At 39.9% G+C, this 140,147-nt stretch overlaps 2 protein-coding genes and 1 pseudogene across 6 annotated transcripts; 1 reads left to right on the top strand and 2 right to left on the bottom strand.

The window, feature by feature from the left end:
• The first annotated feature begins 42,704 nt into the window (after positions 1 to 42,704).
• Positions 42,705 to 88,664, top strand: Casp8 (caspase 8). Of its 3 annotated transcripts, XM_015481254.2 has the most exons (10): positions 42,705 to 43,113; positions 44,718 to 44,789; positions 72,812 to 73,142; positions 76,073 to 76,178; positions 77,178 to 77,316; positions 77,428 to 77,472; positions 78,546 to 78,610; positions 80,272 to 80,413; positions 85,179 to 85,680; positions 87,015 to 88,664. In XM_015481254.2, exons 1-10 carry the CDS (start codon positions 43,089 to 43,091, stop codon positions 87,148 to 87,150), a joined length of 1,563 nt encoding a protein of 520 aa, XP_015336740.1. In that variant the 5' UTR covers positions 42,705 to 43,088; the 3' UTR covers positions 87,151 to 88,664. The 3 variants fall into 3 exon arrangements, with proteins under 3 accessions (XP_015336740.1, XP_015336742.1, XP_048664257.1); XM_015481256.2 differs by lacking the exon at positions 44,718 to 44,789; XM_048808300.1 differs by lacking the exons at positions 42,705 to 43,113; positions 44,718 to 44,789; positions 76,073 to 76,178 and having other exon boundaries at positions 72,891 to 73,142.
• Positions 69,336 to 70,348, bottom strand: LOC107138608 (annotated as a pseudogene).
• On the bottom strand, positions 87,594 to 119,960 carry Flacc1 (flagellum associated containing coiled-coil domains 1). Of its 3 annotated transcripts, XM_048808301.1 has the most exons (15): positions 119,563 to 119,960; positions 114,325 to 114,488; positions 113,719 to 113,799; positions 111,824 to 111,872; positions 110,209 to 110,342; positions 108,341 to 108,434; positions 106,624 to 106,685; positions 99,582 to 99,679; positions 98,538 to 98,590; positions 96,478 to 96,577; positions 94,838 to 94,941; positions 92,879 to 92,941; positions 89,830 to 89,919; positions 89,597 to 89,706; positions 87,594 to 88,971 (listed from the first exon to the last, which is right to left on the bottom strand). In XM_048808301.1, the coding sequence occupies exons 2-15, from the start codon at positions 114,435 to 114,437 to the stop codon at positions 88,845 to 88,847; spliced, it is 1,278 nt and encodes a 425-aa protein (XP_048664258.1). In that variant the 5' UTR covers positions 114,438 to 114,488; positions 119,563 to 119,960; the 3' UTR covers positions 87,594 to 88,844. The 3 variants fall into 3 exon arrangements, with proteins under 3 accessions (XP_048664258.1, XP_048664260.1, XP_048664261.1); XM_048808303.1 differs by lacking the exon at positions 99,582 to 99,679 and having other exon boundaries at positions 98,538 to 98,628; XM_048808304.1 differs by lacking the exons at positions 110,209 to 110,342; positions 111,824 to 111,872.
• Positions 119,961 to 140,147: the final 20,187 nt, after the last annotated feature.

Genomic DNA, 140,147 nt, shown 5'->3' on the forward strand with positions numbered 1-140,147 from the left:
TGGAAACTCTAATCCTCGCCCCCCCTCCGTGACACAAACACCCTCTCATTTTAAGTAATTCTTTAGGATATATGGAAAATACTGGTACAATTTCAGAATGGAATAACTTTATGAGCTTTGTAGATTGCAACTAGATTTATTTATAAATACGGAGAAATGTCCCTTCTTATCTTTTGAGTGATGTCCTTGACTTGATCTACTAACCTTTTTATGATTATGTATAATGTATGATCATTGTGGAATAATTGGGAAATGTAAGTCCACACAAACAGGAATATATTCATTTATAATTCCATTTTTGTACAGGATATATTTTCCCATTATTTCAACTTCTGCATTTGTCCTTGATCTTACCCATCTCTTTGAAATACATTATTGTCTACACCACCAATCGTGCATCTAGAAAAATGTGTTATCAATAATAAATGTATTCCACCTGAGTCTCAGTTGCAAGCTTGCCTCTCTGACAGGCACCTCCAAGCACTTCACATCACTTCCCTTTGGACCCCCCCACCCCCAAATGCCTTCATTGCAAGGAGGACTCAGGTTGGTTGGTTGACCCTGCCTACCACCTGTCCATGTCAGCACCACCCCCAGTCTCTCTTTACCCTGCCTAGTGTTGATACCGCTGGTTATCAGTCACGAGTTCTGCTCCCTCACATGTTGAAGTTTGAATATTAGAGAAGCACGCGGAGGCAAGCATATAAAGCAGGGTTTATTTAAAAAGAGGTAACATAGACTTCTCCTGGGAGGGAGAAGGAGGCCATAGCTGGTATCCTGGTATCCCAAGAAGTCAGGTGTTCTGCCCTTTTTGTAAGTTCTAGGCTTACTTTGTTCTCCTGCTGTCTTTGGGATGGCCAAAAGGTGGGAAACAGGTGGGCTGAAGGGGGTAGGGCAGGATGGAGCAGCCCAGGACACATTAATTAATAAACTTTATGGCTCCCTGTAGGGAGGGGCAATTCCTGGGACAGGTTATCTTAGCAACAGGTTGGAGCAGGGGCAGGTTCTTGATAAGGGTGGAGGAAGGGCTCTGAAGGAATTAACATTTTCAATCCAGGGGACAATCTCCAACTTCCCAGACTCTCTCAAAATTGGCCTCCTTGATTCGACCTGACTTGATTTACCTATCTATACTGACAGCCTGTCTAATTCTGCCTTCATTGTGCCCCGTCATAACTAAACTCACCCCTGAACCCACCGTCCATACCCTTGCCTTCCTCTTAGTTCTACACAGATGGCACAATCCCAACTCTAGTTAATCCTTCATTGGCTCACACCTGATTTGTACCAAAATTTCTGGATGTGGCTGTGTGAAACCAGGAGACATTGCAGACTGGTCTCATTTAAAACCAATGACCACAAACCTCAAATAGGCTTTCAGTGAGGTCAGCAATCTTGTGGCATTTCCCTAGGCACCTTGTGTCTCCTCAGACCTCTGTCATTGTCTACTCTCTTTCTTTCCATTCTATTTTTCCCACCTTCCCCCACCATGCCCAGCAATATGCCTCCACGTTGAACCTGGTTGGTTGCTTCCAACCAGGTAAGCTGCCTGTGCTAAGATTAGGTGACGGCCCCTCTCTTGTGCATAACTGTCTCCTCTGCTTATTTGTGAATGTCACTCCTGTGGCCCCCTCCTCTGCTGCTTTGTCAGTATACCCCTCCCTCCCAGGGCACTCCCCTTGGCATCCAAAACTTCTTTCTTCAAAACAAAGCAAAACCCCAAATTTCATGTGTGTGATTTGTTCCTAGCTGTAGAGCACTTGTACCTCAGCCTGGCCTGGTGGGAGTGCTCTGGAGTAAAGGGTTGCCTCCACACAATGGGAGGCAAGGAAGAGGCCTTCCCACTACCCTGTACCTCAGTGCCTGGCTGAGAGTTGTCCCAGCTGAGGGACTTAAACTTCCAGGCACGCTCTGTGATCTGGGGCAATGCTTTGTATTTAAAAGGCCAGGATAGAATCGGTCATTTTTATGCATGGAGATTGCCTGCCCCCCTGGCCCACAACCAGCCCCTTCCTCTTCCTACCCCAGCTCCTTCTGGATTACCTGAAGCCCTAACGTGTGCATAAGAACATAAATAATGTCATACTTACATCTATGAGTCCTCAAGCCTGGAATTCTGTGGAAAAATTCTCTATGATCCCAACCTGATATCTCTTTTAAGATATTTCCTGAAAGGTCCCACTTTAGCCTACTATGGTGCTGTCATTTTCTAATTTATTTACATAGAAATACTTTCTCTTCTTGTCTAGTTTAAAACATGAAAAATTGGGGCTGGGGATGTGGCTCAAGCGGTGGCGAGCTCGCGTGGCGTGCGTGCGGCCCGGGTTCGATCCTCAGCACCACATACAAACAAAGATGTTGTGTCCACCGAGAACTAAAAAATAAATATTAAAAAAAATTCTCTCTCTCTTAAAAAAAATAAAAATAAAAATAAAATAAAACATGAAAAACAATTTTAAAAAATTGAAAGGATGAGCCACAAACTGGAACTGGTATTTGTTACATTATAAAGCTGACAAAGGAGATCGGCATATAGAAAGTGGAGATATACATAGGTCTACCAATCCATGAAAAATTAAACAATCAAGTTAGGTGGATGAAACGTGATTAAAATGAGCAAAAAACGATGAACCATTATTAAAAGAGAAGGATGCTAAGTGCCATGGCACGTGCTGCGATCCCAGGAACCTGAGACAAGAGGATCCCAAATCTGAAGCCAGCTTCATCACCTCAGCAACTTAGTGAGGCCCTATCTCAAAAATAATAACAAACAAACAAACAAAAAATTAGAGAGAGCTGAATATGTAACTCAGGGTTTATGAAACACCTCCAAGTTCAATCCCCAGTACTGAAAGAAAACAAACAAACAAAACCCAAGGTAGGGGGAGGGATACAAATGAACAATGAACACATGAAAACATAATCAATCTCCTTAGTAAGAGAGAATTGCAAAAATCAAGCCACAGTGAGATACTATTTTATTCTCATCATTTTGATATTCAAAATCTGTCATCACCAAGCATAGGTGAGGATATGGTGTGAAGGGAATTCTATTATGCTGCTTAAAGAAATGTAACTTGAGCTATTGCTTTAGAGAACATTTTGCACTATCTATAGTAATCGTTGGATGTTTGCACATGGATTGTTCTAGCAATCCAAATTTCAGTTTTAGATCTATGTCCCAAAAGAAACTCTTGTACACATATCAGGAGACATGAAGGAGAATTCTCAAACCAGCATTGTTTGAAGAAAGAAAAAAAAAAGCAATATTAGCTAAATTGTGGTATAGTCATATAAAGGAATACTACCAAGTAGTGAAATATAATAAATTACAATTATTTGATTGGATCATATAAAATTGCCATTCTTCTAGCTCTTCTACATATTCTAAATACCAGCTATTTCATATGGTTCAGAAACATAATTCTAAGCAAATAAAAAATATCATCAATTTTTTGATATGATCTATGAAATGTTAAAAACACACATAAGTGTCCTACATGTAGCTTATGAATTCATTAGGCATATTATACAAATATAAAGCAGCATAGTGAACAAAAAGTTCAGAATAGTTGTCCTGGGATGGGTTTGGGGTCTGGGGAAACAGAGGAAGATGCTCTTCAGAGGAATTACAGGGATGTCAAATGCATTGGTCATGTTTTATTTCTTCAACTGAGTGGGGATGTGTGGGGATTCTCCTTAAATCTTCACATGTTGCAGTTGATGAATAGAATCTGGTCACCAGATCAGGTAACTTCTTGCCTTGCTGTGTTTTTGAGTTCTTGGCCAGGTAGGTAGGGTATACAGGGTGGTTTTTCTCTCTTGTTTGAGGCAGACTACATTTCTTCACTTCAGTGCTCCACCATGCTTTTGGTGGTGATTATTTCTGTGATAATAGGATTAGCATTGCCAGGGCAGTGATAAGGCTTATGGACTCACTTTTTATTGCCCTGATCATCCTTGTTATAAAAATCATCCTGTCATCTACTCTGGAACATGAAGCAAACCTGCAGACAGGGAACTCCCTGCAATGCCTAAACCTGTTTCTAATAAATCAGTCAGTCAAGATTTTTTAAGTGCAGATTTGGCCTTTTCATCTGTGATTCCCTCTTTTAGGCCACTGCTATTGACATTGCCTGGCTTCCCGGGAGAAAAAAGAAGACTTCAAGATGATTCTCATACTAGGACTGTGGGATATCACTCATGCCCTCCTGTGTCCCCAGTCTGGTCACACTGTGAGGAGACAGTGAGGCAGGTTTGACTTGGGACTTCTTCCAAATTGGCTTGGGGCTGCTGCCAAATTAGCAACTCCAGTCTTTGAGTCCTGCCACCTGTTGGGGTTGAAAATAATGACCCATGAGGGTGCCAGAGAGGTGTTACTGTTCTCATTTTATAGACAAGAAAAATCAAGGCTTAGAGAAGCTTAGCAATAAATAAGGTCACACTGCTGGAAACTTAGAGGAACAAGATTTAAATTCTTATTTGGCTGACCTCTAAGCCCTAGAGCCTGTTTTTACCATGTTTCTCTTATCAAAATGTTTCCTGAAGGACAGAGAGCAGATCTGTGTAAAGTAATTCACACCCCAGCCCTAGTCCTGGAAATGGGAGCCAACACCTTCTCCATTTAAGTTACAACCCTGAAACATCAAGGACCAGGCAACTTGCCAGTAGTGTCAGGCCTGTAAGAAAAGGGCTTGATTTAGGCTGAAGACTGTGATCAAAGATATCACTGATGAGAAAGGTGAGTCATTTTGCAGTAATTGCAAGCACAGCTGTCTGTACAAGACTTAGACTGCTCTGGCCTCCCCAGGTCCTCCTCTTTGGTCTGGAAGTTCCGGTTTTATTGTTCTTCCACTAAGAGGTTATAGCTTCTGGGAAGGAAAATCAAACTAATTCAGAGGCAGGATGAGACTGTATGCAGGACACTGAACACTCTCAGATCTGCACAATCTCCCTTCCTGTGGCCACCATTGCTCAGATGCCCCACCCCATGCACAGGCGGAGCAGTTTCACAGTCTTTGCTCCTCTGTCCGCCCACCAGCAGTACGACCTGAGATTGACAGCACCATGGAAAGCCAGCCCCTTTACAAAATCATTCTTCTATTTTGGAGCTAGAGAACTGTGACTTAGCACTCTTCTACTCTCTACTGCTGGTTACACTTTCATGTGCAAGTGGGTGTGTGTGTATCTCACTTCGTTGTAAACATACTTTTATTTTTGTTATTATTATTACTGTAATTATTTGCATACTGTAGAATGAGCTCAGGGGTACTTTTACCACCAAGCTACATACACTGCCCCTTTTATTTTATTTTATTTTATTTTATTTTATTTTGAGATGTCAGGAACTGTTTATTATATATGCATTCAATTTAAATGGATAAAGAAAAAAAAAACTTTCTGTTCCAGATTTTAACCCAGGTAGCAAAATGTAAAAACCCAGAAAAAGTTCATTTGTAAAATCTGCTCTTCTTCATGCTGAGTATTTTTTTTTATTGGTTGTTCAAAACATTACACAGCTCATGACATATCATCTTCCATACATTTGATTCAAGTGGGTTATGAACTCCCATTTTTTACCCCAAATACAAGTTGCAGAATCATATCGGTTACACATCCACATTTTTACATAATACCATTTTAGTGACTGTTGTATTCTGCTACCTTTCCTATCCCCTACTATCCCCCCTCCCCTTCCCTCTCATCTTCCCTCTCTACCCNATACACTGCCCCTTTTAATTCTTTATTTTGAGATAGGGCCTTGCTCAATTGCTGAGACTGGCCCTGAACTTGCGATTCTTCTGTCTCAGTCTTCTAAGGAACTGGGATTACAGGCATGTATCACCATGCCTGGAATAAGCATACTTTAAAAATTCCCATTTTCTTTATTTGGAAATGTAAGCAACAGTGAAATAATTCAAAAGGATTCAAAGGAAAAAGCAAAATTCATGCCGTCCTCCAAAGCTCTCGACAGAGGTAATTATTGTTCCCAGTGTTTTGAATACCCTTTCTGAGACAGTTTATTCTTATAGCATATGTGTACCTCGGTCCTTTCCTACTCTCCCCTTCCCCCATGAATGCTGGCAGACTGTTCTGCACCTTGGTTATCTCATTAATGTATCTTGGAGGTGGTTCTATAACAGAACATATGTATCTCCTTGATCCTTTTCATGACTGATAGAGCTCCATGATAAGTAGGAGTCATCTACCTAGCCCCCACTGCTGGATATTTAGGGATCGCAAACAGCATAAGGACAGAAACTATATCTTACCTATCTTGTGTTCTCCACAAGCCAAATTTAAAGTGCTTTGCACAAAAGGGTAAGCCAGATTGCTCAAAACTTAAAACACAAACCAATATCACCCACACATCCGTTCATGAATTGAGGGAAAGTTTCATTATTCTGAGTTCTAACACCTCCTGCTTTGTTTCACCAAAGCAAAGTTCCAGGTCTCTTTTGCTTCCTATCAGTCACACCACCAACCCACATGTCCTAAGTTCTATATGTGCAGGGAAGCAGGAAGCTTATAATACACGAAATGTCCCTCTCCTCTAGGAAATGATAATCTGATTGAGGAGAAAAATCAGATTTTGTTTATTTGTTTGTTTTTGGAGAAGGTAACATAATAAAATAATTAAGAAAGGATGGATTTTTAAAAAAGGTGTTAGGACAACCGGCTCCCGACTTGCAAGAAAGTAAAGTTAGATGCTTACCTCAAACCATGCACACATGAGCAAAAATTCCAAAAGGTTTAAAGACATAAATGTTAAAACGAGAAAAGTATTAAAAGGAAATATAATAAAGGACCACAGAAAGTTTCCCTAAGCAAGACATAAAACTTAAAACTCATAAAGAAAAAGATTGATAAATTCAACTACATAAAAATATAAAACCTCTGTATAGTCCAAGACACAAAGCATATGTTAATGCAATGAACTGGGGGCAAGGGTACACACCTATAATCCCAGCTACTCAAGGCTGAGGCAAAAGGATCACAGCCTGGGCAACTTAGTGAGAACTTGTCTCAATATAAACTTTTAAAAAAATTAATAAAAGGGCTAAGTATGTTGTTCAGTGAGAATGTTTGCCTAGCATGTGCAAGTTCCCAGATTCAATCCCCAGTACTGCAACAAATAAACAAACAAAAACATGCAATTAAGCTTAGGAAGATGAAAAAGTTCAGAGCTGGAAGGTGGTGGTGGATGCATAATAATGTTAATGTAATTAATGCTGCTGTACTTCATGTACACTTAAAAATGCTAAATGTTGGTCTAGGGATGTGGCTCAGTGGGTAGAGTGCTTTCCAGGCAGACATGAGGCCCTGGGTTTACTCCCTAGAACCTGAAAAAGAAAAAAAAAAAATGATATAAAAATGCTAAATGTTATGTTATATATATTTTAGGACAATTTTAAAAAGACATGTAATGAATAAGATGAAAGTATTTACTACATGAGTAACTGAGGGTGAAGACCTGTAATAAAATTTGTAAAATTAAACATAGTTTTAGGAATGAACCAACAATAATTCTTGGTTCATTATTCAGATGGATTTTTCCCCCCTGAGTGTCCATTAATCAGGGAAAAACAAATCCATCTGAATAATGCATCAAGAATTTAAATGCATATTTTACAGAAGAAATAAAAATGGGCAATTAAGTTATTAAGAGATTTTCAATATCCTTAATCATCAGCGGCTACCCCTAACATAAGCAAATATTAAAGACATACACACACACACAAAAATGAGTCAAGGTTCCAGAAACTGGGCACTTTTATCTACTTTTTAGGCAATATAAAGTAGAGCAGCTTATTAGGGAGAAAATTTTCACAGTTCTTACATAGCTTTAATTTCACAACCCGGGAAAAAGCAATTCACTTTTATAGGAATTTTTCCTTCAGAAATAGTAACATGAACAAAAGCACATGTTTACGACTGCGCAGGGTATGACAGCCAAAAAATGGAAACCACCCATGTTTTCTTAATTATGGGAATGGCTAAATAAATTTCATAAGCTATTCAATGATATAGTAGGCACGAATTAAAATAATGAATTAGAGCTATATATTATCTCAGGATCCACTTAGAGATGGAAGCCGCAAGTTTGAAGGGAAAATTTAATAGGAAGAATTTTGAACTTGTAAAAGAAGTCTGTCAAAGGAGGGAACAGACTGGGAAGACTTCTCCCACCACCTCACCAAGGCAGGGAGTCAGAACTGGAAGAAGATGTGGCTATGGAGCAATGATGGTGAGAAGCTGCAGGGAGTCTGCAGTCAGCACGTCAGGGCTGGTGAACAGAAGGATGTCTATTGGGCTGCTCTCAAATTTTCTGAGGGTAAGCATCACTGGGTCTTGTGAAGGCCCCTGGCCAGAAAATCACAGGAGCTGGGAGAAATATACCAGAACTAGAAAGCAAACTCCTTGCTCCGCCAGGCCTTGCACTGACCCTTCAGCGCCCCCTACTGACATTAAGTAAAATTGTGCCTGCGGGCAAAGAAAATTTTCACCCAGTAGAGCTGTTGTCACCAAATAGGAATAAGAGTGGATTTGCAGGGCATACTACAGTGACACAGTCACATCAACATTTATAGCAGCTCTATTCACAATAGCGAAGCTATGGAGCCAACCTAGGTTCTCTTCAATGGAGAATGGATAAAGAAGACATGTCACATATGCACAATAGAGTGCATACATAAAAAGGACTTAATGCCATTTTCCAGTACATGGGTGGATCTGGAGACTATCATGCTAAGCAAAATAAGACAATCCCCCCAAACCAAAGGTCGAATGTTTTTGCTGATATGTGGAAGCTAACCCACAATACGAAGGACAGGGTGGTAGGAGTTCAGTAGATTAGACAAAGGAGATAAAGGGAAGGAGAATAGAAAAAGGAAAGACAATGGAATAAATCTGACATAATTTTTCTATGTACATATATGAATACACCACAGTGAATCTCACCATTGTGTACGTCCATAAGAATGGGGTCCTAATATCAAAATGGATTCTACAGTCATGCATAACTAAAAAGAACCAATTAAAAAAAAAAGTGGATTTGCAATAGATTGATTGGTACTGGTAAAATATACTGACCCTGCATATATATAATGTGTGATATGTGTGTGTATATGTGTGTGTGTGTGTGTGTGTGTGTGTGTGTGTATATATATATATATATATATATATATATATATATATAATTTTGACAATATTTGTTCATATTTATGCATTTGCTTTGCATGCCAGGAGCCCTTTTTAAGTATTTTGTATGCATTAACTCATTTGATTGTCATAATAACCCTATGAATGAGGACACAAAAGCACTGAGACGTTAAGTAACTTGCTTAAGGTCACACAACTAGTAAGTAGCAGAGTGAGAATTATTAGTTCCTGATAAGCCTAGAAAAAAGGCTGAAAGAATCAAAATGTTTACTGTTGTCACTTCCAGGAAGCATTGAAGAGGCTGCGGCAGAGATTTTTCACTTAAAAAAAAAAATTAGTACATCACACAGTGCCCAGCAGTGAAAAACCACTCCCTGGAAAGTGATGGAGATTATGAACACTCTCAGGGGACAGGGCAGGAGAGGGGGCTCTGTGGGGCAAAGTTTGGAGGAAGCTGAGTCACATGCCTGAGCTCTTGGATTCTGGCTCACATTGTGTCTGGGCTGGTCTGAAGGCTGGTTATCTTCCTTCCTTCCTTCCTTCCTTCCCTCCCTCCCTCCCTCCCTGACTCGAAAGCTTCAGGAAGAAAGTGACCAGTGGCTGCCTGAGGGAGGCTGGGGGAGCCAGGGAATTAGCACTTGCTCTCTGTAAGATTATACAGGAAGCACCACATACACTGTTTTTCTTACTCTCTGTAGCAAAATTATCAAGTAGTCATTTCCACATGCAAAGACTCTCTCTGTGAAGCAAAAGAAGACATCCAGTTCCATATCAAGTGAGAAGCAGAAGCAGGATTTAAATCCAGATCTGTCTGATACTCAAGACCAGTTTCAGGTTCATCTGACCATGTCAAGTTGCTTTCTAGATAGTAAGTGTCCAGATCAATCATTTCCCATCTCTGGGAGGCTGGTCCTGGTAGCTGACCAGCACCCTTAGTTTCTTTCTCAGAGACCGTGGGCTGTGGGTCAATATGTGGGTAGAGGATGGGCCAAGCCAGAGTTATTGACTCTGGCTTCCCATCACTACCATCTCTCCTTCCTTCTGGGAGCAGCCCCTGGGGTCATCCACTTTCTGGCTGTGTGGGATTGGGCCTCTGCAGCCTGATCACTGAACCTGGCCACTGACAGTTCATGAATATTGAGGTGAGCCTGGAATTTCCAGAGGAGGTTTGGGGAGAAGTGCTGGACACTACTATTGTGATCTGTCCTAGCACCAGTGGATGATACAGCTATGGAGGTCCAGATTGTTTCCAGAAAGTTCTAGAATGAACCTTGGTCAGAGATCAATGATTTTAAAAAAGTATTAAGAAGCTCTTTTATATCTGAGTGAACAGAATACAATTTCAGTGAACACATACAATTTCAATCTGGGAAAATTAGGAAGAGATAAATAGAGCAGACTGAGAACCATTGGCAGGAAGTCATTTTTTTCTTCTTGGCCAGAAGGAGTGGTATTATCAGATTCTCTGGGCTGCGAAAGAGGGAAGGCAGCAACATTCATTCACCATTAAAGTCCACCTCCCAGTCCTCGCTGAGGTATAATTTTGAATGTTTAAAGCTGTCTTTACTGATATATATCCCACATTTTACATAGCATGCTTATACTTCTCTTGATTAATTTCATGTCATTTAGGTTAATATCATTAACTGTGTTGTTCAAATCTTCACTGCTTTTCTGTCTATCTGAGAAGTGTCTGGGAGAGGCACACAAATGTCTCACAGCAGGATTGTCAATAGTCTATTTCTCACGTTAGTTCTAATCATTATTGCTTTATGTCTGCTTTGTTTACTATTAGTTTAATAGCAGGTATCACACCCTTTTCCATTCTTATACTTTCAGTCCTTTGCTTGAACAGTGCCTGTTAAAGGCACTGTGTTGCTCATTAAAAAAAAGTCTAGTATCTTCCTTAAAATTATATTTATTTAATTTTAATTAATTTATTTATTGCCATAATTAGGCTTAAATCTACTACATTTCTGGTTGTTTTCTATTTGTAGCATCAATTCACTCTTCTCTACTTTTTCTAGATGAATTAATGAATGTTTAAAAGTCCAAACAGATTGAACCTCCCTAATCTGAAAATATGAAATGCAAAATGCTCAGAAATCTGACACTTTTTGAGCACTGACATAGATGCCACACGTGGAAGATTTCACCCCTGACCTCACGTGATGGGCTGCAGCAAAATGAAGATGCACTAAAATATTGTAGATAATTACCTTAAGGCTACATGCATCTGAGACATGAATGAACTTTGTGTTTAGAGACTTGGTCCCTTCCCCAGGATATCTCACTACAAATATGCAAATATTCCAAAAATCCAAGAATATCCCAAATCTGAAATACCTCTAGTCCCAAGCATGTAGGATGAGGGAAACTCAACATATATTACCTCATTATTAACTTGTTAATTGTGTATTCTGATAATGCATTCTTTTAATGGTTGCATTTCAGTTATACTGTCTAACTGTGTGGCCAACTCCCACATGTCTGTTTAAAACAACTTTACTGAGGCACAACTGATATACAACAAATGGCACATACTGCAAGTATATAATTTGATAGTACACACATGCGTGTGCACACACTCACACACACACACACACACACTCACACACATACCTGTGAAACTGTTATCATAGCAAAGATGTTATTTTTACACCCTTTGGAATCCCGTCCTCCTGTTCCCACCCCTACCCTTTTTATGCATTTAGTGATATAAATTTCCCACCAGCCTCTGCTTTGCTGGAATTCCATACATGGTGATATTTTTTTTTCTTTATAACTCAATTAAAAATTACTACCTAATTTCCTCTTTGTTTCTTATTGATACCTGGGTTATTTACAAGTGTGTCATTTGCTTTCTGAGTACTTTGGGGGATTTTCTGTACATTTTTCTGATGTCCAGGCCACTAAAAAATTCCTGTCCCCATAGATATTCTATTAGCCAGAACCACAGGCAATTTATGTCAGGGTCATTGCCAGGGTGAATTTCATACCATTTATGATAAATTTCTTAATAATCCCACCAGAGGGCAGCAAATAAACAAAAAATTCTATTTAAAAAGCTCTGATCCAATCATGTATAGCTCCAGGCAGGTGAAGAAGGAGGGAACTGGAAGAGTGGAGGGGGACTTAGGGTTAGTCTTTACAGGAAGGGCAGGGAAAGAAGACTGGGATGAATATCAAGAGGAAGTGTACACAGAACTGTACTATGATCTAATAGTTCACACACACACACACACACAATACCTATGGGTAGCTATAGAATTTTATATTATTATGGTTTTGCATTTCAAATTTATTTATGATTACTACATAATACTTTAAAAATTGAAGAAAATTAGAAGGATCACATTTTGAGCATGGTCCTTAGGACTATCTGTTGTGGGTAGGAGAAGGGCAGGTTCCCTGAGTCTGATCTAACTGAAATGTCCTATATTAGGGAAGGCAGATAATTGGGGAGCTGAGGCCCAAGAGGGGTGAGGGAGATGCCTCCTACTTGGTAAGAGGGGCAGAGAAAATGTATATATCCTAGCCAAAAGGCTGCAGGCCTAAATGGCAGTTTTCTTTATTTCAAATTAACAGAGGTCATTTTTAATTATACAGAGATCTGGTACATTTGATTAATAAGTGCAAGCAAATTGGAGAAGAATGAATACACCTGTGATTAAAGAAACTGAGTTTTAATTACTTGACAACATAAAGGGATTTATGGAGAGAGAAATGCCTGTTTACAAATAGTCCAAATAGTTTCACTAAAAGTAGTGAAGCATGACTTTTTGAACAACTTCCAAACTTTTTTTCATGTTGCCAAGCTACTAAAAATAGCTACTAACCTTCTGTTCTATAAGATTTTTCCACCAAAAGGAAATGATTAAATGAAGGAGTAAAGGTGACTAATATAGAAAATAAATAATTCCTGAAGGCTCCCCTAGACTTTTCTTAGAGCACATTCTTCCTTCTGATTAAAATACAAAAGCAAAGTAAAACATGCAAGTGAACAAAAGAGCCATGTGGCATTGTTTTCCAAATGAAGAATGAGTTTAGCTGAAGAACAGTGTCAGGTATTTCTACCCCTTCCGTGTCTTACATCTTCAGAGTCTTTGACTTTCTTCATTATGATCTTGACCATTTGGGTTCTTTTCAATGTGTGTGATCCTTTTCTCTATTTTTATAACAACATCTAGCAAGTAGCTTAGATGTCAGGCATGACAGGAGTTAGAATGGGAAACATTGGAAGATCCATTTTTCAATCTCATCAAACTCTTGATAGAAACTCTGGGAATGTTGAGGAGCAGCCATTTCTGACAGATTGGGCAAGAAGAACATAAGAGAATTCTAGGCTGGGCCAGTCGGGGTGGGCTTCTTGGGGGATGTGGACTTTAGAGGGATCAAAGGGGAGGGAGAATTCCAAGCTGGGCAAAACAGGGACAAAGAAGAAAAGGGTAAGAGACCAGCATGATATCATCAGAGACCTAAAGATGAACTGAAATTGAAATGACCCAGCAGAGACCCCTGAGAAAGCTTAGGGTCTTTGGGGACAAGTGAAGAAATATGCCCTGAATATGTGGGCTGTCGCTCACATTTTCTAAAGGTTATTTTTTAAAAAAAATATTTCATTTGTTTACTTTTTATGTGGTGCTGAGGATTGAACCCAGTGCCTCATGCGCATTAGGCAAGTACTGTACCACTGAGCTACTGCCCCAGCCCCTAAAGGTTATTTATGAGATAATTTTGGAGAATACCCCAGCACAGGAGATGCTAAAGCATTTATTCTCTACTCTTCTGAAATGCATTTCTCCTCAACTGTTAAGCATCTTCATCTAATTTTGATACCGGTCTTGGAAATCAGGATTGGGTCCTTCTTCTCAAGTGTTGAGAATTAAACACTGAGACAAGCATAGAAAGCAGGTTTTATTTAAGAAAGAGAACAGAGATAACAGGCTTCTCCAGAGAGAAGTGGGGGCCCAGAGCTAGGTGCACATGGGAGAGTAAGTGTCTTACCGGTTTATAGATTGCAGACTTTCTCTCCCCTTCCCCACCTCCTCCATCTACCCTGGTAGGTGGTGAAAGGCAGGAAAGAGCAGCCCCAGGGGGTAACTGCCTGTGTGGGAATGGTTGAGTAGTGGAGAGGGAAAGTGTCCTGTCGGTGTTAGCAACTCACTTCCTTTTCTTTGATAATTGACCCAATATTATCTATGCTGACTACCCTCAATGTCAGTCTGTTTTCCTGATTTGATTTTTACTTTTTGGTTAATAACACACCTTTTTAGGAGTTATATAGATACTTACTAGCTTCCTTTTTCTAATATGATTTATCTTCAGTTCCCCCGTATTTTGGATGGGTTGTGCTTTGCGTTCATTGGTTTTTCTTGGTGGTCACATCTTTTAGTTTCCTTCCCTTCTGGCTTGATAATTTTCACCCTTTTCAAGCAAGAACGTCGTTCCTGATGGGGCAGCCCTCGAGGTGGAATCTTTACCCCGATCTTGTGATAATTTGCTCTTGGGAAGCTGGTACTGCAGCAGTATTGGGAGTCTTCTGATGCTGTCTCTGGTAGCTTCTAAGGCAATCTGAAACAGTGTTCATTGATAAATGAAACCAAGTGCTTTGCCCGTTTTTTTCCCAGTGCATCTTGGGGATTTACAATCTAGTTACCTATTCATTGTCCCCCTTACCCTCACTGACAGGTGAGTCTCTCAATAAATGATCTCAAATTAGCTCATAGATATTCCTGAAGAATTCCTGTTACTAAAAACAGGCCCATTCTTAGCATGGAATGGGATGGGGCTAGACCCAAGTGAGATTTGAGCCATAAACACTCTTTTCCCTTGGGGCTCATTGACTTCAAGGACAGAATTTAAATGTAAAGTAAACAGGAGAGGGGAAAGCCAGAAAGAGCCTGGAGCTCCTGCTGCTCTGGGAGAAGCTGCAGTTTAAACACTGCAGCAGGAGCTTTCCCACAGCTGCCAGCTCTTTCAGAACTCCTCAAATTGAAGGGGCTCAAACAGCTCTGCAGGTGATGGATGTAGGATTGAGAAGGAGCTTGGAGAGCAAGGAGAAACTGTTTGTGAAGAAAATAGGTAGTCTTTTTGCATTCAAAGTGAAAGATGGTTCTGGGGTAGAGAAGTCAACAGGTGGTAGATGTGAAGGGTCAGGGTGTTTTCCCAGCTCAGTGGAGGGCTGGTTGCCTGTCACAATGGCAGACTTGATGTACTGACATCTATGACTGGCAAAATGAACCTCAGTCAGCCTTCCTTCAAGGTAAATTGAAAATTGTGGCAACATTGTGGCTATACAGTTATATAATATTCAGCCATATGTGTGTGTGTTGTGTGTGTGTGTGTATCTTTATATATTTCCAATTGACCTAATAGAACTTTACAGAACATTCTATATAAGAGCATCAGAATGCACATTCTTCTCAAGTGCACTCAGATCCTTCTCTTGGATAGACTGCCATATTAAGTTACAAAATAATCCTTAACAAATTTAAGGCATTGAATTCGTCCAAGTATCTTTTCTAGCTACAGGGGTTAGGAACTAGAAATCAACAACAGAAAGAAAACTAGGAAGTTCACCAATATGTGGAAATTAAAGTACACACTCTGAGACCTGGAGTTGTGACTCAGTGGTAGAATGCTTGCCTGGCATGCATGAGGCACTAGGTTTGATCCTTAGATCAAAGAGGACCTTTGACAAATGAAAATGAAAATACAACATGCCCAAATCTATGGAATGCAGTAACAGTAGTACTAAGAGACAGGTTTATGATAAAACTACATTCACAATGTTAGGGGACAGATAGATGAGGATGGTGGTGATGCCTCCAGTTATCGGTGACGAGCTCTGCTCCCTCACATGTAGAGAAACACGCCAAGGCAAGCATATAAAGCAGGGTTTATTTAAAAAGGGGTAACATAGACTTCTCCCAGGAGGGAGAAGGGGGCATAGCTGGTATCCCAAGAAGTGAGGTGTTTTTCCTTTTTATGTATCTTAGGCTTCCTTTGTTCTCCTGCCCTCTTCCCCTTATCTTTCTCCTTCTTGCATATGTGACTAGGCCCAGGAATGCTTGGTGGGATGGCCAAAACATGGGAAACAGGTGGGCTGAAGGGGGTGGGGCAGGCTGGAGCAGCCCAGGACACATTAATTAACAAACTTTTAGCTCCCTGTAGGGAGGGGCAATTCCTGGGACAGGTTACTTTAGCAACAGGTTGGAGCAGGGGCAGGTTCTTGATAAGGGTGGAGGAAGGGCTCTGAAGGAATTTCAATCCTTCAAGGGGTGATCTCCAACTTTATGGACTCAAATTGGCCTCCTTGATCTGACCGGACTCAATTTACATATCAATACTGACTGCCTGTCTAATTCTGGCTTCAGTGGGAACACAAGATTTAGAGAATAATTCTATCAAATGGGCCCACTGTGCTGACCTTCACATGCTTTATTTGCCAAAATTCAATTTACCTGCAGTCCTGCCTGGCCTAAGTGGACAGGATATGTCGTATTCCTCAGCAAACTACCTGTAATCTGCAAGGAAATGCAGACAGGAAATAACATTGATATATCAAGAGGAACCCAACTTACTTTGAAGGAAGAGACTTTTGTGACCCTTTTCACAGACCAGATTCAGAAAGATAAGGCTAATTCCTTCTAATCATAAAACCTGTAAAAATGAGTAGGAATCCAATTAGAATTGCTCAACATGGGCCAAGGGAACCTAGAATTGTCATGGCAATAGGTACTTGAAAGTCTGATATCACCCTGCTGTAAGTCAAAAGTCAAGAGGTGGACCTGACCAGGACTCTCTGGAATCTTCTCTGGGATCCCCAAGAAAATTTCAGAGCAAGAAAAGCACATTGTCCCTCTCTTCTCTGAGAGGACCCACTCTTTACCTTGAGAGTGTCCCCTTTCCCTTTTCCTATGCCTTCAATAAAACTCATGCCTGCTACTCTGAGCGACATGTCTGAAATATGTCTGACTTGATCTCAAGAATCAGGGTTTGAAGCAGGTCTTTGCATTGCCTCAGTTTCTCAGAAGGCCCCAGCTCTGTAACAACAGAAGTTGAAAGAGCTCAAATAAACAACCTAACTTTAAAACCCAAAGTGAAAAGAAAAGGAAGAGAGAGGGGAGGGAAGGTAGAAGAAAAAAAGAAGAACTAAGCCCAAAGTTAGTAAAGGAAGGAAATAACAAAGATTACAGTAGAAACAAATGAACTAGAGAATAGAAAAACAAAAGAAAAAAAAAAAGAAAACTAAGAGTTGTTTTTCAAAAAGATAAAACTGACACTTTTATCTAGAATAAGGGGCTGGGGATATAGCTCAGTTGGTAGAGTGCTTGCCTTGCATACACAAGGTCCTGGGTTCAATCCCCAGCACACACACACACACACACACAAAAAAAAAGACACAGAAATAAAAAGGATCACAAGAGTATTGTTACCAAAAGCTTGATCCTTGTCCTCTATGCTGATCTATTAATAACAAGAACACAGTTTTGAGAAAGAGGGAAAAAAAAGATTTATTGTTTTGCTAGCAAAGGAGAAACTCAGGGGACTCCTGTCCCAGAGGCTAGGATTCTGTCCATTAGGAACAGGGGGCTTTTAAAGAAGCTATTCAAAGGCTACGTTCCAGGTGTGCCCTGACACAGGGTGTCCTGTTGGTGTGTTGAAAATCACTCCTTCATTTGATAGTCACTTCCTAGTTCTTCTAATGACATTCCCTTCCTGTGGAGAACAGATAACTCAAGGTAATCTTGTTCCCTGCCCTTAGGTTAGGGAGGGAGAGAGGGAGAAGAGGAAAATAAGCAGCAAGGCATATGTTCAACAGGTGAAGTGGACCACTCTTCCATTTCCCCTCTGTCAATTTCTACATTTCATTTCTATGGAAAACTGGGTGATGATATCTCCAACGTGCCTCCTGCTGAGAGAGGGCAAAGTTGGAGGGAACTGACCCAAAGTCCTTGTTTTCTGTCATGTGGGGCATAGACAACTAAGAGTATTCCACATCAGGGCAGTCTAGAGGTCCATGGTGGCAGTTGGCAGGTGTGTAGACAAGGCATACATAGGGCAGGGATCATGCTACAACAACAATAAAGAAGACAGCAAAGCATTACTTTTTTTGTGAACAATTAATACAAAAGCAATTAGAATTTCAGCCAGTCTCTGAAACACAGGACAAACTTGTGTCCAGCAGATGCACACTCACTGGGACCACAGTGATCAGGTCAGGAACCAAGGCAGGCTTCTCCTGGGGTGGACCTGGACGGCCGGCTGAGGAGGTAGACCTAGGAGAAGTTGCAGCTCTCACCAGGGTCAAGATGTGGCTGTAGAGTTTGAGAGTGTTGAGGAAGATGCAGAGGGTCAGACAGATGAGAAGAGTTGGGATGTCAATCCAGGTCCTCATCAGGCTCTCCAACTTGTGTGCATCAGTATTGGCCGGCTGAATGTCTGTTCGTTTGCTCTATTATTTATACTAAATTTGGGGGCTTTTGATCCCTCTTTCAATCCTTATCAGCTGCTACTGGATTTCTCAGGGACATCATTTACCCTGGGGTTAAAACACCTGGTCTGATGGTCCCCACCCTGATCTTTTCGCCTTTCCTTGTTATCAGGCGAGGACAATCTGCCAGAACAGTCACTCTTGACTTTACCAGGGTGGGGAGAAGTGACTTGTTTGTGCCCGAGGGCCATAGGGGAGTGCTCTGTTAGGTGTGCCTGGTCAGACTTCAGGTTTCAAACTGGAGTTTTTACAATGAAGTTGCTTAGGCTCAGGCCTCAGGCCATCTTCACACTGGGGTCCATGGTGTAATCTGGGTTCATGTGCCTTTCTCATTGTCAGATCTCTCACAGATAGAAAAGTCCTGTACTTCAAGTCCCACCACATATATGCCCATATGATCTTATCTAACATCCTCCTGCCCAAGGAGCTCAGGCAAGTTTGGGAGCAAGCTAGAAATCATGCTGATGCGGTACATCAGACCTCCCCTGCCCATCCAATTAGCTCTAAAGTGGTCCCTAATCAGGACTTCAAATGGGATTATAATTTGCCTGGAGGAGTAATTACTAGAAAAGCTCCAGGAAGTCATCCAAGATAAAAATGAAAACCCTTCAGCATTTTTAGATCACCTGACCAAGGCTTTATTTTAATTTATCTATTTTTTTAAATATTTATTTTTTAATTGCAGTTGGACACAATACCTTTATTTAATTTATTTATTTTTATGTGGTGCTGAGGATCGAACCCAAGGCCTCGCACATACTAGGCAAGTGCTCTACTGCTGAGCCACAACCCCAGCCCTGACGAAGGCTTTATTACAATATACTAATCTAGACTCTGAGACTCTAGACAGGAGACAACTACTAATGACCTATGTTTTCTTCCAGAGTTTCCCTAATATTAGGGTCAAACTAAGGCACCTTGAGAGGGGGTCCCTTACTCCCCAAGCTGAGGTTCTGGATCTTTAAGGTGTATAATGGGAGAGATGAGAAGGCCCGGAAGCAGAACTATCAGATGCTCACTCATGCCGTCTTTCCAGCCTCAGCATCTGTCCCTGGTTCCACTGGCCTGTGGAAGGGTCTCTCAGGACCACCTGGACTCTGTTTTAGGTGTGGTCAAGTGGGTCACTGGGCTCATACATGTCCCAAGCCTTGCAAGCCTCCAGGCCCTTGTCCTAAATGCCATCAGGAGGGACACTGGGCCATTGACTGTCCCTGAGCCCTTAGTGGCCCCCAGCCATCCGGCCCTTCTGGTTCTGATAAACTCAGTCTAATTCCATTTTAAGATTGGGAGCCATCTCATCACAAAGTCATGAAAAGTTAATTTGTGTTTTACTATAAATTACTGCAATTTTTAAACTTGTTTGAAATTCCTGCCCATGCCTTGAACTCACCCATGCCTGGCTTTCCCTGACCAGATAGCAACTCTCTCTAAAACCTTAGTGAAGTCTCATAAATCCTGGCTCCCCTTGACCAGATAACAACCCTCTCTGAAACCTCAGTGGTGCCTCATAAATTCTGATGTTGGGGTCTGAATTTACTCTCTACCTTGAGATATCATGCCATGTAGATCTTTAACCTACCATCTGCCTTTGTATTATGCCTGTCAAAATCCTGTCCTGAAGACACCCCCCTTTTCAACTTTTTGTGCTATAAAATTGTGTTCCTGGAAAGCTGGGGGACTGATCTCTAGACCGGGGATTTCGGGTGAGACAGTCACTGGCCAGCCTTTGTGTACACAAATACAAGCTTGCTTTCATTTGATTTAAAATTCGAGTTGGTGGTCTTTTCTTTGCATCAGAGTTCAACAGCTCCCCTTAGGGAACTCTTAGGACTGGTTGTAGAGGACTGATGAGGTCCAGGTCCCCATCACCAGACCACTACCATCACTCCATGGGAACCTTGAGATATCATGGGGTAACTCTGCGTATTTCAGGAAGGTCTGTCTCCTTCCTCCTAGACACTAGGGCTACATATTCAGTCCTCAAGGAGTTCTGGGGGCCTACTACTCATTCTATGAAATCTTACCAGCCCTTACAAATGTCCAGCCTTGCTTGCACCTTTGGCTCTCTAGTTTTTATCCACTCCTTTTTGGTCATTCCACAATACCCTGTTCCCTTTATGAGAAGGGACATCCCCACAAAGTTGGGAGCCACACTTTCCTTCTGCCCTCATATATACTTCCATCTAGACTCACCTGCCGCTCCCCTGATCCTCACCTTACCTTAGGACCATCCCTTATTTCGTCTGCCAGTGCCTTCCCATTACCCCTTTCCAAGGTGGACCTTACTGTCTGGGATGTTTCAAGTCCTTCTACTGCCTCACACCACAAGCCCATTCACATCTGTCTCAAAGCGCCCCTCCATTTTCTGGCCCAATCACAATACTTGCTCTCTCTACAAAGACTCCTAGGCTTACAACTATCATTCAAGACCTCTTGTGAAAGGGATTCCTCAGATCTACTCATTCCCCATGCTCTCCCTTTTTCTGTATAGAGCTGCCTATCAGACTTCTGACAAATAAACCCACTTCTTATCCCGGTATATGTGTGATTACTCCTGCACCACATTTATCCAGGCCCAGGCCCTCCCATCAGTCTTGCTCTCCCCTCTAGGGATTTAAGCAGCTTTGGGACCCTTGCCTGAGAGCCCAGGATAATCACCACATACTTTCTACCATTCACTGAATGCTCTTATTTGGGAGTTGTTCGTGGTGAGACCTCTCAGTCTTGGGTTCTAAGGCTTCTGCTGCTCCCAGCCAGGTGTCCAAGTGGGTCTATGGGCCCTGCCCCTGACATCTCAGCACAGGTGGCTCCTTATCCATCCTTTCCCCTTACTGAGTTACTCTCAGGTCTTGGTTCTCAGCTCCTCAGCAGAGCTCACAAAAGCCCTGGCCAGGCAACCAAGATTCTCTATGGGCATAACTTGGGACTAGTTATCACTAGCGGATGACAATGTCCTCCTCTCAGTCCCTGCAAGGCTTCATCCCCAGGGCCAGTAAATCATATGGTGATGACCCCTTTTCACTATTGTACCCTGTAGGCTTCTGCTCCTACTCTGGTTTAGCCTAGAGCTGGGAACACCTGCCTCTAGCCACTCCAGCACTCTAACTCACCATGGGGATCTCCCAATCCCAAATCCCACCTCCAATCTCTGCCCATCTGCCTTCCCTTTTATTCAGCCTCCTCTCCTCACTCCAGTCTGATAATGATCCTGAATCTACTTCCCATGTTTCAAGGTCTGTAGTTAAGGCACTCAACTTCTCCTATCCCTTACCATCCCCAGTCCTCAGAAAACTGCAACCAACTGGACCTTGAAGAACATTCTCACTAAAATATCTCTTGAATTACATTTACATTGGGCTAAACTTCTTCTCTTGGCTCTTCTTAGACTATGGGCTCTCCCAAAGAAACCACTCAACATCTCCCCTTTTGAGCTTCTATATGGGCAGCATATCTCCCTGCTCAGCTCGCCACCTTCTGAATCTCCACTACCCCTTGCTCCTCATCTTTTGTGGCCCCTTCTTACATACATTAGAAACCTTCTTTGGCAATACATTGTTGCTGTTTGGCAAAGCCTAGTTCTGCCTCTTCCCCTTCTCCCACTCTGTCTCCTGGCGACCTGGTGCTTTCCGCAAAATGGACTGGACCCTATTGGGTCATTCTTACCACCCCCTTGGTAGACCATCTTGAGGGCATCCTATATTGGGTTCATAATTCCCATTTAAAATGTTTTTCTCTGCCCTTTATACAATGACACCTACAGGCCCTCTCAAGCTGTGTTTCTCAAGATCCGGACCCCCAATTTTTCTTCAATCTCTGAGAACCATGAGGACACTGCCTTCCCTTTTTTGTTTTTGCCCTCCTCCCTCATTCTACCCCATACAAACCCAGCTTGATTCTTTAGCTTCTGCAGAATCAAAGGGGCCTTGATCTTCTTATGGCTGAAAAAGGTTAACTTTGTCTGGAATGCTATTTTAATGTCAATTAATTTGGTATAATAAAGGACAAGATAAAACCACTCCAACAGGACCTTGAATGTTGGAAACAACAGCTCTTCTCTGCTGAAGGATGCTAGCTAATCCCCTTCTCCAGTGGGCACTTCCTTTCCTGACATCTCTCCTTGTCATAAGCCCTTTGCTAATGCTTTCCCCCTGCATCATTAGATTTATTCAAGACCAGGTTCAAATGATCTCTAACCAAACCATGAACTAGCTTCTGTTACAGGACTTCCAACCCCTCACCAAAATTGAGCCACCCATAGTCAGTATCATCTGGCACCTCCTGTCCATCACCATTGCTTCCATGACACCCTGTGCCCCTAACAAGAGTCCAGACGCTGCCCCTTCCCAGCAGGAAGAAGCTACAGAAGATTGATCTATGCCCCTGTTTCTTAAGGGGCCCAATAACAAACAAAAAAAGGGGGGAGGATGTAAGGACCTTGCTTAGCATCTGGGTGGCCATCTTAATTGACAGCTGCTATTTTAAGTATTTTGCTTTCCCACCCAAGGGTCCTTCTGAGAAAGGCTCACCCACTCCCTCATACCAATCTTAACTGCTCACTGTAGGACCTGCCCCCCTCTAATCCCCTGCCCCATAAAAGTTCCAGAACTCAAGCCTGTGTTGCCTCTCTCCACTATGGAGGGATGTACCTTTATTTGACAAACTGTCTTGTGTATCTCTGTCTGGTCTCTGTCTTTCATTTCTCGCTCACCCATCTCCCTCTTTCTTACTTTCCTTTCACTCTCAATCTCAGGTAACTCATCAGAGTTGCAGGGCCCTTAGAGGGGTCCCATCATTCTTTGGGTACTGGTTGGCCTTAGAGAGCAAAGTCCAAATATTGGCAGCTTTTCCCTTTGGCCCTTTTTCTTCCTTGACATTAGTCTCCAAGTTTTTGGTTTTAAACATCTAGCAGGCCAGTTTTCACCAGTCTTTAAGTGAGAATAATGGGTTTTAATTTTACTGTTACCCCTTTCGTTTAATTGGGGTCAGTATTAGCACTGGAAATTAGCCTTATATCCTGTCTGTCCTGTAGGTAATGGTTTATTATCTCAAATTAACTCAGATTGTTCTATTAGAAGGAGTACTTCTGTAAAACATTAAGAGGCAACAGTTATAAAATTTACAAGAACAAAGTGAAATTAACAATAGTAAAAACATATTCATATTCATATTTGTATAATTGCTGTGATTCAAACCATATTTATATAATCCCAAACCTCACTTAGGCATATATTATATCTCCTGTTTATTTTGAGATCACAGTAATTTTAAAAAGTATATTTATTTATTTATTGTAGTTTTAGGTGGACATAATATCTTCATTTTATTTTTATGTGGTGCTGAGGATCGAAACCAGTGCCTCATTCATGCTAGGCGAGCGCTCTACCACTGAGCCACAACCACAGCCCAAGATCACAGTAATTTTTTAAACAAAAATTTATCCTTTGAACATAACTTTAAATGAGCTTAAGTCTAGCTTACTTTGAACTCATCCTAACATGGAGTAAGATGAGAGGCAGAGTCTTAATTTGGGTGAGGTGGGGCTCTTGACATATCTTAGGTAAATTATCTCATTTCTGAAGCTGATCTTTGCCTTTTCCTTACATTTTACAAAGTTTTAATATACTGTTTCCTGAGTCTATATGAATGTTAGTTAACATAATACAACATTACATCTGAAACATGAATCAAACAAAAGCTAAGAAAGCTTTTAATCCCTTTTTGTGGGAAAGTGGCAAAATGTTTTCATGTTTCAAAATATTAACCTTTAAACAGTCCAGGCTTTCATTATCTTTCAGAAATACAGTTAAATTTCCACCCCTGTGTAAAAAGTAACACAAAATTTTACACACATCTTATTGATAACAAGTCCAGTTACAGAATATTAAATGCCATAAATAAATCCCCAATTAAATTACTATTACAGACTTGAATTTGGTATCAACATACTTTATATACAAACAGAGACACAAAAATTGTGGTGTACATGTGTATTAAGAATTGTAATGTGAAAAAAAAAAAAGAATAGTGTTACCTTAGATTAGGTAGAGGGAAGTGAAAGGAGGGGAAGGCAGGGGATGTGGGGATAAGAAAGATAGTAGAATGAAACAGACATTATTACTTTATGTATGTATGTGACTGTATGACCAATGTGATTCTACAATATGTATAATCAGAAAAATGAGAAATTATATCCCATCTATGTATGATATATAAAAGTATATAAGAGCTTTCAACTGTCATGTATAACTAATTAAAACAAATTAAAAAAAATTTTTTAAAGCAAATAAATAAATAAATTACTATTACAGACAACTTTAGTTTGGAGAATACCAGCTTGGTAAAGTGCTCTCCTAAGCTTTATATTTTAAAACTTGTATACTGGAAGAACATGAATATTTTTAATATACAAAGAAGAACTAATAGTTAGTAACACAATTACAAAAAAGTCCTTATATTAACTAGGTTTAATTTTCACAGTGAAATTCAGAATCCACAGATCATTACAGGCTTGTAGAATTTAGCAGTATTAGCAAAAATCAAGGACAGCCTTAAATCTTAGGGAACACTGGTAATGATCAGACCTAGACTTAGTTAAAACAGACAGATACAAGCTAGTTTTTCAAATGGCAGTGTGGCCTTTTCATGCCAGATGTAATGTATAAAAGAGAGCACTTATTAGTTAAACCTATATGAACTTTTATTTTATAAAATTTTACAGAACATTTAGATAAGGCTCAGACAAACATATTTAGTTTCAGATATATACATAGGTTTAGTTGCATATATTTAGATTATTCATGAAAACCAAGCCTGGTCAAAATTTTAGGTCATCTGTTTCTCTGACAAAGAGAAAAAAAAAAAAAAACCTAAATGCAATGGAAATTACAGTTTGAGCTCTCAAGTCTTGCACAAATTTGTACTTATCAATGTGAAGTTTTTTTAACAGGCAGAAAAGGCATAGTAGGATATCTGGCAAAGCTGATTCAATTCACATTTTAAACAATTGTCCAGAAGAGAATGAATCCCAATTAATGTCTCTTTCTTAAGGGTTTATTCCTCCCTTCCCCCGTTTATTTTCTCCTAAAACAGGATCTTGGTTAAAATAATTTTGATCATCTTTCTCAGCAGAGTAGGCTGCTTCCTTTTCCTTGGAGGTACTTGCAAATAAAGTTGTTGCTTTTGGGGTGAAAAATGCCACCTGTACACTTAACTTACACAACAAATTTTATCCCAGGAGAGATATCAGACGGTCTAGCATATACAAAAAAAGTGTGCTTTAATCTTTTTGGTTTTTTTTCATCCCAGTTTGTAGTCAAGGGGTTGGAGCACAGGATATTGTTGTTTGACCAATATCCCTTATCATCATCATAATGCCAACAAGAAGTGAGTTCCCCACTGTCAATTATATAAATATTATTATTATATGATATATATATATATACATACACATACATATCATAGATAGATAGATAGATATAGATATAGATATAGATAGATAGATACTCTGTCTAATAAAGGTCACATTGACTGTTAGGTTGGCAGGTTTCCCTTCCCCCTCCCCTTTCATGGCGGCTGTGGGTGGACACTTTCCACCTGGCTGAAGAGACCTGAATTGGTCAATCAGAAGCTGACATGGCAACAGACCTCAACCACCATGGGCTGCCACAAGGGGAAGCAATCGCCCTGTCAATTCAATTAGCCCTGACGAACCCACGACAGACACGATCCCCCTAAACTTGGCCTGGCCAACCTGCTGTCCATAGCTGCAATTTAGATGGCCTAGGCCCTCCTACCTCCAGTTTCCCTTATTAGCATTGTTCTTGACTTTCCTGCCTGAGACTTCCCCAGCCCTCACCCTTTCGCAGACCGGTGAACCTCGCCCACGAGCGCTCCCCAATAACCTTCCTTTGGTGCCTCATTCTTGTTCTGTGGTTCCTGATCTCACACATCCCTTTCTGCTTTATACTGACCATACAGAGAATGTTAGCGGCCTCTCTCTGCAGAAGTCAGCAGGGCCAGGACCCAAGTGCTTGCATACTTGGGGACTCTGGAAAGCACTTTTATTTTAGCTCTGTGGGCAACAGTAGGGCTGCTCCCAGAAGTATCCCCTGCCTAATGTGACATCCTGTTAAATCTTAAAAGGGGAGGCTATTGTGTTCCCAGGTTATAATTTAATAGTACTGGACCCCATTGCCCTGTTCCTTGTCACTGGCAGCTTTCATTCCCCACCCCCATTAATATACGCTGGTTAATTGTCAGACAGTGAGGGTAATGGTCCCCAAATAAGGATTTTTTTCTTTTTCCCAAATGTAAAGAAACCCTATGATGTTAAGCATTCTAATCCACTCCTTTGTCCCAGAGTGGCAGAGAAATGGAAATGGGGTAAACCTAAATGGACTTTACAAAGAATTCAGACTTAGGAACTAAAAGCACAGCCAAATAGAAAGTCACAGGCCTTGGTATGTTCCCAACATCTGCACAGCATAGATTCCAACAATTATCCCCAATGCTTTTTTTTTAATACTTGAAAACTTTATTTTCTTAAATGAGCACCAACAGAGATCAGAAATATGACAGAAACGATGGACTTCTCTAATACTAAATCACTACAAATACACAAAAAGGTGAAGACAAATTATTTGATAATAATTGTCTCTGTTATTGAAGCAAAATGACCTGAAAAAAATGCCAACAAAGACAAAAACAAAACAACTAATACAGTTTGTAAACACAAGGATAAATAGATCCTTTATTGTAAGATAGAATTTTCAGGTTGGGAAAAGGGAACCAACTCCCACTTTTACCAAAATGTTATATAAAATACAGGAGCAGATAGAACTGGGTAATAAGAGAATAGCTTGTTTCTTGGCTTTATCTTTTACTACCAGTAAATTTTATGTCTATACTTTTTTAAAAATATAATCTCTTTTCATAGCTTGAGCACATTTTCTCTTTTGAGGCAGGTTCTTTTAAAATACGTAAGTTGATTGTTTTCAAGATTTGATCTCCCAGACTCTTCCTGAGGCAACCCGACCTTAAAAAAAAAAAAAAAAAAGCTGCTTACTTGGAAGGTATGTGAATTATGTTAATATATTTGTTTTTAACCCAAACCAGTTAATGTTTAACCTGATGTGGCTTCTAAAAAAATCTGGAGCCCTGGGACACATAACCAAGAAACTCACATCTCAGTTAAAAGCAGATTTAACTCTGCTCCACCTTCACAAATGGATTTCCTTTATAGTCTGTGAAAGTTGACCACACAAAGGAAAAAAGGAACAAAATGGCAACAGCTTCATGCTCAGGAAACAAAGACCTTGTGGTTTGTGCTGTTGGTCTACTAAAAAACAAAAACAACCAGAGAGAGAGAAGAAAAAACTTTATGTGCCCACAGTGTAAATTATAATTACAAGTATCTCCAAAAGAAAAGAAAACAGGAACCACAATCCAAAGTGCTTGCGCGCGTGAGCTCTCTCTCTCTCTCTCTCTCTCTCTCTCTCTCTCTCATAGGCGCGCGCGCGCGCGCACACACACACACACACAAATTCAAGATTTCAATTTGTTGAGATATTTACCAACAAATATAATTACTCTAAGTTATTACTACTAAATTTTCTTGGTTTTATTTATCTTTTCTAGGCAATACTGGTGCAAGAAAATATTTCAGTTCTCAACTTGGTAATTTACTGCAGAATCTGTTCCATTAGGGGGAAAAATACAAATAGGCATTGCTTTAAAGACTCAATCCAGTTTAAAGTGTGATATCTTTTTTAAAAAAATTATTGGTGATTACTATTTCCCTTTAAATATATTTCAAGAAATGCAGAGAAAACCATTGAATTTAAAGTGAAAATAAAAAATGCTCTCAGAGGATCTAAGAAAACAGCACCAAAAATTAATGGTGAAAATTTACTTTAAAATCTAACTATAAAAGGGACACCTCCTTTGCACACACTGGCCTACCAGTAAAGACTAACTTTATCCTATCTACATATTGTTACTGTCACAGGAGCTGGGGCAGTACTCAGACCTAGCTGAGAAATTATGGGTGGCAAGTTTGGCTTATTTGATTCCTCAAGTCAACCTATCAACAGCCTGAAACTAATATCCTGGGGGGCAAGGGAAGGGACCTGGGTATACGTCAGGGTGGCCAAGGCCATATGACCTAGGTGGTGCAACTGAGCTGGAATGCAAATCTGCCAAACTTTATTTAAAAAGGAGGGCAGTTGGTCACCAGGCATGGTGCATGTGCCTGTAATCCCAGTGGCTCAGGAAGCTGAGGCAGGTGGATCATGAGTTCAAAGCTAGCCTCAGCAATTTAGCAAGGCACTAAGCAACTCATGAGATCATGTCTCTAAATAAAATACACAATAGGGCTGAGGATGTGACCAGTGGTCGAGTGCCCCTGAGTTCAATCCCCAGTACTCCCCCCAAACAAACAAACAACAACAACAACAAAAGAAAACCAAGGGCAGTAAATGACTGAACATAGAACTTTTTGCTTTTTCCTTTTCCCACTTCTTCTTTCCCCTTCCCTTCTCCCCTCTAACCCAACCCAAGGTTTAATCAATAAACTCCAATTCCTTGAACCTCAACATAGGGTGAATGGATGAGGTCTTTGGTTATGCTCTAAGTCAAAAATTTGGTGAGAAAAATTAAAGAATAAACTGATAGAAGCCATGAGTTGATGGGTCTTCATTACTCACCTGTGGCCTCTCCAGTACTATTAAATGTTAAACAGGCAAACCACGAATGGAACTTGTTATAAGAATCGTGTTTGGTTTCACTGACACAAAGGGAAGCTTAATGAGTTGTGTCCCCCCCACCCCGCCCCTACCACCTCCCCCGCAGTTGGTCAAAACTCACCTTGTTCCTATGTACTCTTCAGCTAAGATTCCTCAGAGATCACTCTTGAAGACATGTGCAAAGGCTTCTGGCTCCTTTAGCTTTTCTCTGCCAGTGATGCCACCTGCCAGGATGGATTGGGGTCAGGCTGACCATATGTAGCTTCTCTTAGAAGCATCAGGACATTTCTGTCTCCAATGACCCTCCTCTTTGCAGAATGTGCACTGTTTGACATCCTGTTCTCTAGGATCCTCTCAATCTCCCTAAGCAGCAGATCAGGTAACTCACTAGAGTTGTAGGGCTCAGAGAGAGAGTTCATGTCTTTCTTTGAGTCCTGGATGACCTTAAAAGGTAAGGGCTGAAATGTTGACTGATTTTTCCTTGTCCCATTTACTAACTTGACTTTAGTCTCCAAGTTTTTGGTTTTAAATACCCAGCAAGCCAATTTCACCAGTCTTAAAGAGGTAGTAACAGGTTATAACTTCAATATCTATAATCCTTTTCATTTAATTGGGGTTAGTATTAGTACTGGAAGTCAGCATTATATAATATCTGTCCTGTAGATGATGGCTTAGTATCTCAAATTAACCCAGGTTGTTTTGTTGTTGTTGTTGTTGTTGTTTGTTTGTTTAGAAGCAATACCTATAAAGTCCTTGCTTAGCATCTGGATGGCCATATTAAGTGATAGCCACCATTTTAAGGAAAATGTTTTGCTTTCCCACCCAAGGGCATTTCTGAGAAAAGCTCATACTCCTTCATACCAACCCAACCCCTAAGCACCTCATTAGGACCCGCCCACCTCTGATTTCTGAGCCTGCCCCATAAAAGTCACAGAACCCAAGTCTGTTTTGCCTCTCTCTGCTATAGAGAGATGGCCTTTATTTGTCGGCTTTGACAAATAGACTCTCATGTGTATCTCTGCCTGGTTTTTGTCTTTCCTTTCTTTCTTACTTATCTCTCTTTCCTCACTTTCCCTTCAGTACCTCTGCAAAGCACTAACAGGTAACAGTTATAAAGTTTATAAGGAAAATACAGAAAATGAAATTAACAGAGCAAAAACATAAGTTTGTGTAATAGCTCTGAACCGAAAAATGACTTTTATAATCTTGAGACTTTATTTAGTTATATATTATATTCCCTGTTTGAGAGCACAGTTATCTTTATACTAAAAATCAATCATTGAACACAACTTTAAATGAGCTGAAGTCTAGCCTATTTTGGAGCCATTTTAACATGGGATAAGGTGGGAGGCAGAGACTTACATGAGGTATGGCAGGGCTCTTTAAAAAATACAGCATTACATCTGAAACATGAATCAAAGGAATGCTAGGGGAGGGATGGAACTCAGGGGCACTTGACCACTGAGCCACATCCCTAGCCCTGTTATGTATAGTTTTTAGAAACAGGGTCTCACTGAGTTGCTTAGTTTCTTGCTAAATTGCTGAGGCCGCCTTTGTACTCAAGATTCTCCTGTCTCAGCCCCCTGAGTCACTGGGATTACAGGCATGCACCACCACACTCAGGCCTAAGAGAGCTTTTAAATTCCATTTTTGTGAAAAAAGGGGCCAAATGTTTCCATCTTTTACAGTGTCACCTTTAAACAGATCAGGATCCCCGTATTATCTTCCAAAAATGTATTTAATGTCCAAATCCAGTATGAAGAGTAACACAAAATTGTATATATAATTTATTGACAACAGGTTAGTTACTTTATCCAGCTATGACACATCAAATGACATGAATAAATACTAACCAAATTTATTATTTATATACAAATCCAAGACTTTTGCTATAGATAATTTTAGTTTGAACTAAATTTAACACCAACTTGGCAAAGTACTCTCCTAAACTTCACATTTAACTAAGTTTAAAGTATAATTTAGAATACAGGTTTGCATGGGTTAACAAAAACCAAAGGATAGCCTTAAATTTCTTGTACATTAGTAAACAGTGTTAATGATCAGAAATTGACTTAGTCGAAGCAAATGGATATAAGGCGGGTCTTCATATGATGTTGTGGCCCTTCTATGTCAGATATAATTTATAAAAGAGAGTACTTATTTGTTATTTTGCCAGTAAACTTACATAAACTTTCATTTTATAAACTTTTACATAACACTTAGACAAGGCTTAGACAGATACATTTCTCAGATACATACATATACCTAGTTGCATATATTTTGGGTGTCAACTATATTGTTATAACCTAAAAAACTGTTTGGGTTTTTTTTTAACCATTTACAAACTAATCATTTAAGACTTTAAACAGTTACAAACCCTAATTCCTCTAAGACTTAGTTTCCACCAAGTAATAAAACCTAACAAATACAAGAAAATTATCTTGATAAGAGCAGATCAATGTTTCAGACTTTGCTTCATATCAGTACACAAAAGTTCAAATAACTTTAACTGGCAGAGCTAACTATAGCTACTGGGATGGTCCCTCAATTCTTCCCTTTACTCACAGGAATAGCTCCTCTGGTTCTACCTGAAGCACACTAAACCTTCTCCTACCTTTCCAGCAGTCAGCTCTCAAAAAGTCTGTCTTACATCCTCATAATGGTAGTGGGGTTGCTTGGAGTGAGATCTGCCCAAGAAAGCTGGATCAAAGGCTGCTTTCAGGTCCCATCTAGGGTGCCAATTTTGTTACTATTGCTCTGTAGTATAGTAAGGTCTGGTATTGTGATGCCTCTTGCTTCACTCTTCTTGGTAAGGATTGCTTTGGCTGTTCTGGACCTTTTATTTTTCCAAATATATTTCATGATTGCTTTTATAATTCCTCTGAAGAATGTCATTGGGATTTAATAAGAATTGCATTAAATCTGTATAACAGTTTTGGTAGTATGGCCATTTTGACAATGTTAATTCTGCCTATCCAAGAGCGTGGGAGATCTTTCCACCTTCTAAGGTCTTCTTCAATTTCTTTCTTTAGTGTTCTGTAGTTTTCATTGTAAAGATCTTTACTTCTTTTGTTAGACTGGTTCCCAAATATTTTATTTTATTTTTTGAGGCTATGGTGAATGGGGTAGTTTTCTTAGCTTCTCTTTCAATGAATTCATCTCTGATATATAGGAATGCATTTGATTTATGGTATTAATTTCATATCCTGCTACTTTGCTGAATTCATTTATTAGTTCCAAAATGTCTCTGGTGAAGTTTTTGGATATTCTAAATATAGAATCATGTCATCAGCAAATAGTGAGTTTGAGTTCTTCTTTTCCTATTTGTATCTCTTTAATTTCTTTCTTCTGTGTAATTTTCTGGCTAGAGTTTCAAGGATGATGTTGAATAAAAGTGGGGAAAGAGGGCATCCTTGTCTTCTTCCAGTTCTTAGAGAAAATGCTTTCAATTTTTCTTCATTTAGAATGATATTGGCCTTGGATTTATCATATATAGCTTTTACATGTTGAGTATGATCCTACTATTTCTGTTTTTTTCTAGTGTTTTAAACATGAACCAGTGTTGTATTTTGTCAAATGCTTTTTCTGCATTTATTGAGATGATCATATGATTTTTGTCTTTAAGTCTATTGATGTAATGAATTACATTTATTGATTTCCATACGTTGAACAAAACTTGCATCCTTGGGATGAACCCTATTTGATTGTGGTACACTTTCTTTTAAATATGTTTTTGTATGCAACTTTCTAGGCTTTCATTGAGAATTTTTGCATCTATGTTCATCCAAGATATTGATCTACAGTTTTCTTTCCTTGATATGCCTTTGTCTGGTTTTGGTATCAGGGTGATACTAGCCCCATAGAATCTTTTTGAAAGAGTTCCTTTCTTTTCTACTTCATGTAATAATTTGAGGAGTATTGGTGTGAACTCTTCTTTAAAGGACTTGTAGAACTCAGCTGAGAATCCATCTGGTCCTGGGTTTTTCTTGGTTTGTAGACTTTTGATGGTGTCTTCTGTTTCATTGCTTGAAATTGATCTGTTTAAATTGTGTTTGTCCTCCTGGTTCAGTTTGGGTAGATCATACATTTCTAGAAATTTTGTCAATATCTTCAAGATTTTATATTTTATTGGAATATAAATTTTCAAAATAGTTTCTAATTTTCTTCTGTATTTCAGTAGTGTCTGTCATGATATTCCTTATGAATTTTAGTAATTTCATTCAGTTTTCTCTCTCCTTTGTTTCATTAAGCATGGCTAAGGTTTATCAATTTTATTTATATTTTCAAAGAACCAACTTTTTTGTTTTATCAATTTTTCAATTGTTTCTTTTGTTTCAATTTCAACTCTTATTTTAATTATGTCTCATCTTGTACCGCTTTTGGTGCTGACTTGTTCTTTTTCTGGGGCTTTAAGATGTAGTGTTAGGACTTTTATTTGTTGACTTTCTATTCTTTTAATGAATGAGCTCAATGCAATGAACTTTCCTTTTAGCATAGCCTTCATGGTGTCCCAGAGATTTTGGTATCACTATTTACGTCTAAGTATTTTTTTTTTTATGCTGATTTCTTCTGTTATCAATTCACCATTCTATAGTGTATTATCTAGTCTCCAGGTGTTAGAGAAGCTTCTATTTTTTAAAAATATTTATTTTTTTAGTTGTAGATGGACACAATATCTTTATTTTATTTATTTATTTTTATGTAGTGCTGAGGATCAAACCTAGGGCCTTGCATATGCAAGGCAAGTGCTCTACCACTGAGCCATAACCCCAGCCCCTCTATTTTTTATTTTACTGTTGACTTCTAATTTCATTCCAATATGATCTGATAGGATACAGGTTATTATCTCTGTTTTTTTTTTGTGTGTGTGTGTGTGTGTTTGCTAAGAGTTGCTTTATGACATAAGATATAGTCTATTTTGGAGAAGGATCCATGTACTGGTGAAAAGAAAGTATATTCAGGGCTGGGGATGTGGCTCAAGCGGTAGCGCGCTTGCCTGGCATGCGTGCGGCCCGGGGTTCGATCCTCAGCACCACATACAAAACGAAGATGTTGTGTCCGCCGGAAACTAAAAAATAAATATTAAAATTCTCTCTCTCTCTGTCTCTCTCTCTCTTAAAAAAATAAAATTAAATTAAAAAAAAAGAAAGTGTATTCACTCATTGATAGATGAAATACTCTATATATGTTCATTAAATCTGAATTATTGATTGTGTTAAGATCTATCCAATGGTGAGAGTGGTGTGTGTCAAAGTCATCCAGTATTATTGTGTTGTTGTCTATTTGATTCTTGAAATTGAGAAGGGTTTGTTTAATGTTTGTAGATGCTCCATTTTGGGGGGCATAATATTCATTATTGCTATTTTTGTTGATGTATAATTTCTTTAAGAAGTATGAAAGCCCTTCTTTGTCCCTTTTGATTAACTTTGGCTTGAAGTAAACTTTTTCTAATATGAGGATAGAAACTGCTGCTTGTTTACATAATCCATGTGAGTGATATATTTTTTCCCATCCTTTCACCTCCAGTCTGTGGATGTCTTTTCATATGAGGTGAGTCTCTTGGTGACAGCATATTTTTGGGTCTTGTTTTTTAACCCAATATGCTAGTCTATGCTTTTGGATTGATGAATTCAGGACATTAATGTCCAAGGTTATTATTATTATTATTATTATTATTATTATTATTATTTCTCATTCACAATTGTTTATTATAAATATTTATCTTTGATTGGTAGACACGTCCAAGATAATACAGTAAATTTACTTTTTGTGAAAAGAAAATAATGTAAGCATAGCTATGACAAAACAAATTTAGGAAATAAACACAAGAGGTACACTGTTTCTCTTTATTTGACTTATACAATGTTATTCTGAAAATTATAGTATATTCTTAGTTGTAGTCTAATGTGATTAAAAAAAAACCTCACTAATAGCTCACCCTCAATTCTTGCTCCTTATCAAGATAGGGAAGAAAATTCTAGTGGTCAGTTATTTCTGAAGGTATATCCAAGGTTATTATTGAGATGATTTGCATTCCTGGTCATTTCTAGTTTTTATTTTGAATTAGTTTCTCCTTTGACTAATTATTCCTTTAGTGTAGTTATACTTGTCACTTTTTTTCCCCATTTCATCTTCATGAATATTTTGTTGAGAATATTTTGAAGTGCAGCCTTTCTGATTGCAAATTCTTTTAATTTTTGTTTAACATGGAAGGTTTTTATTTTACCTTTAAATCTGAAGCTTGATTTTGCTGGATATAGGATTCTTGGTTGGCATTCATTTTCTTTCAGACTCTTGGAATATGTTATTCCAGGATCTCCTATCTTTGAGGGTCTGGGTTGACAAATCAGCTGAGATCCTTTTTGGTTTCCCCTTACATGTAATCTGATGCTTTTCTCTTGCAGCCTTTAAAAATCTATCCTTATTCTGTATGCTAGACATTTTTATTATAATGTGACTTGATGTGGGTCTGTTGTAATTTTGCACATTTGGGGTCCTATAAACCTCTTGTATTTGATTTTTCATTTCATTCTTTCGATTGGAAATTTTCTGATATTATTTAATTGAAAAGATTGTGCATTCCTTTGGTTTGTATCTCTGCACCTTTATCTATCTGGATAAACCTTTAATTTAGTCTTTTCATGTTATCCCTTAGTCCTTGGAAATTCTGTGTCAGGAGCTGCCACATAGGAGCTGAGCACCCCTAGCTTTGAGTGATGGAAATGTGGAGACTGGCTTCCTTCACCTGGAAGCAGGTGGATCCCCATCTCTGCTCAGCAGAGGAGCACAGCTTTGGGAGTGGGCTGCCCCTTTTAACATTACCTCTTTTGCCTTATATGGATGGAATGTTCTTTCAAACAGCCTCGCCTAATAAAACCAAGGTTCAAGGTGTACATCTCTCTCTTTCCTGCCTGCCTTGTCCACTCTGTGGAAGCTGGGGCAGAGGAGCTGTCACAGAATCCAAAGAAAAAGCTATTTTCTCTTTGTATGATTTTTTCATGCCAGCCCAGTTCACTGGAGTGAGCCTGGCTGATTTAGTCATGTATCATGACAGTTCTGTTCATGGTTTCTTAACATCTTCTCTCGTGGTCAACTCTGTTTTCAAGATTATATATTCTTGTCTTCATTGCCTGAGGTTCTGTCTTCCAAGTGGTCTTATCTGTTGGTGATGCATTCACTTTAATTTTAAATTTGGTTTATTTAATTGTTTCCTTCATTTCAAGGATTTTTTTTTCTTTTTTTCAGATTCTCTCTTTATTGAAGTGATGTTTTGCTACCTGTATTTGCTCTCTTACATCATCCTTTACTTTGAAGATCAGTTTAACTATGTACATTCTAAACTCCTTCTCTGACATTTCTTCCACTTTAGTGTCAATGGATTCTGTTACTGGAGTATCTTGGTTTGCTTGGGGCAATTTGTTCCCTTCCTTCTTGATGTTTGTGTATCTACCTATCTAACACAGTTTCTACCCTGTGGACTTATCATGTTCCTGAAGGTTTCCAGTACCTCCCTGTTTAGGGGGAGACAAATGATAACAACAACCAGCTCAAACAATTTACAGCATTAAACTAAATAGTTCCTACAATGATGTATACAATGTTAATTATCACAATAAATAAATGATATGATCAGTTATTGCCTATAACATAAACAGCAAGTTTGCAAAAATTTCAAATGGTGGATAGGGAGAGAACAGAAGTGATATAGGATGTGATGATTATGAAGGAGGAGGTGAAAAGACAGAAGTAAAAGATTAAAGTAAGAGTGAAAGAGAGAACAATCGATATTGGCTGTTAGCAGAAGAAGAAAGAATCAAGGGAAACAGGTAGGATAAAGACATATATATAAAGCAGAAATTTTTAAAAAGTTGAAAGTAAAAGAATAAAAACAAGGGGCTGGGGTTGTTGCTCAGTGGCAGAGCCCTTGCCTCACACATGTGAAGCACTAGGTTTGATCCTCAGCACCATATAAAAATAAATAAACTAAAGATATTATGTCCATGTATAACTAAAAACATTTTAATAAAAGAATACCAAATAAAACTAAAATAAATTAATCAAACACCCTAGTTCACAAAAAAACTAAAACATGTAAAATAACTGGCTTCACAAATGCTAGAGATGAGGAGAGCGGGGACAAAAGGAAAATTTACAAATATCCATGTACAATTAAGGTCACAACTAATCAGTGAAAAAAAATTTAAAAAATATTGATGAAAAGTTAAAGAATTCTTTCTGTTGGAGTTCAAAATATTCTCAGCTTTTCTTCTTAGCAGTGTTAGGTGGGGTCTTCTGGAGTGTGATGCTCCACCGTCTGGAATGCTAGAGTGAGAGTTCCTGGAGGCCAGGTTTAAGCTTGATGGGCTCCAGCCTCTTTGCTGGATGCTATTTGGTCTGGAGATTTTATATCAGCACACCTCCAGCACCCACTACTTGCTGGTCCACATTGGAAGACTTTACCCCAGGGATTTCCCCCTGGGTTCCACTTGTGTGGTAGGGGAGCCAATTCATAGTTTCCTAGGTTACCTGCAGACCTCATGTTTCCTTGTCTCATTTTCAGTCTCCAATTTCCCCTGTGCCTGCCCTTCCAGGTTCCTGGCCAGATGTGTCTCTCTCCCAGCCAGTTCTGCAAGTAGTCGGATTGGAGGGGGAGAGGTAGACCTGAGTGGGTTTCTGCAACCAGTTGTCCCCTATGTAAACCCCTCTCCATGTTTGATTTTTTTTCTGGTCACTTAAGCACAGTCTAGGTCATGCTGCTTGTGTTCACTGGGCCTGTATTTCAGGCTAAACTCAGGTTTGCCAAGAATTGGCTTCCTCTGTTGCTGGTCCCCACAACACAGCTGCAAAATTGTTTCTTCCTTTGTCCTCCACAAGCTGCCTGGAGAGATGGAGGCTTTTTTCCCCACCCACGAACATCCTGCATCAAACCCATCAGGTTTTTTGGGCAACGACCTTGGTCTTTAAACGCTCTGTACCCAGACATGCCTCAAGCCTCCCTAAAATGTGGGTTCCTTTAATTCCCTTATCTCTCTACTATGCTCATGGAGGGACCTCTCTGGCTGGAGCTTCCTGCCGGCTGTGGCAGCAGCTGTGCCTCTGGGAATTTTTCCTTATTCAATTATAAACAACCCCCTATGTCCCCTGTCTGCTTTGAATGTCCAGTTTTAAATTCCAGTAAGTACCCCCCTATCCCACTTTTATTTTGTTCACCCACCTTGCAGAGAAGCTGCCTGTCTGCTTTCTTGATTTCATGCCACAGGGCAGCCAGGAACATGACCTCCTCTATTCCACCATCTTTGATTTTCTCAAGCTAATAATAATCTTGAGGAAGAAGAATAAAGTTAGAGAGGTATTACACCCCCTGATTTTAAAGTATATTACAAGGGCCAGTGATATGGCTCCATATTAGAGCACTTGCCTGGCATGTACAAGGCTCTTGGTTCAATCCCTAGCATTAAAAAAAAAAAAAGTATATCACACTCCCCTATTCAGAGAAGTACTATTCACAATTGCCAAGTTGTGGAAGCAACATAAATTCCCACCAAGATATGAACGAGCACAATAAAGAAAATGGAATATCATTTAGTCTTAAAAAGGAAGGACATTCTGCCATTTGTGACAACAAGAATGAACCTTGAAGACATTGTGCTAAGTGAATGTGCCAGTCACAGAGACAAATACTGCATGATTCTGCTCATATGTGCTATCTAAAATAGCTAAACTTATGCAATTGAAAAATGGAGCTGGGGAGTGGGTGAAGTGGTCATAAAGCTTCAGTTAAACAAAATAAGTATGTTCTAGAGATTTTCTGTACAACATTGTACAGAATCATCCACAGTACTGTATTGTACACTGAAAATTTTTATTAAGGGGTTACATTTCTTTTAAATGTTCTTACCACCATAAAATAAAATTTATAAAATGATGAAAAAGAATTCATATACATAAAAAGGTCAAATTGCATTTCCATTTAATAAGTAATAAAAAGAAATTTTTGATCAATTTACACTCAGGAAATTTTCTGTATTGAGGTAGACAGAAGACAGAAAAAAATTTCTAACTCAATTTTTAATTGGCTTTGTTTGCAATTCTATAATCAGGCAGCATTCTAAAATAAAAGTGGTTCAGAATGTTCTATTCTTCCACATGGGCTGGTTATATTTATAGCCAGATCCCAATTCAGTTTGCAAGATGCACATACCCCTGAATCCACAAGCACAACATAAATAATTTCTTTTTAAGACACTGTTGCAGAAAAATTCTATAATCATCTCCATAAAACCTGAAATTTTTTTGAATAATGTAATGCCTCTTCTGTAATTTTTTTTTTTTTTTTTTTTTTAGGACTGGATACCGAACTCAGGGGCACTCTACCATGAGCAACATCACTAGTCCTTTTTATTTTTTATTTTGAGATATGGTCTCATTAAGTTGCCAAGACTGACTATGAACTTGTCATCCTCTTGCTTCAGTCTCCCAAGTAGCTGGAATCCTGGTGTGTGACACTGTGCCTGGTTCCAAAGGAAAAGTCCTAACTTGATAAAAATCATCACACGCCAACGAGTTAGAGGATTTGAAGCTCATTGAACACTCATAAGCTGTGGTCAACTTGAGGAGAGCAGAAGTTTCCCGGCTGGGCCTCCCTTCAGACACTGCCACCCACTGCCTCTGCACTGAGTCTTGTGTGGGGAGGGTAGTTTTCCCTTGGGAGGCCTGCCAGGTAAAGCCTTTGTAATTGCCTATAGTCAGGCCAGAAATATTCCAACATAGGATTTGGTCCTGAAACCAGACTCCTCAACTTCATCTTTTGATTTTTTGAAACTCATAAGAGGAACATAGATTATTCTATCATGGATCCTTTTAAGACACTGTGGTAGAAAAATCCTATAATCATCTCCATAATTCATGGATCCAAATGGGTTGGTCTTTGAGGGCCTGTGTGCTGAATCAGGTTAATAGTCTGAGGTCACAACAGACCGGGGTCATGATCAAGATCACTCCAAGCAGCATGATAAAGCCTCCCTGGAGGATACAGCATAACCCCGAGCTCCAACATGGACAAGCCAAGAAAAGGTAATCCACTAGGTCTACTTTAGAGAGAGAATTTTTCCTAAGCCTGTCAATGGTTTTACTTTGGCAAGCTTGTTGATCCAGGTACAAAATGAGTCATTGCCAATTAAATAGCCCTCTCCTTGGCCAGCAGAAAGGCTATGCATTTTTCTAATATTATTTGAGGAATTTGAGGCTCTGTCATGCCTTTGAAGCTAAAGTAGTACTATTAACAATCTCAGTGAGGGTCAAAGACAAATTGTGCAGGACACTTTCTGATTCAATTATCTCAACATATGCTTGAAGCACATGTTCATGTGAGCAGAGTTAGCAATATCATACCTGGCAATCAATCTGAGAATGAGATTGATTATCTGCCTATTTGGGGTTCCCAATCTGTTTTAGTCAGCTTCTTTATTGCTGTGACCAAAAGACGTGACAAGAACAATTTTAAGGAGGAAAAGTTTGTTTTAGGGCTCACAGTTTCAGAAGTCTCAGCCCACAGATGGTTGACTCAATTCCTCGGGGCCCAAGACAAGGCAAAACATCTTGGTAGAAAGGTGTGGCAGAGAAAAGCAGCTGGGGATGTGGTCACCAAGAAGCAGAGAGAGAGAGAGAGAGAGAGAGAGAGAGAGAGAGAGAGAAACTAAGCTCAGCTCAAAAAACATATACCCCAAGGCTGGGGTTGTGGCTCAGTGGCAGAGTGCTTGCCTAGCATGTGTGAGGCACTGGGTTCGAGTCTCAGCACCACATATAAATAAATAAATAAAATAAAGGTTCATCCACATCTAAAAAAATATTTAAAAAAAAAAAATATATATATATATATACCCCAAAGGCATGCCTCCAATGACCCACCTCCTCCAGCTACCCCTACTTGCCTACAGTCACCACTCAGTTAATTCCTGTCGGGGGATTAACCCACTGTTTGGGTTAAGGCTTTCATAACCCAATCATTTCACTTCTAAACCTTCTTGCCTTGTCTCACACATGAACTTTAGAGGGACACCCCACATCTAAACCACAACACCATCTTACTTGGTATAGTGCCATGTGCTCAATGAATGGGGGTATTTGAATTCTTGGAAATCTCTTACTAATACCTACATGTGCATCTTCATTGGTAGGTGAAAGGCAGGTGACAACATGACTTTTATAAAAGAAATACTCTAATAGTGCTGAGAGTATAAATGTCATTATTTACCAAAGGGTCAACCAGCCAAAAGTCCCTATAGGTGGCAAAGTGTATGAGTGGAAGTCAGAAGTTCATGTAAGGCGGGATGGAGTATAGGAGAGCAGAAGCCTCTAGTGCCGAGGCCAGGAGAGCCCCCGTGGTGCATCTCACATCCCTTTTCCCAGATGTTCCACTTGACCACAACTTTCATAGGAACAAGATGGCACCTATGAAGGTGGTTAATGAATTTGGCAATTTGGAAGTCTGGAAGAGAGAGAGAGGAAGGTTAGGTCTACACCTCCTCCACCCCTGGAGTGCTAAAGTGCTCAAGTTCTATCAGATAGTGGGAAAAGCCTTGTCTTGGGATGGTGTTTCAATCCATGTGACTGAGCCTCAGTTTTGTCATCCATAATATGGGAGAATAATCCCCTGCACTACTGTGAGACTCAGTCACAGTTCACAAAAAGGGATGCAGTGTACAGTTGTGGCTCCAGTGTTACTGCCTTGTTTATAAAAATGTACACAATTTGAAGGCAAAAGGAAAAATTCAAACAGGAAACAGGTTGAGAGTGGCAAAGAGAGGGTGTGGGGCTCAGGGACTAGGCCAGATCACACTCACATGACTTCTATTCCAGGCTCACCTCGACAATCACATGAGCTACAGTTTCTGAGAACATAGCCAGGGACTCTAGTATTGTCCATACTGGGCCAGAACCCCTTCTCCTTTTAGCGAGTGTACAATTTTCCCACGTTTCAGCTACAGACCAGCTTTGATCCTTTAAGAAGAGCCCCTGAGATATGATCTTGGGGAAGAGGCTGGTCAATGATTTCAGGCTGAGATTTGGACCAGGGCACAGAGGGAAAATCCCACCCCTGGACTCACTGCAAAGAATTAACAGCATAAAATTTGCCGTTTTATTTATTTATACTAAACGGAGTCGCAAATGCTTGCCAACAAAGTATGTCCAGCTTCCTTGTTGGCAGTGGGTGCATTGAATTAGCTGTCATTTCCCTCTGGAGAGGCTGGAAATCAGCACAGGCTCCTTTAAATATTCAAAGTTTCCTGTTGGAGCCAGTCATCTCTGTCCTTCCAGTTTGGGGTGTAAAGTTGACTCTGGTTCTTTTGACTGAGAATTTTTCTTTCTCTTTTGCCAAAGACCAGAGTCTGCCCTTCTGCTGGAAGAAAATGTTTTCTTTCATAGGTGCTCCTTGCTTTATCTCTGGTAATTTTTAAAAATCCTGCTAAATTCACTAGTACATTCTGGACGGGAGAACAGAGAAACAGGAAGAAGGGAGCTGGAGGAGGCAGACAAGCCGGTAGAGTGATCGAAAGTAAAAGAAAGCTTCTTCCTGGAGTCCCCGCCCCCCACCAGTCTGTTTTTCGGGGATTTTCTCCCCTGTGGACGAGTCTTGGATATTGAAGCATTTGGAATTAGGCAGTTTGGGGGACGTGGTGACTGGGATGGTTCCGGAAAAGGTTGGATCAGGTGAGTGCCTGATGCAGTGGTGGCTTCTTCCACTGGAAACCCAGAGGCCTCCCCCTGTCCTGCCCATCGGGGGACACACTTTCTGCTGTGTCCACATCTCCTTGGTTCCTCTGAATCACAGTGACTGCCTTGACACTCTTTGAATCTGTTGCACTTCCGTCCCCACAGTCTCCCCAGCCTCAGCCCAAGACACTGTCTCTGAACCAGTTTGGAGAATTGCAGAAAACTATATTGATCGACTCATGTTTGTTTTCTCTTCTGTTTGGATCTGAGTTAATCATTCTGTGGGCTGGAGATGACTGGAGTCCTCCTCTTTGACACCCACAGCCCTCTCCTTCCTTCTCACCCTCTTGATCTTCCAGGACAGCTCTCTAATGCTTTTCACATGAGTCCCTGAATTAATCTATATCAAAGTGTGTTTTGGGATGTGTATGCTATTTTTAAAACTACGTGACCTTGGGCAAGTAATTTCTCTGTTCTTCTGTTTGCTCATCATTAAATTAAATTAAATAATACATCCCAAGAGCATTGTAAAAATTGAAGGAGATAAGGCCTGTCAACCACTAACAATACTGACAGGCACTACTACGGTACTCAGTAAGTGTTCACAATTATCTTCACATATTGATATTAGTCCTATTTTAGTTTGCTCATTTCATTTCTTACTTTTTTTTTTTTTTTTAAGTGAGCACCCTGCTCTTCCGGTTCTATCGACTTTGCTGGTACCAATTTCAAACTGGTGCTTATTGTTACGCGATGCCAAGTCTTTTTATTTTTTTAGATTGACACAAATATTTGAACACCTTTTTGGGGTATGGTGTGGTAACTGGGTGCACGTATACAATGCATAAAAATCAGATTCACATTTCCGGCTCTCACAAATACTGAGGACAATATGAGAACATAGTTGGTTCATGGCAGAAGAGTTGCTGGTGGGGATGTGATGCCGATCAGACCAAGCCCTAAACCTTCCACAGCCCCACCTGCCCACCAATCCCTAGCCTGATCCAACTTGAAAACCTTTGCCAACCAACAGGGACAAATGCATTTTGCAGGCTGCCAATGTATTTACGCATGCCTTCCTACACTTTCGCTATTTGAGTGTCTGCAACCCGGAATTCCATGTTCATACCTGTTGTCCCACTACAGAGTTTCCTTTTCTTGTTGATTTGTAGGCAGTTTTGGAATATTCTAGATATCATTACTCCTTCTCTGGTGCTGGAACGCATTCATGAAATATTTATTGAATGAAAAAATTAAAGTCATGTTGGTTAGCACAGAAAAATCTTTAAGATTCTGAAACATGAAGAGAAAGTGTTCTTGGTTATCATTTGGTCTAAATTGTTCATGTGGAGGGAGGAAATGGGTTCAGGAAGTTAAATGACTCATCCAAAGTCGCAGCCAGACCAAAGTTAGGTGTCCAGGATTCCTGACTAGCTGTGCTCCATACACCCCAGCCTGCTCTTTTCAGCTGGAGAAGTAGACAGTGCCACTCAAGCTGCTCGGAGCCAGCCTTCTTCCTATAGTGTTTGTGACTCAGCAAGCAGGAAGTATAGAAGGTTCTGCCCCTTCAGGTTTTGATTCGCTTTTGCCTCCCGTCTTAGATGCACAGACAGTCATAGAAGAGACCTGCGAGGAAGGTGCTGCTGTTGTGAGGGACCCAGGATTTGCCTCTGGTAAGGTTGGCTAGGCTTTGGGGAGGAAGGTCTTTCATTCTAGAGCTTTCTGGGGCTGCCGAATGTGGGATCTGGAGGCCATGTGGCCCTGGAGGCGGTCCGTGTATTGAGTGTTGATGGGGAAGCCATGAGAGTTGTGGGATTTGCTGAGGGCCCCACACAGTATACAGATCCCCAGGCCCTTCCAGCTTAGGTTGGTGCAGTCCTAGGGGTTTCTGAAAAGTTCTTGTACTTGGGTACAGCTGTCTGTAGTAGGCCTCATCCTTATCCCGGCCAAACTTGCCAAAGAAAAGAAACCAACATTGAAATTTAAATCTGAACTGATTTGGTCGCTACAGTTCCCCACCCACCAACACACACACACACACACACACACTTTTAGCAGTTCAATCCTTTTTAAGAAATTAACAAAAACGAACCAGCCCAGAAAAATGATATAAGAGGGAGCACAGATTTAAAAAATCAAATGTGTACTTTTGAAGGATTAAGCATTTTACAGGTGAACTTATAAATTGCATTTGGTTTACAAATGACAGGGTTAGTTATAAATTTTGTTGAGGGTTGACTGCCTTTACTGGTTCATTAGTACCCTAGGCTCAGGGCCCTGGTGTCTGTAGTGTTTGTGTGCAGAGGGGAAGTTTGTTAGGTTCTAGGGAGCTCATGGTCTGGGGGGTCACCCAGAACTGGAAACAGTAGCAGTAGTATCCCTTTAGAGTTTGGCCCTGAGAAGATCTTTCAGAGATTCTCAAGCTTTGAATGACAGACAGACTTCTGTCATGTGAGTTTTGTCCTCTGCCCCTGCACTTTGAGGTAGTTGTCCAAATCACTAAGGAGCTGGGATGCTGCACGGTTATTCAATGAGATTAGCAGGCCTCATCCTCATCGTGACTGGTAAGGCAGTGGCAGAGTCCAGACTCTGGAATGAAAGCCTGAGGGTTTGATTCAACTTCTAGCCCTGGCTCCTTAGGCTCAGACCTGCTCTTTGCTAGAGTGAATCTATTAAATTCTCCTGCTTTTGTAGGTTTGGTTATTTTTAACTTTTAAGATTTTTTTTTTGTTTTGTAATTTTAGCCATTAAAATATTATGATTATTAGCCTTTCTTCATTGAATTCCCTCACTGCCTTTCACTTGTAACATTTTAGAATAAAATCTGAAGCTTTATAGCATCTGCTGTAAAGATTTTTTAAAAATCTTGATATTTTTTAAAAATTTTTTTATTTATTCTCCCCCCCTTTTTCTTGTTCTAAATAGTTATACACGACAGTAGAAGGTATTTTGACATACCATACATACATAGAGTATATCTAAATATTTAAATATATCTAATCCTCCTAGGCATTTTCCCTGCTAAATGTCATTTATGATTTGATAGAAAATCCGCTTAAAAAGCATTGCCATATTATTGCAAAGGTAATGAGATGAGTGAGCTAAGATGGCCACAGGAGACAAGTGTCAAAACACACACATCATGTCACTGCAGCCTTGGAACATATTATTTTTTTTATATTGTATGATGTCAGAAAATGCTGTTGAATATGTAATAAGAATCTTAAAAAGGTTCACTCCTTTTTGACCTGATAATATTACTTCCAGGAAATTATTCTAAGAAAATAATTAGAGATGTATTCAGAGATTTGCATCTTAAAATCATTTTAAATGTAACAAGAGACTGGTTATGTAAATCATAGTCCATCCATACATTAAATGCTTTATGAATTTGAAATTCACGTTGTAGAAGAAAAAAATAAAGATATCACAATATTCCTGCAATATTATTAGTGACAAAACCTGCTTATACAGCAGAAATGTGATGTGTTCAAACATAATGGAAAATGTATATGAATAAAATATTTGGTAGGAAAGGGAGTGAAAGGTGGGTTGCTTCTCATTCTTGAGATGGTCCTCATTCTTTCTCTCTCTCTTTTTTTTTTAAAGAGAGTAAGAAAGAGAGAGAGAGAGAGAGAGAGAGAGAGAGAGAGAGAAAATTTTTTTAATATTTATTTTTTAGTTTTCGGTGGACACAACATCTTTTGTTTGTATGTGGTGCTGAGGATCGAACCTGGGCCGCATGCGTGCCAGGCGAGCGTGCTACTGCTTGAGTCACATCCCCAGACCCTCATTCTCTCTTGATTATTTCTTGCTTTATTCCAAAGGTATCTCTCTGTTGAGAAAGCCTGCATTATCCCTTGAATGTGATCTGCATTCCTAAAATAATTCTAGAAATATAGGTATTATTAGGTATTTGTCTTTGGACTTCAACAGAGGTTAAAATTGATTTAAAAATTTAAGAACAGTTGATTTAATGCTATCAAACAGAACTGGACATAGTTTATATCTTGTAGCATATAAATGAAAATAGGTCTTTCAGAGATTTTAAATGTAAGTACATTTAGAACACATAATGCAGGCACCTGGTCAAAATTGCAGTTGGTAAAACGGTGCAAAGGGGCAAAGAATTTTCAAAAAGCACTTCAAAAATTTTCACTTTCACTTCGCCCCCCACTCTCCCCACATACATGTGCAGGTCCACAGCTCTGCTTTCCTCAGGTACCACTGACTCCTGTGTGAGTCAGAAATCCGGGAATACACAAATAATCTGTGAATATACAAATTAATTCATTATGTAGATCAACAAATATACAACCTAGCTTCCCATCTTGTCTAATAGCTGAATCAAGTTCCCTTGTGTGTGCTAGCATACTTAACCCTTCTTATGCAGATAAACAGTTGTTTTGGGTCAGTTGTTATTTCAACTAATATTGCAATGTAAGTGTACTGATTTTTAGTACACTTATATTTAAGTGGATGTAGGAAATTAAATCAGAATCCTGAAATTGTAGGTTCCAGGTTCATTTTATATTTCAACAGAGAAGGCCAAATTATACTTACCTACTAGGCATCATGATGTGTGCCTATCATTCCAGTGACTCCAGAGGCTGAGTCAAGAAGTGTCAAAATTTAGACTTAAAAAGGCTGGGGGCATAATTCAGTGGTACTCATTGGCCACTGGCCTCAATCCCTAGTACTGGAAAAACAACAACACATTATACCTACGTGTTTTTATTTCCACCATCTCAATACTGTGTATTGTAATTTTTGTACTTTGCCAAAATGGCCTACTGTAATAATTTCAATATGTTTTTTTTTTATTGTAAATGAACTTGAGCATTTTAGGTGGGCAAGATTTTTTTTATACCTATTTTCCCAGCTTCTTGAGAGGCTAAAGCTGCAGATCCTGAGTTTGAGGCCATCCTGGGCACCATAGCTAGGCCCCATCTCAAAAACAGAAAAGAAATTGAACATCTTTTCAAAGGCTTAAAATCTGTTTGTCTTAAAATTGAAAGTTACCGGTACTTTTCTGTGAACTGTCGTCTTGTGATCCTTACTTGCTTGTGTATTGTGGTTAATGGCCTCTTTCATTTAAAAAAAAAAACGACTTACAGGAAACTTAAGAAAATTAGCCCCTCCCCCATTAAAAATCATGTATGTTGCTGTTTTTTTCCCTACTGCAAAGTTTACTTTTAAATTTTGTTTGGGTTACTTTTTCAAAATATTTTACTTATTGTTTAAGGACAAAATCAATCTTAGGTAGCTTTTAGTTTCTCTGTTATATTTGCAAAAGTTTTTCATCAGCAAAATCATTTCAAAAATTATCTTGTTTTTCTTAGTACTTTTTAAAGTTTCAAATCTTTGATCTATCTGCAATTTGTTTTGATGTAAGGAGTTCAGTTAGTATCCATTTTGGTTTGTTTTGAGAAGTTTGCTCCCTTGTTCTAATCACCGTGTGTTGAAAAAGCCATGTTAAGGTGGGTAGCCCTTTTAGTAGTGTTCATTTGGGGCTATTCGTCATTGCTAATGTCTAACTCCAGTGCCTTGGAGTCACAGACTATGGGTTGCATTATTTCTAGGCTCTGGAAATCTATGGTGATTTTGTGGTCAATATTTTGTGATCAGTTCATGTGTTTGAAAAGGAAGATGTGGTGTGTCCCGATAGTAAAGAGCGTTGTTAGCATTCATCAACTGTGCCACTCAAATCCTCTGTGGCCGTCGTTCTATTTAGTCTACTAGATTTTTTGGTTTCTTTGAGAGATGTATGAAAGGTTTTACTATTTGTGGGGGGCGGGGGGAGTAAGATTTTAGTTATTTCATGTTCTTAAGGACTTAGGCTCTAATATTTTGTTTTAAAAACAAATGTGATGATGTCATTCTTCTGTGGTGTGGTCTCCTCATCTGGCCTGGGAGGCACCATCCTGCCCTGGACTTCCCCTGCAGCCACATTTAATGCTCTGCCTCACCCACTTTCGCACACTGCATAAATGAAATAACCCACTCAAACCAGCATTTTATTTACACAGATAATGTCTGCAAATACTCTCCTTAACACATTCTAGAAAAAAAAAGGCTAATTCCCTTCCTTAATCCTCACCCTCTAGTCCTGGTCATCTTTTCAATGCTTCCAAGGGGACAACATCTTGGCTTCAAAGTGTGTGCTTGCACAACCTCCCTCATTTTTATTTTCTTCTTTTATACATATACCTATTGTCTCTGAAAATCTAGGGCATCATTTTGAATATTTTTAAAAAGTAGATTTAAAAAATTATATTGTAGGGCTGGGGTTGTGGTTCAGTGGTAGAGCTCTCGTCTAGCACATGCAAGGCCCTGGGTTCGATCCTCAGCACCACATAAAAATAAATAAATAAAATAAAGGTACTGTGTCCAACTACTTCTTAAAAAATTACATTGTAACTTGTTTTTCTTGCTTTTTCAATACTTTTTGGATGTCTCTTCACTTTTATTTCAGAAGATGAAATACATTACCCTTTACTGCTGTATGCTCTCCCATAGTGTGTCTGTACCTTAGTTTGCCTGACCATTCCTTTATTGAAGGACATTTGGGTGGTTTCGGGTTGTTCAGGGGTACACATAATGTTGTGGTTTGTGAGACCTCATGGATGCACCCTGTTGTGTTTTCACAGAGTGTATTTAATGGGCTTACTAGTTTGTTCTCTTATAGGCCCAGCAGTTTTTGTTTATTACATTTTGCTGGACTGTATTTGAAATGCCTTTCTTTTTTAAAAAAACTTATTTATTTATTCTAATTTGTTATGCATGATATCAGAATGCACTTCATTTCATAGTACACATATGGAGCACAATTTTTCTTGTCTCTGGTTGTACACAAAGTAGAGTCAAACCATTTGTGTCTTGATATGTGTCTTAGGATAATGATGTCTATCTCATTCCACCATCTTTCCTACCCCCAAGTCCCCTCCCTTCCCCTCCTTCCCTTCCTTCCCCTTTGCCCTATCTAAAGTTCCTCCATTCCTCTCATGCTCTCCACTTACCCCCACTGTGGATCAGCATCCACATATAAGAGAAAATATTCAGCCTTTGGTTTTTTGAGATTGGCTTACTTAGCGTGATATTCTCCAATTCCATCCATTTACCTGCAAATGCCACAATTTTATTCTCTTTTAATGTTGAGTAATATTATTTACTAAAATAAATATTATTTAATAATATTTATTTATTTAGTAATATATATTTGTGTATATATACCACAGTTTATCCAATTATCCATTGGAGGGCATCTAGGTTGGTACCACAATTTAGCTATTGTATATTGTGCAGCAGCACAATAAAACATTGATATAAACATTGATGTGGCTGTGTCACTGTAGCATGCTGTTTTTTAGTCCTTTGGATAAACTGAGGAATGGGATAGCTGGGTCAAATGGTGGTTCCATTCCAAGTTTTCCAAGGAATCTCCGTACTACTTGCCAAATTGGTTGCACCAATTTGCAGTCCCACCAGCAATGTATGAGTGTGCCTTTTCCCCAACATCCTCACCAACACTTATTGTTTGTATTCTTAATAGCTGCCATTCTGACTGGAGTGAGATGAAATCTTAAGAGTAGTTTTAATTTGCATTTTTCTAATTGCTAGAGATGTTGGACATTTTCTCATATATTTGTTGATTAATTACATATCACCTTCTGAGAAGTATCTGTTCAGTTCTTTGGCCCATTTATTGATTGGGTTATTTGTGGGGTTTTTTTTATATCAAGTTTTTTATACATCCTAGAGATTAGTGCTCTATCTGATGTGAGTGTGGTAAAAATTTGCTCCCATTCTGTAGGCTCTGTCTTCACCTACCTGACTGTTTCTTTTGCTGAGAAGAAGCTTTTCATTTTGAATCCATCCCATTTATTTATTGTTGATTTTTATTTCTTGCGCTATAGGAATCTTGTTAAGGAAGTTGGGGCCTAATCTGACATGATGAAGATTAGGGCCTACTTTTTCTTCTGTTAAACACAGGATCTCTGGTCTAATTTCTATGTCCTTGATACACTTTGAGTTGAGTTTGTGCATGGGGAGAGATAGGGGCTTAATTTCATTTTGTTGCATATTTGTTGAAGAGGCTATCTTTTCTCCAATACATGTTTCTGGCACCTTTGTCTAGTATGAGATAACTATATTTACGTGGGTTTGTCTCTGTGTCCTCTATTCTTTTTTTTTTTTTAATATTTTGTTTTAGTTGTAGTTGGACACAATACCTTTATTTTATTTTTATGTGGTGCTCAGCATTGAACCCAGTGCCCTGCACATGCTAGGTGAACGCTCTACGGCTGATCCACAACCCCAGCCCCCTGTGTCCTCTATTCTGTACCATTGGTCTACAAGTCTATTTTGGTGCCAATACCATGCCTTTTTTGTTACTATTGCTCTATAGTATAAGTATTATGATGCCTCCTGCTTCACTCTTCTTGATAAAGATTGCTTTGGCTATTCTGGGTCTCTTATTTTTTCAAATTAAATTCATGATTCTTTTTCTCTTTCTATTAGGAATGAAATTGGGATTTTAATAGGAATTTCATTGAATCTGTATAATGCTTTTGGTAATATGGTCATTTTGACAATGTTAATTCTGCCTATTAGAGAGCATGGGAGAGCTTTCCATATCCTAAGGTCTTCTTCAATTTCTTCCTTTAGTGTTCTGTAGTTTTCACTGTAGAGGTCTTTCATCTCTTTTGTTAGATTGATTTTTTGTTTTTGAGGCAATTGTAAATGGAGTAGTTTTCCTAGTTCCTCTTTCAGAGCATTTGTCATGAAATGCCTTTCTTAAGTAAGAGAATTTTCCGAACAATTGATTGATCAATTAATTCATCTAGTTTAGGAAATTTTGCAAACCTCATACAGTGCATAACCTTCCAAGACATTGTCTCTCTCCATTTCCTTGGTCAAAGAAGCTCATCTAAACAATTATATGTTTCAGATGGAAAGGAAGAGAAGAGGTTATGCCTCATAATTTTAATTCTAACAATTTATTCTAAGGAAATGATCAAGGATATATGTAAAAGTCTTTAAATGATATTTTAACAGTAAAGATATAGATTGCTTCCAATAAGCTCTTGATGTACCCACATGCTATATAAATCAAGAAACATTAGAAATGTGCCATAGGAGTGGTAGTGGGTATATGTTTGTTATAAATGGTAAGTGAGATAAAAGCCAGTAGCAGTTATACAAATTTGTATATGCAGCCTGATTTCCACTTTTATATCAATGTATCTTAGTCTGTGAGGATATGTGCTATGATAGTGATAACTGTGATCATATTATAAATTACTGTATTTTCAGTTTTCACACACAAAAATAACTGCTAGTATAAACAAGAAGGGAAAAGAATTTTTTTTTAATTAGTGCATTATAAGTATATGTAACAGTTGGGTTCTTTTTTTTTTAAGAGAGAGAGAGAGAATTTTTTAATATTTACTTTTTAGCTTTTGGTGGACACAACATCTTTATTTCATTTTTATGTGGTGCTGAGGATCAAACCCAGCGCCCCATGCATGCCAGGTGAGTGCACTACTGCTTGAGCCATATCCCCAGCCCAGTTGGGTTCATTTTGACAAAATCATCATAAATGCATGGAATTTGATTTACTTCATTTCAATCCCTGGTGTTCCCCATCACTCTCCTCCTCCCTCTTCCTATTCTCCTTCCTCTACTCTACTGGTTTTTCTTTCACTCATTTATTTGTTTATTTTTGATTGGTGCTTTATGGACACATAAAGGTGGAATTCACTGTGGTATATATATGTATAAACATAGCATATTTTTTGTTAAATTCATTCCACATTTTCTTCCCTTTCTCATCCCTCCTCCTGCCCTCACTGATCTTTCCAATATCTTTATGATATTCAGATCCCACTTTCTTTCCCTTATTTTGTTCTACTTTCCATATATGAGAGAAAATACTTGACCCTGGATTGTCTGATTCTGGCTTATTTCACTTAGCACATTGTTCTTTAGTTCTATCTATTTATCAAATGCCATTATTTTGTTCTTTATGGCTGAGTAAAACTCCATGGTGTGTGTGTGTGTGTGTGTGTGTGTGTTGTTTTCTTGATCCACTCACCTAGTGATGGGCATCTAGGCTGGTTCCATAATTTGGCTATTGTGAACTGTGTTTCTATAAACATTGATATGATGCAGCCCTATAGTATGCTAATTTTAGTTTCTTGGGATAAATACCAAAGAGTGGGATAGCTGAGTCAAACTCCATTGCTAGTTTTCTAAGGAATCTTCACACTGCTTTCCAGAGTGGTTGTACTAATTTTTGGTCTCAACAACAATGTATGAGTGTACCTTCCCCCCATATCCTCACCAGCATTTATTATTATTTGTATAATAATAAATTTGATAATTGTCTTTCTGACTGGCATAAGGTAAAATCTTAGTGAAATTTTAATTTGCATTTCCCTGATTGCTAGACATGTTGAACATTTTTTCATTTATTTGTTGACCATTGTGTTTCTTCTTTTGAGAAATGTCTGTTTAGTTATTTTGCCCATTTGCTGATTGGGTTATTTGAGTTTTTTTATATTAAGCTTTTTGAGTTTTTTTAAATATATATTTTGGATATTAATCTTCTATCAGAGGAGTAGCTGGCAAACGCCTTGAGCTTTAGGTGTCTTGCTAAGTAAGTTAGTGCCAGCATCAATATTTTGTCCCTTATGGTTTCTTCTAGCACTTGCAAAGTTTTTGGTCTAATTCCTGTCTTTGATACAATCTGATTTGACTTTTGCTCAGGGTGAGAGAGATCAAATTTCATTATTTTGATATAGATAACCAGTTTTCCTAGAACCAGCTGTCTTTTCTCCAACATATTATTTTGGCACCTATGTCAAGTATCAGATGACTGTAAGTATATAAAGGTTTGCCTCTTTGTCTTCCATTCTAGTCCATTGATCTTCATGTCTATTTTGATACCAATACCATGCTATTTTTGACATTATATCTCTGTAGTACAATTTGATAATAGGTATTGTGATGCCTCCAGCCTTGCTCTTCTTGTTCAGGATTGCTTTGGCTATTCTGGGTCTTTTATTCTTCTTAATGGATTTTCTAACTGTTTTCTTTTCTAGTTTTAAAAAGAATTTTATTGGTATTTTGATGGGATTGCATTGAATCTGCATAGCACTTTTGGCAATATGTCCATTTTGACAATATTAATTCTATCCAAGAACATGGGAGGTCTTTCCATCCATCATAAGGTATTCTTTATTTTTTTTTTCTTCAATGTTCTATAATTTCCCAAGCTTTTTTTTTTTTTTTTAGGTTACTGTGAATGGGATAGTTTAAATTTTTTTTTTAGGTTACTGTGAATGGGATAGTTTTCCTGATGTCTTTTTCAGCATAATTGCTGTTGGAGTATAGGAAAGCTCTTTATTCATATACTTTGCTGAATTTATTCATTAACTCTAGAAGTCTTCTGGTGAAGTTTTTGGGATCTTGTAGATATAGGACCATGTCTTCAGCAAACAGATATAATTCTTCTTCTTTTCCTATTTGTATTCTGATTGTGCTGGGAAGAGTTTCACAAACTATATTGAATAGTAGTGGTAAGAGTGGACATCCTTGTCTTGTTTGTGATTTCAGAGGAAATGCTTTCAGTTTTTCTCCAATCAGTATGATGTTGGCTTTGGGTTTGTTTCATATAGCCTTTATTACGTTTAGGTAAATTCCTTCTGTTCCTATTTTCTCAAGCATATTTTAACACAAATGGGTGCTAAATTTTATAAAAGGCCTTTTCTGCATCTATTGAGATGATCATATGATTCTTGTCCTTAATTCTGTGTATATGGTGCATTACATTTATTGATTTGCATATGTTGAAACAACCTTGTATCCTTGGGCTGAAACACACTTGATCATGCTGTATTATCTTCTTGATGTATTTTTTAATGTGGTAGAATTTTTCCAGCTATGTTCATGAGAGATACTGGTCTATAGTTTTCTTTCTTTGATGTGTCTTTGGTTTTTGTAACAGGGTTATACTGGCTTCATAGAATATATTTGGGAATGTTCCCTCCCTTTCAATTTCGTGGAATAATTTGAGAAAGACTGGAATGAGTTTTTCTTTAAAGATTTGGTAAAACTCAGCTGAAAATCCTTCTGGTCCTGGGCCTTTGTTTGTTAGAAGGCTTTTAATTGCTGTTTCAATTTTATTACTTGATATTGTTCTATTTATTTTTTCTCTATCTTCCTGGTTCAGTTTGGACAAGTCATATGTGTCTAGGAATTTGTCAATGTCTTCTAGATTTTCTAGTTTATTGAAGTATAAATTTCCAAAATAGTTTCTAATGATATTCTGGATTTCAAAAATGTTTGTAATATCTCCTTTTTTATCTCTAATTTTGTTTATCTTTTCAAAGAAACAGCTCTTTGTTTTATTGATCCTTTGTATTTTTTTTTTTAATTCCCAATTTCATTAATTTTGTCTCTTAATTATACACTGTCTTCTACTGATTTTGGAATTAGTTTGGTTTTTCTTTCCTAAGGCCTGAGGTAGAGCATTAGATTATTTATTTGGAATCTTTCTATTTTCTTCTTCTTATTATTTTTTAAGAGAGAGAGAGAGAATTTTTTTTAATATTTATTTTTTTAGTTTTCGGTGAACACAACATCTTTATTTTATTTTTTTATGTGGTGCTGAGAATCGAACCCAGCGCCCCGCACATGCCAGGTGAGCGCGCTACCGCTTGAGCCACATCCCCAGCCCCTCTATTTTCTTTTAATGTAGGCACTCAGTGCTATAGATTTTCTTCTTAGAATTGTCTTCGTACTGTTCCAGAGTTTTTGATACGTTGTATCTCTGTTCTCATTTGTTTCTAAGAATTTCTTCTTTCATTTTTTCTATGAGAGTATTATTAAAAACTATTATATAAAAGAGTATTATTCAATCTCCATGTGTTTAAAAGTCAGTTTCAAGTACCCTAAGCAAAAATAGCACCTTAGAAATACTGTTCTCCAGAGTCTTGGGCTGGGAGTCAGTGGTAGAGTGCTTGCCTAGCATGTGTGAGGCACTGGGTTCAATCCTTAGCATCACATAAAATAAACAAATAAAATGAAGGCATTTTGTCCTTCTATGGCTATAAATTTAAAAAAAAAAAAGTATTCTCCTTCAGTGGCATATACCTGTTTAATCCAGACACCTCATTCCAACAAATTATTTCTTAAAAGAGTTTAATATATTTTAAGTTATTTTGGAAGAAATGCAACATCTTATTTTTTGGCTTTTTAATTGATACTTTATGGAGGCAGTATGACAACTTATTGACACTAGAGGAATCTCCTCTACCACCTTCATTTCTTAAAGAGAAAACATTTCAAAATGAGGCTTTCTTTGAATAAAACAACAACAACAAAAACAAACACAGGAAATGAGAGACCATTTCAATAAAGAAATAAAGATATTAAAAAGAAATCAGGGGCTAGGGTTGTGGCTCAGAGGTAGAGCTCTTGCCTACCAGGTGTGAGGCACTGGGTTTGATCCTTAGCACCACATAAATATGAAAAAAGAAAGGCTAAAAAAAAAAAAAGAAATCAGAACTCTTGGGCATGAAGTCACAATAACTCAAATTTAAAATTCACTTGAAGCATCACCACAAATCAGATTATAGAGATGGCCTGAAACACAGCGATCCTCCTTCCTCAGCTTCCCACGTTTCCAGGATTATAGGCTTGTACCACCCACACCCAGCCTGTATTTGCTTTATCAACTAATTATTTAAATCTTCTTTAAGTTCATTGAACATTTTAATAATCAGTTTTTAGTCTTTCTCTGGAATTTCTTCCACTTCCATACTTGTGGGTTCTTTTGATGGAGACTGTGAATTTTGCAGGGAGATTTGTTTGCCTTTTTCCTCACATTTTCTTTTTCTTTTTTTTAATTCTGGTTTGTTATATATGACAACAGAATGTATTACAATTCATATTACAATATATAGAGCACAAAAATTTCATATTTGATTGAATACAAAGTATATTCACACCATTTGTATCTTTATACATGTACTTTGGATAATCATGTCCATCACATTCCACCATCATTTCTAACCCCATGCCCCCTCCCTTCCATTCCCACCCCTTTTCCCTATCTAAAGTTGGTCTATTACTCCCATGTTCCCCCTCCCTACCACACTATGAAACAGCTTGATGCTGGTTGTTTTAATGAATCATAATAATAGCCATTATTTATCAGGTGGTTAGTATGTGCCCAATACTGTTAAAACACTTCATGAACTAAATTTCTTTTTAAAGTCATGTTTGTTGAGATATAGTTTATATATGGTACAATTTACCCCATTCAGTTTTATAGTTATATGAATTTTGATAACATAAATATAAAAAATGACAACATATATATATGAATATATAGTACTACCATCAGGATACAGAATATTACCTTTTTCTCCTTTACTTCTTTTTATTAAACAAATAGAGAAATTAATTTTAATATATTTTCATTTAACCCAATGGATTACCAACATAATTTGCAAAGAGAATAATTGTTAGTAAGATATTTCATGTTTATTTCTTTGTGCTAGTAATTCTTTGGAGTCTAATGTCTATTTAACACACAGCACACCTCAATTCAAGCTAGACACATTTCAAATACTCAGTGGCCTTATGTAACCAATGGCTGCCATATTGGCTCCTTTCTCCATCTTTCACCTTTTGGTGAGACTTATGCTGTAGGCTGCATGATAAGTCCCTTTGTTATGTGGTTTCCTGTTGAATTCCATCAGAAAGGGACACCAAAGAGATGAACTTAGAATATACAAGAGTAGAGTAAGGTGTTTTAATCCTTCCTATAAGACTCTATTAGACTGTGAGTTGGTTTCTACATGCTTTTGGTGGGAATAACTTCAGTTAGATCACCTTCTCCTACAAGTTTTTCATAATGGCTCTCTGTTATTTCACCTCTTACCTCTCCAAGTTTATGGAAGGAAAGGTGCTTCACAAAATTTGTTAGTTACTCTCAACCTTGCCCTTACTTTATAATTACCTTATTAAACAATTTTTACTCTGAGTGATCTTTTTCATCCTTGAATATTAAATAATGGATTTTAAATTATAAGAAATAATTTAAAGATAAAATATACCTCATCTCATACCATAGGCAATGTATATACACATACCAGATTGATTATATATTAAAATATAACATATAAAATGCTAAAACTTTTAAAGAACATATTTGTATAACTTTGTGAAGAGAAAAGGAAAACAAAAAAATATGAAATAAACAAAAACCTGAAAAATCAGATGATATTGTAGTTAAAATTTTTATGTAAAAAATTTATCAAAAAGAGTTGAAAGAGACATGAATTGTATTACAGGTCATTTTTGTTTATTTATATTTAGCTTGACTTGGTTTCTTCTTTGGTTGGCTTTTCCTTTATTGTAGTTCTTCCCTTTGCAGAATTTCATTGTTGTTTTTTATTTCCTCCTTGTAGAATATTTTTCCAAGAATGTTCTGAAGTGCAGGCTTTCTTGAATTTGTTTATCATGGAAGGCTTTTATTTCATCATCAAATTTGAAGCTTAATTTTTCTGGATATAAGATTCTTGGTTGGCATCCATTATCTTTTAGAGCTTGGTATATGTTGTTCCAGAATCTCCTAGCTTTGACAGTCTGGGGTTGAAAAATCTGCTGAGATCCGAAATGGTCTTCCCTTATAGGGAATCTGATTTTTTTTTCTCTTGCTGCCTTTAAAATTCTATCCTTATTCTGTATGCCGTGAATTTTCATTATAATGTGTCTTGATGTAGATCTGTTGTAATTTTGTACATTTGGCGTTCTGTAAGTCTCTTGTATTTGATTTTCTGGTTCATTCTTTATGCTTGGAAATTTTTCTGCTATTATTTCATTGAAGTGATTATGCATTCCTTTGGTTTGAATCTCTGAACCTTCTTCTATCCCAATAAATCTTAAACTTGGTCTGATGGTATCTCATAATTCTTGGATATTCTGTTCATGGTTTCTTACTATCTTCACTGTGAGGTCTACTTTATTTTCAAGCTTATATTATTTTATAAGGTCATGACTTCCAAGTGATTTAGTCTGTTGTTGATATTGAGTTTTTTAATTGGCTTATTGTTTCTTTCATTTTGAGGATTTCTATTTGTGGGTGTTTTTTTTTTAGTATCTGTATTTCTTTCTTGAAGTAATCTTGCAACTTGTATTTGCTCCCTTATCTCTTTGTCGGAGTGATCAATTTTTGCCTGTATCTGCTCACTTAAATTAATTCCCAAATCATTTTAGTTATGTATATTCTGAACTCCTTCTCTTACATTTCACCTGCTTTTCTATGTAATGATTCTATTGTTGTAGTATTTTGTTTGGGGCACTTTCCTCCCTTGTTTTTTCATGATGTCTATGAGTCTTCCTCTCTTGCAGTGTAGATCTGAGGTATGACAGCTTCTGCCCTATTGTCTTATGGTGTCTATATAGGTTACCAATACCTCACTTTTAAGGGAGAGATCAATATGACAGCACTCAATGTACCCAATGTGCAAATGTGCATCCCTATATCAGTTAGCTTCTATTTTTACATTTATTATTTTGTCACTATAATCAGAAATGATGAGTTTGGTTATCTTCTACCTTATAGTCAATAGGTTTGCATAATGGTTTACAGTTTCTAATGGTAGAAGGGGGGCCTGAAATGTTTATGAGGTAGGATGTTAGAATATGGAGGTATTAGATTGTATGACAAGTGAGAGGGTAATCATAAGAAGTTGGCTGTTAGTAGGAGAAACAAGAAAGAGGCAACCCCACGCAAGCTCCCTGTTACCTCAGCAACAGGATAACCATTAGCACCCCTAGTAGAGATACCTTTGGTGTAGCAAGGCCCATAGGGACCTTGATGATATCTTATTCCTTATTGTTGTCTCTTGATACAAGCAGTGATACCCCAGTTTTGTGGTGGTGGCAGCCTCAAGCTTATATGTACCCTGATGTTGGGCTGTGAAGCCACACTTTGGTGAATAAGGAACCCCAGCATGGGAAGGTTCACCGCACATCTCGGGGCCTGGGACAGGCCTCTCCTCCCGATTTCTGGACCACATGTGGTGGGCCTCTCCTCCAGATCTCCAGGCTGCGAGTGGCTGGTGGGTCTCTCCTCCGGATCTCCAGCTCTTCATGTTTTCAAGGATCTTGGACTTGCACATCAGTTGAGATGGATTTCTCTTCCTTTTTTATATGTGTGCCCTGTTGTGTTTAGTTGCCTTTTTTGTTCTGGAACTTCTATTTTTGATGTTTGAGTAGATTTCCAGGAGTGAGACCTGAGTTCTCCCTCTAGTTGTTCTTACTTGGGGCCTGGTTGTTGGTTTGGGGTTTTCTCTCCCCTATTCTATATGTTGAAGTATTGTTGAGGCTTAAGTGAGGCTAGTTCATTTGTGGAGTGAAGTTCTCTGTTACTTTACTGAGTTGTAAGAATTGCTCAGCAGCAGGATCTCTGCTCTGTGAACTTGAAGTGTGCCAATCACTTTCCAGCCCCTCTTAGAGAAAGGGGGAGTAGCTCGAAATAAATGTCGTGTGTCTACTTTCACTTCTATAATACTAATTACCACCTGTATAGGAATTGTAGGGTCAGCATTTAATGTCATCATGAATAATAGGCAAGCATAAACTACATCATACATTAAACAGCAGGTCTCTACTACACTGTCCACTGTATTAATAATCTCTTTATTTTTATTTGTTCTAATTAGTTATACATTATAGTAGAATGCATTTTGATACATTGTACACAAATGGAGCATAACTTCTCATTCCCCTGGCTGTACATGGTGCAGAGTCACACCAGTAGTGTAATAATACATGTATATAGGGTAATAATGTCTGTCTTAGTCTACCATCCTTCCTATCCCCACTGCCCCACCCCTCCCCTCATTCTCCCCTGCACAATCCAAATTTCCTTCATTCTTTCCTACCACTCACCCCCACTATGATTCAGCATTGTTTATCAGGAAAAATATTTGGCCTTTGGGTTTGGGGGATTGGCTTATTTCACTTACCATGGTGTTCTCTAGGTCCATCCATTTACCTGCAAATGCCATAATTTCATTTTTCTTTAAGGCTGAGAAATATTCCATTATGCATATAGATCACATTTTCTTTATCCATTTATCTGTTGAAGGGCACCTATGTTGGTTCCATAGTTTAGCCATTGTGAATTGAGCTGGTATAAACATTGATGTGGCTGCGTCACTGTAGTATGCTGATTTTAAGTCCTTTGGGTGGATAACTGGTTCAAATGGTGGGTCTGAGGAATCTTTTTATTTTTTATTTTTTTTTATTCAATCTAAGTTTTCTGAGGAATCTCCACACTTCTTTCCATAGTGGTTTCACCAATTTGCAACCCACCAACAAAATGTGAGTTCACCTTTTCCCCCACATCTTTGCTAACATTTGTTGTTGCTTCTGTTCTTGTTAATTGCCATTATGACATGAGTGAGATGAAACCTAAGAGTAGTTTTAATTTTCTCTAATTGCTAGAGATGATGAAAGATTTTTCTTATGTTTGTTGATGGATTGTATTTCTTCTTCTGTGAAGTATCTGTTCAGTTCCTTAGCCCATTTATTGATTGGGTTATTTGTTTTTTGGTTTTATTTATTTATTTATTTTGGTGTTAAGCTTTTTGAGGTCTTTATATATCCTAGAGATTAATGCTTTATCGGAGGGGTATGTGGTGAAGATTTTCTCCCAATCTGTAGGCTCTCTTCTCATTTTATTGTTTTCTTTGCTGAGAAAAAGCTTTTTAATTTGAATCCATTCTATTTATTAATTCTTGTTTTACTTCTTGTGCTTTAGGAGTCTTGTTAAGAAAGTCAGATCCTAGGCTGACATGGTGAAGATTTGGGCCTATTTTTCCTTCTGTTAGATGCAGGATCTCTGTTTTACTGCCAACCTTACATCCCTGGGATGAACCCCACTTGATTGTGGTGCACTATCTTTTTAATGTGTTTTTTAATGCAATTTTCCAGAATTTTATTGAGAATTTTTGTGTCTATGTTCATTAGGGATATTGGTCTGAAGTTTTCTTTCCTTGATGTGTCTTTGTCTGGTTTTGGTATCCGGGTGAAACCAGCCTCATAGAACGAGTTTGGAAGAGTTCCCTCCTTTTCTATTTCATGTAATAATTTGAGGAGTATTGGTGTTAATTCTTTAAAGGTCTTGTAGAATTCAGCCTGGTCCCGGGATTTCTTGAGAATCTGTCTGGTCCTGGGCTTTTCTTGCTTGGTAGGCTTTTGATGGTGTCTTCTATTCCATTGCTTAAAACTGATCTGTTTAAATTGTGTACGTCCTCCTGATTCAGTTTGGGTAGATAATATGTCTCTAGAAATTTGTTGATGTCTTTAGGATTTTCTATTTTATTTGAGTATAAATTTTCAAAATATTCTCTATTTATCTTCTGAATTTCAATAGTGTTTGGCATGATATTTCCTTTTTCATCATTAATTTTAGTAATTTGAGTTTTTCTTTCTCTTTATTAGTGTGGCTAAGGGTTTATCAATTTTATTTATTTTTTCAAAGAACCAATTTTTCATTTTGTCAATTTTTTCAATTGTTTCTTTTGCTTCAATTTTATTGATTTGAGCTCTGCTTTTAATTATGTTCTGTCTTCTACTACTTTTAGTGTTGATTTGATGTTTTTCTAGGACTTTCAAGTATAATGTTAGGCCATTTGTTTGTTGGCTTTTTATTCTTTTAATATATGAGCTCAATGCAATGAACTTTCCTCTTAGCACTGCCTTCATGATGTCCCAGAGATTTTTATATATTGTATTGGTGTTCTCATTTACCTGTATGTATTTTTTTTATTTCATCCCTGATTTCTTCTGCTATCCATTCATTATTCATGCTATTTAGTCTCCAGGTGTTGGAGTAGCTTCTATTTTTTTATTTCTAGTTTCATTCCATTATGATCTGATAGATTGCAGGATAATATTTCTATTTTTTTGTATTTGCTGAGGACTGCTTTGTGGCATAACCTATGGTCTATTTTAGAGAAGGATCTATGCCCTGCTGAGAAGAAAGTGTATTTGCTCACTAATGAATGAAATACTCTATATATGTCCATTAAGTCTATATCATTTATTGTATTATTTAGTTCTATAGTTTCTTTTTTAGTTTTTGTTTGGAAGATCTATCCAGTGGTGAAAGAGGTGTGTTAAAATTGCCCAGTATTATTGTGTTGTGGTTTATTTGATTCTTGAAATTGAGAAGGGTTTGTTTGATGTATGTAGTTGCTCCTTTGTTTGGGGCATAAATATTTATGATTGTTATATCTAGTTGATGTATGATTCCTTTAAGCAGTGAAATGTCCTTCTTTATCTCTTCTGATTAACTTTGGTTTGAAGTCCACTTTATCTGATATGAGGATGAAAACCCCTGCTTGTTTATGCCATCTGTGTGAATGTTTTTTTCCCAACCTTTCACCTTCAGTCTGAATGTCTTTTCCTAGGAGGTGAGTCTCTTGAAGACAGCATATTGTTGGATCTTTGTAAATATCCAATCTGTCAGTCTATGTGTTTTGATTTGTGAGTTTAGGCCATTAACATTCAGGGTTATTATTGAGATATGATTTGTATTCCTGGTCATTTTGGTTTATTTTTGGTTTTTAGCTCAACTGAGTTTCTCCTTTGATTGACCTTTCCTTTAATGTAGTTCCTCTCTTTGCTTTTCATTTTTTTTTTCACCTCAAGGAATATTTTTGCCGAGAATGTTCTATAGTCCAGGCTTTCTAGTTGTGAATTCTTTTAAATTTTGTTTATCATGGGAGGTTTTTATTTCATCTTCAAACCTGAAGCTTAATTTTCCTGGATATAAAATTCTCAGTTGGCATTCATTTTCTTTCAGAGCTTGATATATGTTATTTCAGGACCTCCTGTCATTGAGGGTTGGGGTTCTGAAATCTGAATTGGTTTCCCCCATATGTAGTTCAATTTTTTTCTCTCATAGCCTTTAAAATTCTATTCTTATTCTGTACATCAGTCATTCTCATTATAATGTGACTTGGTGTGGGTTTGCAGTGATTTTGTACATTTGGGGTCCTGTAAGCCTATTGTAGTTGATTTTCCATTTCATTCTTTAGGTTTGGGAAATTTTCTAATATTATGGCATTGAAAAGATAGTGCATTCCTTTGTTTGTATCTCCATACCTTCATCTATTCTGATAAATCTTAAATTGAGTCTTTGCATGTTATCCCATATTTCTTGGAAGTGATGTTCATGGGTTTCTTACCATTTACTTTCTGTGGTTGACTTTATTTTCAAGAGTATATATATTTTGACTTCATTGCCTGAGGTTCTGTCTTCTAAGTCTGTTGGTGATACTTTCCATTGAATTTTTAATTTGATTTATTGTTTCCTTCATTTCAAGGATATCTGCTTGATTCCTTTTTATGATCTCTGCCTCTTTATTGAAGTTATCTTTCACTTCCTGTATTTTCTCTCCAATACCATTCTTTATTTCAAAGATGAATGTGACTATGTATTTTCTAAACTCCTTCTCTGACATTTCTTCTACTGTGTTGTCTATGGATTCTGTTGTTGGAACATCTTGGGTTGTTTGAGGTGCTTTGTTCCCTTGTTTTTTCATGTTGTTTGTATCTTCCCATCTAGTGGTCTGGATCAGAGGCAGTACAGTTTCTATCCTGTAGTCTTATAGTGTCCTTGAAGGCTTCAAGTATCTCACTTGAGATAGACCAATATGTACAGCTCCCAATGTAAACTATATACAACCTTAAACCAAATATCTCCTATTAAGGTTTCTAGAGTTTTGTTGCAGTAAACAGAAATGATGTGCTCCATTACTGTCTACAATATAAATAGTAAGTTTGTAAAAGGGCTTTCCATTTCAAATGATGGAAAACAAGGGAACAATGCGATATTTATGGAAAGGAGAGAAGAGAGGAAAAATTTATAGTAAGAGTGAGGGAGGAATTAATAGAGGCTGGCAGTTAGTATGAGAGAAGTGAGAAAGAGAATCCAGGGAGACAAGTGAGAGAAAAAAAATATAAACAGATTTTTAAAAAGTGAAAATATAAGAATCCATAACAAAACTGTAATATACTGTTCAGACATTCAATTCCTCAATAAATTGATGTGTGAAAAATATTTGGATTTAAGGATGGTTGTATTAGAGTTCTCTAGAGGAACAGAATCAACAGAAAGTATATTTATAAACAGAGGATTTATCAGGTTGGCTTATGCGACCAGTAGTGAGATAGTCCACAATGACCATCTGCAGGCTGGAGAGCTGGAAGAACTAGTAGCTATGCAGTCCAAGAGGCTGAAGCCCCAGAAGAAGAGGGATCAACTGTGCTACCCTAGTATGAGGCCAAAGGCTTCTGGAGATTTGCTGGCAGAGTCCACTTTGGAAGAGTGAAGAAGCAAGACTCTGATATCCTCAGACAATTGCAGCAACAATCAAGAACCCATCTAAGAAGAATGAGCTTGCATCTGCTGCTGCTTTCTTGTTCTTCCAACTTTTATTTCATCCAAGCCATCATCCTATTAGACTATGCTGACCATACTTAGGGAGGGTCTCCATTTCAGCTGGCTATCTCACTTTCCAATCATTCCTAGACACACCCTCATTGACATACCCATAAGCCTCTTATCACCAGTATCTCTTAATCCAATCAAGTCGACAATTCAAATTAACCATTACAATGGTAGAAGTGTGCAGGGGGGATTAAAAATAAAAAAATAGAAATTTAAAAATAAAGATTAAAAAAAGGAAAGTCTCAATGGAAAATTGAACAATTGCTTCTGTTGGCTTTCAAAAATTTTCTCAGCTTCCGTTCTCCACTGATAGATAGGGTTGTCTGAAGTTTGATGTTAGCTCCAATCCAGTGCGTGCTGGACCAGTTGGTGGATGAGCTGATAGCAAGATGCCCCCACACCCTCTTCCAGTTTTCCCACCCATTGTAGCCAGCCCCGTGTGTCCCCATGCACTTCAGGACTCATTGAGCTGGAGAGAGCTCGGTTTTCTCCAATTTCTCCAACCTGTGTGGCCACACACCCCCCTCCAAAAAAAAACTGCCCCTAGTCTCCAGCTTTCCACAGATTTGTCAGACCCAGACTGGCCCAAATAAACCCAGCTGCAATCTGATGGACCTGGGTTTCAGCATCCCAAGGCTCTGCCTTGCTGCAGTACCAAAATCTCAATGCTCTTTCAGCTTGCAGAGACACCACCAGGGATGTGCTCACACAGAGGAGCGACCCTGCAAAGAGGCAGCTAGATAGCGGCCACTAGCACACCCAGCAGAAAGACCTCAAGTGCAATTAGACCTTCAGATACTCCAACAATATATCTCCAGGCACTGGGTGGTGTCACCAGAGTGATGCAGCTGCACCCCAAGATGACAGTGGAGGCAGTGGTAAATGTGCAGGCCCTGGCCAATGTCCCAAGATGGCAGTGGACGCGTGAGACCAAACCTGCGGGTACCATGACAACAGACTTCCAGGCAGCAGTAGGCAGTGGGCAGCAGGCCACTGGTGATCTGTGGGCCATCTGCAGGCTAATGGCAGATGATAGGTGGGTAGATGTTGGGTGGCGGGTGATGGGCAGACAAGAGGCAAATAGGGAAATGGTGGATGGTCAGTGAGCAATCTGTGTTCAAAAGATGAACAATGTGCTGGCAGATGGTGAGCAATTGCCTCAGATGCAGGGGAGGTAAACAGCAGGGGTGGGCAGCCATGGCCGCTTCGAAAAGAAATGGTATTTCCTCTGCTTGAATCCTGAGTCCCAGCGACAAGGAGTGCAGCCTCCCTCTAGTCTGCCATCTTGGATCCCCCCTCAGTACTGCAGCTCTTAACCCCTATATTCATGAGGGGTTTGGGCTGCATTAAAAATCTCAACTACATGAATGGGATAGGAATTACATAAACTATATAATTCCATCAGATAATGGAGTTATAGTTTCTTAAGTGAAGAAAAATAGTGTAGGGAGGCAGAAGAAAATTTGAAATACTTCAAAAGTGAACAGAGGAGAAGCAGGAGATAGGTAGCAGATGATGGCAATAAAGAGGGAGTAAAAAATAACTTAAAGTAATCAAATAATTAAAGAGAGGAAGAGGTGACAGGAAAATTTGGTCATTAGTTGGGGAAGAGAATGAAGAAGGGATAGTAAGAGGAACAAAAACCTAGGCATGAACAAATGAATGAATGTAAGATCAGAACCTCTCAAACCCACGTATAATTTTATCCCACCAAAGTCAAACCCAGCTAAATAATAAACAGATTAAGAAGAAAGCAATTAAAATGAAATTATGTGAATATAATTTTAAACCCATGCGTGCAGTGAGAAAACACACACACACGCACACACAACACACACAATCACATGGAATGGATAAAAAAAATAAGATGAAATAAAAAATTAAAATTTAAATCTAAAATAGTAAAATAATGGGATAGGGAAAAAAAGATAAAAATTCTTAGTGAGAAATAAAGGGCTTGTTTCTGCTGAGGTGATCAAAACTGTTGGCAAAGATGGATTTTCATTGCTTCAGTTGTTGTTCCATGCTTTGTATTTATTTCTGGGCTCTGTAATCCTTGTGTAAAGAGCTGGGTGTGGCTGTTTCTCACCAAGCTGCCAGCCTACGTAGCCAGGAGCCAAAGCTGGGTGTAGTAGCTCTCAGCTTCCCATCTCATAGTGTTGGATGGAGTAGATGGGGGTGCTGACTAGCTGTGTACTCCCTTGGGGGTGCGGAGTTCTAAATTGGAAGTTCTAGTACTTGGGATTTAGTCTTGGCTGACCTTTGAAACTCTGTTGGTGGGTATTTGAACTTTGATCTACACTCCCTGTTGCTGGGGAAATGCCAATCCCTGCTAGATGTCTGGGTTTCAGGGGCTTCCCATAAATTTCACTTTTAGGTTGCATAGTCCAAACCTCCAGAGTTCTCACATTCACTGTGATGGATGTGAATTACGTAGGATCAGACCTGGAGCAGATGCTCCTGTATGACCAGTTATTGGCATCTTCTTTTTTTTTAGAGAGAGAGAGAGAGAGAGAGAGAGAGAGAGAGAGAGAGAATTATTTAATATTTATTTTTTAGTTTTCAGCGGACACAACATCTTTGTTTGTATGTGGTGCTGAGTATCGAACCCGGGCCGCACGCATGCCAGGCGAGCGCGCTACCGCTTGAGCCACATCCCCAGCCCATATTGGCATCTTCTTAAAAGCTCATACAGGATGCCAGCTATGAAGAACTCTATCTTCAGTATTCTGAAGCTAGCACAACTCTCTCTTCACCTGTTTAGTTCCATTTTTCCAGGCATACCCTGGACCCCACAATAGATGACTACTGGGCCAGGCTGGCAACTTCTGCTATGAACTATGGATCTCCTGCCTCTGCTCACTGCCATGTGGCCACTTATATATGGTTCCTGTCAGGCTATCCACCCATGGTCTGAGTGATGTGGGTTGCTTTTCACTCAACAACTTCCCCTTCCTCTTTGGGCTCATTAAGACCAACCTCTCTCTCTTTTTTCAGTTTCCCGCCAAGCTGATTTTTCACAGTGCTTTCCTCTCTCTCTCTGCCTCTGCTCCCCTTTAACAGCTGTAGCTGCTGGCATTGCTGCCACCAACATCACCGACACCTCCATAACATACTTTCTTATATTATGTTTGAAGTGTCTGACTTTCTGTGTCTCTATCATATCTTTTACTGTCCAGTGTTGAATTTCAGGGAATTCCCTTAGTTACCCACCTCACTGAGAAACAGTCTTCTCACCTTTTAAATCTTTTATTTCAACTTGCATAATTAAAATTTTTTAATTAGATAAAAAAGTGAACAATAAAACCATGCCGACGTACCATGTATGTTGTTAACACTAAATAAGAGCATGTGCAAATTTTAAAACCACCACATTCCTTATAACTGTTTTGAATAGCATTGTCACATCATTTATAATGGCATATATTTATAAAAGATGTTTAAGACTGGTTGCTAACTTAGTTTTATCTTGGATTTTCTTTTAAGATAATATGAGAATAGCTGTGAATTTACAAAGATGATTTCTGTATGATACATTGAATCTAAACTTGAAAGATATATAGATAGATAGATAGATAGATCTATATCTATATCTATATCTATATCTATATATATATATATCAATCCTATGGACTACAAATATAAATGTAAGTTATTTAATCCTTTTGTTTCACATTTTTAAAAAGCACCCTCATTTCTTTAAAGTTAAATACAACAAATGGGTTTTGCAAGTTGACTGTAGACATACCATATTCTGTTGTTAAGGGCTGATTTTATGGGACTATCCAATTCAGAGTCTGATTTAGAGCTAAAAAATCAAACATCATTACAAAAAAGTTCTCATCCCAGGCAGCATAATGAATTTTTCAGATAATATAGTTTCTAAAGCTCTCACCATCCTAGTTCTCCTTCTTTTTGTTTTCACTTATATATTTCTTTCTTTTAAGGAAGCAAAAAATATGAAAGTTCACCAAAATTCTGAATGTCACAGTGTGTATAGCATTGAATGAGAGTAGCTTTGGCATTTGGTGTTACAAGGTCATCTTCACCGCAGATCTTTTCTTCATTCTGGGTCACAGTGAGGTGGAATGGGAAGAATAAGATTCCCAAATGCAGAGTGTTGAGTTGTGAAGTACCAGATGAATGTGCAGGTGTATGCTGCAAAGCTGCCTTCTGTTGGGCTGTGACAAGATGCTGCTCTGTGTGATCCTGGAAGTCCTTATTAAGAGCGGTCCTGAGAGTGCGGTGCTAGCTTCAGGACTATTTGCTAAAGACTGGTTCTGCATAAGTGATTCTCGTATCTCTTTGTCCAGTTCTGCCAAGATTACAACTCTGTTTTGAAAAACTTTTCTAGAAGAATTTGCTGACATTTTCCTGTTTTTTGTTTCAATTATATTCAGAGGCAACTGATTAGCACTTTATAATCACTAGGGATGTGAGAGTGTTGGGAGGACTTGCTGTTGGTCTCAGCTGTCAAGGTGGAACAGATCACCTAGAGACAGGCAAAAACTCCACAATGTGCCACTTTTAAAATCTTGAGCTCAGGAACTGCTGGGAAGTGCACCCTTCCTCTAATCTACCATCTTTCTGAATTAAAAAAAAAAAAAGTTCATTAAAAAAAAATTAAACTGGGCTCAGTTATGCCAGTAATCCCAGAAGCTCAGGAGGCTGAGGTAGGAAGAAAACAAATCTGAGGCTAGCCTTAGCCACTTAGTGAGGCCCTAAACAACTTAGTGAGACCCTGTCTCAAAATAAATAAAAAGGACTGGGGATGTGGCTTAGTGGTAAAGTGCCCCTGGGTTTAATCCTCAGTACAAAAACATAAAGTAAAAAACCAAAACATTAAAACATGTTCTAATGTGCAAATCAAAAGTATTTTTACTTTAGCATCAGATGTAGAAAATACCTGGTCACTGCCTTTGAGTGACAGGGTCAGAGTTGGTGCAGTCATCCATGAATGTTCAAGAATTTAAGGAACTTACAGACTCAGGAACCCATCCATCTTGTTTCAGGGGAGGGAACAGGTCCAAGGTCAAGGTTGTTTGAGGAGGGCCCAAACCAGCATCTGTGGAGTCATAGAAATGGTGGAGGCTGCCCTTTTCATTGATATTTTTTCTTGATTAGACTTCTTAGATTTTTATCAACTTTTAGCTGTGTTATTTCTTTTCTATTTCACATATTTCTGCTCCTACTCTTATTTTTTTCCTTCCTACTACCTAATTGGAAAATAATTTGATTGTTAATCTAGCTTCTTTCTTAAAATACTTTAACTTATAAGTGTTCATCTGAGTACGATTTTGTCCCAGAGAGTCTGATCTTTTAAGCTTTTTTTTTTTTTTTTTTTTTTTTTTTTTGTGGTGCTGGGGATGGAACTCAGGGCCTTGTGTATGTAAGGAAAGCACTCTACCATTTGAGCTATATCCCCAGCCCTATTTTAAGCTTTTATTATCACTTAGTTCAAAGCACTTTTTATTTACTTTTCTTATAATTACTTTTCTTCTTTGATCTGTGAGATATTTATAAGGGAAATAATGTGACCGCATTATTTATTTCTAATTAAATAACATATCAATGTTTAAAAAAGAAAGAAAGAAAGAAATGATGGTGCTGGGCTCTCAATGGTAGCTATCCAGAATCCTCTCTTACAGGCGGGGCAGGTTTGAGTAAGACTTCAACAAAGAACCCCTCAACTAGGGGGAGTATGAAAACCACCACTTCCAAATGAATTTCACATTTTTCAACTGATGAAATGAGAAAAGTAGGAGGGTGAGAGAAGTGCTGGAAGTCCCATGCCCTTGGCCTCAGGGCCTCAGGGCCAGGGGCTCTCAGTGTCTTGCTCTGCATTCATTAGTTGCTGGCCATTGTTCTAAATGCGTTACAAGTGTTATCTCATAGATTCTCCACACCTCTAAGATATGGATGGACTTCTGATCCCCATTTTACAGAGGAGGAAGAGAGCTGCCCAAGGCCGTATGGCCAGTGTCACAACCAGGTTTTGATGTTTAGTGGAGCCCCTGTCTCTAAGCACTGCCACTGCCCATCTTCCCTGATGATGCACCACATGGCATTTATAGTGACACTATAGCTTGCAACAGGGAACTGTGTCTGAGTCTTCAGATTCCTCTGAAGAATCCAGTACACTCTCCAGGGACTCCTTTCACTGTGGACACAGGCTGGTTAGCGCAGTAACCGTGGGGAAGAAACTAGACAAGATGGTCAAGCCTTGGCCTCAAGGGAGGAGAAATCCCAGGTTCTGGCCTGCTGGCTTGAAGATTATCTAGGGTTTTCTGAAACACTATCCTCTCCATCTTAAACATGTAGGCCTATGAAAACATTCCCTAATCTTAGAGACTGTTTGGACTGAGAGGGCTGTCAGGGTTGACCTGGTTCAGTTTCCAGTCTTTGAGTTCTGATAGCTGTAGGTGCTGGTCCTCAGGGCATTTGTGGACACTGTGTCTCCTCCTACCACTGTCCCATGATTAAAGCCATCACTCCTTCCTGCCACTACTTAAATGCCTCCTCCTGGTAGGTCTCCTGCCTCCTACTCTTCCAATTTATCCACTTCACTGTCATTGTGAATCCCAAATCAGATGACATCATTCTCTTTTTTATAATATGTTCTTAGTTCCCTGTCTCCTCCAGGACAAAGCCTAATCCCTCTGCCCCACAGTATGAGGCCTTTCATGGCATGGTTCCTGGCTACATCTTCATTGCTTTGTAACATCACTCCCCAACCCACATCCTTAGTGGTTACTTTATTGAGCTCTTTGTGCCTGCCTGAACTAACTTGAAAATTCTTGCCTCCATCTTATGCATAAAATGTTTCCTGTGACAACTGTCCTTTACTGCATCCTCCCCAAAGTCCTTTCCCTATAGAGAGCCCTTCTCCCAGTGCTCCTTCCTCTGTATTCCCACTGCGCCTTGTCACAACTCTCTGACCATTGCCTTCTTTGTCTACTTCCCTAATTAGTAAGCTACTTGCAAAAAGGAACTTGTTTTTCCTTCTTCTTTCCTGTATCTACAGACAGATGGGCAGAGAGTAGATATAATAGCATTTGATGAAGGAAAAAACCAGGGGATGGTATTTTTTTTGGGGGGGGAGGGATGGTACATTTCCTACTCACCTGAGCATTATATCATCTTTTGACCTAGGTTACTTCTCCTACCTTTTGACAAGGATGGATTTCAACAAATGTCTTTACGATATTGGGGAACAACTGGGCAGCGATGAGTTGTCCTCCCTCAAGTTCTTATGTCTGGAATATATCCCACAAAAGAAGCAGGAGCCCATCAAGGATGCCTTGAAGCTATTCCAGACACTTCAGGAAAAGGGAATGTTGGAGGAAAACAATCTGTCCTTCTTGAAGGAGTTGCTTTTCCGAATTAATAGACTGGACCTGCTGACCACTATCCTGAATACCAGCAAGGAGGATATGGTGTGGGAACTTCAGATTCCTGGCAAGGCCCAGATTTCTGCCTATAGGTACGTAGAAACTTCACAGTGTGGGGACCTGGAGGTACAGGTTGAATGGACACATCTTTCTGGGCTTGACTGATTGGGGATTGGCTATGTTCCATGAGTTGGGAGGCTCTGGAAAAAAGATGTCTCACCAGAGCCTGATTAAGAAATTTAGGGGGCCAGGCCCGATGGTGTACACCTGTAATTCCAGCAGCTTGGGAGCCTGAGGCAGGAGGATCACAAGTTCAAAGCCAGCCTCAGCAACAGTGAGGCGCTAAGCAACTCAGTGAGACCCTGTCTCTAAATAAAATACAAAATAGGGCTGGGGATATGGATCAGTGGTTAAGTGATCCTGAGTTGAATCCCTGGTACCCCCCCACCCCGAAAAAAAGAAATTCAGAGAAAAAATTACCACAGTCATAAAATATTTACTTTCCAAAGTGAAACTTCCTGCAGGTATGCTGACGTTAAAATAGTTTTTTGAAATGTTCTAATTCCTTCTCTCTCATCTTGGCGTCCCTCCTCTGCTGATGTTCACGCCATGTACTTAACTTGCCTACTTTGCCACTGAGCAAGGCATCATGGTTTCCTGGCCTGGAAGCCCCTCCCACCTGCTGGAAATTTTCAGTGGGTTTAAGGATTTTATCCCATAATTAAAGACTCAAAATGACACTATTCCCTAGTGAGGTGTTTGCTGCCAGGCCTGACCCACAGAGACTGCTCAGGTCCAGTTAGCACAGCAGCACCCGATTGCTGGCTGTTCAAGAGAACAGCGATGACAAAGGCCCTGAAACTCACCTTCTCTCAACCTGGGGAGACAGGGCAATGGTGAGCCACATATAGTTGCAACTTCATGACTTTAAAAATAGAAACACGTTATGCTCTTTCAATATTCATTTAATTTTTCTTTTTCTTTCTTTCTTTCTTTTTTTTTTTTTTTTGGTGGTGGTATTAGGAATTGAACCCAGAAGTGCTCTACCACTGAGCTACATCCCCAGCCCTTTTAAAGTTTCTTTATTTTGAGATAGGGTCTTGCTAAATTGTCCAGGTTGGCATTGAACTTGCAATCCTCCTGGCCTCAAGTGGTTGAGATTACAGGTATGTGCCACCATGCCCGTCTGTCAACATCTTGTTTTCAGACACTCTTTAATTTCTAATTCTCCTTTTAGCAATTTTTTATGTGTGCATTAGCTCTGGCCCATTCACTGTCTCTGCTTGTCAGTAACTGGCAAGTTGCATAGAAAGGCCTCACAGCCAGGGCTGATGGCTACTACCCTCTGATAGCCCAGCCTATCAATGCCTTGGTTCTATTCTCAGACACCTGAGGTTCTGGCATGTTCCTTGTCATATGTCTTCCTACTTGAGGCTTGACTATTTTGATTTTAAATGGCAAAATAAATATCTGGATGTGTTAGTTTCTGAGGGCTGCTGTAACAAAAGTATCACAAATTAGATGGATAAAAACAGTAGAGGCAGTTTATTCTCTTACAGTCCTGAGGGCTCAAGTGCAGAAACGAAGGTGCCAGAAGAGTTGGTTCCTTCCGGAGGCCCTGATGGAGAATCTGCCCTGCCTCTCCCCTAGCTTCTGCTGTTGCAGGCAATCCTTGGTGTTCCTTGTCTTGCAGATGCATCCTTCCAGTCTCTGCCTATGTCCTCATCTCCATGTCTGTCTGTCTGATTTTTCCTTTTCTTGTAAGGACACTGGTCATTGGATTAGGGCCCATTCTAATTCACTATAATCTCAGTGCAATGAGATTTTTTATCTGCAAAGACCCTTTGTCCAAATAAAGGATTATTTATTTCTTGAGAAGATTGATGTATCAGATTTATTGATCAGATTTCTTGAGAAGATGTATGTATCAGATGATAACACTGAGTAACTTCCCATCATTAAGTGAGGTGACTGTAAGTCATGTAAATTTATTCACATAATCTTTGGTATTTGCCTATGGTGTGAATATATAATTATCTCCAGTCTACAGATGAGGAAAAAATGTCTAACATGTTGAAAGTCATACAGCTCCCAGATGGTGGGGCCAAAGTTCTAACACAGGTCGTGTGGGTCTCTTGTGCTCAAATGCTGCCTTTACCACCCTCAGGGATTATGAAAATAATAAGGGCATGGACCAGGCTATAAGGGGACTTGAACACTTTCATAAAGGGACTATACGAGTGATCCTTCTGAAGTGAACGCAGTGAGGCATAGTGGAGCACATGCAGCCCTGAGAACAGGCAGGCAATGGCCATTAGTGGGTGACGGGGAGGGGGCAGGCTGGAAAGGGAGGAGGGCGTGGGGGCAGTGAGGAGCATAGCAGATGATGCGTTTGCCAGAACTAAAAGTTTGGCTCTCCTTTTTTTTTTTTTTTTGTACCAGGGATTAAACCCAGGGATACTTAGCCACCAAACCACATCTATTGCCCTTTTAAAATATTTTATTTAAGACAGAGTTTTGAGTTGCTTAGGGCCTCACTGCTGAGGTTGCCTCTGAACTCGCAAACCTCTTGCCTCCTGAGCTGCTGGGATTACAGGCGTGTGCCACTGCACCTGGCTGGCTCTTCTCCTGAAGGAAAGACTGAGAGGACATTGCCCAGTTTAATGAAGGAAGTGGTAATCCGACATGCAGAGTAGAAAGTACCATTTTCAAAAGTCAATGCTTTTTTTGTATTGCAACGAGGTCTTGTTCTTAGAGTGAAAGACAAAGGAAAAACAAGATGCATTTAACTGGAATGAACCAAAGGACAAAGTTGATGGAACTTTTAATTGTTCAGGGCAGGCACAAGTCAGTAGACTTGTGTGTCTACCTGCCTTTCTCTCAGGACTCAGTTCCTAAATCATGTCTCAGATTGTTTTGGAGGGAGGCCATTGAGTCAAGTCCCTTGTGACTCCACATAGCAAATTTGAAAGGATCTAAGGAAACATTTCTTAAGTGTCTCCATCTCCATTTCCCACCGCAGGGTCATGCTTTTTCAGATTTCAGAAGATGTAAACAAACTGGAATTGAAGTCTTTTAAGTTTCTTTTGAGCAAGGATATCTCCAAGTGTAAGCTGGATGACGACATGGTAAGACCTGGTATTGTCTGGAGATGCAGTCCTGAGAGTTGGTCAGCCACTGGGGACTTCTGAGGCTAAAGAGAGGGGCTCTTCTGATAAAAGCAACCTGAATTCTAGTTCCTAACCAGAGAGAGGAAAGCCGTCAGCAGGCGTGCTGTAGATCCCATGCCTTTGCACTGTGAGTGCTGCTCACATTAATCTTCAGGAGCAAGCAGACTCGGGAGCCAGGGGAGTAGTGCGGCTATGCATCAGGACCCTGTGTGGGACCAGGCAGAGGCAGGAAGGAAGTGGTGGTCTGAGACATTTTCTCCACTTCTTCATTCCTGGGTGGTATCTCTGGGTATGTTGTGTGTGGTGTATGTATCTCTGTTATATGTATTGCATGTCTCTTATATGTATGATATGTATATCCATGTGTGGTGTGTGTCTCTGTGTAGTGTCTGTGTGTATGTCTCTGTTTTTCCTGTGTCTGTTTGTGTGTGTGTGTCCCTGTCTGTGGTATGTTTCTGTGTGTCTGTGTGTGTGGTATTGTGTGGGTGTGGGTATGCATATGGTATTTGTGTGTGTATGTTGTGTGTGTGTGTGTGTATTCAGGTTTGGAGGTAAATTATACTACATCGGGGTATAAGGGAGTCCCAGAGCTGTCACTGTGTCACTGACCAGGCTGCTGTGTCTCAGCCAATGCACATAGGCCTGGTTCATACATAAAGACAACCACAGGCAATCTGAGCATAGAGCCTGGGGATCTGGGGACATCTGACATGTCCTCTCTTCTATTCTCTCACTTCTGTGTTTTTGGGCCAGAGGACATGGCCTCCCTAGGTGCCTGTCAGCTGCAGGAGACCAGCATGCACTCTCGGGGGTCTGCTTGGGAAGTAAGGGTGAACCCTTGGTTTGGAAAAAGTGATATTATATACATATAATATATATTATATATATATATATATATATATTATAAAAACTAGTATGGCTCAATCCAGTCTTCCCACTTTGTTTCTTGTCCCCTAGAGCTTGCTCGACATTTTCATAGAGATGGAGAAGAAGCTCATCCTAGGAAAGAGAAACCTGGGAACCCTGAAAAATATCTGTGAACAAATCAACAAGAGCCTGCTGAAGATCATTAAGAATTATGAAGAATTAAGCAGAGGTAAAAATAACCTGACACTGAATCAGCTAATCATTTTCTCAAATTCATAAATTCCTGTCTGAAGCAGATCTAACCACATATTTGGGGTGTGTTTTTCTCTTTTTAATTCAGAGAGAAGAATGAGTCCTGAAAGAAGTCCAGATGCACTTTCAAATGGTAATGCTTGCAGATGTGCAGAGTTAATTTACCCTCTGATATCATCATGCCTCTTTCTACCGCTTCCTGTTATTGGGATGAAAGTTTGGTGGTCACTTGTTATACCTTCTTTGCACATCGACAGACCTCGCAGCCCCAGACTGGCATGTGTGCCATAAGTGCTATAAGGACTTAACTTTTTTGCTTCTTTTTTTCCCCCTTCTCTCTCCTAGCACCTCCCACTGACATGTGTTGCCTGTGGTTTGCACTGGTAGCTAGATTTAAATGACTTTGTTGATTAAGTCACTTCCTTTTTCAACAACTTTTTTTTTTTTTTAGTTTGTTGTCCAGGTCGGAGACCCCTTGGCCAAATGTGATTAATTCCCCTCCATCCCCCGCTGAGTCACCAGGCTCCCTGTTCTGCCCTCCACTAAAGCTCCCCATCATCTGTCTGACTTCCCTTGTGGATGTTTCAGCTAAATTATATTTTTCCAGTCCTCTGTCTCTTTCCTACCTGGGGAAGTTAGACTAAACAAGCAGAAGGAATTCTTCAGGATCTCCTTCAAATTTTTAATTACTTTCTCATTACAAAAATCATACGTACTCACCGAGGATGATTTTAAATTCAGAGAAAAATTTTTAAAGACCCGCTGAGATTCATCACATCCTAAATATTACTACTGTTAATATACAAATATAATTATACTGTTTATATACAAATATAAAACCTGGCCCTTCTTTACCTGTGTGCGCATGTGTGCCAGTGCATGTGCAAGCAAAATGCATTTTGAAGCACCTTTTTATAAAGATTACTCTGAGTAATATCCATGCATCCAGTTCTTCCCTACTTCCCATGTCTGCTTGGGCTTAAGATTTGAAGAGTACAATAAGTAGTACTTTTGAGTCAATTCATCCTGTGCCAGTGTTTTATAAATGAATATTTCACAAATACCATAGAGCTCAACCTAGCAATGTGGAAGCATATAAAATTATGACATTTCTTGGTCACCATTGTCCAAGATAATACACATTTCTTTACCAAAGTCTCTTTCCTGCCATGCCTCATTCCAGTCATGTCTCTCTGTTGTTTGCAGGGGAGGAGTCCTTCGGGATGTTGACATTGTCGGACTCTCCAGGAGAACAGGACAGTGACTCACAGGTACATGGACACCTCCAAATCCTTCTTCCTTTTACATTGCAGATTCTAGATCTTATATTTGTTGTGTGTTTTTTTTGTTATTGTTGTTGTTTTTAGCTGCCAAATGAACCAATTAAGGGTAGAAAATGAAAAATCTGAGAATTGTAGGGAAAAAAAATCCCATGAAAGGACAAGTTAAAAATGTCATTTCATTTTTAAAATGTGACCTCTCCAGTTCCAGTGTGTTACATTTTTATTTTAAAACAAAAGACAGATGTATTGGACTAGCTAGAAGGTGGGAGGCCTCCTATCTAATCTTCTAGATGCCATGCCAACCTAATGGGGGATGCTTTGGGGTAGGGGCCTAGCACACCTGGAACAAGCAAAGTCTTTCCTTTTAGCATGACCTTTAAAAAATGTTTTTCTTTTATGATTTGGAGTAAGAAACAAGTACTCATAATCTAGTCATATCTTTGTGCTTTTGAGCCAGAAGAAAAATTTCCTCTCTAGACAACATAAGCTGTACTTATGTAACTTCAACAATTCACCAAATGCATTTTAATGCCTTGCCCCATTCACCACTCCTCACTGTGGCAGGAAGCACAGGAGACCCTGAACACCTGATTTAGGCTTGAGAGTAACTATTTAGTAGTGTGGGCTCTGTGAAAATTACCAGAACTCTCTCCATCTGAAAATCAAGGATTAACCACAGTGATGTGGCACTTTAAAGTAAAATAATGCTCTACAAGCATTGTTCTCATCAAATAATCTATAATCTTAATATTATCTAGTATTGTAAATGTACCCAGTATATTAGTAAATACTTAGCATACATGATAGTAAATACTGAATATACTTAAGTACTTAATAAAAATACTTGATATCTTAGTAAACTTGCTAAGATCCTAATACATTGGGTAAATTGCCTGAAGTCTTATATTATGTAGAAGCAGAAATTTGGTTTCCTAACCTGGGGAGGGGTTGTTTTCTGTACCTCAATGGGTTACACAGATATGCAACCAAATGCTAAGAATCCCAGCAATGAAATAGCCCTAGAAAAATAAGCAGCACACAGGGCCACCTCAGGCCAGTACTGTCAGGCATACAGTCTGGATTCTTAACCTACAACATAACCCCAACATCTCTCTCCACCAGCTACAGTGGTCCTGAGAGCTGGGTTATATCAGCTTCAAACATCCTGGGACTATACTGTATCTGCCTGATGGGCAGGCTCTCAGCTGTTAGCCAAGAAGTGCAGATGAGATGAGTGGATAGCCAATAGGTCCACAGTCAGGGTGGAGCAGCCCAAAGACAGACATTTTTAGCAGTTCTGGATTGAGCTCTCAAAAGTTTCTAAATCCCAATCGTGGGCACAATATTCTCTGCCTCAAAGACATGGGGATGGTATTAACGTATTAATGTATGTGCAAAGTGCTCATGCAGCCCAGGTACACTGACTTTACAGTTATCGATGGGGCAGAAGTCTGAGGGATCCTGTGTGAGAACAGTAGGGAACTAGTTCTTCAGGGGAATGGCTCCAAGTTGGGGTGAGTTGGGGCAAGGGAGAGCCCACTTGCCCCAGCCCCCTGGGGAGCCCATCTTCTTCCTGGAAAGTTGTTTGTTTATATCGCCAGTGTTTGACTTGCAGAGTAAAGTGCCTGGATTGGGTTTTTGTTTTCCAGACATCAGACAAAGTTTACCAAATGAAAAACAAACCTCGGGGATACTGTTTGATCTTCAACAACTATGATTTTAGCATGGCACGGAAGGATATGCCCAAGCTCCACAACATTAAGGATAGGAAAGGATCAGATTTGGATGAAGGTACAGTAGAATCCAAAAGAGAAGTGAAAATTTCTTACATCTATTTTTTTTAAAGTTTATCAAAAGGGGGAAAACAAAAGCTGTACCAAAAGAGCCACATATTTCAAGAATATGAATTTAAACATATTTTCTTGTGGAGGTGAAGAACATTCTTATATATTTGTTAGTTTTTTGCTTTGTATAAAATTTGTTTTTATAAATAACAGCATAAGCATATGTAGGATGGTAAACTATCAAGTCTTACTAGAATCTTATAAAGAGGAGTAGCAATGAGCTTTACTTTTAAGTCAACTAAGTGAATAGAATTTCTGTAGAGTGTGTTAGGTGAAAAAGATTGCCTTAGTATGAAAATCTATATTGGTATTGAGTTTATAAAAGTTGTGCTACTGCCAAATGTTTTCTCTGATAAATGGCTGCTGATCCATAATGGGGAAGGGGCGGAGCATGGGAAGAACGGAGGAACTTTGGACATAGGGGAAGGAGGGGTGGAGAGTGAGAATGGGGCCAGGAGAGATGGTAGAATGAGATGGACATCATTACCCTAGGTACTTGTATGACCGTACATATGGTACAACTCTACATCGTGTACAATCAGAGAAACAAAAGTTGTGCTCCATTTGTATATAATGAATCAAAATGCATTCTGCTGTCATGTATAACTAATTAGAATAAATAAAAAAAAGAAAAAGAAAAAAAGTTGTGCTACTGAATGTAGAAGAAATTGTGAATTCTTAACAAAAATATCATTTTCAAATGTCAAATTAGTCATAAATTCTTTTTTTTTAAATTTTTATTTTTTATACTGGGGATTGAATGGGACACTTAACCACTGAGCCACATCCCCAGCCCTTTTTTGTATTTTATTTAGAGACAGGGTCTCACTGAATTGCTTAGCGCCTCACTAAGTTACTGAGGTTGGTTTTAAACTCTCAATACTCCTACCTCAGCCTCCTGAGCTGCTGGGATTATAGGCATGCACCACTGTGCCTGGACAGAAATTCTTTTGATCAACCTATTTAAGTGAAGACTGAGAACTTAAAATTTATTTTTCCACATTTTTTATTGGTGCATTATGGTTGTACATAATGGTGGGATTTGTTACACATATTAGTACCTGCACAAAATTATAACAGTGTTTATGATGACTTCTTGGCACTTGCTTATTCCCTTGCCTCCTTCCACACCCTGGTGGTCCCTTTTCTTTATTCTACTGATCTTGCTTTGCTTCTCATGAGATCCCCCGGCCACCTTTTTTCCTCTCTACCTCCCATATAAAAGAGAAGACATACAATGCTTGACCTTCTGAGTTTGGCTTATTTCACTTAACATAATGTTCTTAAGTTCCATCCATTTTCCTGCAATTATGTCCATTCTTCTTTATGGCTAAGTAAAATTCCATTGTGTACATAGAGAGAATTTACAATTTAAACAAAAAAATCTGTGGGAAGGGGATATAAAAATGGGCATAATTAAAAAGAATAACAAATCAATCCAACTCATTCATTGAGATATTAATAATTTTGAGTTGGTCAAGAACTTTTGAAAATGGTATTTTTGAGTCACAACACCAGTTAATGACTTATTTTTTAAACTGAGTAAAGTTTAGAAAATTAAATTAGACCTGTTATAATCACTAGACCACTGTCATGGTCCCTATTACCATTTGTTTTGCTTATTTAAGCAAATCTATTTAAGGTTTTAAAGTCAGAATTTCAGGCCATTGATTACATCAGTTATCATTATGTATTTGGTTTTGAAAAAAACATTTTAGATCTTTGATTTCTATTCATTGAATATTAATTTTTTTCTATTAAATTTCATTTGATTCTATTTCTGGCAGTTCATTTTTCTTACATCTGGCCCACAGAACCCAGTCTGTGACGGGTATTTAAGATCACATGTCCTGTTTTATCTTTTCCTGGGCTTATTACATTCTGTGTTAATGAGTAAAAATAGATGCAGCTGCCTGTGTCATTTTTCCTGAGATGTTCTTTCTGTTCTGCTGTAGTGTCCTGTGAACTTTGCTGTTATTTTCTTCATCACCACCCCACATGCACATGCCCTAGTTCCATCTCATGGAGCCAACAACTGTTCCTATTCCACCATCATAAGGAACAGGAAGTTTATTCTCTCATAAAAATGAACCAGAGAGTCTCTAAGATCTAGTGATACCAGGCTCAGCAAAGAAAGCAGTGAAGTATGGAAGAAAGGAAGATAAAAACAAAAGTCAACCTACTGGTGGCATGAAGTCAGATCTCTAACCTATCTTGGTTCCAAGAACATTGGTAGAAAATATGAATCCTCCTTTGGAGAAGCTGAAAACCCTAGATAAAAGATGTATAAATCATGATATCTGGGGGTCTCCTAATGGAATGATAAGTTTCCTAATCAAACACTCTGCTATGAAGTCCACCAGTGAACAAACCATGCCTATGAACACAGAGCTTTTGCTTAACTTTTTAGTAGACTAATGGACAACCAAGTTTTATAAGGCATATGGAGAACACCCCTAATATAAAACAAGCAATACAAACAAGAAAAAAAATGAAATGAAATATAAATTAAACAAAGATGATGCTGGGTAAAAGGAAATCCTTAAAAAACTATATTTAAGGGCTGGGGTTGTAGCTCAGTGGTAGAGCGCTTACCTAGCATGCACAAGGCACTGGATTTGATCCTCAGCACCACATAAAAATAAAAGTATTGTGTCCATCCACAACTTAAACAGATATTATATAACTAAAACTATTATATATAATATATAACTAAAACATATATTATATATAATATATATTATAATATTATATAATGTATAATATATAAAATATAATATATAATATAATAATACATAATAATATAATTAATATGTATAATATCTGTTTTAGTATATATTTATACACACATATAAAATAATTTTTAAAACTATATTTAATATTTTTAGTAAAATATTCATAGAGGAACAAGATGTTATGAAAAAGAAACAGAACAATAATTACTAAAAATTCAACATATGAGCACAGAAATAAAAAAAAATCAAAAGAGCAGATAGGGCAGAAGATAAAGTCTCAGAAAATAGGACAAAAAAGACAAAAAAAAAAAGTGACAAATAGGAACCAAAGGAAAAGAAAATTTGAAGAAAAGTTAAGAATGTCCAGTCTCTAATAATCAGAGTTCCAAAGAAGACAGAGAAAATGGGGAAATGGAAATTTCCAGAAATTAGGTTAATAGTCTGCAGACCAAAGGGGCCTGATGAATTAAGAAAGATTCACACCAAAGCATATTTCATCCTAGAAACTTCTAGAGAGAAAAAAAATAAGTCAAATACATAAAGTATCAGGAACCAGGCTGTTAGTGAACTTCTTAATAGGAACACTGAAAGCTATAAGACTGAAGAAATACCTTCAAAATTCTGAGGAAGAATACTTGTGGAAAAAGCGTATTGTATCTAGCTAAACTACAAAAAATATGAAAGTAGAAGTAAAGCTCATCTAAGGGCTCAAAAAATTTATTCTTTATGCAGGAGTAGATATACTCTAGCAAAACCAGTTAGTAAATCAATAAAGAAGAAGTCATAAGTTCAGGAAAAAGTGAATCTATTATGGAAAAGACCTAAAGATTTCCCAGGAGAAGAGAAATTTATCAAGCCTAAGGAACAGTCAGTTAGGATTAGAGAAAGAAGATGTAGTGCTCGAGATGAAATGTTCTTCAGAAAAATTAAAATGAATCAGACAAGCAGTCTGAAAATGGTGAAAGACTGACCTCATCTGTTAGTGTTTTTGAAAAAAAAAAAAGTTAACCATATGGGAAACAAAGCAAATTTAAAAAGTAATACAATTATTAACTCTGGGAAAGACAAAAATCTATAATAAAAAAGGAAATATAATTTAAGAACTTGATGTTGACATTGTCCTGGTAACATATATATTATTATGAATTCAACCCAAAATTATAAAAAAATTATACAAGAGTACTATGTGCTTACCTTCCATAATAATTCACATAAAAAAATCTAAAATTCGGGGCTAGAGTTGTGGCTCAATGGTAAAGCACCTGCCTCGCTAGTGCGAGACCCTGGGTTTGATTCTGAGCACCACATAAATAAATAAATAAAATAAAGGTATTGTGTCCAACTACAATTAAAAAATAAGTATTAATAAAAAAAGTCTAAAATTTTTAAATGAATTAATAGTAGTGAATTCAAATTCATTACAAAATGGCAGCTAATATTAAAGTATTTAAAACCTAAAAGTGGTTGCTTTCATGGCATATGACTGGGTAACAGAGAAGAATAGAGAGAGGATAACTGTTTTTGTAATAGGTCTTTTAGTTCTATTTTATTCATATCTCCTATTTTGATAAGTGTAACTAATTTTGAGTGTACAGCATTAAATGAATATGGGTTTTTATTCAAAAATTCTTTCTCTTTTTTATGATTACATAGGAAATAAAATCACCTCTTAAATTGATTTGGTAGTAAGCCAAAATAACAGCTTACTCATCCTATAAACTGTTTCAGAAAAGGCAACTGGCCGAAAATAGCACTCACCCCTTTCTCATTTGCTTTATGGTTTGGAAATGTTCTCTGCTGGTGGCAATAAATATTAAAAGTCTATAGAATTCACCTACTAATTTAGATGTTCTCCTTCTTGAACTTTTGGCTCAAATTCTTATCTATCAATATCACATCCCTCCAATTCTTTTTCACTCTGGGCCATGGCAATGAATTGCTGTAGTGTGATATGACTTTTCTTCTTTCACTTTTCAGAGGCTTTGAGCAAGATCTTTAAGGAGCTTCATTTTGAAATAGTATGTTACAAAGATTCTACAGCCAAGGAAATCTGTGAAGTTCTAAAATTCTACCAAAGTGAAGACCACAACAATAAAGACTGTTTCATCTGCTGTATCCTCTCGCATGGAGACGAGGGCATAATCTATGGCACTGATGGACAGAAGGTCTCCATCTTTGAGCTGACCTCTTATTTCACTGGTTCAAAGTGCCCTTCCCTTGCTGGGAAACCTAAAGTCTTTTTTATTCAGGCTTGTCAAGGGGATAACTACCAGAAAGGTGTACTTGTTGAAACCGACTCAAAGCAGAAGGACCCCTACTTAGAGATGGATTTATCATTTCAAAAGAGTTATATCCCAGATGAAGCTGACTTTCTGTTGGGGATGGCCACTGTGAGCAACTGTGTTTCCTATCGAAATCCCATGGAGGGAACCTGGTATATCCAGTCCCTTTGCCAGAGACTGAGAGAAAGATGTCCTCGGTAAGGTTTGCCTATCCAGCCCTCCTCAGTGTTATACTACCTGGTCCCCTTCCCCATCACCACTACTATATATGCATAGCCAGGGCCTTTTAGAAAAAGCTTTATGGGTGAGGTAGTATTAATTGAAGAAGCATCAAGAGGAGTGATTTCCATTTACTTCTAAAATGTCTCCCTGTGGACTACAAAGTCCTACTTCCCAGGTCAGCTGTGAAATAAGAGAAATGGCAAGTGTTAATATCCTTCTTTCACAGATGGGAAAACTGATACACTTACTGAGAGGTTTCCTTGATTCCGCATCTCAAAGGACAACCACAGTATTACAAAGCTGGAAAGGCAATAGGCATGTGGTCCAGCTCTCTGTCTTTAAGGGGAAAAAAAAAATCATGATTGAGCTGATTCAGCTAGTTTTGTAAGTTTGCCAAGAAGGCAGTAACCATGTCAATGTTTAACACTCTCCAACTCTGTCAAAAGTCCCATAATAGCTAACTCACCTCAAACCCTTGATGCATTGTGGGAGATAAGTAGCAAAGAGATGGAGCCTCTTGTGTCTCCCCACTCACCTGGCTTGCTTTAAAGCTGCAAGATGTGGGAAAATATTCTTCCCTTGTTTATTATATCAGAGGCTTCATTTAGTTATAGTTTCAAATGTCATAGCTTACCCACGTGTGCAAAGCTGACAGATGAACCGTGAGGAATCCTAACACATTCCTTCTAGACCTATTTCTCATTAGGCTTTCAGAGTATGAAGAGTGAGAATCTCCCATGGTATATAAAGAGCAAACCACAGCACCAATGTGAGGTTTTCATTTTGTAATTTAGGCCAGGAGTCCTGCAAGGTTCTGGTGTTTGCTACAGAGATAGATGAAGAGGTTGACCAAGAAAACTGCTAAGATATCTGGGGATGGAGGGGGAGAGAGGGCTGAAGGAGATGTTAGATTGTGTTGTAGATGAATTTGCAGAAGCAATGCTGAATGTAAGCAGAAGGCATTCAGAGGCATTGAGATGCTGTGGGGGTTGAGTGACACAGTCCATGTAGTAGTGAGAGAGATACACAGACTGGAAGGGAAAGAAATCAAATCCAATACTGGCCCTGAGGTTTCTGATGGTTAGTAGAGATTCCAAATAAGCTGAAGGTGAAGTTATCAAGCTTGAGACAACTCATCTACCTGGAAAGCTGTGGTAGGTCTTGGTTTAGCAGATTATGGTTTCCAAAGCCTGATATTTGAGAGAGGGAGCTATAGGTCTCTCCCTCAGCACAGCAGATGAGATGGGTTGTCAGTCCTGTCCCCCCTCCCTGCCCCGTGAATCATCATATGTTATGCTCTGTTTTTCAGAGGCGATGATATTCTCACCATCCTGACTGAAGTGAACTATGAAGTGAGCAATAAGGATGATAAGAAGAACATGGGGAAACAGATGCCACAGCCCACTTTTACATTAAGGAAAAAACTCTTCTTTCCTCTTGATTGATGTTACATCATTGTGTAACACTATGCTTTATTTATTAAGTATTTTTTTATTTGTTCTAATTAGTGTTAGTTAATTATAAAATATTGACTGCACTTTTGTTTTTAAGGCAGGGAGAGAATGAGGAACTAAGTACTTTTTTCATAAAAAATTGTGTTTTTAAATATACAACATTATCTTCAATTATTACATCAAAACCATTTTATTCAAGTCCTGGCTATGCAATATCAGCCACTATTAGACATTTACAGTTATGGTATAATTTTAACTGTATTTTTAACAAGATGAAAAAGTATACTTAAAAGTAAATAAAAACTTAATTCCTCTCTTTTCAAGCCATCTAATACACTACTTTCAAAATATTTAAATTTGGAAAATTAACTTTCTAAATATTAGATGTCCCTAAATTCCTTTCTGATATTTCTTCTTTCTTTTCCCTTCAATGCTGGTGATTGGAGCCAAGCAAAGGCTCTCTTATTGAGTTACATCCTCAGCCTTTTTTTTTTTTTTTCATTTTGTTGCTCTTTCACATACCTTTTCATATGCTTGTAGGATTCAGTGTTCTTGCTAATGAAGCATTTTAATATTTCATATATTTGTATCCATTTTTTTTCTTTCAGCTCATTTCATGCTTTTAAGAGTATTTTTAAATTTTTAAAAAAACATTTTTAATAAAATAAAATGTAATTTTATCTTACTGCTCCTTAGAGATTATTTTTTTAGTGTTTTTTGTTTGTTTGTTTGTTGTTTGTTTTTGCCAATGGTGTGTCACAAATGGAAAACATTCCGGTCATAGACTTGTTTTACTTGAGTCTCCCAATATTGGCTCCCACAGGCTGTGTTTTTAACTTTTACTGTCAACATTTAAAAAACAGGAGATATCACATAAAACCCATAATATCTTTTTTTGAAAATTGAGAATGTCTGATAACATTGACCCCAGGTAACTGTGTGGTAGCAATCGTAGAGGTCTGAGAAGCACCTCTCTCCAGCCAGGTGTGGCTCTGCTTTCCCCAGTCCTCTCTCCATCCCCACCCAGGCACCTCTCCAAGGGGCTGCTGTCAATGGCCATTTATCACCCTGCCAGTGTGACCATTTTACCTTACATCCAGACTTTTTCGTTGATTTATATTGCCTACCCTGGGGGGCATTTGAATTCTGGTGATGGTTTAGAGAAGGCAGCAAGAATCTTCAGATACTCTTCCTAGGTGATAGGTTCGGGAACATGGTTGGAAGGTCGGAGAATGCAGGCATATGTATATAACAGAATAAAGTATTGAAGTCAGGTCAAAGAGTTATCTGTCTTGCTAGCTACAGAGGGGGACAAAAGATGTAGCCCAACATACAGTCAACATTTGATAGGAAGGGTGCCTTCAAATCAGTCTCTTTCTAATAAAATGTGTAAAATGCACAAGAGAAAAGAGTACAAGGCCCAGAGAGAGATCAGCTTCAGGATAGAGAACATCTATTTTTAATGAAGAGTCGATGAGAAGCTCTGCTATTGAGAATTTAAACATTCCCATTCAGAAAAAAAGCAAATTGTGAAAAGACAAAAACATAGTCAGAACAACCCAAGAACTCAACTAATCATATGCATTTTCTCAAGAAACCCTCTCCGCCCACCCTACCCCCAGGAGTTCCATAGGCTTTAGGGATGGTGTTCCTACCATCTTTGGCCAAGGAGAACAACTTTTTGTTTATGATTCTTGTTTTTTGTTGCCATATTCAATGTCATAATCATAATTATACTCATAACTGGCTAAAGAGGGCAAGGTTCCAGATTGTCTTTCATAAACTTCTTCTCCATTCTTGGCAATCTTTTGCCTGTAAAAGGAAGGATATATCATGACAGACTCAAAGGATAGAAGGGGGTGCAGGATATGGGTGTGTGGGTAGGGGCAGAAATGTGGCTTTAGTCCTCCCTGGGGGAGCAGTCTCTCATCACTTGCAGTGGTTTTGAATTTAGTGAAATGTGATATTTGGGTGACCAAATTGCCAAATGAGACATTTTCTACGGAATCAATGCAACAAGTAACTTCAGTAAAGTTTGTTTGAGCAATTTAAGATGTCTCTTCAGGTAACAGTATGATTTCTGTGTTCTGAAGTTGATTTCCAGAGCAACCAGAAGCAGCTGTGTCTAACATAAAAACCACCAAGTGTTTCAGAGAAGAGGGACTTTGAAAAACAACCCTCAGTCACAGAACAGAAAAAAAAACTCAGAAATTGATACACTTCCTGTGTCATTTTGCATAACAGACAGGCAAGAGAGAGAAGTCCAGACATATCTCAAAAGAACTCTGGCCTCTGCAGATAACTGTGTCCAAGCTCAGTGACATAACCTCCCTCTTGTCTTAACATCAGTAAGCAGTACCTGGCTTATCTTCTGAACCTATTCCTCACTCACATGCCCTCCCACTCCTAAAGAGAGCTCAGCCGACAGCATTCACACCTTAGAAGAAGGTTTTCCTCCGTCAGGCTCTCTATGGTGTGCTTATGCTTTTCATTAGCTTCAGCAAGCTTGATCTGGAACATCTTCTCAAGATTTCCCACTGTGGCTTTCTGGAAAGACAAAATTTAAAAGCAGTCTTCCCCAGAGCCACCCAGCATGAAGCTATATAGCCAAATGGCAGAGACACCTGGGTTCCTCTCCCAGCCCCTGTCCTCTCTCCAGCCAGGACTCACCTCTTTCTGGAGTTCCATCTGTGTTTGGTAGAGGTGCGCGTTAAGCGACTCTAGAATAATAGCTTGTGCGTGCAACTCCTCCTCCATGATCTGCACAAGAAGAAATTGTTTCAGGACACCAAGCCCATGTTACCTATTTATTCTCTTCTCCACAGTACCTGGACTACAACGCAGAGCAACAACCTTAGCTACTCACCCCTGGCCAGTAAATTCTGGCCATTTGCTGTCTCTCCGGGCTACATACCCTCCCCTTCAGCCCAACCATCACTGCCACAGAGCCAGTTCTCACCAGAGCTCAAACAGATGGTTACCATGGCAATCCGCCATTCATTCACTGAAGAGTCTTTTGTTAATAACCTACTACTGATTCCCACTATAGGACATTCTGGGAAAGGTGAGACTCTAGGGACTGTAAAAAGATTAGTGGTTTCTAGAGGTTGGAAGGGGAAAGGAGAAATGAGTAGGTGGGGCAGAGGGTATTTTTAGGGCAGTGAAACTATTCTGTATGACACAGTGATTATAGATACATGACATGACATATTAGGCATAGACTGTATGGCACAAGGAATGAAGAATGTAAACTATGGACCTTCAATTAATAATAATGCATTAGCATCAACTGGTAGATTGAAACTAATATATCATCCTAGTGCAAGATGTTGATAATAGGTGGAACTCTGAGGGGTAGCTTAGGGGAACCTGTAATTTTTTCCATAATTTTTCTATAAACCTAAAACTGCTCCAAGAAATAGACTATCAGTTAAATGAACAAACTACTACTGAAGAACAATTAGGAACCTGTGCAAAAGTCCTTAGGAGGCAAAAAGCGTAGGAATCCTTAAGGAACACTAGTGGGGTTGGAATAGAGACCACAAGTAGGAGAGTGGGCCACAGTGAGGAGACACAGAGGAGCCAGGCCACACCTGGGATTCATGGTAACTCGAGAATAATGGGGGGTGGGGGTCAAAAAGTTTTAGGTAGAGGAGTGTTTATTTGGTTCTCACTGTTTGCATCGATCTCACTGCTCTGTGGAACATGGTTTGGAAAGGACAGGGTAGAAAACAAGGTCAGCAAGGAGAAGAGTATTACAGTAGTTCAGGTGAGAAATAATGGACTGGGGGAGACGGGCAGCGCTGGAGAGAAGTGGATTTATAGAGTGCTCTATGGAGGAGTGGTTGATGCCTATGCGTGGATGAGGGAGAGTGGACGAAATCAAGGACGACTTTGACTCCAGTTTGAACAGCTGGGAGATTTACAATTTGAGAGCTCAAATCCGGGGAGGAAAATCAAGAGTGTGGAATGGGACACATTAGGTTTGAGATGTCCATTGTCACCTATGTAGAAACACCAAATGGGTAGTTGGATATGCAATCTGGGTCTCAGAGGAGGGGCCGGGGCTGGAGGAGTCAATCTGGTCGGCAGCACAGAGATGGCATTTACATTTGTGTGAATAATTAACTCCCAAAGGAGAAAGGGGAGAGAAAGAAAAGAAACAGAACCCAGGGTCAAGCCCTGAAACTTTCCAGGGCTTAGAATGTAGGTGGAGGAGGAGGACCTAGAAAGAGGACGGAGAAGTGACCAGTGGGGGAGAAGCAGACACTTGTGAAAGCCAGTGTGGTGAGTGGCTCAGGGAGGAAGTGACCCCTCACCTCAGGCCAGGAGAGGCATTCCTGGTATTTGTCACAAGAAGTATTGGGCAGGGAACTAGGCCTTTAAATAGGGTGGCTCCTGAAAAGGTGGTATTTGAGTAAAGACCAGAAGAAGGAAAGAATTAGCCATGTGGATTTCTGAGAAAGAGCTTTTCAGGAAGAGAGATCACCAAGAACAAAGACCTAAGGTAGGAGCATCCTGGCCTTTTAAGAAATGGCAAGGAATTCAGTGCTGCTGGGGTGGAATGATGGAGGCAAGAAATAGAAGGAGATGAAGCTGGGGAAAGAAAAGAGCAAGAGGGATAATCCCTGGGCCAACACAGTCCTGGGAGCAGTTCACAATCGCACCATCCAGAGCAGAAGAAGCCATCTAATGCAAAGGGCGCTGGGAGAGCATTTGGAAAGGTGTTACCTCAGGAACCGGGAATCCAGCTCTGCACTGGACTGCTTTAGTTCAGATCAGCAAAGCATAAAATCAATGCTAAGGCTGATGCATTGCATGTGAAAGAGTGAAACTGCTTCCAAGTAGCTTAACTGTATCAGAACACAGTTCAAGAAGATTTAAAGGAATATAAAAATATTTAGTGCCCAACGAGGCAACTTTCACAGTGGCTGGCACCATAAAAAACTACCAGGCAAGCAAACAAGAAAATATGACCAGGAATGAGGAGAAAAATCAATTAATAGCAACAGAAATAGCATAAATGAAGCTTATCTCAAACATATCCATTCTAGATCCAAGTTAAATTCTCAAAGAAGAAAGAACCACAGGTTTTTTTGTGGGTCTGGACAGCTTCTATTCAGATGTCTCCACAAAGTGACCCACAAGAAAGTTATCACTTGGGACTGGGCTTGTGGCTCAGTGGTAGAGCACTTGCCTCCCACGCGAGGGGCCCTGGGTCCGATCCTCGGCACCACATATAAATAAACAAAATAAGAGTACTGTGTCCATCTGTGGCTAAAAAGTTTTTTGTTGTTGTTGTTGTTTTTTTAAAGACACTTATCACATCTGAGGTACACCCAGAGCTTAGAACCAGAGATCCGTAGGCAAAGGAAGTTCTGTACTTTTCTGAGCTCAAAGGAAAGAACATGGCCATTCATGAATCAAAGTCCTTCCTTAAGCTTTGCTAGAAATAGAATTCATTCAACATTGATGACCATATGGTATGCTGTTGATGTATGTGCTCAAATCTGGCTTTAAAAAGGGTACCAGGTATTTTTGTTTTACGGACAATTCCAGATCACTTTTTAACTTATTTCATCTAGCAAACTTAGCTTTAGGTCTTGCATCTTTTATGGGTTTTGGAAAAATTACCATAGGTTCCATTTTACGGAGAGTGTATCTTTCACTGATATATTCGCCAGACATCAGTTCCATAGGAAGAAACAGAAGAGCTTACCGCTTTGGTCTTACTCAGCTCCTGTAATTGCAGGGTGTCACTTTCATGTTGTTTCAAGAGCTCCTAAAAACAATATTATTGGCTCTGGATATTCTTTTGGAGAATTAAGAAAGCCAGTAGAGGATTCAGGAATATAATATTTACTAAAGCTTATATATCAATATAATGATACACACATTGTCAACAAATGATATGGCATTTTGAAGTTAACTAATGAAAATCTTATATTAAACACTATCACATTGATAAATATAAAATAAATTAGATTTTCATCAAAAGCTTTTAAATTAGTGTACAGATTCAATATTGTTAAGGATTTATTTCTGCATGGATTGATCTTTATTTTCAATGTATTCCTAGTCAAAATGCCCACAGGCTTTCTTGAGAAGTTAATTCTCAATTGACAAGCTAGTTCTAAAATGTATATGCAAATGCAAAGAATGGGGGGAAAATAATCTTGGAAAACATTACTAAAGTTAGATGATCTTAACTATTTGGTATTAAGCTCTAATAGGTAAGACTACTTTATGTTTGTGTGCCTAAGCGAAGACAATTAGTCATAAGAAACAGAATGGAGTCTGACTCCCCACCCCCAATGACCCCAAGACAACTCAATGGGAAAAGGAATGTTGTTTTGTTTTTGGTTTAAAAAGAAAAAATTGGTGCTGAAACAACTAAATATTCATATGTAAAAAAGTGACCCATGGTATCTACCTCACTCTGTATACACAAATTGTTCAAAATGGATCATAAAATCATAAAAGTTAAAATCATGAAGTTTCTAAAAAAAATAGAATATCTTTGTGGCATTGTAATAGACAACGTCAAAACTTATCAAATTTCACACTTAAGTCTGTGTGTTTTGCTAAGTATAAATGGTAGCTCAATGAGAGAGAGAAGGAGAGAGAGATATCTATTTACAGCCAGCATCACTAGAAAAATAACAGGAAGAAGAAAGAAAGGATGTATACAGATCAAATCTCCCTCCACAAAAGGAATGGCTACTTCTTATTCCGATGATTTTGCCCTCCAGACCTCAGGAGCCCTATACACACTTGCAGAACCTGACCCCATCTCATTGTTGTTTTGTCCATTAATAATAGTGAATATCAGAAATTGACTTTTATTGGTGAACTTAGTGGATTTTGGATTAGCATAATGGTTAGACATGGACACAAAAGTGGAATATGTAGAATATCCAAAATATTGGGAAAACATTTTACCTAAAAGTGGTACAAGAATGTAACAAAGTCTGTAGCTGTCCACTTAAGCATGGTGCCTAGGACTTGATCCCAGGTGGCCCTGAGTCCTGCTAAGGACATGCTCTGGTTGCCTGGTGCAGATGATAACGGGTGCCAAGTTCTGCCTCTGGGATGCCGTCATGCCTGCCACTGGGAAAACTTCTGTGCATCTAAAAGTTCAGAGACCTGGTGGCATGAAATGTCAGGGCTGCTTGCTAATGCATAGTTGCTAAGTAAATGTTCATAAGTATGGCAAAACTTGGCCTGAGACCTGCTTTCATTATTACCTGGTCTCAGAAGTAAGGTTTTAGCAGTAGTGAGGTTTGGCTAGCAGGAGTAGTCAACTCTCACCTCCCTTCTTTATTTACTAAGAGTCTTGTGTGACCAAATGTGTTTGGTTTGCAGCAATGCCTTTTCTCTTCTGCTATAGTCAGGAATGAAAAAGACATTCAGAGATGGCATTTTGGTAAAATTGGGGATTTCAGGTTCTGTATATTTAGCATTCAGTTATTTCCTATCACTTAAGATTTTCATTTCAACAAACAAGTAGTAAGACTAGCTAAAGGAGAGCAAACCTATCAACCTACCTGATTTTATTTCCAGGAAAGCTGGGTAAGGACAAGGATTGCCCATCAGTCACACAAAAAGATTCCTGACTATGGAGGAGCTACTGTGCCTGGACCACACACATGCAACCACCGAGTGCTCCCTGACCTACCTCCTTCTCGCTAATGAGGTTCTCAATGGAAGCACTGTAGGATTCAGTTATTTTCTTTTTTTCTTCTTCTGACTCTAACTCGAACTTTTTTGTCATCTTGTGTTCTGCAGAGGTGTGAAAAAAGCACATCTATGTGTAAATATGGAAAAACAAGTATAGAGAGAAACCCAGAATATTTGAAGATACAAGCAATTTCAGACCAAGTCAAACCCCAGTCCTTTCAGCCTGGTGTTTGGACTCTGACCTGGAAATGCCTGAGGATGAGGTGATCATGATGGTTGTCCTTGATCACATTAGCCATATGAGATTTACTGTCACCACCTGTGGTTCTTGTGTGCATTATTTATTTTGGATGTGTTACTTATTATTCCTAAGTATTCTTGTCTTAAAGCTCTTGGCTTACCTGATTTTCTCCAGCACTATCATTAATTTTGTCCTAAAGCCCTGAGGTTGGCTTACCTTGTTTTTTTTTTTTTTTTCTGGGCAAAAAATCTGCCACCAGAACCCTAATACTACAAAGGAGGAAAGAAGGGAAGGGACAAACACAAATTCCCTCTGTGTGGCAATTCTGGGGGCGGAGGAATTCTCTGGACTGACAGGGAAACCCTGGAATGGGAATGCATAAATTCTAGTTTTTCAAAACCTAGATGTGTGTTGTGTAAGACTGTAGAAGTCTGGGAGGTGACCAACACACAGGAGCAGCTCCACATCCCAACCCCAGCCAGAGTCCCCACCAGAACGTGAACCGTCCCAGGGAGTCTTTGCATTTGAATGAGTAATTTGGTTTAAACTGAATAAATGTAAGATAAGAGGAATAGGTTTGTAGAGGGCCCACTCCTCCTTGGACTATTCCTCTCCACCAGTCGCTCTGTACATTCTTCCATGAATGAAGAAGCTCAGTGTTGTGGGAAGTGCTACAGATCTAAACTCTAGGTTAAGCGTTGAATGTATTCAAAAGCTTTATCAAACATGGCTCCCTTTGGGGGGACATGGGGACAAGGGGGCTCTTGCTATAATGGATTGTGTGGTTCATCCCTGCTCTCTCCCCAAAATGAATATTTCAAATTCTAATTGAAGAACTCCTGGAGCTTTGGGGTCGCCTGTAACTAGATATTAAGTCTACATTCCTATTAGAGGTCACAACACTTGTTCAAGTCCATGATAGGCAAACTTGGAACCAGTGAGTTTGAAAGATACAAGCTCAGGCCCCTTAGTTCAGGTGTGTAAACTTGAAAAGGACCCTGCCCTTCTCATCACATGGGAGATTTTTTTTGCTTGTGGTTTGTTTTGTGGTACTGGGGATTAAACACAGAGCCTCACACATGCTAGGCAAGTACTCTATCACTGAGCTGCAAACTCAACTCTTTATTTTGAGACAGGGTCTCACTAAATTGTTCAGGCTGGCTTCAAACGTGGACTTGCCACCCTCCTTCCTCAGCCTCTTGGGTTGCTGGGATCACAGTGTGTGCCACTATGCCCGGCCATTTTGTTTTCTTGATGACTACAGCACCTTCCATTCAGGAGTCTGGTGTGGGGCCGTCACCCTTGGTAAACCCAAGGTCCCTCAAGTCAAGGCCAAGCCTAAGGCAGTTTTCTGCTGAGCTTGTCATCCCCAAGCCCAACATCTCTGTAGTACTCACTCTGTTGCAGCAGGATCTTTTCCCTCTCCAACTTCTCATCCTTCTCCCATTCTGCTTTCCGCTTTGACCATTTTTCTTCTATTTCATCATAAATGCTGTCCTGTGGAGTCCCAAAGGCACCATGAGGAAAAGAGCCCTAAGCCCTAGAGAAATCCATGCACACTAGAGAGGCCCCCTTATGCACAGGCCCTTGCCCTGGGCAACTTCCCTCACTGACAGGGCCCTCCTTGGATGACCTATGGGAAGTAAATTCCATCCCCATCCAGCAGAGAATTGTGGAACCCAAAAGGTCAGGGGAGAACCATGCACGCCTGAGCGGCCTTTGCCCTGCTGAAACTGGGCTTCCACTGAACACAGCTAGGCTCTCCAGGTGGAGAATCCCATGTCAGCTCCTGCTGAACCATGAGTCGCTCTTCAGTGGCACACAAGAAAGAAGAGAAACGCCTGGAGTTAATTTGAAGACTTAGAACACAGCATGATGTCTGGCAGAAGTCCCCATTTGTTTTGCAGGGAATCCTAGAAACCCAAAAGAAGGCGGCCTGGGATCTCAATGATGCTAGTAAGTTCCCAGAAGGGAAAGCATCAGGAGCCACACTAATTGGGGCATCAGTTCCCTGTGGAGTCATTGGGACCATGCTAATGGGTTCTCTCTCCTCATTTTCATGCTGGTGGGCAACGTGGTTGCCATGGAGTTCAAGTGGCCTGGAGAGGCCCAGACTGAAATAAACACAGAGTAAATTTAGGAACGTGGGACAGTTCATCTGGTCATAAATCTGGTCAGGTTTTGGATATAAGCTCAAAACTGAAACTCTCAGTAGCACATAGAACTTCAGAAGTAGTGCTGGTGTTTCACCTTTGATGGGTGTGACCACCTGTCTTGGTTTGCCTGGGACTGCCCAGGTATATGCAATAAAGTCTGGAATCCCAGGAAACTCTCAGTCCCAAGGCAACAGGACTAGTTTGTTCCTATATTTAACAGTTAAATAGGAAGAGGGCTTGAGTCTGCCTTTCCCCTGTCCACTTCCCATCCCCTGTCCACTCATCTCCCTCACAAGGCATCATACTCTAACTCTGGGCCTTCATCAGATTAGCTGATTAAGTGGATGGGTTATGCTCTGAGATGGCTACGTATTCCATGCTCAGTTTGTACAGTGCAGTGTGACAGAGATTTTTAGGATTACAATTTGGCCAAATCTACTAAAGGCCTTAAAAATATTCATCCCTGCTGAGCACGGTGACATACGCCTGTAATCCCAATGGCTCAGGAGGCTGAGGCAGGAGGGATCATGAGTTCAAAGCCAGCTTCAACAACAGCAAGGTGCTAAGCAACTCAGTGAGACACTGTCTCTAAATAAAATACAAAATAGGGCTGCAATGTGGCTCAGAGGTTGAGTGCCCCTGAGCTTAATCTCTGGTACTAAAAAAAATAAAAAATAAAAAATTCAATCCTTTTGACTCAGCACTGCCAGAATCAAAGATGTTTAAAGTGATTATATATATAAATTTTTATTTATTTATTTATTTTTTTGTTCATCAAGCAATTGGAGGCAACTCAAACATCCAACCTTTGGGGAATAGTGAAATACATGTTTTCACTAGGATAATACCTAGTCATTAAAAAGGAGAAAAAAGTTTCTGCCTGGTGAAAAGAGGATACAAAACTATACACAGATTTAATACATTAAAAGAATACAGATTTTTGCAGAGGTTGTCTTTGGATGGTAACACTTCTTTCTTTTGATTGTTACTGTTGTTGGTTATTCCCATTGCTTTTTTTTTTAAGTGAACAATAATAATAGTGAATACCAGAATTAATAATTTGTGGTATAACCACAAACATATTTGTCAATAGGCCTCTTTACAGTCTGGGATGACTTGTCATACGTGGAAGCCATTGGGTCCACCCTTCTTCCTGGGTACAGTAAGTGCCACTTAGGTCTATGGATGCTGGAGTCTCAGGACATGGTTTTTTCGGGCAAGAGCTCTGGATTCAATGTTGTCAGCCAGGCATAAGACTTGCTTCTCTCACTCTAGGAAGCCAACAAGGAGCTCTGTCTCACCTGATACATATGAAACATATTCTTCAAATACTTATACTCCTTTTCCATCTCCTCTGGACCAAAGGAAAACAACAGGGTCATCATCACTCCTCTGAAAGGCACATTTCAAACTCAAATGTGAGCTCTGGAGCACAGCTCCCCACCCTCAACTCCTCCTCCCAGCTGTGAGGCCTGTAAGTGCCCCAGAAATTCCCCTTGAACCTTCAAAACTCAATTGCTTGGACTCCACCCTGCACCTGTGGAACTGGGGTTTCCGGGGACAAATTATTTGTTGACAAATAAACTTCTTGTTAACAAAGTCTTAAAGACATCCCAGGGGCTGAGCTACATCTGTGGGGAAAAGAGGAACAAAAGCTTGTGGCATGTATCTGCTGCTCTTTTAGGTGACATTTCTTGGTTTACCATGACTACGAAAACAATACATGCTCTCTTGAGAAAACTGGAAAATCAGAAAAGTGTCAATAAGATATGATCTTTTAAAAGATTGGGGCAAAATAAAGGAAGAAGGCCCTATAGCATTACTTCTTCCCTCTGTGGAGATGAGTCTGCGAACCCAGAATTCAGGAGGCTACACATTTCACCCTTCAGGAGGGCAGTGTAAATAGTAAGGTCAAATGGCCAGTACAACCCTCTGCTTTATAAGGCTATACAGTGGCAGTGTGTCAGGGAGAACTGAATAAAACCCTGTCATGTTACAGGTCAGGAAACTTGCCAAATTGTAATAGTGTCATATTTGTAGAACTCAAGAATGTGCTTTTTAAAGTGTTTTCAGATTCTCTTCATACTCACAAGGGTAGATATTTTGTTCTCAATTCCCAGATGAGGAACTGAGACTCAAGATGAAGGGACATCCTCAGACCTTCCAGGAAAAGGAAGGACCTTGGTAGACATAATCTTTCCTTTTTTTTAGTCCCCTCCTCTCTCCCCCTTAGCTTCAGGAAGAAACGTCTGGTACCTGGCTACCACCCATCCATGGCCATGGGAGCCCTGGCCCCACACCCACACTATCAGCCCCTCGTCCCTTCACCCAGGCCCTGAGGGTACCTAGTTTTCCCCGGGAAGTTGCCTTCTCTGCCTTCAACGCTTCTTTGTACTTGTTCTCTAACTCACTGAGCTCTGTTCTGTGAGCCTTTCTGAGCTCCCTGTGGGATACAGAAAACCACAATCACCAGTGAACAGGGCTGAGCCCCACCCTGGCCTGACCCCCACCCCTCGCCCACACTGGAGGAAGCCCTCACTTCCTGGAGCAGTCTCTTGCTTCTATTCAGAGAGAGGTGAGCCGTTTCCTGTTTTCTGCAGGCACTGTTTGAATGGAGCTGGTAGCAGCTGCAGACTCGACCCAAACAGTCAGCAGTCTGCTTACAGCTCACTTGGGAAACTGAGCTACGTTAGCTACATTAGGATAATTTCAGACCCCAAGGTCTTCCCAGCTGCCCTCTCAAGAGGCAGGTTTTGGCAGTGTCTCAGACACATGTTAAATGAAAGTCACTTAGGTTGATTTCGTATCTTGGCTATTATGTATAGTGGTGCAATAAGCATGGGGATGCACACAACCCTAAGGGAACTGATTTCAAATCTTTGGGGGTAAATATCCAGTAGTGGGATTGCTGGATCATATGGTAATTCTAGTTTCAATTTTTTGAGGAATCTCCATATTATTTTCCATAATGCCTGTCCCCATTTACATGACTCCCACTAGCGCTGTGAAAGGCTTTCCTTTCTCCACATTCTTGCACTTGTTATCTATTTTCTTTTTGATAAGTGAGTGGTATCTCATTGTGGTTTTTCGGGTTTTTTTGTTTTGTTTTGTTTTTGTCCAATTAGTTATATATGACAGCAGAATGCATTTCAACTTTTTGTACACTAAAAGAGCACAGCTTTTCATTTCTTTGGTTATAATGCAGAGTCACACCATTCGTGCAATCATACATGTACATAGGGTAATAATATCAGTCTCAATCCACCATCTTTCTCACCCCCATACTCCCTCCCCTTCCCTCACTTCCTTCTACCCAATCTAGAGTCCCTCCATTCTTCCATTGCTCTCCCCCCACACCATTATGGATCAGCATCCACATATCACAGAAAACATTTGGCCTTGTTTTGGGGGGATTGTCTTATTTTACTTAGCATGATGTTCTCCAGCTCCATCCATTTACCTGCAAATGCTGTAATTTCATCCTTCTTCAAAGCTGAGTAATATTCTATTGAATATATATACCACGTTTGATTTATCATTCATCTATTGAAGGACACATAGGTTGGTTCCATAGCTTAGCTATTGTGAATTGAGCTATTATAAACATTGATGTGACCATGATACTATAGTGTGCTGATTTTAAGTCCTTTGGGTGTAAACCGAGGAGTGGGATAGCTGGGTGGTTCCATTCCAAGTTTTCTAAAGAATCTCTGTACTGCTTTCCAGAGTTATTGCACCAATTTGCAGTCCAATAGCAATTTATGAGTGTACCTTTTCCCCAGATCCTCTCTAACACTTATTATTGCTTGTATTCTTGATAACTGGCTTTCTGACTAGAGTGAGATGAAATCTTAGAGTAGTTTTGATTTGCATTTCTCTAATTACTAGAGATGATGAAAATTTTTCCATATATTTGTTGATCGATTGTATATTTTCTGTGAAGTGTCTGTTCAGTTCCTTAGCCCATTTATTGATTAGGTTATTTGAGGGTTTTTTTTTGTGTGTGTGTGTATGTGTGTGTCAAGTTTGAGTTCTTTGTATATCCTGAAAACTAGTGCTCTATCTGAGGTGCATGTGGTAAATATTATCTCCCATTCTGCAAACTTTCTCTTCATGTTATTGTTTCCTTTGCAGAGAAAAAAACTTTTTAGTTTGAATCCATCCCACTTATTGATTCTTGATTTTATTTTTTATGCTTTAGGAATCCTGTTAAGGAAGTCAGGTCCTAAGCCAACATGTTAAAGATTTGGGCCTACTTTTTCTTCTATTAGGCATAGGGTCTCTGGTTTAACTCCTAGGTCGTTGATCCACTTTGAGTTGATTTTTGTGCATGGTGAGAGATAGAGGTTTAATTTCATTTTGCTATATATGGATTTCACCATTCGTTGAATAGACTCTCTTTTCTCCAATGTATGTATTTGGAGCCTTTGTCTAGTGTGAGATAACTATATTTATGTGGGTTTGTCTCTGTGTCTTCTATTCTGCACCACTGGTCTACATGTCTATTTTGATGCCAATATCATGCCATTTTTGTTATGATAGCTTTGTAATACAGTTTAAGTTCTGGTATTGTGATGCCTCCTGCTTCCCTCTTCTTGCTAAGGATTGCTTTGGCTATTATGTGTCATTTTCCAAATGAATTTTAAGATTATTTTTCTCTTTCTATAAGGAATGACATTGGGATTTTAATAGGAATTTCATTAAATCTATATAACGCTTTTGGTAGTCTGGCCATTTTGACAATGTTAATTCTGCCTCTCGAAGAACATGGGAGAGATTTCCATCTTCTAAGGTCTTCTTCAATTTCTTTCTTTACTGTTTTGTAGTTTTCATTGTAGAGGTTTTTCACCTCTTTTAGATTGATTCTCATTTTTTTTTCTTGAGGCTATTGTGAATGAGGTAGTTTTCCTAATTTCTCTTGCAGTGGATTCATTGCTTATGTATAGAAATGCATTTGATTTATGGGTATAGATTTTATATCCTGCCAGTTTGCTGAATTCATTTATTAGTTCTAGAAGTTTTCTGGTGGAATTTTTTGGATTCTCTAAACATAGAATCATGTCCTTGGCAAATAGTGATAGATTGAGTTCTTCTTTTCCTATTTGTATCCCTTTAATTTTTTCATCTGTCTTATTGCTCTGGCTAGAGTTTCAAGGACTATATTGAATATAAGTGATGAAAGAGGGCATCCCTATTTTGTTCCAGTTTTTAGAAGGAATGCTTTCAATTTTTCTTCATTTAGAATGATGTTGGTCTTGGGCTTAGCATAGCTTTTACTATGTTGAGGTATTACCATTCTTAGTTTTTCTGGTGTTTTGAACATAAAGAGGTGTAATTTGTCAAATGCTTTCTTTGCATCTATTGAGATGATCATATGACTCTTGTCTTTAAATCTGTTGATGTGATAAATTATGTTTTTTGATTTTTCATACGTTGAACCAACCTTGTCTCCCTGAGATGAACACCACTTGATCATGATGCACTATCTTTTTAATATGTTTTTGTATGTGATTTGCCAGAATTTTATTGAGAATTTTTGCATCTATGTTCGTCAGAATATTGGTATACAGTTTTCTTTCCTTGATGTGTCTTTGTCTGGTTTTGGTATCACGGTAAGACTAGCCTCATAGAATGAGTTTGGAAGGGTTCTCTCCATTTCTATTTCATGGAATAATTTGAGGAGTATTAGTATTAGTTCTTCTTTAAAGGTCTTGTAGAACTTGGCTGAAAATCCGTCTGGTCCTGGGCTTTTCTTTCTTGGTAGGCTTTTGATGGCATCTTCTATTTCAATGCTTGAAATCTGTTTAAATTGTGTATGTCCTCCTGATTCAGTTTGGGTAGATCATATGTCTCTAGAAAATCTGAAATTTTCAGCAAATCTGAATTTGTTGATGTCTTTGAATTTTCTATTTTATTGAAATATAAACTTTAAAATAGTTTCTAATTATCTTCTGTATTTCAATTGTATCCATTGTTATATTTCCTTTTTCATCATGAATTTTAGTAATTTGAGTGTTCTCTCTCCTTTGTTTTGTTAGCATGGCTAAGGGTTTATAAATTTTATTTATTTTTTCAAAGAACCAACTTTTCCTTTTGTCTATTGTTTCAATTGTTTCTTGTGTTTCAGTTTCATCGATTTCAGCTCTGATTTTAATAATTTCCTATCTTCTACTACTTTTGGTATTGATTTATTTTTATTTTTCTAGGGCTCTGAGATGTAATATTAGGTCATTTATTTGTTGACATTTATTCTTTTAATGAATGAGCTCAGTGCAATAAACTTTCCTCTTAGCACTGCCTTCAAAATGTCCCAGAGTTTTTGATATGTTGTATCACTATTCTCATTTACCTCTAAGAATATTTTTTATCTATTCCCTGATGCATCTACTATGCATTGTTCATTCACTAGCATATTATTTAGTCTTCAGATGTTGGAATAGCTTCTATTTTTTATTTTTTATAACTGATTTCTAATTTCCTTACATTATAATCTGATAGAATGCAAGGTAGTATCTCTATTTCTTTGTATTTGCTAAGACTTGCTTTTGAGGCATAACATATGCTCTATTTTAGAAAAGGATCCCTGTGCTACTGAGAAATAAAGTGTATTCTCTATTGATGGATGAAATATTCTATATATGTCTGTTTAGTCTAAATTATTGATTGTATTATTAAGTTCTATAGTTTGTTTAGTTTTTGTTTGGAAGATCTATCCAGGGGGTGGGAGAGGTGTGTTAAAGTCACCCAGTATTATTGTATTGTGACCTATTTGATTCTTGGAGTTGAGAAATGTTTGCTTGATGTATGTAGATGCTCCATTGTTTGGGGCAGAAATGTTTGTGATATGTGTTATTGATGTATGATTCTCTTAAACAGTATAAAATGTCCTTCTTTATCCCTTCTGATTACCTTTGGCTTGAAGTTCAGTTTATCTGATATGAGGATGGAAATCCCTGCTTGTTTACATAGTCCATTCTTTCATTCTTTCATCTTCAGTCTGTGGATGTCTTTTCTTATGAGATGAGTCTCTTGAAGGCAGCATATTGTTGGGTCTTTGTTAAAATCTAATCTTCTAGTCTGTGTCTTTTTATTGATGAGTTTAGGCCATTAACATCCAAGGATATTATTGAAATATGGTTTGTATTCCCGGTAATTTTGTTTTATTTTTGATTTTGAACTTGACTTGGTTTCTCTTTAGATTAGCTTTGACTTTAGTGTAATTCCTTCCTTTGCTGATTATCATTGTTGTTTTTCAATTCCTCCTCATGGAATATTTTGTTGAGAATTGTTCTATAGTGCAGGCTTTCTTATTGTAAATTCTTTTAATTTTTTGTTTATAATGGGAGGTTTTTATTTTTTCAGCAAATCTGAAGTTTAATTTTGCTTTAATTCTTGGTATCCATTTTCTTTTAGAGCTTGGTATATGTCATTTTAGGACCTCCTAGCTTTGGGAATCTGGGTTGAGAAATCTGCTGAGATCCAAATGGGTTTTTTCCCCCCTATATGTAATCTGAAACTTTTCTCTTGAGACCTTTGAAATTCTATCTTCATGTTGTATGGAAGGCATTTTCATTATACTGTGTCTTGGTGTAGATCTGTTATAATTTTGTACATTTGGTATCCTGTAAGACTCTTATATTTGATTTTCCAATTCATTCTTCAGGGTTGGGAAATGTTCTGATATTATTTCACTGAAAAAATTGTACATTCCTTTGGCTTATGTCTCTGTACCTTCCTCTATCCCAGAAAATCTGAAATTTGGTCTTTTCATGTTATCTCAATATTCTTGGAGGTTCTGCTCATGGTTTCTTACCATCTTCATTATGTGGTCAACTTTATTTTTAGGATTATATATTTTGTCTTCATTGAGTGAGGTTCTGTGTTCCAAATGATCTAGTCTGTTGGTGATGCTTTCTATTGAATTTTTAATTTGGTTTATTGTTTAATTCATTTCAAGATTTTCTGTTTTTTTTTTTTCTCAGAATCTCTCTTTCTTGAAGTAATCTTTTGCTATCCATATTTGCTCTCTTATCTCTTTACAGAAGTGATCTTTTGTTTCTTGTATTTGCTTGCTTATATAATTCTTTACTTTGCAAATCATTTTAACTATGTACATTCTGAACTCATTCTCTGATATTTATTTTACTGCTGTCAATGCATTCTATTTTTGTAGTATCTTGGTTTGTTTGGGGCACTTTCTTCCCTTGCGTTTTCATGTTGTTCGTGTGTCTTCCACTCTAGCAATGTGGATCCAAAGTATTACAGTTTCTACCCTATAGACTTATAGTGTCCCTGCAGGTTTCCAATACCTCACCTTTCAGGGAGAGATCAATGCAAACAATTTGCAGCCATAAATAAAATGGCTTCAATTTAAATGATTATAGTTTTGTTCTAATAAACAGAAATGATGTGTGCTATTATCAGCTACAATAAATACAAAAGTTTCTAATGGTGGACAAAGAGAGAACCGGGAGAAGGGGGTATAGGATGTGATGTATATGAGGTAGGAAGTGAGAATGTAGAGGTATTAGATTATAGGAAGAGTGAAGAAGGAATCAAATGAAGTTAGCTGTTAGCAAGAGAAAAGACAGAAAGATACTCCAAAGAAACAAATAAGTGAGAGGAAATATATAGAGTAAAAGTATAAATAAATAAATAAAATAAAAAATGTAAAAATAAAAGCATATACAACAAAACTGTAATATACTATTCAGACATCTCAGTACATGGGAATTTTGGACTTTAACCTCAATTTTGTGAAAAACCTAAAACATCTCTTAAAAAGTAGCTAACAATCAAAAGGCTATGTGTGACTCAACTAGGAGTGCTCTCTCCACCAGGATTGTTGAGGCTGCTTTGGGACTCAGCAGGTAGCCTAGAAGGGAACTTTGAGATTCTCCTCACTCCCACAGACAACACACCTCCTTTTCATTTCCCCTTGATTTGTCAATCAATTTCTCCTTCTCTCTCTTCTTCCTAGTTTCCCCAGGTTTCAACCTAGCAGCCAGGAAGAGATAAGAAAAGGAGAAAAAGAAGGAAGAGGAAAAGGAGAAGAATGTGCTGAGAACAAATGGTTCACAAAGGTTCTCTGAAATCTCAGAGAACAAAAATGGCTCCTGTCAACAACAAACAAACAAAAAAAATTATAATCAAAGCAAAAAAAATGGATGACAAAATACAAGAGCAGGAATAGCTTTTCTGTGCTTCATTTTAGTGCTCTCAAATTAGGCCATCCTGCTGTCCAGTGACTCATGCTTTACTCATCTCACTGATCCCCAATCTCTGATTCCACTTTGCACCATCTCAAGTCCCAGAGAATTGAAATTCTGTAGACGGTGCAGAAGCCTTAAGGCCTTCAGCACACAGGGATCATGCTAGAAAGCATACCTGTTCTTGTTTTCAAAGTTCTGTTTCATCTCAGCACACTGGAGTTCCATTTCATTAAAAAGCTGAAAATGAAGTCATCATTAAACAACACTGTGTTGAAAACCTAGGCCCCACTCTGATTTGCTTCTTCTGAAAAGTCTTCCAAATCACAGGGGATGCCTCCCACCCCTCACTTCCCCTATTTGTGTTTTGCAATATCAGAGAACATGCTATTATCAAGGGAATGAAACAATTCTTGCCTTACTCTTTGTTGTTTTGTACTTAATCAGTGCATAATGTTGGTGCATGGAGGCCATCTCTTTGATTAATTGATTTTTGTGGATTGGTCTGGTCTCTTCTGCTGGACTGTCATTTCTTTGTAAGACTGGCCTTTGGGTTTCTGGATAAATAACTCAATTGAGAGATCCTTTACTGAGCAAAGGACTTGGCCCAGAACTAACACTTAGATGCTGATTTTAAGGAACTTAAGGCTTAGTGTTATCCAGTCCTGTGGATAGCATGGTGGGGTTCCAGCAGACAGGATTTGCTTACTTTAAGGTGACTCCCTTCTAACACACCAGATCTTCTGGTCAGTGTCACAACAGTCAGCTGAGATAAGACTTTAATGTCTTTGACTAGAGATGAGGAGCCAGAGACTGCCTGGTACAACCAAGGGGTCAGGCCCCAGGGGTGACAAGCACGATGGCAGCCAGCACGTCTCCTCCACAGGATCACATCACAAATTAGGATGTTTCCCAAAGTGGGGTATTTTCAAGATCACAATCTAGGTCCCTCCGTGGAAACAGTCTCTGCATGTTTGTCCTCAGCAGGACCTGTGCTTATGAGTCTCAATGTGCATGTTACCCAACAACACACTACTGTTGGGCTGTGACCTTATACAAATGATAAAACTTCCCTGAGCCTCAATATTCTTTCTGTAGAAGGACACATCAACCTGGCAGAGTTTTCAGATAAAGAAGATAATGAATCAGTAGTGGAGGAGATCTCAGCCTGGGTCATAAGCTGGGTTCCTGTAGGATTTGGACATACCTAGGATGTACCAGAGGGTGAAAGGTTGCCTGCTGGGGGTGTAGAATCTCACAAATTTGTGTCAATTACACTGGGGATGATATTTTTGAGCATAGTTCTATTCTGTTATTCTAGCCCAGACCAACAGGCATATCTGCTTGAGGTGGGGAAAAAGAGACCATGATGTAATGGGTAATACAATCTAAAGAAGTATCACTTATGCAGATCCCAGGAAGCATATAAAAATGATTTCATATAGAAATGATTCTGAAGAGTGACCTTTAACAGCTTAATAGCAACAGAGTGGGCACTGGAGGCCTCCAGGAAGATTTGAGCAACACTGGAAGTTTCCTCCATGTGGGTGAAAATGGTAAGATCCTGGCAACCTCTGAAGCTGATCTCACCACAAAGGCCAGATGAGGAGTGACCAGTGGCCCCTAGTATGGAGAGGAGGTTCACTGCATACCTGGAAGACACCTGGAGAACTCCCAGAAATGAACAAGCTAAACCTTGAGTGCTTGTTGTTATGGATGAAGATGGAGTCAAAGAAATACTATCAGTTGCATGGTCCTATCTTCAGAGTTCTATCATCTAGATAATATGGTTCATGGGAATAAAGTGCTTGGCGTCTTGCCTGGCACATTGGTGATCTGAAAATATTAGTCTTACTCCATCCAGAAAGATGTTGGCTAATGCAAGGATCACTCACCAATTTCTGGTCAGCCTGGTGATCTCTGTTCATCTGTTCTATTAATGCTGTCAGCTCTGAGATCTGCTCTTCAAGGTCACTAATTATATTGGTCCTGTGGGAGAAGTAATTCTTCTATCATCTACAGAACTTACAATTCATTGCAGGCCAGTCAGGCCCCTGGGATGATTAGAACCAGGTCATTTCTGTACTAGCTCCACCATTATGAGGTAGGCGTGACAGAATGGAGGGGTGCTCTTGGAGAAGGTTGGTTGCAGTTGAGTGATTGAACCTCAGATCTAGCCTTTTGGGTGACCTGGCCAGAAGGGAGCAGGGTGGTTTGGTACCCTATTGAGTAAAGAGAAATAGGAATATGTCTGACATTGATTAGGGTTTGACCTTGACTTGATCATGATAGTTGAAATGCAGCAGGGTTAAGTTCAGAGGATTAGGAAATGAGAAGGTGGGGAGTAGGATTCATGCAGACAGTGAATCATACACAAGAAATGGGCCAGAAATAGGACTAAGAGAGGAGTTAAGAGAGTGACTTTCAGAACAGATAATTATTTACTGTGTTTGTGGGCCTGAAGCTGCTATGATATGTAAAAATTACTCAGTTCTATCTGGTTGAGCCAGAGTAAACAGGGTAGCAAGTAATGCTATGTGCAGTGAAACTGAACGGAGTTCACTTGGCCAAACACTCCTCTATGTCTAACTGGGCATGAAAGCATGTGAGGTAAGAAAACAAGATAGGATCTGGGGGGAGGGTAACAGGATCTGAGAAAGTCGAACAATACAGAACCCTTGTCTTCTGAACATGAGCTTCGGTATAAGGAATGTGCAGACAGCTTTACCAGGGAATGAGACAAGCATGGGCTATTATGTTTTATTATGCCACAACTGGTGGCAAACTTCTTAGGAGGCCACAAAGTAGCTGTGGGTATTAGTGTGACTGGCAAGTACATGTACATGACCCATTCTCTTCCTGCTGAGGGTTGTGAATGAGCAGAGAAAAGAGGGCAGAGATGGAATAACCCCACTGGATGGGAAGACGGGGACTTGGTCTGGCTTCTGGGCCAGGTCAGAGGACTCTGGGCAACTCCAAAGCACAGTTTGACCCTCAACCTGAATCTCTTCTAACCCTACTAATGGTTTGGCTGTGTCCTTTCTACACACTGACAGATGGGTAAGTGATTATGAAGGCGTGTATGTTTTCTGTTATTGTTTTCTGTTATTGGTCTTTTAGATGTCTGTCTAGAAAAATAATTCTGACAAAAGACTAAAGTCTGAAGGAAAAGACACTCAGAGTAGAGCTGGTAAGAAGTAAGGATGCCTGAACTCAGGGTAGTGACGAAGGAAGATAGGAGTGAGAAATTGAGGAGGTAGAATTAACAGGTGTGGGATTATGCTTGGTATGGCATTGGAGGCTAGCTAGAGGGTGGGCTTCAGTGACAGAAGATGACCGTGCTCAATGGAATGGCGCTGGGAACTTTCCACTTTGTATTTCCCAGAGGCATGAATTGAGTGGTATTTTTAGACTATTTATAGTGAAAGAAGAAGTGCATACTTGAGTCTTCCAAAACCTGATTTTACTCCTAATTTACATACTCTAAATCTAGACTCATTCATGAATATTTCACCTGTTTCTCACCCACAGGAACAATCACTCTCCTCAGTATGAATCACACTAATTCCATCTTCATCCCATCCTCTGGATTCACTCATGGATGGGATCAGAACAGAGCAAGATGGGTGTGGAGAGAAGCAGCATTGGGAAACAGGGGGCAGAAGAGAGGTGGCCCAGTGGCCCAGGCAAGGATATCAGAGGCTTGTCCTTGAGGCCAGGTGGGATAGCTGAGAGGAGCTGGATGCTGGTCCTAAGACATTACCTGGACATGTTGAATTTGTCCATCATCTCAGATTCCAACCGCTTTTTCCTACCAAACATTTCATCCCCCAAGGTGACAGAAATCTGTTCCCGATTCCGGGCAAGTTGATAGCCAGGTGACACATTGATCACTTCCTGAGCACCAATGGAGAAGATAAAGTAAAATTATAGACTTAGAGCCCTGAGAGTCCTCCAAGTCTACCATTGTCTTATCACCTGAAACATAGAGTCATGAGATGGGATTCCAGGACCCAAGTACCTTCTGCACCCTCCCCCAGTTACCATTCACCCTCAGATCTGTGAGATCCAATCCCAATGCTCAAATGCTCCTCCACTGCATTCTCAATGCTGGATGGAGCCATTGTGGAAACTGCTCAGGTTTTGGAATTGAACAGACCTGCTACCAATCTCTAGTTATTTAACATCTCTGTGTCTCAGTTTTCTCATCTGAAAAATGGGGGTAATAATTCTCTCTCAAAGAGCTTTTGTGAGGAAAAGTAAAACAACATAAAGAAATGACTAGCATGGTTGCAAAAAAACAAAACGAAAATGTCAGTTTTTTCTCCTTCCCATACGAGATGCCAAGTCAGATTCCTGGCAGGGCTACCAGCTGGTGTGGACCAGAATGAGATCCTTGCTTCTGGAGCTGCCGAATGACCTTGAGGCCCCTCGTCATTATCTCCTAGAGCATCTCCACCTGGCCCTCTCTTTTACACCCACCTGGATATCACCCAAGGCCGTAGGCATCTTACTCTGGTTTCTAACGATACCCTCCCAGCTGGCCTCTCTGTCTTCAGAATCACTTCCCTAAGTTCATCATCCTCTCCTCCTGGAGAGGCAATTATGTTTTTGTGTGTTTTACTTCCTGGTCATTAAGGAGTGCATGGTTCTTGTGGGGTATGGTGGCGGGAGGGAAGCAAAGTGAAAAATAGCAAAAGGTTCCCATAATATCCTATCAGAGGGCACATTTTCTAAAATGTAATTTTTTTTAGTTGTAAATGGACACAATACCCTTATTTTATTTGTTTGTTTGTTTATTTATTTATTTATTTATTTTGGTGCCAGGGATCAAATCCAGAGCCTCACACATGCTATGCAAGTACTCTACCACTGAGCCACAACCCCACTCCTAAAACGTAATTCTTACCTGGTTCTGTGCTTGTGTCAGACCCATAAACGCTCCTGTGCAGAGCAGGGATCAGGCCCACACTCCAAGGCAGGTGTCAAGAGCCTTTTGGGTTTGCTCTCCATCTCTTTCCCCAGCATTCACTGCTGGTCCCTTCAGGTGTCCTGACAGCCCCTGCCATGGGATTTGTGGCCTCCTGTGCACCTGCAGAGGCTTCCTGCACCTGGGCATGAGCTACACCCTGGCCTGGACTAGCTGTCACTGTCCGGTTTCCCTGGGACTCTTGTCCTGCATGAGCATAGAGTGGCAAGCAAATGCCTGACAGGCTAAGTCGTGGTTCCGCCATTGACCAGACACATGCTGTGCAATGATAACAGCACCTCCTCTTAGGAGCATGCAAAGATTCAGGAAGACAGCATGCGTAAGAGACCTGGGCCTACTGGGCAACTGCTGGATCAATGTCCTGTGACCCTGTCCCGTTGGTACTCACATAAGGTGACTTACAACCCTCCTCTTGCCTTCCTACGTTGGTTTTCACTCTGCAAGAGAAAGAAGTGCTCAGAAAACAACGAGGGCAAAGGCAAGCCCAAAGTTTAGGAGCTGCATCTGATACATCATCATCTGACCCTTCTTCTTGGAGCTCTGGTCATCTGAATTTTAGGGGACTCCCAGGGTGGCTGGGTTTTATGGTTTAGATGTGGTGTTCTCCAAAAGTTCATGTGTGAGACAATGCAAGGAGGTTTGGAGAAGAAAGGATTGGGTCATAGCCTTCACCTAATCAGTGAACTAATTTCTGGTGGGATTAACTGAGTGGTATCTGGAAGCAGGTGGGGTGTGGCTGGAGGAGGTGGTTCATTGGGGGCGTGGCTATGTATCTGGAGAGTGGAGAGTCTCTCTTTGCTTCCTGATCACCATATGAGATGCTTCCCTTCACCATACTCTCCACCATGATGTTCAGCCTCACCTAGACCCCCGAGGAATGGAGCAGGCCTTCTATGGACTAAGACATAGGAAACCATGAGCCCTCAAATAACTTTTTCTCCTCTACAGTTGTTCTGGTCAGATCCTTTAGTCACAGCAGTGAAGAAGCTGATGAAGACACTGGGGAACCCACTGAGGCATAGCCTCGGGGGGCTGCAGTCTGAATGAGTCTCATTGGGCTAAAATCAAGGGGTCACCAGAACTGTTTTTTTTTCTAGAAGCTTCCTGGGTCCCTAGTGGCCTTTTCCTCCAACTTCAAAATTAACAATCACTTCACTCCAACCTGTGCTTCTGTTGTCATATTTCTTCCTCAGACTCTGACATTCTGACTTCCTCTTTCATGTAAAAGGACCTTCCCGATTTCACTGGGCCCAACTGGAAAATTCAAGATAGTCTCTCCAACTCAAGGTCAGTTGATTAGCAGCCCTAATTTCATCAGCAACCCTAACTCCTCCTGGCAACTACACAACATATTTATAGTTTCCAGGGATTAGAAGGTGGACATCTCTGGAAGGCAGCCGTGGGGGATGAGCATTGTCTGTTCTACCACATCATCTCCTTCTGGTCCCTGAGCTCATCTCCACCACTTCCCCCTCCACTCATGCCATCCTGACCTCTTTCCTTTCTTGGAAGAGGCCAGACGCACAAGCAAGTGCCCACACAGGGCCTCTGTCTCGCTGTTCCATCTGCCAGGAGCACTTGGCCCAGAAACATCAGTGTGGCTGCAGCCATCCCCTTAACACAGGGACTTGACCTGACCTCCCTGTGGACAACAACGGCACCCTCACACCCCCTACTCCCTTGGCCTGCGTTATTTTTCTCTGTAGTGTCGCTACCCCCACTAGACTGGAAAGCTCAAGGGAGGGGACACATTGTGTTCATGGCTGTGTCCCCTGTACCCCAAACAGCCCCTGACAAATAACAGGTGCTCAGTAAACATTTTCCAAGCAAATAAAGAAATGATATACAAAGATTTCTGAAAAGACCTAAAACTAAGTCACACTTCTAAGCTTGTCAAATGTGATTAAAACAGAGAGGCTATCTACAGAGAATCTTTAGGTGCAGGAATGTAATCAGTGAAGGTGAGTCACCACCATAACTACATGGGAGTTCACCAAGTTTCCAGAACTGTGAAAAGCATGGTCCCTTGTAAAGCAGGAAAGAGCTAAGGAGGGCTTCCCTGCTGAGAGCTCACTTGTAGTGACTTCAGGAGTTATGGATACGGAGGACTATAGGATTTGCCCACAGAGCCTGAAGTTTTAAGGGAAATTCCAGTGGATTCTGACAATTCTCTGATGTCCTTGGAAGCAGATTAGTTCAAGTCAGGCAGGTCCGGGCATGTTGGGAATTAATTCATTCACATGCCCCAAACCATTCCTGCCTCCCAGATCCAGAAATACGTACTTTGGGACATCAACAGGTTTTGTTGATGGTTGGGATTGGAGGTAATTCTGTTCTTTTGTAGCTGGTAGAAGAGGAGTTAACCTAAAAGTGAAAAATAAGTAACTCAAAAAGAGAACAACGGAAATTCAAAAACCCGTTTCAATACTCTCCATTAAGTACATACTCACAGGACCCAAAATTGAAATATATGGCTTGACAACTGCTATCTTGAAGATCTGAGGCCTTTAAGACCTCAGACCCAAGGCCCTGGCACTTGTCCATTGTTCTGGGGAGTCCCCAAGTTAGCAGCCCAGCTCATCCCCCAGAGCTCTTGTCCTAGAGGGAGGAGACAGCTGCCACTAAAGATTCTCAGTCGGAAGCTGCATTTTCCCTGTCGCACCAACGCTGAGATGTCCTCATTTAAAACAACACTGAGCCTCAGGCAGGACTGATGAGATCAGCGTGTAGCCTCCGCCAGGCTGGCACAGAAGGCTGTGTGAAGCTAGGCTTTCTGGCCCATTTGGGATTTTGTAGCCAAGCTTACTATTTTTGAAAACTTGTGACAAGAAGAAGGCTGCAAATGAAACCCAAGCCCTCTGCCCCTACCCCATCCCAGTTAATCCTTACTTGGACTTCCTGGTAGGGGCCTTGTTTGGTGGCTGAAGGGTCTTGATTAGCTTCCGTGGTCCCAAGTTCCGGGGGTCCCAGCAGGTACAGTAGATGAGAGGGTTGTGGTACATGTCCCCAGGTCAGGAGCAGCCTTGGCTGCTAGATCTTTTAGAAGGTTTTTGCTGAAATTAGAAAACAACAGCAGAAAGTTACATCACCTAGAATCAAAGCAAAACTAGGGACAAACTGGGAAGGACCCAAAGAATAATGGTAGATGACTTCAGAAGCTGCTGATCTGGTGTCAGGTCTTGAGGATAGAATAACACCTCCCTTCTTGCTACCCAATAGACTTGACTTGAAAGCAATTTAAAATTTTCCAGAACTGAGTTCTTACTGTGATGCAAGTACACAGTAAGTATTCAATTTTGCTATCTCAGGTTTACAGATGAGGATATTCAGAGAGGTCAGAGAGATAGCAAGTTGCAGAGTTGGGAACAAACAGAAGTCTCCCTGATTCCTAAGCTCCTGCTCGTCCCTTAGGCCACTCTGGCTCTCACTGATGTGAGGAGAAATTCGCACAGCAGGACCTGCATAGAATTTTCTGGAAAATTAGCTGTCAATCAAGCTACTATGCAATCTCACCTGGTCACCTGCCTGAATTATATTGAAAACTCCACTTCCTGTCTCCATAAAGACAGACTCCCTTTCATGAAGGGCTGCATTCAAGACAACTCTCAGATAAGCATAAAGCCTTAACCACTCTTATTTTCATTATTTTGCAGAACCCTGCTCAAATAATTAAGAATTAAGAGAGTTTTAATTCTGTGAGCGCAAGAATATGGGAAAGGAGACAAAATTGCAAAAGGGATCAGCAACATGTTTGGTTAAAAAATATTATATAAGAAAGTAAACATAATCGTAGCAAGGTACACATTCATATGTATGAATGTAGACACTTAATATTAAAAAGTGAATTTTGATTTCACTGGAAGAATGGGGGAGGGAAATAGAAGGAGAATGTGTAGCAGCTAAATCCTTGTTTACTATACCAGGAATTAATAGAGAAGGTGGAAAATTGAAAAATTAACAAAGTGGGCTGAGAGTGTGACTCAGCGGTAGAGCCCTGGCCCAGCATGCATGAGGCTCTGAGTTCCATCCCCAGCATCACAACAGCACCAGCACCAAAAAGGCAAAATTATTTGGAAGCATGAGGTTAAATTCCAAAAGAAATAGCTAAAAGAGTCGAAAATAATTGCCTCTCAGGAGCATTCTGAGGAATACAACTGGCAGGGGTTAAGGGTGAGACAGAGACTGGGACTTTTCCTCAATGTGTTTTTAACATTATTTGATTTTTAAGTGACATCAGCAGATTATTTCATTAAAAACGAAACAAATACCAAAATGTTATGAAAACCGATAACCCAATAGAACTTTTAAAATGCTGGTAGATTAAAAACTTCAATTTCTAAGACAATGGCTGATTTCAACACTACAATGGAATAAATTTGTGTAAGTTGAAAAATGAAAGAATAAATCTTTTTATTTAACATGACTGGTGCATGAGAAACTCAGGCACTTGGTCTAAGGACTTTTAGAGCTATAGGGGACTTGAAGATTAGGTCTCTTTACAGATGTGGACACTGAGAAACAAAGATGGGAGGGGACCACTCGCCCACTTGTAAATGCTGATTTAACAGCATAAATACTTACAGCCAGTGCTGTGAGCACTCTTAAACACTGAGGGATAGGAAGACCTGGGCCTTGTCCTTGGGGAGTCTGCAGTCAGTGGAGAGTCAGCACAGTGATCTGAGCTGGCTGGGTGCAGAAGTGGGACCTGGCCTTGGAAGACAGGCAGTGAGGGCAAGTGGAGGTGGTGGGCCAGGGGCCTAGGACCAGGGGCCTACATGGAGTAGAAGCCAAGGCTAAAAAGGAGGCCAGGCCTGAAGATGCATAGCTGCCATGTATAGCTATCCATTCTTCACTGTGCCTGGGGGCCCTGTCAGGAGATATCACATGTCAGTGAAAGTCAAGCAGACAAGGTCAGAGAAGCCGATGTGGTTGAGAACCCTGGTGAGAAGAGGAGGCCACAGGGGCTAGGATGCAGGTGAGAGTTGGGAAGGAAGTTGCTGCAGTGGCAAGAAAGCAGCTTTACTTCTGCTTAGACACAATAAAGAAAGGTGCTGACCCTGAACCTAGGGGGTTTAGCAGGAATCCCCGGGACAGGAAGTGAAAGGCCAAGCAGCTTTCCTAGCAGCTTCCCTCCCTCTTCCATGTTTTGCCTGCTCAACTGGACTTGTAGTTCTTGAAGGCCAGGCCTCCACCGTGGCTTGCTTTGTGCTGCCCACTGAGCCCAGCAATGTGAGTTGTGTTAGATGAATATATTTTACCTGAGTAGTAACTTGGGTCATTGTAACCATAGGCACCAGCTCAACAGGAAGAAAAGAATCCACAGATGGAACTGCCAGAGCGTTATAATTAATCATCATTACAGTATTCTAGATAATATTAAATACTAGGCGTCAAAACCCAGGATGCATAGGTCAATTGTATGTGTGGAGTTTTACATAAATGTTAAACAATTATTTAAAATCTGTGGAGGGCTGGGGATGTGGCTCAAGCGGTAGCGCGCTCACCTGGCATGTGTGCGGCCTGGGTTCAATCCTCAGCACCATATACAAACAAAGATGTTGTGTCCGCCGAAAACTTAAAAATAAACATTAAAAAATTCTCTCTCTCTCTCTCTCTCTCTCTCTCTCTCACACACACACACACACACTCTCTCTCTTTAAAATAAATAAATAAATAAAATAAAATCTGTGGAGAGGTGGGAGTCAGTGGTAGACCACTTGTCTAGCATGTATGATACCCTGGATTCTAGCCCAGCACCACAAAACAAAACAAAACAAAACAAAAAAAAACCTCAAGACAAAACAAAGTGCCTTTGAGAAAAAGAGAAAATGATACATATGCAATACAATTATGTGAAAGTATGCACCTATCTGAGCAAATGTTAGAAAAAAAATATTAAAAAAATAAAAATTGGCCTAGAATGTCAGTATTAGCACCCCTCTAAACATAAAAGTCTTTACTGAAATTCTGCCTGGACATTGAAATTAGAGGGGCTTGACTTTGCATACAGGCTCCCTGCCTAGGAGTGGGACAGTAAGAAACTTACTATTCTGAGTCTCAGTTTCCTTATCTACAAAATGGGGACCATGGGAATTCATGCCTCATTCACTGCCACACAATGAGACCATGTTGAGAGAGCTCTTGGCACACTGCCTTGCACACAAGAACCAATGACAGAAGTTAGGAATATCATGAACCCCACAGTGGCATTTTGCATATAGAAACTTTTATTTCTACATTTTTAAGAATATTCTTATTTGCATGTGTGTGTGTGATAGACTTATTGTAAAGAAAGTCATAATGGAGAAGCTTAAGGCAGTGAAAAATATCCCAAATACACATACCTAGAGATGACCACTGAAAACATTTTGGTTGTTGGGCATGGTGAAGCATGCCTGTAATCCCAGCGGCTAGGATGCTGAGGCAGGAGGATGGTGAGTTCAAAGCCAGCTTCAGCAAAAGTGAGGTGCAAAGCAATTAAGTGAGACCCAGTCTCTAAATAAAATACAAAATAGAGCTGGGGTTGTGGCTCAGTGTTCGAGCACCCCTGAATTCAATCCTTGATACTCCAAAAAAAAAAAAAGAAAACAAAAAAAATTTTTTGTTAATGCTTTCCAGAATTCTATATAATATTCTATAACTGGAAACAAACTATACTTATATTCTGAATATACCTTTTTTTTTTTACAATACCACAAGCTTCTTTTATGTCAGTAACCATAGATTTATATCAGTATTTTTCAAACCTAAGTTTTTACAATGGAAATTTTTTTAATTGTTGATGGATCTTTATTTATTAATTTATTTATATGTGGTGCTGAGAATTGAACCCAGTGCCTCACACATGCTAGGCAAGTGCTCTACCACTGAGCCACAACCACAGCCTGGAAATTTTTTTTTTTTTAAGTATGTAGAAGTACAGAAAATATAATGAACTTGCCCATCCCATGGTTTTAATGATTAGCAATTTATGTCTAATCTCATTTATCTATACCCACCCCACTCCTCCAACATCAGATTATTTTACAACTAATTTAAAGCAAATAATTTAAAACATGTCTGAGTCAGGTGCACGTCTATAATCCTAGTGGTTTGGGAGACTGAAGCAGGAGGATTGCAAGTTCAAGGTCAGCCTCAGCAACTTACTGAGACCCTGTCTCAAAATAAAAAGGACTAGTGTCGTTACTCATCTCCAGTACTGTCCCCCGCAAATATTAAAAAAAAAAAGAGATTTGTTTCTATATCATCATGACTATATATTTCTATTCTATGAATATACTGATTTATATTTTTAACTAGTTTTCTATTGATGAATGTTTATTTTCTTTTTTTAACCTCATTATAAACAATGCCTTGGTGTTTATTAATTTGCTATTAAAAAGTAGAGTCCTATGTCTCTGAACACCCAAACATTTAACAACCTGTAAGACAAAGTTATTGAACAAATGCAATGAAAACGGACTGTAGTGCTGTGACATGGTCCTGGAAGAGCCCACGCCCTCCTACCTCAAGCCAATTGCTGAACCACAGGGTGGTCTGTGTTGGGGGGTAGGGGTGGAGTTGAGACAAGCAAGGTGGTAAAGAAGACATTTGAGGGCCTTGTGCAATAGCCATGATCAGCATGGCAATGTCCAACTGTGCCTCCAACTGAGCATAAGCTTTGACTTCCAGTACCTTCCCAAGGGGGAAGCTCTGTTAACAGTCTTTTTTTTTTTTTTTAAGAAGGGTATCCTTCCAGAAATTCTCTGAATGTGTGTGTGTGTGTGTGTGTCTTTGAATTGTTTACACTATTGCTACACCTGCTCTTTTTATGTAACAAGAGACCTGGTAGGTATTGCCATAACAGCACAGATGGCTCTCACTTGTAGTGACTTGGTGTTATAATGTTTGTTTCTGAGATAGGAGTGTGTGTGTATGGGGGGGGGGTGTGTGTGTAAGGATTCTTTTTCCCCTCTTTACCTTTTCCACATTTCTCTCTGATGAATTCCCTGAGGCCCAGAATGCTAAATGTGCCAGTTAGTAATACCATAGTCACCAGTGAGCAAACAGAGCTTTGAGAGAGATCGATAGTTAAACAACCAGCAAAGGGGGAAAAATCACACAAACCATCTTTTCCAAAGAGCTTACCTTGGACTGCGTGAAGATTTGTTTTTCCCAATGGTTCCTTCCAAGGTCAAGAGTCTTAAAAAAACCCCAATGTTATAGTGAAACTATTCCTCAGTCCCTGAAAATCAGAGTTCATTGTAGGTCAAATCCAGAGGCTCCAGAATTCAAGACTTCAGTGCTTATTCCAAGTGGTTGAAATGTCAAAGCAGAAATCCACAGTATGCAGAGGCAGACTTCCAGATAATCCAATCACAAAGGCTGAAGTAACATGAATGTCAACTTTCCTTCTAGAGACAGTCCTGTTCAATCTCTCACTATTGCAATGGAAGTCAAACTAGAAGAGAAAGTAACCCGCTTCGTTTTGATCCTTTGACTCGGGCCTGACTGGTGAGGTTTGCTCTTAGGAGATGGCTGGTGAAGGTTTGTTTCTTTTATTGCTATGGAAACAGAATGGCAGGATTTCATTGGCTTGGGCACTCTGCTCTTACAGAGAGAAGATTGTAGAAGCAACCAGTTAAATTCTCCAAGACCCAAATCAGTGCTTGGCAGGTTTCCACTTTAGACCTCAGCCATGAGACAAAATAAGCTTAAGATACATTTTTCAGAGCAAATAGAATTAAACAGCATTCCTAGCCTTAACTGGCCTCTGGCCATCATCGGGCAGAATCTGAACTGGATTTTAAATTCCTCTGCCATTTTCTTGCAGAAACCTAGAACTCCAAAGTAGGCACTTTATTCCTTAAATTTAAGTCTTTGAAATCTGTTAATGTACAACGTCCTCTGGGCAGGGATCTTTCAATTACCAATGGTTTCAGATTTTTTTTTCCTAAATAAAACTGCTTTTCTCACCATAGGAAAAAAGTACTTGTTCATTTTTATTTTATTGCAACTTATTATAATTTTATACATTTTAATCATAAAAAATTTCATGAAATAATAATACCTCTATTGTTTACTTTTCTATTTGTTTTCCTTTTCTAGATGAAAGTTGATTCTAATTTACTACATTGATTTCATGATCACCTTCTAGGTCACTACCCAGTTTACAAAGCCTTGTTATAAATGAATCCACCCATTAAACTGCACATTTTTTGTCTCTTGCATGCCAGGTGCTGTGGGTAGGTGTGGAGATGTCCTCATGTGCCTCAGTTTCTGGGTTCAATAGAGCCTAGAGACTAATGGAAAAACAGTAAATTCAATGACAGCTCAGTGAATCTTGTGTTGAGACTCACTGGTGGAATGTGAGTTAATATCAAATGTTACTCTTCTACTCCAATGAGTCGGGGAACAGTTTTAATCAGAGAAGGGAACTCACTCAATCTGAATATCAGAAAGATCAGTCTGACTGCAACTTAGAGAAAGAGTTGGACGGATCAAAACACATGGCAGGACACCAGGCAGAAGGCTGTGGTAGAGGTATAGATGAGACCCAGGGTGGCCCCAGCTGAAGGGCAGCTGTGGGGATGGTCAGAAGATGACACATTAGGAACTGGAGATTGGCAGGATGTTTGGGCGAGGAAAAGGAGGCATGACTATTCTGAGGTTTCTGGCTACAGTGATTGCATAGATAGTGGTGCCATTTATTGAGATAGGAAAGTCTGGGGGATAAATAGGTTTAGGGGTGAGATTATAAGTGCCAGAGAGAGGTCCAAGTGGTGATGGTACTGTGGTAAGAGCTCTCCCAGAATAAAGGGAAGGTGATGTGGCACAGTCCATGCCTGTGTTGGGCATGCACAGTTCTGCTGCAACTCCATAGTATAGAACACCCAATCAGAATATATGTAACCACATGGGGAGACAAAGGGCCTAACATGAAAAGGGGAAACTAACAGGACACATACGGCAATGCTCCACTGTGCCTGGGGCTCAGCTTTTGGATGTAAATCTACTGGGCCACTGCTGGTGCTAGTAAACACTGATTTCTGGCTGAGACCCTGAGTGTCCCATCTCTCTGTACAAGAATCCTGCACCATTCTTGGGGACTTGTGTCCAGGATTTGGAGATGGTGATTTTCCCTCTCTTGATGCTGGGGTGCAAGTCCTGAGATACTGAGAGAGCTGACCTCACCCCGTGCCAGCAATAGATCCGTAGGGGAGTAGCCCTCCTGGCATGTTGGGGCAAGGACCCCAGGAGCACAAAGGAACCTGGTGTGGGGCCCAGGAACCATTGCAGGGAGCACTGCCTGTTGGACAGGTAGGAATTATGGTTCCAGAAGTAAACCTGCCCCTAAGTGGCAGAAGGGGAGCCTGATCACCTCCCAGAGTTGCCAGAATAGTCTCAATTATATGAGATGAAACCACAACTCCAAGGTACTAGGCAGAGGGCTGGAGATGTTGTGTGAGTCAGTGAACAAGATGGGCCATGGGAGAGTTCCAGCAGGATCCAGGGCCAGGGCGAATATGGAGTCCTGTTCCATGGGTCCCTGGCTTAGGGTGGCCCTCCTCAGAGTAGTCCTGACACTGGGGTTTATACAGTCCCACCAATGCTAAGAGGTGCCTGAAATACCTCTGTGAGGGGAGTGGCTGGAGATGGACAAAGTGATTGCTCACTCCTTGCCCCTTTCCCTTCTTGTGTATGTGATTGTCTTTTAGGGGAAGGAAGTGGGTGGCAAACAGAATAAATTTACCCATCCTAGAGTATATGGTAAAAATTTTCAAAAAAGGGATGTCCCATAGGAGTTGACTCCTGGAAAACTCTGGACTTTTGTGAAATAGATTGGCCTTCTTTCAGATTAGTTTGGCCTTCTGAGGGCTCACTAGATAAAGAATGAGTTAACAAGGTGTTCGGGATTATTGTAGGAGACCCAGGCCACCCTGACCAATTCCCCTGCATTGACTTATGGCAAGACATGGTCCTCTCTCAGCCGCTTTGGCTGAAGGCTTGTCTGGAAGAGAACTGTAAATTATGATGGCTCAGGGGCTGGGATTGTGGCTCAGTGGTAGAGCGCTTGCTTTGCACATGTGAGGGCACTGGGTTCAATCCTCAGCACCACATAAAAATAAAATAAGAGTACTGTGTTCAACTCCAACTAAATATATGATGGCTCAGGTGATGGCTCCCTCAAAATGCTGACTGGAACCCAAGAAGCTCATTCTATCTGGAGAGCCAGAGGAGATTTCCCCACCTTATGCACCATTGTATGCTCTGCTGACACCTGAACTGCATATACCTACTACAGCCCGAATCCCACCAGAGGCTGCTCACACCCCTAAGACCACCTCTGCCATGAGGCCCCCGAAGCACTCCTGACCATAGAACCCCAGGAGTTGCCTGTCTTAACTAGGTATACTCCAGCCAAGAAGTACCAGGAGGACCCTTCTGGCAGACCCCCTCCTAAGAGATGCCCAGGTGCCCTACAGATGCCACTAAGAGAAACCCAGGGGCCCATCTACTACTATCAAGACGGCCAAGCGCAACAGGGACAACGCACCTTCATATATCAGCCTTTTACCACTACAGATCTCCTGAACTAGAAAAACCATACTCCCTCCTTCACAGAGAAATCTCAGACTATGATTGATTTTATGCAATTCATCATTTAGACCCACAAGCCCACTTGGACTGATTGCCACCAGCTACTCCGGACTTTAACTGAAGAACGCTGCTGAATTACCCAAGCCATGTTAAGCAGTTGTAGGAACATGCCCCAGCAGGAACCATAAATATTCAGGTATACTTCCAGAACCAATTCCCTGAGAAAGTTCCCCGAGGAGACTTTAATGGTGACGAGGGATTTCAGATGCTTGAGCTTTATCAAGAGGCTCTTTGTTGGGTGGCGTGAAGAAAGGAGGGAAGAAGGCCATGAATATGAACAAGACCTCAGAGGTGTTCCAGGGACTTAAAGAGACCCCGAATCAGTTCTATGAGAGGCTATGGGAAGTGTTCCATTCTTTCAACCTAGAAGCAGTTGAAAATTAGCAAATGGTTAATGCAGTCTTTGTCACTCAGGCCCAGGGACACATCCAGCAAAAACTACAGAAGTTAGAGGGCTTTGCTCTACAGCCAGCTACAGGAGGTTGTGACAAAAGTATCTGTCACCTGTGATCAAGACCCCTGATGTAAGGCAGACTGGAAATGGAAGAGGAAGGTAGATCTGCTTGCTGCTCCTCTAGTGGAATGGTTGGGTCACTCCCTGAGAGGGGTCCTGTTGGGTTGAAGCTGAAGCCAGAGAAGGAGCTGGAAAAGAATGACTGCCTCCCCAGAGGTGAGGTAAGGCAGGAACTAGTGTGCTTGCTGCCCTCAAGAAGTTTATTGGAAGAACGAATGTCCTCAACAGTCAGAGGATTATTGCCCAGTCCTCGATGAAGGGAGAGAGGCCGAGTGGTTTAGGATGGTACCAAGAAACACAGCAACCATATGAAGCCCCTGAGGATGATTGTGTTGGATTGGCCACCATGGGAGGCATAAGGAAGACTAGGACAGACCAGGCTCTATTTTCTTAGGCCCCCTGGAGCCTATGGTCCAAACAACCATGGGAGGCTGGCACATGGACTTCGTGGTCAATATGGGGCAGAACAGTCCATGATGACTCAACCTGTAGGCCCCCTCTCACAGACATAAGCCACTACCTGTGGGAGCAACAGGTAGCTGAGTTCATCGCCCCTTCTCATTGCCTCAAGAATGCAATTTAGGTGGCCATGAAGTTGTTCATAAGTTCCTATACCTCCCTGACTTCCCTGGGGAAATGACAGGTGCAAATAACTGTCAACTCTTACATCCAAGCCATCCCAACCCTAGGAAAGCCAGAAATGAAAATCCTGACTCTGATGATCCCTCAATGAGAAGAGTTGTGCTTCTATAGTCTCATAGAAAGGCCACACAGGGACCTGTGCATCCTTTCAAGGTGCCTTGGATGTGGGCTAAATCCTCTTAGACTGGTCCAAAACATATGCCTAAAAGTAATAGAACTAAAAACAGGGGCTGGCCCTGCCTGACCAAAACAATATTTCATTCCTCACAAAGCACAATTTGAAGTCTAGAGGCCTGAGAGACTTCTAAAGTATGTGAAAGGAAAGTGACCACAACACTCGGAGTGACCAAAAGATCTTTATTGCAGCATTGAAAAAGAAGAGGAGAGAGAGAGAGAGAGAGAGAGAGAGAGAGAGAGAGAGAGAGAAGGGAAAGAGGGAAGAGAGAGAAGAGAGCAAGAGAGAGAGCAGGGTGAGAGAGAGAGAGAGAAGAAAGAGAGAAAAAGGGGAGAGGGGGTGAGAGAGTGTGTGAGAGAGAAGAAAGAGAGAGCAAGAGGGGGGGTGCCCAGCAGGAGAGAGTTTTTATAGCCAAAATCTAATGGGGTCTCTGGGTCTGCAAGCTGCCTTGTTGGCGTACAGTGATTGGATCACACAGTAATTGCTAAAGGTGTCATCTTCTGCCTTCAGGCAGATGGGGCAGGGGTCAGATGTAAGTTTCTGTTGCACCAGATGGGCGGGGGCTGAGTGTTCAGCCTTGAGTGGGGTTGAGTGTTCAGACTTGAAGAAAACAAGTGATAAGGAACAGATGGATGAGGGTGAGGGTGGAGTGTTCAGCCCACCCTGCAGCTAACATTTGTTCAGCCTGCTCCGCAACTAACATTCCTCCCTTTTTATTTTTTTTAGTGGTGTGGGGACAGCTTAATTCCATCTGGCTATCTCCTGCTGAGTGGGGGCATCTTGGGGCCTACCTGGGAGAATGAGGAAATGTTCAGGGGACAGGTTTGGGAATACCAGGGCAGCTAGAGATAACATCCAGTGGCTATAGATAGTTATCTCAGAAGAAGCAAAGTCCATAAAGATTCCTTGAAGCCATAGTTGTCAATGGCATCAAACCATTCCTGAGCGGTAGAGATCCTTGGTATCAGCCATTGGTCCTGTCGTAGGGACTCTAGGAAATATGGGAAGTGGCTTGGTTGAATCCAGTAATGTTAAGGACGACTGTCTGTTTGCAGCCAGTGGAAGGGCAATCGCCTTGACCATAAACTGATAGTGGGTGGTGTCATCCTGGTGCCATGTTGCTTGGATATAGAAGTGCCATCTGTGGTTGGGATAGAAGCTTGAGAGAGATTAATGATTAGTAAAAGAAGAAGAGGGTTGGTGAGAAATCTTGAGTTTGGTGGGCATGGTGGAAGTCCAGGACTGGTCATTTGGAACAGGCACTTTTTTAAGGTGGGAGACATGATACTGGGGGAGTAGCCCAACAGCTTGACCCACTGTTGGGGTAGTAAGTATGACTGTATGGGGTCCCATCCATTGAGGTCCCAATGATTGAGGATGTAGTTCCCAAAGTAAGACTGCATCACCCAGTTGAAGAGGGTCTGATTTAGTTTGTGGTTGCGTTGGGATTGAGGCAATGGATGGCTCAGGAAGGCAAAGGCCTGCATGTTCCCTTAGGAGTTTGCTTAGAAGTGTGAGATTGGGCAGATAGGACACAAGGGGAGGAGGAATGATTGGAAAGCTTTGGTTGATTAAGAAAGGACACCCATAGAGTTGCTCAAAGAGCCTAAGGCCTGAGGGAGCTCTCAGGGCTGCCTGAATGGGGTGAGGGATAACAGCAGCAGATTGGGCCAGGAGAGCCTGATTTCAATAGCAAGTTTAGTGAGATGATCCTTGAGAATGTCATTAGGCCTCTCAACCTTACCCGAGGATTGGGTGGTAGGGGATGTGGAGCCTCCAAGTGAGGTTGAGGCCTTTGGAGACTAGTTGAACAACCTGAGAAGTGAAGGCCTGACTGTTGTCTGACTGGAGGGAGGCAGATAGTCCGAACCTGGGAATGATCTGCTTGATGAGAATGGGGGTGATGGTGTCAGCAATTTCCCTGGAGGTAAGGAAGGCTTCTATCCAATCTGAAAAAGTGTCAACCAAAGGAAATAGGTAGTGAAGATTTTGTGTCTAGGTGTGTGAGTGAAGTCAATCTGCCAGTCTTCACCTGGCTGGTGGCTCCTCATCTGATGCGTGGGGAGTTTAGGTTTGATACTTACTTCCTTGTGGAGGAACTGTAGAGCAGACAGAACAAGTGGAGTGGACCTGCTGGAGAGTAGTTCTCATTCCTAGGAAGTAAAAGAGTGGTGGCAAAAACTAGAAAAGGGGTCAGGGAGGGTTTTAGATGGGGGAAAAATCTCTGGAGCTGGAGGAGTTAGTCATGAGTCATAGGTCTCTGTCTTGAGCATCAGAGGCTGATAGTCTTAAAGAAGTAGTTGATTGACCAACTGTTTGGTGAATTTGTGTATCTAATCTTGTAGGAATTTTATAGGCAATTTAATAGACATGGTCCTATTAGGAGAAACATAAAGAGGACTAATAAGGGTCCTGCAAGGGAGAGGAGCCAAGGCCATACTTGACTGAACATTCCCCATGGACACTGTTGGCCTAGTTGCTGTCTCCTCTTTTCTAGCTGTTCCTGTCCTTCATTACTCCCAGGAATGACTGTGTTTTGGTTTAACTGATTTTTGTTAAACTGGTCAAAATTGACTTTGTTTCTATTGTTCAGAGTCAGCTGAGTTCTCATAGGAACTCACTAGTGGGGAAACTTGAGAGCAGCTTCTTAGTTCTGCTAGTGCCATTTGCGCTAGGATGGGTCAAGGTCTTGATTGATCATGTGGCTTCCCTTGGGAGCATCAGGGATGTCTCCTTTCTCCAATGACCCTCCTATTCACAGCAAGTGCACTGATTGGCTTTTCATTCTCCAGTGGTCTCATTAATCTCCATGATCAGGAGGTTATGTGGCCCAGAGTTTCAAAGCTCTTTAAAGAAGTTCCCTGTTCCCTGGATTCAGACTGACTGAGAGGGTAAGAGTCAAATATTGGTTTTCTTGGCCTTTTTAATTTACTTTAATTTTATGTCTTGATCTTAAACATCTAGCAAGTCAATCTCAACACTCTTAAATTAAGAGTACTGGGCTTTAACTGAAGTCTGGCCTACGTTGGAGTCGTTCTGACATGTAGTAAGATAGAAGGCAGAGCCTTATCTCAGATAAGGTGGGGCTCTTTAAATCTTAGGTTAAGTGTTCTAGTATTGAAGCTGATCTTTGCTTCTTAAATATCGTTTTATAGAGTTTACATATATTGTTGTTTGAGGTCACATGAATATTAGCTAACACAATATGATATTACATTTAAATTGTATCCTAATATGTAGAACTTTATATTAATCTTATTGTTAACAGGTCCAGTTATAGAACATTAAATGATATAAATAAATCTCCAATATGTCTTATAAGCCTAAAATTACCATGTGACCTTTTGGAGAACATCAGCTTGATATAATGCTCTTTTAAAGCTTCTACCTTAAAGACTTTATACCTGGAAAATATGAACAAAATTTAATATATAAAGAAGAGTAATAGCACCACAATTACATTGATGTCTTTATATTAATCAAGTTTAGCTCTTAAAAACATATTATAATATTGCAAAATAACAGTTGTTATTTAACCACAGTTGTATAATCCTTAATTCCTTCAAGATTACTTGCTCAAAAAACTCACATATATAACCAACTTACACAGACCTTCTTTATCACTTACTTAGACCTATACAGCCAACTTACACAGACCTTCTTTATCACTTACTTAAATCCTCTTATTTACTTAATCACGTAGACTCTCTTATCCAGAAATACTTTTTCCCTTCTATTAAATCCATACCTAGAACCTTCTAATTTCTCTTTCCCATCTGTTAACCCTTCTTTATTCACATTTTGAAACAATCCTTGTAAATTTCTAAATTTAGGCAAATTATTCCATTTTAATAAGAAATATTTTGTTATTTATAGTATACAGTTAATCACATCTGTTTACCATTTCATGAAAACATAAACAATGTTTAAGTTTATAGAACTATACTATTATAGGAACGGACAAGGCAAGGCACTTAAGATAGCACCAAAGATAGGGAAACAGTTTTATTTGGCTGCAGCCAGGATCAGAGGGCACAGCTTCTGCTGTAATCAATTAATCCTCTGAACCCCGAGTTTAGGTAGTTTCAGAATTTTATACCCAGCATGTAAGGGAAGGGACTCAAAAGTTCACATAAAAGCAGTTTTTTTTCCCCCATTGTTTTGGGCAAACAAACCCTTCAAGGACAGCACCTGAGAAGGGGAGAGCTTCTTCCATATCCTGTTTTTTCCCTCCCCCTGCCAGCTGTTCTCTTGGAGCCCAGTTGGTAACTTCTCTTAGAAATGTAGACATCTCTGTGAAGCTCCAGCTCAAGGCCAGAGGCCTTGTTTACATATTTTTGTGAAAAACTAGTTAGAGAGTGTCTAGCATCTGGAGTGCTGATTTTTTCCCATCCAGTGGCCAAGTAAAATAGAGCAACATGAAAAGAGGAAGTTTATCTGCATTGAACCTTTTTGTAGAGACTCTTTTGCTGACAGTCCTAAAATCAGCCATAGTGAAGATTTCTGGAGAAGGTCAGTTAAGACTTTTCTGTGGGCCTGGGTAGGGAGGGGGAGACAGGAAGACTGGGCTGAGAGCAGCTCAGTTGGATCTAACAATGAGGAAGGAGATGCAAAATAATAATGGGAAAGGGATTTGGGATTTTTCCCTAGCAAGGAAAACTTGAGCAGTAGAACAGGTAGAGCAGAGGGGAAGACAGGAGCGAATATACCAAAAAGTGTATAAGAAACTTTAAATTCTTAGTAACCTTGTTTTCAGTGATGACAAAGCAACTTTAAAGGCCATTTTCATCAGATCTTGGATAGGGGCCTGGGGGACCTCCTCAGCTGGTTTGAGCTTTGGGTTTGCTGGTAAGAGGACCTGGTGGGACCGGGTGTGGGCACTGACAGGAGAAGAGAGGAGTGAGTGGGTGGAGGGGTATCTTTAGTACCTGCTACCTCACGCAAGGGGACAACGGTCTGAGGAAGGGTGGTTGCCGCAGTCTGGCTGGGCACAAAATAACCGAGCCACCACAAAGCCTTGTAGATTCAAACAGCAACTCTTTATTCCCGAACTCTCACTGGTACTCTACACACACGTTCTGGGAAAATACACTCCCTCCACCGGGCTCTGCGTACCAATACTCTCAGAACCCCGAGAGAACTCAACAGGAACTCCAAAGGAGCGGGCGCCTGAGGCCACAGGATACGCCCTATTCCCAGCAGGATCTGCCCTAAACCTGGAGCCGCCCTATTCCCAGCAGGATCCACCCTAAACCTGGAGCCACCCTAATCCCTGAGCAGGGTCACCTTTCAACCCAAAATGCCATGCATCATTCCTATTTGGCTATGGCTTTCAGCATCTCCCCCCTTCTGTTTAATTAATCAACAAGCAATGTGGCTTAGGGACCATGCCTGTTAGGTTGTCCAATTCAACATATGGTCCTTACCCGTCATCGGATGATCTGACCTCAAGGCGTCAGCCTCCTGTCTTAGGTTGGTACCACTGCAATTGGATCATACCCGTCACTGACTACCAGTTCAGCATACTTGTGGATAGGCCTATGCACCAGTGGGGGGGTGAGGTTCTTTGCCTCACCTCTGTTGGCCCCCAAATTTTAGACCATCACTAGCAGAAGGGAGGAGGATACAGAAATGCCACGACACCAAGCCAATTGACGGCTCCTTTGGAAAAATTGCATCACTGGTGACACCATCAGGAAAGATACGCCAGCACTATCACAATTTGCTGCACCAACAGATAGTTCACAATGCATACAAGTGATACATAGTCCAGGCAGGTTCTGCAAGCAGTTCAAAGTGGAGGAATCTATCAATATGTCCATTTCCTCCCAAAATAAATCGACTCCTTGATTGAGCATTACTTGTTGAGTTATTATTCATTGATGCATCAGTTTATACAGTTTACTGTGATAGCTATCATAGAAGCTGTAGTTTGGTTTTATCTTTGTCTTCACCGGCACTGGGATGAAGGTAGGAATTTTGACAATGATGGCTGAAAAAAAAAATTATGTAACATTTCAACAGGCACTAAGAAAACAATTTTCTGAACAATTTACATTATTTTGAACAGAATTATTAAATATAATGAAAAGGAAAGGTGAAAGTAAACAAACAGATCTGTTAACCTCCTTATTTGTTCACATATTAAAACAATCCTCAACAACTGTTTACCCAATTTAAATTAAACCATTAAAATCATGTGAATAAAAAAAAATTCGGATCCATTTATTCATGAGAGCTCCTCATATATGATATATGGACATATGCACATACAGACATACAATACAAAACAGAAGTGTGCACACATAACATACAACACATAAGACAATAGTAAAGGCCTTGTAGCTTTACATAGGTGAGATCTCCATTGTAATGTTTAAAAACTCCACAGTCAAAAAATAAAACTGATCAGAAAAACATTAACATATGTCTGTATGAGCTCAAAGAATAAAATAGAACTTTATGATGTGGGAAAAGGCAATAATAAAATAGATATTGAAAAAAGCATCCTGGTTAATCACTGTTGCAGATGTAAGAATAGCCAAGCTGGAGCTCTGGATATCAGCTGTATGGATTTGAGTCAAATCATCTTCTTTTTGGTCTGTAGAAATTGCTTTGGTTAGTCTCTCTGGAATCCAAATCAGCTGTGGAAACACACAAACAGAACCCCAATTCCAGACAATCACTGGGTCAGGACCTTCCCATTGTCCTGTTAGAATATCCTTCCAAAGTACCTTAGGCTTATGTACATTTTTTGGATACATATGCCTTTCTGCAGCACTAAGTCCTGATGAATCCAAATTTTAAAAGTTTAGAGTAAAAAGGGTTATTTTAAGTTTATCTTTGGGGGATATATACCCCTTTCCAATTCCCTCTTTTTGCTTTAATAAGTACATTTTAATAGTTTGATGAGCTCTTTCAACTATGCTTTGTCCCTGTGGATTGTATGGGATTCCTGTTAAGTAAAACATTAACTGATTTTTCTTCAGGGATGATGTTCCAAAATATCCTATATGCATCCTTTGGAAATTTAAAGATCCTTTTAAATTCAAGTCTTCCAAAGGCATTTTGCCTTAGTTTTTAGAATTACTTTAGTCCTTTTAATTTTTTGATGTGGTTTTAAACCAATTTCCTTCTAGTTTAATGTTTTCTAAATTGGCTCTTGTCTATAAATTTTAACACCCTCATTTGAGACTTCTAATTTCTGCACCACCAGAAATTAAAGTTGATGGGCTTTTTGAAAAAAATTACTAATAATCTCCTTGTTCTTCTATTTTATCCAATATTTGACTTTAAACTTCTCTCTTCTACCTTTTTCTATCTTGAATGTCTGTATCTAATAGTTGTCTTAGCTTTTTGCATTTTCTATCTGAAATACCTTTACTTGACATTTTCAACCATTTTCTATCTTATTTCTATCTTCTAGTTTTGTTTTGTTTTTAAGTTTTGTACATTCACCCTTAGTTGCTTTTTTTCCTCCTAGTTTTGTTTTGTTTCCTATTTTGTGGGTTTAAAATTCTTGTCTTCCTACATCTTCTCTTTTTTTTCACGTTCCTGTACTTCTGTCTTCAAAGTTTTTCACTTCAAATTTCTAATATTCTTTCTCCAAATTGCTTTTATCCTATTATCTTCCCATTTTCATGTTTTGTTTTTTTTAAGTAATGCTTTTAAGATTAACTAGGCTTCAAATGACGCAATCTTTCCTCCGTCATGAAGGCATCTTAACCACCTTCAATTTAACCTTTTAAAGCCTTTTGCAACTTACTTAGACATTTTACAACTTTTTATTTTATCACACAAAGATTATCTCATCTAAAAATATTTCTTTTTTCTTCAGCTTTCATATTAAAACATATTTCCACATCTTGAATCTTTTTATATCTCTTTTTTAGCTGTTAACCCTTTTTATAAATTCACATTTTGAAACAACCCTTATAAAATTTTTGAATTTAGACAAATCACTCCACTTTAATAAGATGAAATACTTTCATGTTTTTTATGGTACTATAATACTGTAATTGAAACCCAACTGAAACTTCTTATACTCTTTGTATATAAATTACACCTGATAGAATCTTAACTCTTAGTAACCTTGTTTCAGCAAAGACATAGACACAAAGCAATATTAAACTTTTTTTCCATTTACCAATTTATGAAAACACATATAATGTTTAAATATATTACCTTATGTAACTTAATAAGTAAAGAGTACTTGATTTTATATTTAGTGGTTGATATTTTAACACTTTAGCTTTGTAAATTAATCAGATATTTGTAAAAACCAAGATCTTAGACAAATGTAGTAAACAGAACTAGCCATCTCTTTCTTGTTGAAGAAAAATCCTTCTACAGGATACCATGATGGTCCCATTGATATACTTAATAACTTGTCTTTAAAAAGCCATGGGCTACATTTTTGTATTATATCAACATATGTCCTAACTGTTCTTGGTCTTACTGGGGTGCCTCCTTCCTCTAACAATTTCTCTTCCTCGGGGCGGGGAACAACTTCAAACCCTGAGTCAACCATTTTCCCCAGTTTGCCTGAGAAAGTTCTAGGAACAGGCAACTTGAAATAAAAACAAAATAAATCAAAATAAGAACACATTGTTTTTTGAAATGATCACCCATTCTTTCACTCTTCCTCAGGGGCGAGCAATTTCACTTACCTCCAATGTTCAGGCATTCCCCGTACAGCCCACCAAATGCCGCAGTCTGGCTGGGCACAAAATAACCGAGCCACCACAAAGCCTTGTAGATTCAAACAGCAACTCTTTATTCCCGAACTCTCACTGGTACTCTACATGCACATTCTGGGAAAATACACTCCCTCCACCGGGCTCTGCGTACCAATACTCTCAGAACCCCGCGAGAACTCAACAGGAACTCCAAAGGAGCCGGGTGCCTGAGGCAGCAGGATACACCCTAATCCCAGCAGGATCCACCCTAAACCCGGAGCCACCCTAATCCCTGAGCAGGGTCATCTTTCAACCCCAAAATGCCATGCATCATTCCTACTTGGCTATGGCTCTCAGCAGGTGGTGGTATAGGTTTTTTATCTAGTAATTGGGGGGAAGAAAGCAGGTTGCTGAGGCAGGGGTGATGGTGGAGGGGCTGGGGCATAAGGTTGAGGATGAGGACCTATTTGAGCCAGGCAATAAGGTGGGGTTCATCAGCAGGGTCAAAAGTAGTGGATGAGTCTGGAGGAGGAGAAGGTTGGGGATCGGTGGTTGGGGTGGGTGTTGGTTTGCAAGCTAGAGGAATTTGTAGAGGTTTGTAAGAGGTGCAGAGAGCAGGATTGGATCAGAGCAAGAAGAAAGCTTGGACATAGGGGCTCTTTATTCATTTTTTTGAATGCTCACAGTAGTTGTAGAGACCCCCTAGAATACAGGGATCTAAAGACCCAAATGTGAGCCATTTATTTTGGTTGTCTAGGGGATAAGTGGGCCAAGCAAGCCTGGGTGCTATATTTGATCAATTTTGGGGAGTTTGATGTCCCGTGTCAAGGAGAGGGTTTTGAGGTTGGCTAAAAGGGAGAGTCAACCAGCAGAGAGGACACATTACCCATGTCACAAATATAGTATAAAGGGAGGGGAAAGGAACTGATTTATTGGCAAAAGGGATGTCCCCACAACAGCCAAAATTAGACAGTGCCCAGTGGCAGGTTCGAGCTACAGAGATTGGTTGTCACCAATTTCTGACAGTTGAGGCTCCCGTCCTGGACGGGGCCGGAGCCATGGCCAAGGCTTTTGGGATCCCTTCTGGAGAGGCCGGTGACTCCCAGGGCCGGAGAAGGAGAGTGGAAGGGGAGGGTAAGCGTATTTCTAGCCGCCGAGTCTTAAAAGTGAGAGGACTATATGAGGGCCACTGTGACCGTGAAGGTCTGGGTGGGGTATGATCCTAAGTTCTCTGTTGTGTATTCCTGGAGGTTACACAGTCCTTTGTACTTTGAAGATGATGTATAAAGTCTATGCCAGGGAAGGGGAAGGAAAATAATTTTGGACCCAAGAGTTGAATCTGCCAGAGGAGGGAGTCCCTGAGGACCACCATGGCCTTGAAGGCTGTGGTGGGGTGCTTTCTTCCCCGAAGGTGGGTGAAGAGGTTTGCCAGATAATCAACAGTCAAATCCTTCTGACATTGGGTTTAGGACTCCAGGAAGGGGAACTCACCAATCGAAAGCCAGTGGTGGATGTAATTCTGGCGGTTGAGAAAATAAGGTTCAGGTCATCCAGTGAGTGGCACTTCTGAAGGAAGAGGGACCCAAAAGTGGGTTTTCACCCTCTTCCCAGGTTTTGGACCAGATGAAAGGAAAGTGACCATGACACTCAGAGTGACCAAGAGTGAGAAAGAGGAGGAAAGAGAGAGAGAGAGGAGAGAGAAGAGAGAGCATGAAATAAAGCAAGAGAGAGAGAGTGGGGTGATAGAGAGTGAGAAAGAGAAGAGAGAGAGAAAAGAAAGAGTAAGAGAGGGGGGGCCCGGCAGGAGAGAGTTTTTATAGCCAAAATCTAATGGGGTTTCTGGGTCTGGAAGCTTCCTTGTTGGCGTACAGTGATTGGGTCACACAGTAGTTGCTAGGGTGTCATCTTCTGCCTTCAGGCAGACGGGGCAGGGATCAGATGTGGGTTACTGTTGCACCAGAGAGGTGGGGGCTGAGTGTTCAGCCTTGAGTGGGGTCGAGTGTTCAGACTTGAGGCAAACAAGTGATAAGGAATAGATGAATGAGAGTGAGGGTGGAGTGTTCAGCCCACCCTGCAGCTAACATTTGTTCAGCCTGCTCTGAAACTAACAGTATGGAATCCTTTGACCATGCCAGTCATCCTGGAACACATTTCTCCTGCCAATCTGGCAGCTGGGAACAGATGATTATTGGCTAGTCCAGGACCTATAAGCAGTAAACCAGGCCACTGTTACCCTACACCCAGTAGTGCTTAAACCCTATACTCTCCTAGGTCTTATCCCCTTTGAAGCTGCCTTCTTCACCTGTGTGGACTCAAGGATGCCTTCTTCTGTATCTGCCCAGCCCCTCGGAGTCAAATAGTCTCTGCTTTCCAGTGGGAAAATCCTGAGATGAAGACAAAGCTCGGCTGAGGTGGATTTGAAAATTCTCCAACCATTTCTGGCACCACAACAGCCTCTGATTTAGAAGCTTTCCCAGTGGACCAACATAACTGTCCAGTGCTCTAGTATGTAGACAACCTACTGCTGGCTGAGCAGACACAGGAGGATTGTATGAAGGAACACTACTCCCCACCCTCCTATGGAAAGCTGGTTACAAGGTTTTGAGGAAAAAGGCCCAAATCTCTCAAGAAAAAGTCAAATACCTCTGTTTTTTTTACCTATCCCAAGGACATTGGCCTACAGAATAAACGGCCTCTTTGCTCAATCCCGGTTTCATTAACCCAACACCAAGTTCAAGATTTCCAAATGGCTGCAGGTTTCTGTAGAAACTAGATACCTAATTTCTCTATCTTGGCAAAAAAAACCCCTCTTTTATGAGGCTACAAAGAGGGGAGGAGAAACTTCCCAACTTTGTTGGGAATGAGCCCCAAAAAAGGCCTTTGAGGATATTAATTTGGCCCTCCCAATGCGCCCAGCTTGGGACTCCCAGACATGTCCAAGCCTTTCTTGTACATACAAGCATACTGGCATTGCCATGGGGGTCCTGACCCAATGCTGGGGTTATGGCATCATCTAGTGGCATACCTCTCTAAACAACTTGACTCTGTCGCCCAGGCTGGCCACCCTGCTTATGAGCACTTGTGGCCACAGCCCTTTTAGTGTCAGAGCTGACAAAATGACTATGGGACAAGAACGGTGTCACACTCAGTACTGACATATAAGGGTCAATATCGACTAATGCCTGGATGGTCAGATACCAGGGAATGTTGTGCAAAAAATCTGTACCTCCACCTGGAAGTAGTGTGGACCTTAAACCACAGGACCCTACTGCCTATTTTTCAAGGTCAACCAGATTATGATTGCATTGAAGTCATGGATGAGGTATTTTCCAGATGACTGGACTTAAAAGACCAGCCTCTCAACGATCTGATGCTAAATACTTCACTGATGGTAGCAATTTTGTGGAGAGGAAGAATGCCTTGCTGGGTCCTCCATGGTGACCCTAAATTCATGACCCTAAATTCTGGGTCCTCCATGGTGACCCCATCATTGAGGCAAAACCTCTGCCAAAAGGAACCTCAGCACAAAAAGCAGAACTTGTTGAGCTGACCTAAACCCTTCAGCTGTCAGCAGGGATATGTATCAATATATACCAAACTCTAAATATGCCTTCACCACCCTCCACATGGACAGAGCTTTGTATATTAAAAAAAAAAAAAGGGGGGGCCTAATCAACTCAGGAGGGAAAGACATAAAGTATTCAAAGAAATTCTTGAACCTTAGATGCTGTATGGGCTTTTAAAAAGGTGGCAGTCATGCACTGTTGGGGACATAAGAGGGGAAATGCCACCATCACTTGGGAAAACTGTAAAGCAGACTGAGAGGCAAAACTCATGACCTCCAAGGCAGCAATAGAATCAATGGCTCTGAATGGTACCTAAAATACTTACAACGTGAGAACACCTGGTTTAAAACTGAAAATGAGAGCTATTTCCTGGGCAGATGAAGATTTGAAAATGGCCCAAAAGCAATTCCTGAGTCCCTAGCCTAGCCCCAGCCAAGCAGTTCCACTGGAAGACCCACATTGGCTGAATGGCTCTTGAGGACACTTTTGGCCAACATATTCTTCATTCCCCAGCTCTCCAGCATAGCTCGAGTGGCGTGCAAACAGTGTGAAACATGTGCCGAAGTAACCTGTGTCAGGGACCTAATTCCTGGGTGCAATATGTTGGGGGGGCCCATTTGAAATTATAGTTTTGTGGGGCTGGGATTGTGGCTCAGCGGTAAAGCACTCGCCTAGCACAGGCAGGACCCGGGTTCGATCCTCAGCACCACATAAAAATAAAGGCATTGTGTTGTGTCCATCTACACCTAAAAAATAAATATTAAAAAATATATATAGTTTTGGGCTTCACTGAGATAGCCTGGGTTTGGGGTTAAGTATTTGCTAGTCTTTGTGTGTAATTTCACAGCTGGATAGAGGCCTTCCCTACTGTCACAGAGGAGGCAAATGAGTGGCCCCATTTCTCCTAAAGGAAATCATTCTTCAGCTTGGAATCATAAACATTATGGGACTGGGTAATGGGCCAGGGTACATGGCTGGGGTGGTACAATTGGTGGCAAAGGGGTTCCTTCTCTGGAAGTTACACACAGCATACTGTCCTCAGAGTTCTGGGAAGGTGGAGTGAATAAACCAAACTCTAAAGTTACAATTAAGCAAACTGTGAGGAAACCTACCTACACTGGGACCAGGTGTTTCCCATTGCTTTGTTGAGGATTAGGTCTATCCTTACTAGAAAGACTGGGTTCTCCCCTTAGGAGATTGTTTATGGATGCCCTCTTTCCATTATAAGGGGTATACAAGGGAATCTAAAAGTAGTAGGCAACTTTACTCTGAGGCAGCAGATGCAGGAAGATGGTATCATATAAGAAGACAGGGTCTTCTTAGAACTGAGCCCTAAGGAACACCAGTATTTACAATGACGTTTTTCAAAAGGTGGGCCATGGGTTAGTTAAAATACGTACAACTATTACTTGCCTATTAGTGGCTTAAGTCAAAGAGGCTTATAAACTTTATGAAATACGAAGTCTGAAGGCAATGCCATCCGTGTCAGTACACAGATTTGGCAAACCCGACTCTCTGAGGCCCAGTGTGTTGACTGAGGGAAGCCTCATGGTGGCCCTGGCACTGCCACAACTGAAGACAGGTGTTCAAAGCTCAAAAGGAGGAAATACTACAAAGAGGAAAATTGGTAGATTTCACTATTGATCTAGTCAAGTCCATCTACACCTGGGGGTCGGATAATAGAGTCCGTTTATCATGTAAAATTCTGTACTTAAGTTCTATTTATGATTAATTAGCAGCAGCAGGATTTGGGTTGAATGGAGAGGCTGAAAACAAAGGCAGGAGGGCAGAGGGAGCTGAAGGGAATCCACCATGTGAGGAGGCCAAGAGATTAAGAGGGAAGGGAAGCTCTCAGGACCTGAGGGTTAGCCACTCTTCTTTTTGATTGGGCTCAGGGAAATGGCATTCTCAGTGTCTTCTGCCAAAAAACATGGCTTTATGTTTGGAACAGAGGTGAGAGGAGGCCAGAACACTGAGGGTTTAAGTGTAAGGGAGATGAATGAGAGAAACCATGTCTTAACAAACTGATTACATTACCCAAACTACTGTGTACACTGGGGGAAGGGACACCATCTTGTCTGATGCTGTGGCCTCAAGTGTGATCAGTTGTGAGAAGTGAGAGGAGACTATTCCCAGTGTGGAAAAGGCAGTGTTCTCTCAAGGAGCTTGCAATTGTCTCTAACCTTCTCCCTTCCCTTTGATCATTTCCTGTATTTCAAGATCTAATTTAGGGTGCCATGCTAACTCTTCTGGACTCGTTTAGCTGTTCCTGATGGCCAAACAGGAGGTGCAGGAATCATGTGAAAGCCTTATGTCTAGAAAGGGGACACTCTTCTGAGCCCTGGCATAGCAGGGACAGACACAGACACCTTGGTTCATTGATCTGGAGCTCAGCTCTGCAACAGCAAGATCCACACAGCTAAACATCAGCTCCCATCATGAACATCATTCAGACCTCAGGGAATGCTTTTTTCCACATCTCTTGCTCTTTACCTTCTGTTTTAGTCCGCTTTTTTGTTGCTGTGACCAAAAGATGTGATAAAAACATGGTTTCAGGGATCTTAGTCCATAAATGGCTGACTCCTGCTTTGGGCCAGAACATCATGGTGGAAAGGTGTGGAGGAGAAAAGCTCAGGACACGACTATCAGGAAGCAGAGAGAGCTTTCACTCACCAGGGAATAAAATACACACCAGTGATCCACCTCCTTCAGCCACACCCCACCTGTCTACAATTAACACTGTATTAATCTCAATGGATTAATCCACTGATTGGGTTAAGACTCTCATAACTCAACTATTTCACCTCTAAAGTTTCTTGGATTGACTCACACACAAGTTTTTCAGGGATACCACATATCTAAACCACAATACTTTCAAAACAAGATGACTACATCTAAATACTATGGATGTTTGTGATTTATTCATCTGTTAAGGTCGGAGATAGATATTGCTTTAGAATGGAGAAGGGATTGGGGCAGCAGTAGTTAGGTAACAGAAAAGGTAACTTACAAAACCTCTCAGCATTAGTGCAAGATTCATGTACGAGGGAATACTGTTTTCCAGTTGTGCTGAACATCTTTTTATTTTTGCTTCTTTTAATGCATTAATTTTAACTCCACAGGTACTTAGATATTGGAGTAATATTTGCAAAAACTGCATATGGTGGCTGGAGAACAATTTACAATATGAATCCTGATTCCTCATCTGTAAGTCCAGATGGGACATGAACCAAGCATAGTACCAAATCTTCATACCACTGGATAGGTCAAGAGATTATGGGCCAGGTGTGGTGGCACACACTATAATCCCAGCAATTTGGGAGGCTGAGACAGGAGGATCAGGAGTTCAAAGCCAGCCTAAGCAACTGAGCGAGGCCCTAAGCAACTTAGACCTGTCTCTAACTAAAATATAAAAAAGGGATGGGGATGTGGCTCAGTGGTTAAGTGCCCCTGGGTTCAATCCCCAGTAGCAAAAAAAAAAAAAAAAAAAAAAAAAA

The sequence above is a fragment of the Marmota marmota genome, unplaced genomic scaffold, assembly GCF_001458135.2.
Source record: "Marmota marmota marmota unplaced genomic scaffold, marMar, whole genome shotgun sequence".
NCBI lineage: Eukaryota > Metazoa > Chordata > Mammalia > Rodentia > Sciuridae > Marmota > Marmota marmota.

Coding starts and splice junctions, on each gene's coding strand:
- Casp8 (XM_015481254.2), top strand. CDS start 43,089: ATGGTTCCGGAAAAGGTTGGATCAG. Junction 44,790..72,811: donor GGACCCAGGATTTGCCTCTG/GTAAGGTTGGCT, acceptor CTTTTGACCTAG/GTTACTTCTCCTACCTTTTG. Junction 77,317..77,427: donor TTATGAAGAATTAAGCAGAG/GTAAAAATAACC, acceptor TTTTTAATTCAG/AGAGAAGAATGAGTCCTGAA.
- Flacc1 (XM_048808301.1), bottom strand. CDS start 114,437: ATGTACCACAACCCTCTCATCTACTGTACCTGCTGGGACCCCCGGAAC. Junction 113,800..114,324: donor GCCCCTACCAGGAAGTCCAA/GTAAGGATTAAC, acceptor TTTCACTTTTAG/GTTAACTCCTCTTCTACCAG. Junction 99,680..106,623: donor AACTTTGAAAACAAGAACAG/GTATGCTTTCTA, acceptor TGTATCCCACAG/GGAGCTCAGAAAGGCTCACA.